This window comes from Vanessa tameamea, chromosome 4 (genome assembly GCF_037043105.1).
Source record: "Vanessa tameamea isolate UH-Manoa-2023 chromosome 4, ilVanTame1 primary haplotype, whole genome shotgun sequence".
NCBI classification, from domain to species: domain Eukaryota; kingdom Metazoa; phylum Arthropoda; class Insecta; order Lepidoptera; family Nymphalidae; genus Vanessa; species Vanessa tameamea.
Window position 1 is genome coordinate 9,986,954 of NC_087312.1, and position 144,179 is coordinate 10,131,132.

At 30.0% G+C, this 144,179-nt stretch overlaps 10 protein-coding genes across 12 annotated transcripts; 7 read left to right on the forward strand and 3 right to left on the reverse strand.

Annotated features, from left to right (window-relative positions):
* Nucleotides 1–412: 412 nt before the first annotated feature.
* Nucleotides 413–3,579, reverse strand: LOC113394576 (arf-GAP domain and FG repeat-containing protein 1). Its single transcript, XM_026631935.2, has 6 exons — nucleotides 3,374–3,579; nucleotides 2,793–3,302; nucleotides 2,565–2,710; nucleotides 2,429–2,494; nucleotides 2,159–2,289; nucleotides 413–1,716 (listed from the first exon to the last, which is right to left on the reverse strand). The coding sequence occupies exons 1-6, from the start codon at nucleotides 3,535–3,537 to the stop codon at nucleotides 1,669–1,671; spliced, it is 1,065 nt and encodes a 354-aa protein (XP_026487720.2). The 5' UTR covers nucleotides 3,538–3,579; the 3' UTR covers nucleotides 413–1,668.
* Nucleotides 3,580–4,583: 1,004 nt separating this feature from the next.
* LOC113394117 (asparagine synthetase domain-containing protein CG17486) lies at nucleotides 4,584–9,535 on the reverse strand. The gene is made up of 8 exons (XM_064220632.1): nucleotides 9,250–9,535; nucleotides 8,901–9,152; nucleotides 8,655–8,823; nucleotides 8,248–8,462; nucleotides 7,569–7,972; nucleotides 5,166–5,337; nucleotides 4,853–5,094; nucleotides 4,584–4,778 (listed from the first exon to the last, which is right to left on the reverse strand). Exons 1-8 carry the CDS (start codon nucleotides 9,295–9,297, stop codon nucleotides 4,601–4,603), a joined length of 1,680 nt encoding a protein of 559 aa, XP_064076702.1. The 5' UTR covers nucleotides 9,298–9,535; the 3' UTR covers nucleotides 4,584–4,600.
* Nucleotides 9,536–11,719: 2,184 nt separating this feature from the next.
* Nucleotides 11,720–16,972, forward strand: LOC113395274 (regulator of nonsense transcripts 2). Its single transcript, XM_026632849.2, has 10 exons — nucleotides 11,720–12,563; nucleotides 12,654–12,866; nucleotides 13,163–13,414; nucleotides 13,850–13,992; nucleotides 14,079–14,373; nucleotides 14,555–14,770; nucleotides 14,854–15,900; nucleotides 15,975–16,124; nucleotides 16,505–16,650; nucleotides 16,778–16,972. Exons 1-10 carry the CDS (start codon nucleotides 11,859–11,861, stop codon nucleotides 16,950–16,952), a joined length of 3,342 nt encoding a protein of 1,113 aa, XP_026488634.2. The 5' UTR covers nucleotides 11,720–11,858; the 3' UTR covers nucleotides 16,953–16,972.
* A 2,567-nt stretch (nucleotides 16,973–19,539) lies between these two features.
* On the forward strand, nucleotides 19,540–26,375 carry LOC113395284 (nuclear pore complex protein Nup93-like). Its single transcript, XM_026632859.2, has 15 exons — nucleotides 19,540–19,894; nucleotides 20,059–20,239; nucleotides 20,314–20,616; nucleotides 20,907–21,049; nucleotides 21,340–21,573; nucleotides 21,651–21,792; nucleotides 21,918–22,086; nucleotides 22,473–22,578; nucleotides 23,265–23,350; nucleotides 24,456–24,582; nucleotides 24,910–25,075; nucleotides 25,159–25,239; nucleotides 25,451–25,690; nucleotides 25,778–25,972; nucleotides 26,151–26,375. Exons 1-15 carry the CDS (start codon nucleotides 19,725–19,727, stop codon nucleotides 26,268–26,270), a joined length of 2,463 nt encoding a protein of 820 aa, XP_026488644.1. The 5' UTR covers nucleotides 19,540–19,724; the 3' UTR covers nucleotides 26,271–26,375.
* Nucleotides 26,376–27,570: 1,195 nt separating this feature from the next.
* On the forward strand, nucleotides 27,571–29,241 carry LOC113395305 (uncharacterized). The gene is made up of 5 exons (XM_026632882.2): nucleotides 27,571–27,853; nucleotides 27,964–28,158; nucleotides 28,488–28,553; nucleotides 28,895–29,048; nucleotides 29,123–29,241. The coding sequence occupies exons 1-5, from the start codon at nucleotides 27,650–27,652 to the stop codon at nucleotides 29,239–29,241; spliced, it is 738 nt and encodes a 245-aa protein (XP_026488667.2). The 5' UTR covers nucleotides 27,571–27,649.
* A 1,058-nt stretch (nucleotides 29,242–30,299) lies between these two features.
* Nucleotides 30,300–33,013, forward strand: L(2)37cd (lethal (2) 37Cd). The gene is made up of 8 exons (XM_026632868.2): nucleotides 30,300–30,529; nucleotides 30,617–30,824; nucleotides 30,928–31,042; nucleotides 31,120–31,417; nucleotides 31,683–31,893; nucleotides 32,119–32,297; nucleotides 32,413–32,595; nucleotides 32,858–33,013. Exons 1-8 carry the CDS (start codon nucleotides 30,416–30,418, stop codon nucleotides 32,978–32,980), a joined length of 1,431 nt encoding a protein of 476 aa, XP_026488653.2. The 5' UTR covers nucleotides 30,300–30,415; the 3' UTR covers nucleotides 32,981–33,013.
* Nucleotides 33,014–35,502: 2,489 nt separating this feature from the next.
* Nucleotides 35,503–52,914, forward strand: LOC113394252 (retinaldehyde-binding protein 1). 2 transcript variants are annotated; one of them, XM_026631503.2, is made up of 6 exons: nucleotides 35,503–35,660; nucleotides 40,001–40,238; nucleotides 44,743–44,899; nucleotides 45,480–45,622; nucleotides 51,162–51,323; nucleotides 51,544–52,914. In XM_026631503.2, exons 2-6 carry the CDS (start codon nucleotides 40,011–40,013, stop codon nucleotides 51,727–51,729), a joined length of 876 nt encoding a protein of 291 aa, XP_026487288.1. In that variant the 5' UTR covers nucleotides 35,503–35,660; nucleotides 40,001–40,010; the 3' UTR covers nucleotides 51,730–52,914. The 2 variants fall into 2 exon arrangements, with proteins under 2 accessions (XP_026487288.1, XP_026487280.1); XM_026631495.2 differs by lacking the exon at nucleotides 35,503–35,660 and adding an exon at nucleotides 35,690–35,887.
* A 5,948-nt stretch (nucleotides 52,915–58,862) lies between these two features.
* Nucleotides 58,863–67,384, forward strand: LOC113394268 (alpha-tocopherol transfer protein-like). Its single transcript, XM_026631514.2, has 6 exons — nucleotides 58,863–59,386; nucleotides 64,556–64,650; nucleotides 64,756–64,909; nucleotides 65,823–66,016; nucleotides 66,276–66,537; nucleotides 66,978–67,384. The coding sequence occupies exons 1-6, from the start codon at nucleotides 59,209–59,211 to the stop codon at nucleotides 67,016–67,018; spliced, it is 924 nt and encodes a 307-aa protein (XP_026487299.1). The 5' UTR covers nucleotides 58,863–59,208; the 3' UTR covers nucleotides 67,019–67,384.
* A 336-nt stretch (nucleotides 67,385–67,720) lies between these two features.
* On the reverse strand, nucleotides 67,721–93,828 carry LOC113394237 (clavesin-1). 2 transcript variants are annotated; one of them, XM_026631479.2, is made up of 7 exons: nucleotides 93,532–93,828; nucleotides 73,371–73,550; nucleotides 72,054–72,148; nucleotides 71,556–71,709; nucleotides 70,156–70,349; nucleotides 69,376–69,637; nucleotides 67,721–69,159 (listed from the first exon to the last, which is right to left on the reverse strand). In XM_026631479.2, the coding sequence occupies exons 1-7, from the start codon at nucleotides 93,581–93,583 to the stop codon at nucleotides 69,128–69,130; spliced, it is 969 nt and encodes a 322-aa protein (XP_026487264.1). In that variant the 5' UTR covers nucleotides 93,584–93,828; the 3' UTR covers nucleotides 67,721–69,127. The 2 variants fall into 2 exon arrangements, with proteins under 2 accessions (XP_026487264.1, XP_026487270.1); XM_026631485.2 differs by lacking the exon at nucleotides 93,532–93,828 and adding an exon at nucleotides 79,446–79,589.
* Nucleotides 93,829–102,624: 8,796 nt separating this feature from the next.
* LOC113394788 (alpha-tocopherol transfer protein-like) lies at nucleotides 102,625–122,843 on the forward strand. The gene is made up of 6 exons (XM_026632221.2): nucleotides 102,625–102,881; nucleotides 115,390–115,534; nucleotides 119,327–119,421; nucleotides 120,526–120,676; nucleotides 121,228–121,421; nucleotides 121,827–122,843. Exons 2-6 carry the CDS (start codon nucleotides 115,396–115,398, stop codon nucleotides 122,172–122,174), a joined length of 927 nt encoding a protein of 308 aa, XP_026488006.2. The 5' UTR covers nucleotides 102,625–102,881; nucleotides 115,390–115,395; the 3' UTR covers nucleotides 122,175–122,843.
* The last annotated feature ends 21,336 nt before the right edge of the window (nucleotides 122,844–144,179 follow it).

The window sequence follows — 144,179 nt, forward strand, 5'->3', positions numbered from 1 at the left end:
AAGCATTAAGCATTGTCGGGCGGATAGCGCTTTGCAAGTCTGTACACGAAATTGTACGTTATATCGAATACGCAAGTTTGGACAAGTAACAGTCGCTTGCCTTATTAAAATATTATCTGCTTAGTTAGGTACTTAGAACAATGTAGGTAGGCCCTTATAAAAACTATGCTTACTTTTTGCTCTTTACTATCAAAAGCAGATAAATTTTCGTGGACCCCCATTAACATCTTATGGACCCACATTTTTTATTCACGCCTACGTAGACCCCCAGCAAGTCTCCCGTGGACCCCTGGGTGTCCACCTGGACCACTTTGGGAATCACTGGTGTAGATGATGCCCACTTTAATTTTAGTTTAAAACTTTATTTTTATACATCAGGATTGGGAAGTTTTAGAAATAAAAATACTGGTAAAATTTTTCTTCTTTTATAAAAATTAACAGATCTCAGTGCTCAATAAGTAAAAATAATTACATTAAATAAATAGTCAAGTGCATTGATTAAAAAGAATTGTTCAATTAGTAAACTTGCAGAAATAAAACTAATGATAAAATCACAGATGAAGCACGAAGTTGAAAGCTCAAAGTTGATTTAGATTCAGTTAAGCGCAAGTTTTAAACTAATCTGGCAAAATCAGTTGTGCGCGTGTGTAAATAGATAAAAGCGTCAGCCTTAAGCAGCGTCACCAGTAATGGAAAGTTGGCAACATTTGTGATGCCAATACGCCAAGTTGGGTTCTAAGTTATCAAAATAAATTGATAGGTATATTTAAAAAAAAGTGTTATTGTTGATTTTCCAAAATAATACAAATATTGTAAAATATCAGAGGAAACCGACTAGATATTAATCTTAACCGACGAACTTCTGTCCTATCAGTAAAACTTGCGCCCACACTTATTATTAGGCCAAATGCATAAAACTTTCGTTCGTTCAGCATTTTCAATTTCCTACCAGAGTAAAAAAATATGTTATAGATAGTATAATTAAAAGCTTTAAGAACATTAAGATTAAAGTTACGATTAATACTAGCCTCTTATTAATTACAATGATAATTTGCAATCGTGCTATTTGCGACTAATGTCATGATTAGAAAATGCTTACAATTCGTATTAGGAAGTTAATAACGACGTCATGACATCATAGTAGCGTCGTATGCTATTCTAGTGACTCACAGACCGATTCACGCCTTAACAAGATAGACATTTGGATATTTTGATCATGTCTACTGATAACATTTATTTGCCAAATATAAAAAAAAAAAATTACATATTGTCATGTGTAACAATTAGGTATTTAGGACAAGGCTTTTAATTCATTAAATACTATATAATATTTTTATATAATAAAGCTAATACCAGCAACTTTAACAACAAGTATCCATACATACACATTTTTATGCTTAATTTCATTCATTGTTTTAAATACTTTCAAAATTTCTATATTAAAAGAGCATATAAGAATATATTGATTAAGTTTCAAATTTTAAGGCAGATTGAGGCACTTAAGTTAACAAATACAAGCACATTAACACTATGCCAAAATGTAAATACTTAAATATTAATCTGTTATTTGAAAAAATAAACAACATTATCTTTGTAGCTTTGTTTGTGCTTTTGTTATATAAATTTCTCTTTGTTCTGGACTCACTCAAACGGGTAACATAGATGTTATCAGAGGAAAGGATTCTTGGAATTGACGAATGCCCCATTGTTTGCAGGCTAGAAAATAATTAGTTTTATTCAATATGGATAATCATACTTACAAATCATATTCATCAGTGACTCATTGAATTATCAAAAAGACACATAATATTCAAAATAAAATCATGAAGAGTTCTATGAACTGTTACATGAAAGATAAAACAGTTTTAGTAATCAGGAAGTAAACATTGCAATACCATATATAGATGTATGTAAATGTTTCCTGTAGCTTATCAAAATAGCACTTCATTGTTCATGTATTCATATTTGATATTTGATTTATAAAAATAATAATACTTTTTGTAATCAAAAGTTAAATAGAAATTTAAATAAATCTGTATTTGTATGTATTGTATTGAATATACAATATATAATTTTTCAAAAATACTCATTCAATTTATATCAAAAAGATTTACTTATATAAAATATATATACACTTATGAATTGTCGGAGGTCTTACCATGAATGGGTTGACTTGTATTGGGGCTGTGGTTGTACTCCAGCCTCCATTGAAGAATGGATTTTTATTTCCAAAAAGATCATTGGTAGTTGTGCTTTGAAAGGGATTCTTATTTATATTATTAGTGTCTTCTGAAAATAAAAGTAATTATAGAAATTAATAAAGTATTAATATTAATAAATGTTGAAATTCAAACTACAAACAAAACATTACACAAAGTAGTTTTTTAACTTGAGCATTTAACTTTTAATATTACTTATGTTTACTTACCCATATTTTTCATGTTCTGCTGTCTTAGAGCCAAATCTAAGTCAGCTAATGCAGCATAGCGATCATCTGAAAGAATAAACTCATCTTATAATTTTTTAAATATACAAAAATAATTACAATCAATATATTTACTTACTCGATGAAGTAGGTGAGGAGCCAAATGCATTAAAAGATGTGTTTGAAGATACAGGTTGAGCCATAAAATTATTATTCATATTGTTCATACTGCTGTTATATTGGGCACTGTTAAAAATGTTTGCAGTGGAGAAATCTACTGGAAAACTGTAAAAAAGCTTGTGTTAATAAGAGGCAATCAATTCAATTAAAGAATTTAATTATATTAATAACATTATTAAATGCTTACTCAGGTACAGGGACTGGGTTATGAACGTTGGCTTGAATATGTGCTATTTTAGTCATGGAAGTTTGTGCTAAATTATTCACAGGCCTCGGCAATTTATGGTTGGTTTCATTTACAGGTGTTATGTTGCTTATGACTTTTGCAATATTAACCACATTATTATTGTTGTTGGACGTTTTCGCCTGAGGTGAGATCGATATCAGAGGAGTAGCTACTCCTATCATATTACTATTTGTCGATTTTGTCTTAATTTTATTCTTTATAGATGAACCGCCATTTGTGACAGTCGTATTCAGTGAAGATTCTAAATAATATCTCTTCTTTTCGTACTTATCAGACATAAAATCTTTGACGCTTTGTTCATCGGTGAAGTTTACACTTTCACCCTCGTAGAGTCCTAACCACACGCGTCTACAATAATCGTTTCCTCTCACTTTTATAAATTCTATTTCTTCTGGCGTAAATGTAGCCATGGAAATAGATTTCACACGATGAGGAGGGGTAAGACCACGCCTGAAACACCACAAATAGAGAGTATGTTTGTTGATATCATAAAACAGCAAATAACGTAGAAAAATACTTACAACATTCCCGAGCATTTTGAACACACAAAAGAACCAATAGTAGTATTCACATAAGTAGGTCCTCTTTGATTACAGTCTAAACAATATTTATTGCCATTTAATGATATAAGTTCACGTAAAATTTCTAAGTTTTTGTCATCTTGTTTGCGACGGCTTGCAGCCATTTTCGATATGCTAGATTGTGTTACTTTTGGTTTGTTACAATTCAATTTGTCTATGACAAATTATATCTGTCAAGACTGACATTTGTCAAAAATTTAAACAGGTAAAAAATAGTAATAAAGAAACCGTTACTCTTTGAAACATAATCAAAATATAAAAAAGATAATTTTATCGATGTAATAAATATTCGATAACTTTTATAGAACATAAAGTAATAATTACAAATCTCTTAAAAAAATAAAGTGAATACATTTTTTTTTTGTTTTTGCACTAAAACAAAAAAAAAAAAAAACAAAATTATTAACTAAAAATGTTTTCAGATCGTTACATAATGATCTCAAATTATATTTCTGAGATGTCAGAAGAAGTCCAAGTTTCATTAACTTTATATAGTATAGTTTCTTCCTCATTGATGCCTCTCACTCGTTTTCTCACACGCTGTAGTACAAGAAGGCAATGTAACTTGCTGAATTCTATTTGGCAATAGACTATTGCCATTTGCCACATGAAGATTGCTATGTGAGCATATGCATTACGCAACAAGATAAATGACAGAAGAGATTAAAAGAGACATAGTCAACTGGAAATATGCTTTACTACCTATTCTTTTCAATACGATGATATTTAATCAATTCGTCTTCAGTATTATTTTTACCGAATATAATTTATTTTTAAATAAAAAGTATGAAAAAAAGCCATGCCGATTTTGCATTTCTAATTCCGTACATTTGAAGGTCAATATATATTCTGAATCAGTGCTATGGTAAGCTGAATTATCCAATAGTACTTACTACTTACTACTAATACCTTGGGACCAAAGACGCTATGTCCCTTGTGCCTGTAGATACACTGGCTCACTCACCTTTCAAACCGGAACATAACCACAACCTGAGTATTGCTGCTTGGCGGTAGAATATATTATGAGTGGTTGGTGCCATACTCAGACAGGCTTGCAAAAACCCTATCCTACCCTATTGAAGTGGCATACTAATTTCACTAGTGTTATAATCAAAACGCTTATTTTAAATGACTCAAAGAAAATGCCAAATAAAAATAATAATTTATTTAGATAAATGTTTTAGACAGATCACTGCCTTTTTCCTTTTTATTAGCAATTCTTGAGCCAAATTGGAGGGCCCTTTTGGGCAGGGTTGCTGAATTTTTAAGACCTAGATGTAGTGCAACAAGTCTCAACATGAGCTTGTCTCCAACTCCACATTCTAAATTTTCACTTGGAAAGCATCTGAAATAATATGAAAACTTTTAAGCTGTTCTTAGTAGTTCAGTATAATATTTTTTTTTGTTATATATGCTCACTTAAGCCAAGGTTTTAATTTCAATACATAATTTACATGGTCTTCATCTAAATATGGCATTCGTGGCTGTCTACCATGATCACATATAACCCTGTTGTCTCTTGCAAGGTTTCTAAATGATATTCTCTTCCAATCTTTCAATAATTCCTGTGATAATCCTAACCAACCACGACGTCTCAAGGATTGCCTATGTCTCATATAACCACCATATAATTCATCAGCACCAGATCCAATTAGCAAGATCTGGAAAAACAAAACAAAATGAACACTAGCAAAGTTCAACATATTAACAATAAATTATTTCATAAAATTACCCTACACGGTGATACATCCAGTTCATCATCCCAGCGAGCAGCAAACCACAGAGCTGAACCAAGACTTTCATCTAATATGGTACGCCTTGGATATACAAGGTCTCCAATTATTGAAGATTGATATTTCTCTAATTTTTCCTTTGGCACATTAACTTCCCGAAAGATCCACATTCTGATATATAAATATTCATTAGAATGATTTATAAATGTAACTGCATATGTTCCAAGAAGGAAAACAATAATAAAATACAAATATGTTGAATACCTCAACTAAGGAACTAGGACCACAAGAAAAATATAATAGGATAGAAAACAATATAAAGTCAAAAACTATATTAGCTTCGAACACTAACAAAGAATCAAAGAAAAAATTATCATCAAATACTGTTAATTTACTTGAAGAAAGATACCATTTGATCAATGCAAGAGATACACCAGATAGAAAGAAACTACTAACAAAAATAAGTAAAGAAATAAAGTGTAACATAAGAAAGGACCGGCAACAAAACAGAATGAAAATAATTGAAAAGTATATAAGTAAGACGGGTGTAATAAAAGAGCATATAAAGAATTACAAAGTTCTAAGGATTGGATAGTAAAATTAAAAATTGATAGAGGGGAATGGAATCGTCGCCGGACTGATACACTCAGTACAGCTACAACCTATTACAAAAAACTGTATGCAAGTGACACAATCAAAGAGGTAGTCGACCTGGATTAAATCTCCGATGTCTCTAAAATTTTACCATCTGAAGTAAAAAAAGCTATTGAAACTCAGAAAGATGACAAAGCACCAGGACCCGACGGCTTAAATAACGAAATCCTTAAGCAAAGTAAAGATGTATTGATGCCTGTTCTGACGGAAATGTTTAACAATATCATAAATACAGAAACCATTCCAATGGTTAGAATCTAATATCATCCTTTTATATAAGAAAGGTGATAAATATGATATTAGGAACTATCGTCCGATTAGCCTGATGTCAAACCTATATAAGATATTTTCCAAAATAATACTCAAACGGATGGAATTAAAATTAGATTAACAACAACCCATAGAACAAGCAGGTTTTCGTAAAGGCGGTTATCGATCACATTTACGTACTACGCCAAATTTTAGAGAAATATAATGAATATAACCTTACATACTTTATCGCTTTCATTGATTATAGTAAAGCGTTTGATTCTTTACTACACGCAAAAATATGGGAGGCTCTAACTGAAAAAGGAATCGAGCACAAATATATAAGATTAATAAAAAATGTTTATAGTGATATTACCGCAAAGATGCAGTTAGAGAAGAAAAGTACGGCATTTGAAATAGGAAGAGGCGTAAGACAGGGCGACCTGTCATGTCACCAAAACTATTTTCAGCGGTACTTGAACAAATTTTCAGAAAACTGAATTGGGAACATCTTGGGATTAATGTAAACGGGACGATGCTGACGCATCTGATATTTGCTGATGACATTGTGCTCTTCGCCAAAACTTCTGAAGATATAAGAACAATGATAAGTGAACTTGCGATTGTGATAAAGTAGGTTTAAAACCGAACCCAGAAAAAACTTAAATAATGACAAATGGAAATAAAAGTGCAATACAACTAGAACATACGGAAATGAATTACACAGATGAATACATTTATTTGGGGCAGCTAATAACTCAACGAGAGCCTATGCAAAAGGAAGTTGAGAGACGAATTACTAATGGCTGAAAGAGGTACTGGGGACTAAAGAAACTATGAAAGACACAAAACTCCATGTAAGCATGAAAATCAAATTATTTAATACATGTATATCATCTGTTCTCATGTACGGCTGCCAATCATGGACACTGACTCAAAAAATGACAAATAAGCTTGCAACCTGTCAATATGCAATGGAGAGCAGTATGCTCAACATTAAGAAATCCGAGAGAGTGAAAAACCGCGACATTAGAAAAAAGACAAAAGCCATTGATATTACATTAAAAATAAAACGACTTAAATGGAGATGGGCAGGGCACACACTGAGAGGCCAAGATAAATGGAGTAAAAGAGTAACCGTTTGGTATCCTAGAGACGGTAAGCGAACGAGAGGTAGACCTCAGAAAAGATGGGATGGTGACTTCAAACAAGTGGCAGGAGTGACGTGGAGTATAGTGGTTCAGGAATGAGCCGAATGGAAAAGGTTGGAAGAGGTCTTTGCCGATTGGCAGACGGATCTGCAAACGATAAATAAACAAGAAATGTTGGAAAATATTTAGTTCAACATTTCTTGTTTATTTATCTATTATCAAGTAATTGCTAGATTAATATTATTTTTATGTAATACTTTTTGTAGTTTAAGTTTGATATGTTGTTTTCTATGATGCGAATAAAGGGCTATATTATCATTATTATTATTATTATATTGAATACCATACCTGGAACTACAAATTCTTTTTAGTTCTTCAAATGATTGCCGACCAGTTATTCTATCTGGTACATCATAAGAATCATTATTTTTTGCCTTAAAAGCCACATTTATAAGGTCAATAGGTTGATCTTTTGGCACATATTTATCAGCAATTAATGATAGTATAGTGCAATCCAAACCACCAGAAAAAAGTATTCCAGTTGTACAATGCACACACGACATTTCACGTTTTATACAATTTTTACATTTATTGGGTTGTGTTTCAACTCTCACTCTCACACTTTTTTCTAGCAATGAAATTATATCTGTAACAGTTTTAAATATAGTACTGTTCAACAAGAGCCTTTCCAAAATGAATAACTTGTTTTTTTCATTCTGAGTAACTTCTTCTATTACTTTAATGATGCCATCCTGAAATATATTTTGTATAAACAATTTAATTTATACAAATAAAAGCTTAATAATCTTTAGGTTGTTGGATATATGAGAATTCATTGATTGCAAAAAAAAAAACATACATTAGTTTTTTTTCAGTGAGTATAAGTATTTGGAAAATAGAAATAGAAAATGCTTTTATAATCAGTTGTGTACTTTATGTAAATAAATAATTTATATCAATTAACATTGGTATTAAGCGGTTTTGCAGTTATCCAACAATATGTATATGTACTCATAATAACAAATACCTCATCATTTAAATCGAATGTGTCTTCTAGTTCATCATTAAGTTCCTCGTCTGGTATACTTTGTTGTTTTAGAGCTATGTTTAACCAATCATCAACTTGATATGTATTAAAAACTTGAATACTATTCTCCCATGAATACAAATTCAACATTTTTTTACCTAAATTAAGCTCATATATATAGGCAGCTGCTATCTCAATGCAAGGATATTTTCTACCTTAAATTAAAATATGTTAACCATATAAATGAAAGCATCATGTTTATAATTTTCGATTTGAAGGATATTTATTTATGGCAAAAATGGTTTGTCACCTATAGGTATGTAATTAAAGCAATGTAATCTGAACTAATGATTATAATATTTTTTAAGTCTACATGATTAGTTACAAAACCATCTTAATATACATACCCAGGACACTACTGATAATATAAGAGCCATCAGCTTTATGAAATAGTAATGAGTTACGTCCAATTCTATCTCTTGAGAAATATAATGTCTGTGTACACTTATTATAATAGATTAAACTGAATGGGCCCTTAAATGACTTAACAGTTAAAATAACATCCTCAGAAGAACACTGAAAAACATTGATTAGTTTGTAAAATAGCAAAATAATATAATTATTTAACAAATAAGTAACAACTGTTTACTTACATTGCTTAATTTATCTAGTAAAATTTGAGTGTCACTTAAGCTGGGATCATTGGACCAATTATTATAAAATATGTCACCATTGAATAAAAGTATACCAAAATCGTTTTCAATTGGCTGTTTCGTGGGCTCAGAACCTTGCATCCATAGTACAGTACCACAAAAGTAAATACTTATATCATTGTTAACTACGACATCAATGGAATGTGCACAATCTGGTCCTCTGTTTCTTAGCCGGTATAAAATATTGTCATCCTTAAAATACAATGACGTTCAATTAAGTAGTATTCCAATTTTTTATCGCAAATTAAAAGTTGTTTAACACAATTAATAAAACTAAACTTTTACACACCTTCTGACTTTGACCGTGCTGTCGAATCTCACAAAAAATTCCACACATCTTGATTTAAATACAATTCTGGATAAAAGCACGAAATAATAAATTTAAATAAATTCCTAGCTTATTAACAAGGTAACAAGGTATGAGGTTATAGGTAGGTACAGAATTAACCAATTATTAAAGTTTTATTATTTTATTTTTGTTTAGGAGTTGTTATTTTGTGGTATGTAAAAATGTGCTTTACTTATACATTGTAAAACATAATTATTTTATTATATGTAGTAATTTGTTAGGACTTGTTGTTTTTAAATTTATAATTTAAAAAAGATATGTATATAATATATACAATATGCATGACATTTGTCATGTGTCATCTGTCACACTCACTCTCATAACTAGCCGGGGGTAGAATTTATACATCTTAATCTATAATTATTTTATATATGTGGGAGTAACTTTCATAGAAAAACCACTGAACCGAATTTGTTGAAGTTTGGTACCTTAGTTTGAAACCTGCAGGAAAGACATGACGTATAATTTATGAAGAAATTATAGTATTCAATTATCTTGTCAAATGTATTGTCATATATATATTGTCACTTAATTATGTACAATTCTTAAAGTTAATTAATTCACTTTTTAAATCTATTTGACTGAAATAATTATATTTTGCAACTTCAGATACTACATTTTCTATATTTGGTAAAGGGTATGCATCTAACAATGTAAATCTGTTAATAGTTTGCGAATAGTCTGCTACTAAGCGTTTTCGGTGAATTCCTCCTCCAGCAACAAGGACTGGCACGCCAAGGTGAAACGCTGGGTTCAATAACTCCGTCTGCTAAAAGCTTCAAAATTTCAGTATTAATAAAATCGCTATCTTCTTTACTATATCGTCTAGATTTTACCGCCACAGGCTTAATATCAGATGATAAGTTAGTAAATAAAGACACTGGTGGCACAGATGCATTCATAACATTACATATTTTTAAAGGCTCTCTATTACCTCCAAATTTAAATTCTAATTTCGAATGATCTTTTAGTATGTCATGGCCAATAATGATATCTGCACAAAGATTGTTTACTATTAGTTGACGTTGTTGATAAATATGATGTTGTAACTTAACTGTAACACGCAGCTCTAATCTTTTAAATAATATGGAGTGCGTCTTATCCTTTCGGATATCTTAAGATGTTGATCCTCAGACGTACTCGGCGTCGCAGATTGTATGTCCTGAACATCAATATGCTCCGCATTTATGTCTCGGTCTTCTGAGTCATAAAAAACATCTACGATATCTTCTTGTTCTTGCTATCTTTTTGTAGTCGAATTATTTAATTGTTCTTCTAACTTTTGATCTATGTAGTGTTCAATTGGAGTGGAGAGTGGAGCTAAGTTCCGATTTAAAACTGTTGATTACCGCCCATTTTTATGCTTCACAAAAGAGTAATAGGGGTTACTTTGTAATAGTTCAACTTCTTCAATATATGGATCGTTTTTATTGCGTATATATTTTTTCATTAGCACAGGTTCAGGAATTAACCAAGAGGGTAACGATTCTCCGTGAGGTGATCTACGAGGATGATTAAATAGTCGTTCGTGTGGAGTTGTATTAATTGGTTTACAAAGAGGTGAACGAATTGCATGTAAGGAAATTGGCAGCAATGGCTCCTAGCTTTCAATTGGCATTTCTCTTGTACGAAGAGCAAGTTGTAATGTTTTCCACAAAGTGTCATTGAGACGCTCGACTTGACCATTTCCACGTGGATTATAAGGCGTTGTTCTGCTACATCTTGTTAAACTCAATCACTATGTGTCTGTAATTAATGTCGCTATAAATCAAAGCATCATGTATATAATTTTCTGTTTGAAGGCTATTTATTTCTGGCAAAAATTATTTTTCACCTATAGGTAAATTAAAGCAACATGATCTGAACTGATTAAAATATATAGTATTTTTTAAATCTACAACAAAGTGAATTATTACAAAAACATCTTAATATATAATACATATCTAGCACACTACTAATAAGAGTCATCAGCTTTATGAAATAGTATTGAGTTACGTCCAATTTTATCTCTTGAGAAATATAATACCTGTGTACACTTATTATAATAAATTAAACTGAACAAACCGGCATAGACTCCACCCTAATATTCTTCTGCCGTACTTAAATCTCATTAAATCAAATAAAATTTGACGTTACCGTCAAATATGTGCGGGCAATGCAAAAATTTGTAATACTTAAGAAAATTCGTTGGATTTCAGAATAATGTTTAAACGACAGGATATCTCATCGGTGATTTAAAAAAGTATTTAAATATTTTATCGGTGATATATCAAAAATATTTTTAGGTAATGGTAATCGGTTCTAGATTAAAGTTGACATCGTACCCTTTTATTTTATCTAATATCATACATACATACATCACTAATTTCTAACTATATGCTTGACGTCGATTAACCGTAGTGACAATAACTGATGACAATTGACATATAAAACACAAGTTTCTATTTTGATTTGTATAATAGACCGTAGAGTAATTCCCAATGTTTATTTGCTAAATATTGGCTACAGCTTTCTCTAACAATATATTTGTCTTCAATGAATCAGTAACGATGACTTCACAAGAAAAGCAAGTAGACAACAATGAAGACCCTCCAGCTGACAACACGACTCCGGAGGATACTGAAGAGAGTGATAAACTAGCGCTAAGTGAATACGTATCTAACCTAGAATCAAGAATAAAACAGAAATCAGAATTGCGAAATCAAAATCTAAACTGCGTCCGACCACCAGACAACTACTTTTCTAAATTAGATTCAGGTTTAAAGAAAAATACAACCTTTGTTAAAAAGTTAAAGTCTTTCAGCGCAACTCAAGTAGATATATTATTGAAAGATTTAGGTGCTCTTAATCTTACTAAGTATATATCTGAAGTGGCTGCAGCAATTGCGGAAGCGAAACTTAAAATGTCAGATATACCTGCTGCTATTAATCTTTGCTCTGTTGTCCACCAAACATACTCAGAATTTTCAACATTCTTTTTTGAAAATTGGCAAAAGATTTTAACATTCAAAGCAACAGATAAAATAATGAATTCATCAAAATTACGTGTAGATTTAAGATTCTATGCAGAATTAATTGCTGTTGGTATATTTACTAATAAAATGGGTCTTCCTCTCCTGGGAAATGTCCTTACTGTCTTAATCAACATGGATAAAGAAGACCATAATAATATTCCAATACTATTGTCATTTTGTAAACATTGTGGTGAAGATTATGCTGGACTTATTCCAAAGAAGATTAAAGATATAGGAGAGGTAGACATTTTTTATTTTATTTTTAAAAGTAACAATCAATATATTGAAGCTTTTACTCAAAAAAAATTATATTATTGATATTTTTTTCAGAAATATAATTTACCTATACCAAGAAACACTTTTTTACCAGCTGAAAAACAGACGGCTGTTAGGTCTCTTCTCAAGGATTATTTTCTATCGCTTACTAAGCATCTATTAGCTGAAAGGTCTCAGTTACAAGCTCTTCATGCAGCTAATCAAAGAACTTTACACACAAGAGGAGAACTGTCACAAGAAAGAAAAGATCAGCTGGAGCAACATCAGGTTACTATATCATTACTTATACTATTCAATGTTTACCTTACCTTATTTACCAATAAATTGGACACAACTTCATCATTGAATGATTTTTGATTATAGTACTTTTTACTTGCAGTTAAATTAATTTTAGTATGACTATTGAAATCCAAAAAAACTTTTGAAATGACAAGTATATAATTTTTTCTACATTTTGGTCTACATTCTACTAATAATACTAGAATATATAAGTAAAAACTCAAATGTATAAAAATTACTATAACACAAGTACAGCTATTACAATAAATGTTGTAAATTTACAGGCAACATATGACAAGTTATTAACAGGTGCACAGAACTTTGCTGAAGTGCTAGGAGAAGAGTTAGGAGAGGCAGGAGAGCCTCCTACCCTTTCATTAATAGTGATTGAGACTCAGGGAACTGTGACTATTGGTGGCAATGAAGAGATAATTATGCAAGCTGGTACTGATCCTTGGCAGGATGAAGATACTAGAACATTTTATACAAGTCTTCCTGATTTGAAGGTTTTCATGCCTAATTATCAAATGAAAGAGGTAATCTAAAAGTAAAATAATAATATTAACAACTTAAAACTCAATTGTGTTAAATATTTTCTTCATATAAAATATTTGAGCATACTAAAATTATTTACAGGCATGTTTTGTTCCGGATTCACACTAAAACTACAATTTCAATTGATTTTTAGCTATAAAGTACTTTAGTATGTTGCATATTTTAAAACTAAAACATATACACAAAAACTTTCCATGGAAAATTTGTTGTTTGCCCAAATTTTCAAATGACCCAATTTATCTATCTATTTTACAGATACCGCATAACCTTTTTATGTTTACAAAAGTAACATCAACTTTAGTTTAACTGTCGCAAAGTATTAATAATTGTCATCAATATAAATAACAAACTACTTTTTAATTTGACTATTACTAATAAAATAGACTTTCCACCAAACACTATGTGGCTATTTTCAGGCTGTTAAGAGTAAAACAGAAACTGTGACCGAAGAAATGCTTGATGAAGATTTGAAGGAAGATGAACTAAGTGATGGTGAAGAGCCTCCAGTTGTAGCTGATGTGGAACAGGAAGAAGCACAACCAACCAACGTATCTAACAAGTTTGTTTTTTGTTGCTCATAATGTAATAAAATATATTCAACAATTTTAAATATTAATTATATTAAAACATGTAATTATTTTCCAGGTATGCACTAGATGCATTTTTGAATGAATTACCAAACTGTATTAATCGAGAATTAATAGACAATGCCGCTGTGGATTTTGTTTTGAATCTCAACACAAAAAATAATAGAAAAAAATTGACTAGAGTTTTGTTCAGTGTAGCTAGAACAAGATTAGACCTACTGCCATTTTATTCAAGATTTGCAGCTATATTATATCCAGTTCTGCCTGATGTATGTGTAGATCTTTGCCAAATGTTAAAACAAGATTTTAGGTATCATGTGAGGAAGAAAGATCAAATAAATATTGAATCAAAGGTTAGTTAAGAATATATGTTTTTACCCTTATATGAAGTGATACATTAATTACATTTAATCTAACTAATAAGTAAGATAAAATTTAGTTTGTGATCAAATATTTGCAACTGTAATTGTGGCACTCTTCATAAATTATGAAATGTAAGGATGGATGAAACTTGAAGTTATAATTTATTTTCAGATCAAAGTGGTCAGATTTATTGGTGAACTTGTAAAATTTGGGTTATATTCAAAAATAGAAGCATTGTACTGTCTAAAAGTTTTATTACATGATTTCAAGCATCATCATATTGAAATGGCATGCAATTTGTTGGAAACATGTGGTAGATATTTGTATTGCAACCCTGATACACATCAAAGGACCATGATATACTTACAACAAATGATGAGAAAAAAGGTAAATATACTGTGACCATAAAAATACCTAAAATAACATTTACACTACATACATAATATATTTATATAACAAAATGTTTCTAGATTGTTTCGGCTCTAGACTCACGTTATGTTACGCAAATAGAAAACGCATTTTACTATGTTTGCCCTCCTGAAGCACCTGCACAACCTAAAGAGGAAGAGCCCCCTATGCATCAATTTATTAGAAAAATTCTTCATGAAGATTTACAAAAGAGTAATGAAGAAAAAATTTTAAGACTGATGCGAAAATTAAATTGGGATGATCCAGAAGTTTCGTCTATAGCAATACAGCATTTAGCAGGTGGATGGAGAGTAAGGGCAAGTGCAAGAAGAGCATTAGCTCGTTTAACTGCTGAATTAGCTGCTTGGCAAGAAGCTGTAGCACCTGCTGTCGTTGATACAATATTAGAAGAAATTCGAGTGACAATGGAGGATCCTCACCCCAGATACAATCAAAGAAGAATTGCTACTGTCAGATACCTCGGAGAGTTGTATAACTACAAATTGTTAGATTCGCGAGATGTTTTTACAGTTCTGTACTCCTTTATTACATTTGGTGTAAGTAATGACCATAGCACTGTGTCTTCATTAGACCCTTCAGATAATGTGTTCAGAATAAGGCTAGTTTGTGCTCTGTTGGAAACTTGTGGGGCATATTTCAACAGTGGATCGAGCAAGAAAAGACTAGATTACTTTTTAGTATTTTTCCAAAACTACTATTGGTTCAAATGTTCTGATCCTTTTTGGACTGAGGAGAATAAATTTCCTATATATGTTAAATATATATACCAAGAATGTCTGACCAGCTTGAGGCCAAAATTAACTTTGTTTTCTGATTGGCAACAATGCAAAGATGCCATCGAAGAAATTAGATTGTCACTGTATCCAGAATTAGGTGAAGAGGAGCAATATGATAATGATGATCAAGGAGAAGATAGTGTTGCTGATGGCTTAAATACTATTATAGAGACAGATGATGAAACTGATAATCCTACAATGCATGAAGAAAGTTCTGATGAAGACCCTGTCACAGAAAATACTGGTAACGATGATAATGACGTTCAAACTGATGATATGGCTATTGAGCCACGACGACCTACGCCTAAACCTGTATGTTCAATAATTCATGTAAATTGAATGAGTTAGTTACTTGAAATAAATAACAATGTTTTCTTTCCATTTAGGTTGAAGATGTGGAATTTGAATCTGCATTTGAAAAGATGGTAATGGAAAATATTGCTGAAAGACAACGCGAGAGTAGACCACAACAAAGAGATATTGCAGTGCCAATGACGTGTCGACAAACGACAAAAAAGACTTACGAACAATTATTGGTATGTTACAGTATATATATGTAGTTTCAATATAAAATACAATGAGTGCCTTGGTGTATGATAAACATTTATATTGATATGAAATTGATTTCGAAAGGATGCTTTATTGGTATTATTATTTTTTAAAGTTATTAGTTTAGTAGAGTTTTAATTGTAGTAAACAGACTAATCAACGAAAATATTGTATTCAAAGTCTTTTTTTTTGTGTTTATTTGTGTAAATACTGTTAGCACTAGTGGCCCTTAGGGTTACCGGGCGTAGGCCGAGTACCAGGCTCTCACGTTTTTTACAAGTCTTCATCGTCTTAATTTGTCGAGTGTTACCAAGACGAATATATTGTTTTGTGTTATTAGTAAATTCAAAACTTTTATCACTTTTAGCAAGGTAAAGAAGGAGTGGAATTTGTTTTGATGGTTAGAAAGGGTACCAAACCACAATATAAATCTTTTAATGCTCCGCCTGAACTAGCCAGCAATCTACAACAACAAGCCCTAGCTGACAAGCAAGAAATGGAGAGAGTGAAACGGTTAGAATGTTTATTTATGCTATAATTATGTATAATTGTACAGACCTATAGAATACAAAATTAAACTTAACTACTGCGTAATATTTCAAAATCTTAAACGTATGTAACTTTATTATTTTTATTCCAGTTTAACTTTAAATATATCTGAGAGACAAGAAGAAGAAGAGTATAGTGCTGAGAGTGGAGGAGGATCTGGCGGAAGCGGTAACCCTAATAGGGGACAGCATGTTAGACAAAAGTACCAGCATCCAAAAGGAGCTCCAGATGCTGACCTTATATTTGGACCGAAAAAGTTTAAATAAAAAATAATTTTAAAATGTGTATCTCATTTATTATTTACTAATATAGAATTTATATTTTTTTAATCCGGCAACGTCGGCTGTAGTATGATTTTCTTTCATGATTAAATTTTATGTAATTAAAATAATATGCGATTTGTTTTATTTGTTTAATCTTTATATGATTATTATGGGGGTTTTATCTTCCATTTTATAATAGAAGATAAAACCCCTATATTAAGTTTTTACCTGATTCAAATCCCTATAAAATATGTGAGAAGACAACACTGTTTTCCTTCTCTTTCTTTCTCATTCGTCAATGACCTAGTGCTGTCTCGTACCACCACCAGGCAGTGTCGAACTTCAATTTGGTTTGACACCCGCATTGTATCTCATGTGATTATTGGGATTTGAATTAGGCTTACCTGATTCAAATGCCATTAATTCTTAGTTCTTAAACTTTAAGAGAAGTCGCGACTTCCTTCGGTAAAATTTCCTGATTGTATCGCCAGAGCTTCAATTGTCTCTAGCTAAAATATGGACTGAATGTAAAATAGACTGGGAAATTTTCGGTTAAATTATTTTATGTTACAGCGACTCTAAAGCTACCAGGAGTAGCGTTAATACTAGCCTCTTTCAATACAGCTTTACCCATCCTCCAATACCAGTACGTGTGCCGCTCTTGAGCAGCACCTTTAGTGCGTATAAATAGTTTATTGCATTTCCCGAAAAATTGGATCCAAAGACATACTTGGTTAATTAGGACTAAGTCTCCAGCCTTATTGTCTATGATTTGTTGAGTCGGTTTTGGAGCCAAACGCCGGCCGATATATAATGATAGCGTCTTGTTAAATATTTCGATAATATTCCTTATGATTTGAGTCACGCATCAGATGAGATAGGTCATGGACCCTTCTTCCTGTATATGACATTAGTAGTGCTATGGCTCGATTCCGTAAATCTACCCTCCAGAAGAGACGTTCTCACTGGGGGACTACTATCAATAATGTTCCTGTTTTTTGATTCATATGTATCAGAACTCTTGGACAAGGTGGTTAGAACACCCATGCTAGACGTTAATTCTACGGTCTCGCGCCAGTGCGTTGCAAAATGCACCTTTCTCTTCGTTCCTGTCGAATGTTCCGTATGTTGGAACTACATGGGCATTTTTCGAAGCAAACAGATCTAACACGGGGGTACCTCATTTGCGAAAATCTTTCTGAGTCGGTTCTGGAAGTAAATGCCATACCGGGGGGTGCTCATTGCCTTGACAGGCCAACGGCTTGGGTATTGTACAATTAGGTTAGTAGGTTATAATTCGGCTGACTTTCAGGAATAAGCTGTTTTTTAAAGCCCTAGATAAACAAAACTTGCAACAAAAAATATACCAAGCCCAATAGGCTTTGGAGATATTCTGATGATTTTTGCGGAACAATTGCAGACTTAATTACAGAATTTCGTTTCCATCCAAATTGAGTATGGTTTTGTCACGATTCATGTGACTTTCTAAAATTAACAAATCCTGGCTTGCCACCAAAAAATCGCCGAAATAGACTATGATTCTGATTCTTTAATTTCTTAGAATCTGAGCCATCCAATTTTTTATGGTAGGAAAAATTTTTGGAGCCATATTCAGGCCGAATGAAGTGCCCTCATTTTGAAGAGGTTGCTCTTGTAGATTAGTTGTAAAAACCATTTGTGCGACTCTGCAATTGGCAGGTGATAGAATGCTTGTGACAAGTCTAACTTGCATAGCCAATCGTTTGATTATTGAAAGTTTGGGATTTGATACACGCTTATGAGCTTGAAAGGGCTCGTTTCTATGTAATCATTCAGTGCCTTGAGATTGAAAATCGCTTTGGAGGTATCATCACCTTTCTGCCGTAAAATAAAGGTAGAAGAAAGCTTGGACATCGATCTACTTCCTCGATCACTGAATCTTTTTCGTGTGTTTATTCAAATCATTCGATCTCGGTCATTTTTTTGGATGTTGGAGTTTATAAAGTGCATTCGAGATCGATTACATTAGGCATCAATAATGGTCGTTTTCGAGCAAAAAGTATTCGGGTATCTTAGCAACATTTTCAAAACTATAGTCAAGGCATCCATTTTTTTCCATTTAAAGTTGACCCGCCCGAAAGGGCTTTAAGTCAATATTATGATGGGAAGTTTGATCTCTTGCCGTCCCCACGGGATGTGTTTCTTTGACCTCTTTTAGCCTGCCCCCTAAAACGTCTTTAAGATCCTCATTGCCCTTCAGGGCTATTAAATCTTTGCATACTTTATAAAACTGTTACACATTCGGGGGTCGTATTTGGTACGGACGGCTCTTTGTCATTAGTGCTGAGGGTAATATTAAAATTGCAAGTTACAGGGTTAGACTTAACATAATAATTTTCTTCATATTTTTTCTTTTGGCTTAGATTTACTCAGAAAATCGATTTTTTTATTTTTTTATTTTTTACACATCGTATACCTAATTTTGAAGTTTTATTAAATTTTCTATAATGAAATCTGCTATGTTCGTGGGAATTTAATTTGTTAGGCTGTATGGTGAAACATTATTGCCATTTCCAAGAAAAATAATTAAGTAATGTCAGTCACTTGTCAAACTCAAAAAACAATTCGGTTAATCGGCGCGTTTATGAAACTCCCAAACAAAACACCAAGTTATATTTTAAAATAGGGAATGCTGGTCCTCATAAATAAAGTGTCTCAGATAAACAAGTTTTAAAATTATTTTATTTTATCAATTACTTAATTTGCTGAAACTTCCTGTGCCATAACCTTAGAACCATGGCTGACGACGACTTCAGCAAACTTCTACAGCAGGCAGAACAACTAACAACGGAAATCGAAGGCAATGAAGAATTACCAAGAGTAGAACGGTCCCTAGGACAAGTATTAGAAGCGTCACATGAGTTGTATTCCAGAGTAATTCAATCTGGAGCAAATGATATACAGGCGTGAGTTATCATTCGATTATATGCTATTCCAAATGATTATGTATGGTTATACTTCTTGATAAATTGTAACGTTAATCAGTTTATGTTTAAGTTGAATTTTAAATAGTTGAGTAAAATGTTTATAATGAAAAATTGTTTTAAATATTTATCATATCTCATTTCAGACACCTTTTGTTTGGATCTAAAGGTATAGATTTACAACAAATATCACAGAAATTGGAGACTTTATCTTCAAAAAGAACTTTTGAACCTTTGCAACCTATAGCAGATTCAGATATTGAAAGTTTTTTAAAAAATGAAAGAGAAAATGCTATATTGTCACTTATTGATGAAGTTAACAAAAATGTAAGTACTAGTTTTCTGTAATATCTATTCTATAATTTATAGTCTAAAACATGCTTTTGCTTTAAAATCAACAGTCACTACAAACTACTGAAGATCAAAAATGGGAACATATGTTATCAGAATGGACCAAAGAAAAAATAAAGCTAATGAATGCTATGATAGGACCATCTCAGAACTGGCTTGATTTGAAGCGTACTCCAGAACCTCCCAGTATTGCAGATACACCAAAGAAATTTGGTCAATCCATGCTAGATAACATTGAGGCTGCTTATGCAAGACAAGTACAGCAATATAATAAATTAGTGTTTCAAGGTGCAAAATCTAGAACTGCTTTACATCAAAAATTCTCACAGGTTGCGGAAGAGTTCAATGATCCTGTAAGTATTTTAATAAGAACTAAAATAAAAATAATAAATTATATAAATCATTTTATGCTCAATTCTAAACGAAAACATTATCACCAAAGTTGGATAAATTCACCTGAATCCACCAACAAGAAGCAGCTATGGAACAGTAAAACTGAACATACAATCTCCTAAAAAATCTTGTATGTTTCAAAAATGTGAATTACATTCCTAGCTCAAATTTACTGCTTGTAGGTATAATTTAATTATGAAAGTTAAAATTTTAAAGCAAAAAATTGATATAGTTACAAATTTTATTGTAGAAAGTGAAGGAAATGTGGGAGATAATAAAGACAATGGCCAATATACCTGCCCTTGTCAGAGATGAAGATCCTCTTAAAGCTAGAGGAAATACGACAATTCAACAGTGCCTTATATCTCAAGGAAAGAAGTATTTGGAGAAAAGGTATGATTTTATATAAATATTGTGTTGTTTAAATGTAAATTAGATATGTTATTATTGTTGCATAGGCAAACAAAAATATAGCAATGTGCAAAGTGTGCAACGTCAAATGACATGAAGGCCACTTGAAAATTTGGAAATCTCCCTAATGTTAGGAGTATCTGTTAAATATATGATTAAATTAGCTGTAATAATTATTAATCTCTTAACATAAATATGTATGAATGTTGTATTTGTCTAGATGTAAATTAGCTTATTATTAATGAAAGCTTATATACAAAAAATATTTTCAGATATAAGCAGTATATGAGTGATGTAGTACGTGCTAACCCGGCAGCGGCCATGCGAGGGGGCGAACCGGGAACTTTTCCGCTCGTACGAGGATTTGTTGGTCTTCGATTACAAGGGCAGAACACACAAGGCCTAACAGATGGTGTGATTGAGGACCGGCCCCTCTGGCCAATGGTTTATTATTGTCTAAGAAGTGGCGATGCTACTGCGGCATTGCATTGTTTGAGAAAAGCTGGGTATGGCATTATATCATATATAATATTTTTCCTTATTATTAATTTCTCAAATAATTTAATCAAATAATATTTCTTAGTCGAGATCATGAAGAATTTATTGCTGCCTTGGAAGAACACATCAAAGGACCCGAGAAAGCACTGAGTGATAAACTACAAACTGCAATAAATTTCCAATATAGAATTCAAGTTCGTAATTCTACAGACCCATACAAAAGAGCTGTAAGTATTGTTATCTTTGATGTTCATCATGACTTTCTTCTTTTTAAGATCAATTCTAAGTATCAGATATCTGTAAAGTTTAAATTTATTAATGATTTGATTTTTATAATAACTAAAATTTTCAGGTTTATTGTGTGATTGGATGTTGTGACGTAAGTGACGAACATTCGGAAGTAGCACGGACCGCTGATGATTATCTCTGGCTTAAATTGTCTGTTATAAAGTCACGTTCCAACAATGAATCTGAATCATTTTCATACTCAGATTTACAAAAAATGATATTAGAAGATTATGGTATGTATTCAAACTACAAGTACTATATTAAAATATCAACTAGCAGTAAAATCTAATACAATACTTAACATAGTAAAGTAACAATTTATTAATGCCCCCACGGCTGGGCAAAATCTTTGCTGTCCTTTGACCTTATTCCAATATACTTCTGTGCGAGTTGGTGAACACACTTGTGGCAGCATATCATCTGATATGTGTATTTTCTCACAATGTTTTCTCGAACCATTACATCAGATTTATTATAAATACAAGTTAAGCACATGAAAACTTAGTAGTGCATGTCTGATTTGTACTGATGAGTCTCAGTTAAGATGCATGTTAAACATGCTTAATTTACTCAGATATTAATTGAATTATATCCTATTCAGTTACAAAAAATTTTTCAGGTGAAACTCATTATCACGCATATGAAAAGCCTCTGGTGTACTTCCAAGTTCTGACTCTGACTGGTCAGTTTGAACCTGCAATAGAATTCCTGTCGCGGATACCAAGGTATTAGATTATTATTTTAATTACCTTTATTTGCATTTCCTCACATGTCTCATCAATAAAAAAGTTAGCTGACTACTTTTTCTGTAAACTTTTAAGACTCGAATCATTAATAACAAATTGTAAAAAAGAGAGTCATGAAGAACATCCACGGATATTTGGGAGTTTACTTCACAAATAAGTTTTAAGTGATAACATTTTAATTATTGGTTTTATGACAACACAATATCACTTTCCCTTTCCTAATTTTAATCCAGATTGTCTGGAAAAGAACAAAGTTAGTTATAAGGTTGATACAATAACAACAACATGGCTGACCACAAATTAGAATACTGGGTCAGGTTAAATAGTTTATATTTTTAATAGTATTATATTTTTAATAGTATAATGGAGTTTCAAAGTTAATAGTTACCACGTGTATACTGTATATCTTAAAAAACATAAACCCATTGGTTCTATGCCTTAAAACTTTCCAGTAACATTAGGTTTACAGACATTAAATGAAATGAAATTACACTTGTCTTTGCGCTGTTGGTCATTGTCGCCAAGGCCGAAGTCGATCAGGAGAATATAAATTATTACAACAAAATATTTAAGTATATGTGTAATAGATTGAAAAAATATTTATGCATGTAATAATGAAATAAAGCAAGGTCATGTTTGTATATCAAATGTGAATTATATTTTAGATATCAAGTTCATGGGGTCCATATGGCACTAGCACTTCACGACGTCTACATGCTGGGCACGCCACGTAATGTCCAAGCACCTTTGTGTGAGTATATGTAATAAACTATTAGTAGTATTCAATTGTTATTACAACAAAAAATTGCATATATTGATCCGTGATAAAAATTGAATCCTTAATCTTTGGTAAGGAACAAATCCAATATTAAAAAACGACTAGCCGCCCGCGTGTTGAGGTGGGTCAGGTCTTAGGTACTGTATTTCCCTTAGGGGCCATTCATTTATTACGTAAGACTTTGCCGCTTGTTTTTGACCCCCTCCCTTTATTATCCCATTATTATAAGAAAAAATAAGAATAGGCTGACCACCTCCCGCCCTGTTTAATATTTATTACGTAAGAATCTAAAGGAAAAAATTAATACACTTGGTTTATTTTAGTGTTTATGTTTCAAAGAATCAATTTTTTGAAATATTTATTTGCAATTTCAAAGGTCTAATCTTTATTTTTTGGCCCGCCCGTTGCCGGGGAAATGGAAATATTGTTTTATTTTATACCTATACGCATCCGAGCGAACCTCGACAATCGAACCCTTTTCAAATGATTTTAACTTTCCGCATTTTTTGATCTTACGTAAGAACTATCGAGACTCCTTCCCACCCCCTTGTAAGAAAACATAAGACGTGGTCGACCCCCCCTGCCCCCCTAAATCGTCTTACGTAATAAATGAATGGCCCCTTACTGTTATGTTTTTCTTGTTTATGTGTGTAAATTTGAATGTTACCCACATCGGCTATTAATTTTAAGTGCTTAGTGTTGAGTTGATTTGGTGTATCTTTTTTCAATAAATAAAAATAAATGTGTGTGTAAAATTTTATGATTAGACCCACTTTCACATTTATTATTTTTGTTAGTATAACCTTTTGATTGTTGTAAATGAAGCGAAATTGATATTATTTAAAATATTTTTAGAGACAAATTCAACCTTAATCATTACCATTTTTGAGTAAGAGAGTGTTGGCAATGGATATACTCCAGTCTTGCTACAAATTTGTCTATAATATAAATAAAAATAATTTGATAGAATACATCAAATTATAAATTACTTTCTTTTAGATTTTATATTAAAACAGATAAACCATACCAATACCAATTTGATACTGCTGCAAATAATATTGTTTCAATGTATTTTCAGTATCTGTGGACACGGATGATCCCATTCCCCTCAGGCGGTTGAACTTGGCAAGACTAATACTACTATATGTGAGGAAATTCGAATTGTCCGACCCGTCGGATGCTTTGCATTATTACTTCTTTTTAAGGTAATATTTATAGTTGACCATTTATTTTATCCCGCAGCGTTTTACTACATTCGTTTTCTTTTTAAGTGTCTTGTAAAGGACTTTTATTATTATGGCGTTTATTAAAATAATAGAGAATCATTATTATTATATATTAAAATAAGAGAGTGTATCGAAAATGGGGTTGTTAACTATTTTTATTCATTGAGATAAACAATATTATAATTAAGTTGACTTAATTCTATTTTCTTTTGTATGGAAATTAGAGGATAAATAATATACATAACCGAATACTAATGACAACATTTTTTTTTTAAATATTTAATGGCTTCTTTTAATACTTCTCAGAAATCTTAAAGACCCCAGTGGAAAGAATTTGTTCATGTGTTGCTGCACCGATCTAGCGCTAGAGAGTCGCGACTACGATCTATTATTCGGTGTGATGGATAACATGACTGGTATGCGAAGCTCAGGTTTACTAGACCAGTTCAATAATCCTCATATAGATAGTAAGGTGAGAAATATATGTTATATGTTAGTATTTGTTGTCGGTAATTACAATACGTGACAATATTAAAAAAAAATGTTTTTCTGCAGGTTATCGCATTGAACTTAGCCGAGCAGCTTGTGAACAAAGGTCTCTTCGAAGATGCTATCATGGTCTATGACATCGCCGGGGTAAGAAATTGAATATAATGTCTACGATTTATTTAAAAAACTGCATAGTAAAAATAAATGTGTTATATGCACAATTAATTTTAGTTGTAAGTTTATATAATAGGTGTAGTATTATGTTAAGTTTATATAAAAAAAATGATTAAAAAAATAATCCACTACATATAGAAGTCAACTGAGTATGCCAATAACATTTCTCACGAATGTGTCGTAGAATTTAGAAAAAGTCCTGGAATTGTTCTGCGTGCTGCTGGCGCAAGTGGTGAACAGCGGCAGCGACGCGGGCGGGCTGCGCGCGCGGCTGGCGGCGCTGGCCGAGCGCGTGTCGCGCCGCCTGCGCGCGCCCGACGTGGCGCCGCCGCCCGCCGCGCTGCTCGAGGCCTACACCAAGCTCTGCAAGCTCATGACCTTCTTCGATCAATTCCACAGCGAGAACTACGAGGGGGCCCTCGAGGTTCGACTTCGTGAAATGATTTCTTACTGTTACATATCTATGCCGTATTTCGTCGTAATTTCTAATTCGTTATCGTTCAACGCTCAGACGGTGCGGTCGTGCGAGCTGGTCCCGCTGAGCGCGAGCGAGGTGGAGGCGCGCGTGTGCGGCGCGCGCAGTGCGCGCGGCGAGCTACTGCGCGCGCTGCCCGCGCTGTTGCGGGCGCTGTGCCACATCCTCATCGCGCAGCGGCAGAAGCTGCGCGCCGCGCAGTCCGCACTGCCCGTACAAACGGCAAACAAGGTACACGAGTATACTGTGAGTCGTATACTAATGTGACACAAAGGGGAAACGTTATACTGTAATAGACACGGATAACGATTAAATACTCAGATCTATTTCCGTACGTTTCTGTTTACAGCTTGTTGTTTAGGCTTTGGCTTTATTTAAGGGTGTAGTTATAAATGTTATTTTGTTTCAGCAACTGGAGTGGTTGAGAGAACAAGCAGAAGTTCTCAATACATTTGCTGGCAACATAGCTTACAGAATGCCCGGAGACACTTACAGCCAACTAGCTCAGATGCAGATTCTCATGCATTGATGTTCCTCTTACTGTAATTGTGATTAAACTTTATAAATTAAAAATAAAAAAAAATATGAACCCTTATCGATGTATTCTTACTCTCAAACTCATTTATTTCATTCAAATAATAATATATTATAAATTAACAAGTCTTAACGTTTATATGAATACTTTTTGTCAATAAAAACTTGGCATTCACAACATTTGGTCAGTCTTTATTAATTAGTGTTGTTTTTAAAGTTTAATGTTTGCAATATTTGAAATTCTGAATCACCATTATTATTGTATAAAATTATTGTTGAGAATTTCTTTCGGACTAAGACTTTACTAGATAGTGCCATCATCAGAGGTTTTACTAGTTATAGTGCATACCTTCCGGTCGCAACCAAATGGGCATGCTACTGCTGGTATCAAGCGGAACAAAGTAGCACAAAGTGGTAGCTACGTTTCATATGGTATGTGAAATAGTCGGAGGCCGAGTCATAATAACATAATGGTTGTGCAGAAATGTGTAAGCTCTTTTCTTGAAGGTACCCAAGTCGTATCAGTTCGATAAAACCGCCGGCGAAAGCTGGTTCAACAGAGCGGTTGTGCGAGGCAAAAATACCTTAAAAATTCGGATATATTTTCGAACCGATAGACATCGCATTTCACAGAAGGTGAAATTTAGCAGCCGGGATTAATCTTAACAATACCTCGGAACATTCCCCTTGAAAAATTCGGTAGAAGAAGCAGGTCGGAAAGGGCTGATCGTCGATAATTCGAGTCACTCTGCGTTAAATACGGTCAAATGGAAAAATCTGGTACTGGGGAGCCCATAGATGAGAGTAGTACTCCCTGTGAGGCATCAAACAAGAAATTCAACACTTTTTTCAAGATGGCGGTGAACTCCCATAGGAAATCGAGGTCGACAACTTTAAAGTTAAGGTTTTCTGAACTCCTCCTACAACATATCTAAAAATCAGCTTTCTCGGTACATTAACATTTTTCTTGTATATAGTGACTGGATTATAAGTTTTGTCAAGAGGATAATTATTATATTTTATATTGTATTTATGACTAACGATTAATGAAAATATTAAGATTAAATCTTTAACCACTGATTTCTGGTGACAATTCATATTGGAATTACTACCGAGTAAACGGACTTATAGGCCATTAGCAAGTTTACCCGAACAAGACTTGAAAAAAAAAAGTCAAAAAGATCAACCAGAAGTCAATTGTCAAACGTCAAATAGAATAAACATTAAACTTTGATTTGAAATTTGAATTGTTTCTTGAATATTCAAGTTTCACTGGTAAAGCGACTTTGCGAAAAAACAAGTAAAATTTTGTTTTACTAAAGAATAGCCATACTATTCTATATAATTTTTTATATTCAGTTCAATCATCTTGGAATGGAAAGACGAAAAGCAAGTCCTGAACAGTTAAATATGTTGCTGCATTTCTTAGAAGAAGATAAGGAATTAGCAATCGGCAAATTTACAGGCTTAGAAGGTAGAATCAGACAAACAAATGCTTGGATTAAAATTACAGAAAAACTCAATGCAAGTTCTGGTTTTGGTTCGGGTACCATAAAAACTCCAGATAAGTGGCGTCAAGTATGTTTAATATTCTAAGAGAATTGGATATATATTTATAACTATAGATTTTATACTAAGATAGGGAAAAAAATATTTCCATTATCTATTAATAATAATCAAATTGACAGGCTTGGAGAGATTGGAAATCTAATGTGAAAAAAAAAGCATTCAAAATACGCAAGAATCACTTTACTCCTGGTAGTGGTGTTAACACTCAATTGACTGCGGCAGAAGAAAAGATACTTAAACTGATAAGCACAAAATCAACAGCATTTGGATTTTCCGGAGTTCGTGAAACTTCAGCAGTAATAGACAATAACATTGTAAGTTTATTATTTAGAAGTAAAAAAAAAAAACCAAACACAATGACAATACAAGCACAGAGTCTTAAGAATTAATGTAATATTTGTGTGAATATCTTTATTTGAGTCATTTAAATAAATGTAAACTATAAAATAGTGAATACCACTGTGTTGCTTGTTCAGACTGTAGGTATTAAATAATTAAAAAGTAAAATTGTCTCTCTTTGCTGGAGAACTTTAATATCTTAATTACATATAGGAATACTGTACTTAGTTGTTAAAGAAAACAAATAACTTATAAGTGATAATAATAAAATAATAATTGAATTTTAAAAATGTATGTTTTATAGGTAAATTCAGAATCTAATACTCGGGGTGATGATTCATGTAGTGCAAATCCTGCTTCTAGTAATGTGGTAAGGAAATTAGACACAAGTATTGAATACTAATTACTGTAACTTCAATGAGTCATATGTATAGTAACCAATGGCTTTTAAAGACAACATGAAATAAAAGCTTTCTCAAGAAGCAATTTAATTTTTAGCTAAATGATACAACTAATATAAAATATATATTTGTGGTATTATAAATTATATAATACTATATTTATATTACCATACTAGAACTACTGCCTTATGCTTAGTAATAATCATATTAAAATTTAAAAAATATTTAATGTTTAGTGTTGGACAATAGAGATGGTTGAGATTCAAAGACTTTTTGTATGACACACAATTGTTATTTTGTTTGTTTTTAGAAATGGGAACCTGACAATCAACATTTTAATAGATCTTTACTGGATAATACGGTTTTAGGAGATAGATTGAATAATGTTCCAGATAATGGGACAAATGAGATTTCTTCTGCTCCTGTTATAGAAAAACCTTTTTGGAGAAAAAAAAGGCGAGTCAGTAAGTAAATTAGAAATATATTTTCTACAATTATGTTTTCAATATGTTTTGTGTTATAATTAATTTCTTTTTAGGATTTGTACATGATAGAGTTTTGAATTTAGAAGAGGAAAGAATAAAAATAGAAAAACAAAAGTTGCTTGAAAAGAAACGTTGCAATAATATCAGACTTAAGATTGAAATGTTTTATTAGAAAAGTAGGTAATTCATGGATGACTTCTTGTTCTCTATAAATTTTATAGTTTAACTTATTCTTTATTTCAGGTTACTTGTGGCTGTTCAGTCAGTGATTCAGTAATATTAGGAATTAAACACAGGATATAAAAAATATAATAGAATTAAGTGTGATTAAAAATTAAATATCTTTTTTATATTAGCTTTTTTAGTGAATATTATTATGTAAGTTACCTTATCTTATCTATATTTACATTCCATTTACATTAGCAGCCTGTAAATTTCCCACTGCTGGGCTAAGGCCTCCTCTCCCTTTGAGGAGAAGGTTTGGAGCATATTCCACCACGCTGCTCCATTGAGGGTTGGTGGAATACACATGTGGCAGAATTTTGTTGAAATTAGATACATGCAAGTTTCCTCACGATGTTATCCTTCACCGCCGAACACGAGATGAATTATAAACACAAATTAAGCACATGAAAATTCAGCAGTGCCTGCCTGGGTTTGAACCTGAAATCATCGGTTAAGATGCACGCGTTCTATCCACTGGGCCATCTCGGCTCGCTTATCTATATATAAGTTAATATATATATAACTTGAAATAAATTACATTAATTATTATTACATAAATTCGTTAATTTTTAATCTATTCATTTATCTATAAAGATTTAAAATTGATTCAACTTTGAATGATAATATGGTTAATTAAATATTTAAGATATTTGAAGTTTGGTTTTGTATGTATATGAATGAATGAATTGAATGTATATGATTTCCGTAATTAATAAGGGGCTCTAAATGGTCTATATTGATATTATAATATCCATTTTTCTTTAATTAGTTATTTATTTTTAATTATTTATTAGTTTAGATAGTGTTGCGCTTTAATCGCGACAAAATATAATTTTTAATTTGATTATATATCCTTTTTATTTTTAGAAATTGTACTTATTATGCATTTGAAATGAATTATATATCAACAAAATTGTGGCGCAACTACTTTGCCTTTTTCTCTATAATATTGTGTCAACACTCAAGTTTTGGCTGTCGTGTGTTAATTTAAGCGTCAAACTGACAATTACCAAATGTGACAATTATTTATTTTAGGTTATTTTAATGTTATTGAAATAATAAGACTTGTTATTTTGGATAGGAAGTACTTTTAATATTGAAGTTAAAAAAAGAAACATATAATGGATAATATTGAAAATCTACATCGAGAATTGTTTTGTATTTTATTTCCTGCAATTGTTAAAAACGACGAAAAAGCCCTACAATGCTTAGGCGGTATAAAAGCGATTTCACAGGTCTGTTGCATTTTTACTACAACTAAAGAACAACAATTGTTAAGAGTCTTTAATTCAATAAGGATTAAGTAATTTCTTTGCTTTAAGGTGTATTCACAGGCTAATAAAAAACGATTAGGAATGTGCTTCCAACCAGACAATCCTTACATGAAAAAAATATATTCTGATGCAAAACCAGCTACTGGAGTACTTTTAAAAATAAAAGTTAAGAAAATAAAAACAGGGAATGAAATTAAAAGAGAGGTTTTGTCTACAGCAATTGTTGGATCTGTTAAAAAATTAAATAAATTCGAATGTATGTGGTGCTTACCTCAATAAAAATTATTCCTATATTTTTTTAATCAATTAAATCGTATTTTTTTACATTTAAACTTATTATTTTTTCACAACTTTTTCAGCTATGTGTGACTTCCAGTATTTACCTATAAATACAAACACTGCAGGAACTAAAAAGGCAGAGTGTATATTGGAACAAATTCTTCCTTCCGGTGTTGATAACTTTGAAACTTTATTGTCAGTTATTTGATCACATAGAATAATATAATTTTAAAAATATATATTATAATACTGTATATCAACTTATATTTCAGGCAGCCAGCCCCATCATTTATAACTCCATTTAATTTTACAAGATCTGATAAGCCAATAAGTTACTGTTATACAGATAAAAGATACAGCACAAAAGATCTTGTCAAAGAAGAAACTGAAAATACTACTAAGGATGAAGTTCATAAGTTAAGAGGGGATAGGGGATTGCCAATAGCACGATACACATTCAATTTAACTGATGACTTGCCCACAGAGCCTAATGAGTATTATTTAAAACAGAAAAAAACTAGGCTAACTATATACCCACAATTGGAAAATGAATATAAAATTGTTCAAAAGGTATTTTAATGTGTATATGTTTTAAGGAAATCTTGCTATAAGAAGTTCTTTCGTTACTATTATATTTTTTGTTTATTCCTTTACTTATTAAAATTATCATATCATATTATTCACTTGTGTGATCTATCTCCATACCAAATTAATCGGAATGGGTTCAGCAATTTAAATGTGAAGATACCTCTTCACAGACAGAGTTACACAGTATTAACATTAGTATAGATTAGTCTTAATAGTACAAGAATGCATTTCTCTTGTTCCTTTCCAGCACTTTGAGGAAAGACCCATATGGTCATTAAACCTTGTTAAATTTCACACAAAAATCAAGATGTCCTCATTGAAAATAATTCTACCATGCCTAGGTATATATATGCGTGAGGGACCGTGGAGGATGATGTGGGTAAGATTTGGCTATGATCCTAGAAAGGATCCAGGGGCAAGAGTATACCAGACTTTAGATTTTAGGATGAGACATGCAGGTAAATGTTATTCAAAGTTAAATGGCAGTACAAATTTTGTATCTAAACATAACCAGCATTATATTAAATTCAAAAAACAGTATAACGCCTCTCTGCTATTAATCATTAGAAAATTTGATTTTTGACTATCTTTTGATGCTATTGTATAATGCTATTTACTGACTTTTTTTTTAATTTTGTCATTAGTAATTTTCACTTAAAGCATACAGTGTAAGTTTTTTTTAGCTGGAGTCCATGCCATGGTGATGACTCGTGATCAAGTTGTTCATTGTAAAAAAACTGACCGCATTCGTAATTTTAAGAAAAATGCATCAGATGAATTATCTGTAGAGGATATTGTATACGAAGGAGCTGTCTACTTTCGACCAGGAATGGTTCCTTCTCAACGTCAGATTTACTATCAGGTAAATTACGAAAGTTCCTGTAGCATTACAGGCGGGCAGACCGACAATATTTATCTGTATCGATAATAGTTTCCCACGGTAATGACAGCAAGGATAAAAGTGTGTTTGTGTGCAGTATTGCGACGTGCAACTGCCCGAGGTGCGAGAGCTGCTGGCGCTGGAGCCTCCGGCCGGCTATCTGTGCCACGAACGCCGCGGTTGGCTGCCGCCCGACACCGACCAGCTCTGTCGAGACCATATCTTCCGCTACGTCAAGCAGACCTTGCTGGCAACACACAAGGCCGACCTCAAGTTCGATGTAAGTACAATCGAAGTACAATTACTATGAGATCTGATTGTTTTAAAAAACTAGAACGAAGAAACGTGTCTATAATCTCCCAGAGAAGACTTGACTTATCCTTAATAGGATCTTTTCACTCGAACGAATGAACTAATTTATTATTTTTACAATAATATTGAAAAACGATGTATGATGTTATATTGATTATGATGATATATTTCTACTTTTCAAACTTTCACTTTATTTTGCACATATATACACAATTTACTTTGCATTATAGGATGCTAGCAGTGGAGATGATTCAGGGTCCGACGGGGACGGCGGCGCCAGTACGTCTGTCGCAGAATTAGACGAATCTTCAATAATTATTAGAATGAATGAAATGGATGATACCAATAATTAATTTATTATTATAATATATATCATTTTGAATCTACTTTGTTTTATTTTTACCATTTTTCATTCATACATCATAATCATTAATGGGTTTTAAAATTGTATCTAAAATAAATTTCCATTACACGTGGATTGGACAAAAGTAATGCAACATTTAATTCGTAACTTTAATCTTTATTTAAATATTTAGTCTGAGTAAATTATTTAAGCTCACGAAATTCGGGAAATTAATATATCCTCTATTGTTTCCTTCCGTCGATATATCACATTAATAAATGTATGACTTTGCAAAATTAATTAAAATAAAGTTCATAATTCATTGAATCTATGAACTATGATCAGTGAAAAGTACCTACAAATAATTTTAAAAGTAATTCATTTTTACTATGTAGTCCAATAAATAATGAAAGATGAAAGTCTAATAGTGACTAATGTTTAGGTGATTGAAATAACATTATTTTGTATTGTAACGCTTCTTTTGTATTTTAAAATGTTCCGGTCTTTATGCTCGCGATTTCATTTGTATCAGTAAAAACAGTCAATATTCACTTCAAATACCTCTCAAGTACTACAGAAGTGAGGTCTCACCTCCCCTTGAATATTAATTTAAACTGGACGCAAACAGTTTTTGGCTTTGAATTTACATACATACACTAAGCAGAAACTGAATACATTTTATTAGATGTTTTTGCTTTATAATGTAATCGTGTATCTTGTTTATGGTTATCATTTCCGATTGGAATTAAATTGTACAGTTTTGGACATTGGATTTGTTTTGGCTATATACTGAGCACACACACACACACTTCACACAGATTTTATTTTTATAAAGGAACCTAGGTTTTATAGGACAAACAAAAAAATAGAATTTATTGTATATTTAATGATGTGCTTTTTTATTCTCTTTTTGACTTAATTTAGAAAAGTTATTATTTATTATCGTTTCCTGATTGCAAAAATAACACTAGAGCTATACTTACTTTAAACTTATACCAGAAGGTTTTAGTATATAACTAGCTGTGCCCGTGACTTCGTGCGCGTTGTTTGAATTTAAGTTATTTGGATATTGTAGCGTGATTTTATTTTTATTCTATATATAATTCTAAAATAAAAGTAGCCTAAGTTACTCCTTATTACATCCGCAATCTGCCAGTGATAGTCCCGTCGAAATCGGTTCAGCCGTTCCATAGATTAGCCGGAACAAACAGACAGACAGACAAACTTTGTAAAAAATGTTATTTTGGTATATGTTCCGTGTATACATACATATGCATTTAGTAAAAATGGGTTTTTTTAATATTACAAAGAGACACTCCAATTTTATTATATGTATAGATACATGGCAGACAACGTCCGTCGACGGTTGTGCATGTATTATGTAATAAGATAAAGAAAAGTTATTGTTAATGACTTCTTGGCACATAAACATATGAAAGGTGTATCTAATACACCTACCATTTCTTCTTCTTAAGAAAGTTTTGATTTGAATATATGTACAAGACTTTGAAAATAGGTAATTCCATATATTTGTGAGATATTGTTTGCTAAATTATCTATCAACATGTGTAAACCGCATACACAACATAACATATAACATAGCGTCACCCTAGACAGAAAAAACCGTACCTCAATGTGAATTATCTTATTACCTGTGGTTCAATGCATAAATTATTATCGTAATTTTTTTGATTTTCGTGGAAAAATCCTCGTTTTGTGTTTACAATTTTTTTTCTCCAACAGCCAAATTGCGAGCTTCGTCGACTTTATCGCAGATCTATTGATACCCACTATTAATAAAGACCCATTTATTACCCTCACCTTGACACCCTCATATTTATGTACGTATTTTACGAGGTTTTGTATAAAAAATATATAAATAAAATAAAATCGATGCTTAATAGGTAACTATTTTTTAGTATTTACTTCGTAAAATTACTGGTGAATAATGAAAAAAAAATGTAATGCGATTCTGTACATGAGCGTCGTCGTTTTGTCACCAACTGATGATAATATTAATAACTGTAAGCGAATCAATACTTTAAGAGCTACTCCCTACGAATTTATACAATTAATAATAGCGTTTTTGCATATAATACAGTCAATATGAAGAATGTATAAAAACCACATATAAGTCAATGATAGGAACTCAATATTAACCATCTGTCAATTGTTATAATGTTGCCTATTTGAAGCTTGGCAAATATAATTATGGAAATTTAATATCATCGAGTCAAGAGTTGGATAGCGAAGATCATCAATGTGTTGTAAAACCCTCGAGTTTCAACTGTTTTTTATGACTCCTATAGTATGTATTTCAATGTTATTTATTGTAGGTAATTATTCTGTTAAAGTTACTCTAAGCTACGGTTCATTTACAAAGTTATGTTGGCAAAAGATGTTGTCAAAACCGCCTCGAATAAATCAATTGATTTAATTTGAAAATCACATGTTTGCTTTTTGTTTTTAATTTTTATTTCTTATCTCAATTTCCGCCCCTACCGACCTTTTTGTACAAAGAGGCATCAACAGCTCTCGGAGGCACAAAGCGGCTGCGTTATCACGTGTCTATATAACCGCAGACGAGCTGCGCGCGCGCACACTCGCTGTGTTCTTTCTCACGCTGCACGATCGTTTTCCCGCCCCTTTGTTAATATCAACGGCGCGCGAGTTTCCACTGCGCGAGTGAGGTTAGTGTGTGTTTTTTACAATATTCCGCAACTTTGTAATTTTGTGAACAAACTGGAGCGTAGGTTTTCCAGTTTCTATCGTGGTGTGTTTGATTTGTTAATGTGTATTTTATTATTTCTGCTAAGCAATGTGTAAAAAAATATTTTAAAAAATATTCTTTGTTTATGCAGTTTACACATATATTTATTACACAGTCGACACTTTTGTTAATATTTGGATATAACTGGTAAGAATTATAAATAATTATACAATTATTATGAAAAGAGAAATTATACTTAATAACAAAATAAATATAGATTTCATAAAAAATGTTTTAAGTACCTATAAATTCAAGAAATGAAAAATTACTAAAATAACAATAAATTTTACGTATAGAAAAAGTATATTAATATTCGATATCGTTTTAAAGTAATTAGTTCTAAAAGTAGCTGCTAATTACTGTATTTATTGTGTATATATTTCTTCGAAGAATATTTATTCGCAAATCTCGTTTTTTTTTCTTTATTAACAACCCGTTACTGTTCTAATAAACTTACCTACTTAATAACGAAAATATTTTAAAAATATATTATAAGGATCTTGTGGATAGTGTCTGCATAAAGTTCTCAGTTTTATGCCTAGTTACGTATTTTAGTAATTATATTTTTAAATGTATGTACTTGAATGTTTTTTCTAAATCTTGTGATTTCGAAAGGGGAAATTAGAGTTTGGTTTCTCCCATGTTATTTTTTTAAATAATTATTTTAATTTAAATCTCTATCGAGGCTTGCAACTATGCATCAAGTAACTGCCCTAAGGCTGAACTGATATACCTACTATATGTCAAACAATTTGAACTCAGGTTATTAATATTTATTCAAAATTTATTTGAGATTCACAATTTTTTTTCTAGCTGATTTATCGTTATTTACACAGTTTTCTTGTGTCTGTTAAAGTTTTGACAGCGTTGGCTAGAACTTCGTTAGGACAGGCAATGTTTTTCCCGGCTACGTTGACATAAAAATATCAATAAATATCATACGAGTATAGATAAACTAGTTAGGCTATTATATGTATTTTTGACATCCATGATACTATAAAAATCAATTGTAATGTATTTATGTATCGACCACTTGTACTTATTAAAAGTTTTTGGAAATTCTGTAAAGTGACCAAACAAACTTTACCTACCCCTTTATTATTGAAGTATGGTAAAAGTATTTAACATTATTATTAGAGAACTGAATATATTAAAATCATAGATATTGAAACATACTGTAATACTGTTAAGATATAAAATAGTTAAGTCATTAAATTCAGGAAGTCGGAAGCTCGCTCGGAATTCTGAAAGTGTCTAAAGACATTTTGATGATGTCTCGTTTGCATTAAGTAATTCATTATGTAACTCTATTAATTTTTGTATTCGATAGTAATTATAATCTGTATATCTATAAATTTATTAAACATATTATCATTTAAAATAATTATGATATATCACTAACGTAATAATAAATTCTTAGATTATATATTCCATGAAATTATTATAATTTTAACTTACGAATCCGTTTTCTTAATACAAATATCAAATATATCTAATTATGTTAAGCAAAATGGCCTCACTATGACTGACTGATTTTCGTTTTTAATATTAGCGCTGGACAGAAAAAGGATTGTCCTAAAATCGATAATAAAGTAGACATTCATTCCTCGATCTACATTTTCACGCAATGATCCAGTGTAAGACAAATAAATATGTTATAATTTTTGGAACAAACTCGGTGTATATAATATACACATATATTTGTAAAATATCAACGTAAATCATCAACTTCTTCCATTAAGTTCCGTTTAGTGGAATTTTTCCCGAACCTTAGCACACCAACATAGATAAATATGGTCATATGTAGGTTTTTGTGATTAGACAAATCGACTCGTCCGGCATGTAATTTTTTACAGCATACAAGACAAATGAATATAGGCATGTGACGTATATGACTATATTCATATTTCTTGGGATAAGAAATTAAAAAAAAAAGATGTACATGAGTATATAGTTGTCGGATTTGAGCTTGCAGATAAAAATTAAAACGTTTTTCACAAATTAAAAAAAAGCAACTGTCCCAGACTCTCTTATTCAATTCAATAGGCATGCTTTATTTATTTATTGAATTAATATATAATAATGTATTATTATAGTTTTGTTTTTTGTGATAAGAGTCTATATTCATTTTTATATCACGTATACTTCTTTTGCTATCGGACTGTGATTTTAAGTTTAAAATAATTCAAAAACAAACCAACAAAGATTGTTTTGTTACGAGTATCTCATGGACATCGTTGAAATAATAATTTTGTATTTGTATCTTGCTTCAGTCCACATGATATCCGAGTTGAAAGAAACACTTGAGAATCTATGTATACAATATGTATATACCAGCTGTAGACACTTATACACATAAGGTCTAGAACGTAGAATTCAATTCTGAGAACTTTTACGTACTGAGTAATCAATGAGGATTACTTATTTTTCGGTAGAATTTAGGATATTCAGGTTTTTGTTTTACATTATTAGTTGAGTAAATATTTATAAGAATTGTTTATTGATTTTGAATAATCAAAACGGTTATTAGGATTTAGTTTTATTGATGTAATTATTAAGATTTATTTACGTGTCAATCGTTATCGCTGCAAAATTAGATAAGGATATGCTTAGCATGTCGTGTCACGTACCTATCCAAATTCAATATGAATTACTGCGATATTGCTCGAAGATTATTGTTTTATATTAAAATTAAAAAGGTTTACTTTAATTTTACAAAATGTAAAACTGTCCTGAAAAGAGGGCGACAATATTTCTCTGTCAGCGAAACCGATAATTATTCACATACCTATAGACAATATTTATAAATTCAATTAATTATAAATTATAATTCATTATAAATTCGCAATATTTTTTTTTTTTTGTATACTTAATTTTGTTGTTCAATTGTTCCTAAATATATATCCATTTTATGATTTTATTTATATATTCCCAGTTTTAATAGCAATGTTTTGTCTGAAAGATCTTTATAATCGAAAGTTTATTGAATATAACAACTCTGGTCGACATAATATATTTGTTAATCTTAAATAGTTCTCAGTTTCTACGGAACCCTAAAACGTCCTTATTGGTCCGGATTTAAATTAGGTTTGATTTACGTTGGAAGCTATTACAGCAGATTTTATTAATTTAAAACAAAATTACTAATATTGTGTAGACAATGTCATATTAAATAATACTAATAGGTACATTCATAATAGTCTGACGGTTTGACGTGAGTATTTTATTACAAAAGCGAATACAATGTGATCAGAATTCATAAGTAGATAAAAATAAATATTGGATATTTTTTTTTCAACAGTGTATTAAAAACTAAACGATAAACGATACGATATACATATATATTGATGCAGATGAAAAGAGTTAAAAAAGCTTTGCAATTTTTATAAGATGTATTCGTTTCTACTAAAATATAGGAAATATTCGTATCCGAAAATAAAATGAGGGGTAACTATTTCGAATTAAACGACAAAATCTAAACGCCATTTTATTATATTTCATCATTAGAAATTAGTACGTGCGTGTCAAGCCATGTCATATCACTAATTTTTTTTATCGGTGTGTCATGTTGTTGACGACTTTTTTAATATCTTTTATGGCATTGGAAATTCTCTTTCACTGTCATATGGGATCGGTTGCTAATGAGCGATGGATAACGATGAAAAATAGTTTGATTAATTTTAAAATGAAGACGTTTATCATTTTTACCAAAATAATTTTACTTATGTATAAATAAGTGAATAGTGCTATTACTTGATGCTTATCTATTAATTACATACGTATAATATGTTCAAATCATTGTCATTGTACTTTAACTATTTAATGTTATGTATATTAACTAACTCCTTATCGTAGATACAGAAAATTTGGTTAACATTAAAAATTATATTTTTGATAATAATGTCGTTCAATGAAGGTAGGTCAATTACGACCTGTTAGATCTAATCCTAAATTATGTCCTTGTCATCATTTATTCATGTTATATAAACTAGTTTTTGATATTTATTTTTTAATTCAATTGTATAGAAACATATCGGTGTAATTAGTGCGTGTTTTAAACATTATTTTAAATATCGTTCTAAAAATAAAAACAAAATGGAAATGCTACATGTAAACAAATCAAACATTTAATAAATTCATTTTTCTAAATTATTTTTTTCATAAGCTTCTATAGGCGGAATTTATTAAGAACATATTTTATGCATTTTTTTAAATTATTTTTATTTTGAATGAAATTGTTATTATGCTAATATTATACAGGTTCAGTAAGATGAGTTCCAGTGAATTTAGACTTGAAAGAAATGTGGAGTTATCAGAAGAGACAAAGGCGATCGCCGAGAAGGAGTTGAGGGAAACACCGGAGAGGGTCCGGGAAGCCATGGAAAGGCTCAAAGAGCTTCTTAAGGAAAACAAAGACTTACATTTTGGAGAGGACGACGAATTACTCACAATATTTCTGCGCCCTTGCAAGTGGTATCCAGAAAGCGCTATGGCATTAGTAAGTAGCTATTAATTTAATAAATTAACATTGAATTATGGATTAATAATAACAAATAAGTAATAGAGTTCTTAAACTGTATAAGTAAAAGTAACCAGTACGCTGAGAGGTTTGCGTAACTTAAGAATAATGACGGTACAGTTTGAGCAATGCTTCAATTACAAGCGTTTACGATCCAGTCCGATTGGTCCGTCCTAGACCTCCATCGTTATCGTTTATGTTTTGGGTATGACATAACTCCAAAATTAGAATGTATTTCACAGCTATGTAATAAGACTCCAGCGGAGCAGACGGCAAATTGCAAGACATGTTTAATTATAAATTACCTATATATTTTTGTAGGGTCAGACGATTGATACGAACTGAATACGTAATTACGTATGCAATTTGATTGCCGCAACATAGTATGTTTGGTTAAAGTGTATTAGACGGTCACTTTATTATGTAGGTATATAAAGTTTTGTTTTCATATTTAGTTTAAATATATATTATTTTTAAATTAAAAATACCTTTTTTTATTTAATATAAAATCAATTTGATAATGGTATTATTGAAATGTTATTTGATACAGATAATAATACACTAACATAACCAAAAATGAAAATACGTAATTGCCACTTAGGTAGGATACATGCAAATTATTATTTTTCTATGTGATAGAAAGTTAGAGCTTTCATACTTTCTTGTATATTATAGGGTATGAGAGAGACATGATTGAACCGGATTTTAATTTCACTTTAAAGAGGGAAATGTAAATCATATTAATATCTTGCCTGCATTAACTTGCTCACGCCGCTCTAAAGGTCAATAACCAAATTTCATTGCGATTGCGTGTTTATCGTCAACAAAACAATGTCAACGGTTCAGTTCATATTTTATGCAATTTGGGGTGAGCGTGATTTATAATAAAGAATGTGATAATTATGATTGTAAAAATAATATATATAAAATATTTTTAAAGTAGTGTCTTACTAACTTTTTAAAATATGTTATGTATTTTTTTATTTACACTAATTTATTTACAGCATAGTTAAAGCGACATTGTGATTGATACATAGTTATATTGATATCATTGCTCAAACACAGTATATAGTCCATTGTACATCCTACGAACTTTACCCTCGACATGATTTTATGCTATTAAGTATAGGCATTTAAAATTATAGTTGTTTATAGCAACTTCGCCTACGTTGAATTGATAATTTTCTAGATGTAATGAAGCTAATATTTGGATAAATAGAAATTGAGAATGAAAGCCGAAAGGCAATATATTGAAGGCAAATTTTTAAATAGTGCCCCTGAGATGATTAAAATATTAAATATTTGCATTCTGTAAGAATTTTTGAACTCAGAAGACTCGGGTTTCATTCAGGATAGAAACAACAGTACGAAGATAGGCTAATGGGGCAATGTCAAAGGGCATTGCATATCAGCAACAGATAATTTATCAGCATCGCCCTGGTGTGACATCAGCGGTTATAAATAACAACTTGTCAACTTTATCTCTGTACTTATTCAGTTATAATTTTTTCATTTAATTCCAGAGTTTGTCTTTAAATGACTAATTTGTGAAGAAACAGTATTTTATGTATCTTTGATGTTTAAAGTATAGCTAAATCTTTACAGTTTTTAACGACTGCAGATATGATGTTAGAATTGCTATTGTTGTCTGAGTAATCGATTTTAAATTATATGATAGGTAAACCTTTGTCTGTCTGTAATGGTAAAAGAAAAAAGGATTTGCATTATATAAATTTATTCATGAACAAAGATAATTTAACAATTACTGTTGGAACACACGGAAGATTGGCAATATATATTCCACTATCGGCTGTATTAATCGTTGGAGAAAATTACCTTCAAGGTCCGACTTATTCAATAGTAGGACTATTCGTACGCGCTTGTATAGCAGAACACAACCCGTGTTACAATGAATATTTATTTGAAATAAAGAATACAACTTGTTCTATAAAACCTTCTTGTTGTTTTTAATATGTTTATTAAACTGTAATTAGTTTTCCACATCACACCCTTAAACAGTGATGTTGGAGTGCTTACCAATAAAACCGCAACCAACCTCTATCGACCTTAATCAGTAATAACTGTGTTAGGCAACAGATAAGCACCAATTAAGGAATCTTTACAAACAAATAAGATTAGTTTAGTGCACTTTGTACACTTATAATGTTATCTGTTGTTTATCTCTTTCTGATAGTATTTGACCGAGGTTTGTCTGATAACTCGGATCCGGTATCCGGACGAATATATTAGAAATTTAAAACAAAGAAAATATTTGTCAAGATAAAAATATAAAAAGATAATATTTCATATGTAATTTTATTTTTCCAACTATTATCAATCGAATGTTAAAAATACAGTAGATAATACGTAGTTCATATTTCAAAACTGTTACTTCAATGTAAAATACGTGCAAAGTAATCGTCTTTTCATGCGGTTCATTTCAATTGATTCAAACACAAAATATTGCATACAAAATTTATGACAATAAAAAAAAAACAACGTGAATGCACTGACAACAATTATCCGCATAAATCTAAGAGTGTGTTTCGTAAAAATCGGTAAAATTTAAATTTAACAGTGATATTAAAACGTATATTTAAAAGTCTTATTATAAAATGCTAATATAAGGATATTATAAAAAGAAAGCATACATTAAATCCATTCGCTATTATATTAAACACACTATTGTAATTAAAAAGTTATTTTCTTTTAGTTTATTTATATTCTATTGGTTACTAAATGTTTAGTTACGTCACATTATTTATTTACAACGAAGATTGATGGTGAAATTCAAGTCAGGTCGTCAGGCGTTACATGAATGAATAATTAATTTCAATAATATAAATTATCTTTTTTTTCTGTAAATTATAGAGTCAATTACAAGATGTTCCCAATCGCGTCTATATATTAATATTAATAAAACTTCTGTCTGATACAATTTATATCTAACATTACGTTATAATAATGTAATTATTAATAATAGCTCTTTCATATTATTCTATATGTTTGTTGTTGCATTTTTTAGTCTATATCAGATATTTTTTTAGAAACGTTGAGGCTTTTAAAGTAAATTTATCAACGAGATACGATTAGGCAAGCCCCACACTGGCAAGTGAAGGCACGGAAGAGTACGTGTTCACTGGTTGCTAGTTTATTCGCAATCAGACGTTAACCTGTCTCTTGGGTAACCATACTAATTCATGCCGACCAGACTTTGCCTCTTGAATACGGCAGCAATGTTATTATAAAACTAAGTTGCATATGCTCAAGGTCATTTCGTATTCGTACGCAATAGTATACCTATTGTAGGAGACTGATATGTTTTGCTTAATAACCCGTGCATATGAGTATCTAGCAAAAGAAGTGTCCTACTAATATATACTTTGATGATGTACTTTGCTTCATTTTTGGCATTGCATAATTTATAAGTAATTGTTTTTTAGCATCATTCTATTGGATACTTGTAAAAATAAACTTATTCAGCACGGACCTACTATATTGTTAACTGAATCACTCTACCCAATTTAATTAGACTTTTAGATTTCTACTTGTGCATGACAAATATATTGTATTGACATATATATTTGTATTTTGAATTTTGAAATACGGAACATTATTACGGTACTATACGAATGACAGGTAATGTGGTCGGCTAGCTCAATATCCTCGTGTTTGATAAAATTGGATTGAATAAATTACTTCGTAAGAAATTTTCATGATTGCTCAGTTTCCATATTATCAAAAGTAACAAGGAAATGGCAGACATTATGTTTTGTTCAGCAATGTAAACTGTTCCTTTATTATGATAACAACCTTATAACAACATCACATTATAAGGCCTCATATCAATCGTCTTTTCTCTTTGGAATAATGTTAAACTTATATTAGGAATATATTTTGTTTTTAATCGACTTTCGGATTTTGCAAAGAATTTATTTAAGTATAAATTGTTTAATTGCATCTAACCTCTAAATTGTTCAAGTCGATTATTTCGACACAGCAAATACATTATACCTATTTTTTCTTTGAAATATCTCTGTTATTATACTTATTAAAACTGTAAACACATGTTTCAAATATGATTTATGCAATAAAAAAATGTCGGCACAACAATTTTGGATTTAAACTAAGGACGCTGAATGAGGCTATTTTGATTGCAATCATATAGCAATCAAGTAGACACGCGAAAAAGAAAAGGATTATTCTGAAGGACAAACAGAATCTGCCATGATTTATATGTTATTCAGATTGTAAGCTATAAGTCATTGTAACTTAGATGTTTGCTAAAAATATTATTATTAATCATTATGAAATATAATTAGGTAAAATAATCGACTCTACATTTGTCGTAAAAATACATTTTATTAATAATTTGAATATGTTTGGCAATAAGCATATCTATGTTACAATAATGCACATACAATCGAGAATAGTATATTCCTTCACAGTATTGCTAGGTTTTAATTTCATTTTTTAATTTTAGATGAGACGCGTCGCCGAGTTCAAGCGTGAAAATGCATGTCTCTTGGATGGCCTGCTACCAGAACAAGTGAAGGAATCTTTTCTTGAGCACAAAGTCGTGAATGTCATGAAGGGTCGTGACGATAAGGGAAGAAGAGTTCTAATTGTCAGCGTTGGAGGTAGAATAAAAAACATTCCCTTGAGTTTGTTATTTTCTTTAATAAACGAGCAATATAGAAATCTGATTTAGATGTAATATTTCTTGATAAGATTGCATGGATGACGGCCAGGCCAAAGCCGTTACATAAAAAAGTATATATAGTACATGATTATATTTTATTTTTATATTTAATACTGTCACTCATAGAGTACAATGATTCTGTAAATTTGATTGATAAATCTCCACATAACATAACATAACGATAAAAATAATCCCAGTGCATGCAAGCGGATATTATATCTGTTGATAATAAAATATACAGAGAAATATTAACGTTAATGATCTATTCAGTTATTTACCATCATCCTTAATGTACGTGAATATTATTTCTATAATAGACAACGAAGTTGACAAATGGTGAATAGGAAATCAAATATTTTAGAGGTTTTAAATATTTATGAATGCATAATATAAATACCAATAGGAAAAATACTTTATTCATATATTTATAAATTGGGATATGCTGTAATACATCAACCGTTACATATTTTATAGAGAGATTACACTGTTATCAAATATTAAGTGGGCTTATTTTTTAGGTACATGGGACCCTAAGAAAGTATCCGCAGACCAGTTGTTTAAACTGTTCTACTTGATCCACGAGGCGGCCATGTTGGAGCCTGAATCCCAAGTTCGAGGAACTGTCGTTATCATGGATTTCCATAACATGGGCTGGAGTCAGGTATGTACATTGCAACTGTGGTATTTATCGCTAGGTACCTACTATATCTTTATTTTGAAAAAAAAAAATAGATTAAGTAACATTTTTGTGCAAATATAGTTAGTTGTTAAAAACTTTTAGGTAATTGCAAAAAAACAAAAATTGCGACACTGCAATCTATTAATAAAAATATAAAATATGATACTTTCGCTTAGCGCAGGCTTTCAAAATTTGTTTACTTCATAAGCGTTAGGTTACAAAAAAAGATACATATACGTAATTGTAAAATAATATCCATTAAGATAAAATGTTATTTCAATATTTAATAATAATAAATGTCCAACTAAATGTCTATTAAAAAACCCTTACAGGCTTTCCCGGCAGCTTATTTATTTTAAATAAATACTTTTTGTAGTTACTTTATACACTAACGACCCGTCCCGATTTCGGTTGGGTGGAATTTAAAATTTAAAATAATAAAGATCGTCTCTACTCGATTTAAATATTATTTTATAAGGAACAATATAGTTTTCTACCAGTAAACATATTTTTAGAATTTGTTCATTAGTTGCGGAGATTAACGGAGATTATTACTAACCAACATATTTTACCTTTTTATAATCTTAGTATAGATAACAATTTATCCCAATATTGAAGTTGCACGCACTTATAAAATCTAAATTTGCTACACCGTTCAATATCATACTTGAATCGTAGTGTATATTTTTTTAGTACTTTGAGTTTTATAATATTATTTTTTAATGAGCGAATTGACATATTCGATAACATCATAAAATTCAATACGAGTCTACTTGCACACAATATTATTCAATTATATTGAAAACGAAACATATATATTAGTAAGTACCGATGATTTTCTGGCAAAGGCCTTGGTGGTTGGACTAGGTACGGTCGAAGATCACTTCGGTCAGATAAGCCAGATTATACATAATGTTATTTATTAATAATGATTACTTAAAAATAAATCAGTCTGTCTAAAACTGGACTACTATGACCAGAACTAGAAGTGTATTTGTGCAAAATCGGGTATAGATATTTCGTATCTATGATTAAACAAATTAATATTGATACTTAAAGTGAAAAGCGTAAATATAAACATGAACAAACAACAAAGCATGAAATGCATTAATATTAAAATATTTGATGAAAGAAAGAAGTTCATTTTAATGTTTTTTTTTTGTATTATTAGTTTGCCAATATTTATCTTATATGTTTCAAATCAAAGTCCGTTTCCCTTTGCGCCGAAGGTTTGGCACGCTAGTATTGTTTTCAGGAATTAATTTGAAGGTCAACGTTTGTTGTATTAAAATGAAGTGATCAAATTCGCATATCTTTTTTCCGTTGAAGTGATTTTGATGTACATTTAGTTACTGTGAAGTTTTGTGACCTGAATTTGCCTTTAAATTATAACATCTTAGTGAAATATTATTAAGGTTGAAAAAATCATTGGTTTTAATTCAAATTGTGTTAACTTCGCTTTCACTGCGCGTACGCACAACGCATGCTGATTACGTAATATTCATGTGTATGGATATGAGTGTTGTATATTTGTACGTTTATACGATTTATTTAAATGTGTATGACAAGTAATACGTAGTAGTTTAGTTCATTTTCATTAAAAAATACATATGTAGATGTAGTAAACAAAAGGAGTTATATATAAAATTAATTTATAAATGTTCCAATTTTTAAAAATAACCAATTGTTAGAATTAACCAAAAATAAATACTCTGTTACTATTTAAACACACGTAATTAGCAGTGTATTGTTCTGAGCTGTCTCTGTTTCATTTATTTTTTTTATAACAACGCCCGCTGGCTGAAGTGACTCATGAGTCCTTAACAAAGTGTTTTGGTAGGACGGTAGAAGCAAAGTACAGAAATGACAAAGTAAGCATATTAAACAAAGATACGGATAATACAAAGACTCTTTATCGTTTAGTTGCGTAGTTACAAAATGCTTGTATATTAGATTTATTACTTCACTAGGGCACGTGCCTTGACTTCTTCTACTTGATCTAGTTACAGGTTAAAGATTGCGTCTTGTTACCTTTATTTATTGAAATATTAAATATATATATATATATATATATTTACACTATATTTTGGTGTGTTTAGTGTTGTGTGTATAGTGGTTCTAGTATCTAGCATCAGCTTTTGAGGCTGCAGACTCCGAGAACCTAGGTACCAATTCCAGGTCGGGTCAATAAAACATTATTATGAATATCTTAGTAAAGCTGTTACTTCTGATTCTGTTACTTCGGATTGGTCGTCCTATCAGATTATAGGAGTGAGTGAATAGTTTTTGCTCGCACATCTGCGCACTATGCTATATCTTGACCGTTGGTTGGAGTTAGACTCCCTTGAAACAGTCCGCGTGGCCGAAATCGGTCAGTAGAACAGGCACAAGGGACATAACATCTTAGTTTTCAAAGTTGGTGTCGCATTGGTTATGTAATATTTCTTATAGCACTAATATCTACTAATTTGATAAAAAAATAATAATTACGCAATGCAAATTGCATTAGTACACATACATTTCCCAAACAGGATTTGATATACATCGACCTTGACTTACCGATAGGTATACAAATGATTAATATAGTTATATAGATTAATGTTATCTTCAAAAGTCAGGTATTTTGAAATCATGACAACGTCAATTAACGATAATCAAAATCGAAGGACAGGCGAGATTTTTATAATTATAATAAGTATTTTAAAAATAAGTTATTTCAAGATCGCTCAGCATAGAAGCCATGGTGTATCGATGAGAATTTAGATCATATACGTGTATGTTGTTACAAACAAAAATTAAAAATTACTTTAATTAATTAATGAATCTTTTCTTAATTTTAATAAGAACCTTAAAAATCTTATTCTAATACTAAAACTCTTAAGAATCCTTAAGAGTTAAGTTGTAAAGTAAAATTAAGTTCAACGAGTTAGAATAATGTTAATATGAAGTACTTAGAGATTTCATTGTATTAGTACCTAAGTAAGGTAACCGTCCATTGTAGAATATAATACCATTAAAGTGTAATTCTGAAAGATATTAAACTCAAGAATTTTTTTTTTTATTTTTCGCGAACGAAGTCTTTGCCTGATATTAGAGAACGTCTAAAGTCTGCCTTTGTTTTTAAATAGTATACATATTATTAAATATATAAATATGGATAGTATTACTTCACTTATATTATAATTTCACATTTTCTGTCTTCTCATTGGATGAGTTTAAACAAAAAACATTTTATTTTAAAAATTTACGACTATTTATTATAAGTCGATATTAATTGTTTAATAGTTTATTATTATTATTACAGCGACTAGCATTATCCGATGTCTCAATATCATAGAGACGATTAACATAAAATGGATGTGATAAATTGAGCTTAGTTACATCAAAGAACTGACCTTACGTTAAGTACAATAAAATCTTGATTGTTATAGAAAATTGATATAAGACGAGTTTATATGCGGATCACGACTAAACTGTTATTGTTGTTTGAACATCGATACAACATTAACGAATATGACTCTACTTCCTCACTTGAGACAATCTATTAATATAACGGAAAAAGTATCATTAAAAAAAGGAAAAATATATATACATATATTTATATTTCGAGCTAGTATATAGCATTTATTATTGAGAGGAAAATCGTAATGCAAGGTTTTGGCTCAAGGAGCAGCACGTCCGAGGTTGTGGAATGAATTCGTATTCCTTGAATGTATAATCTTTTCGTTCGTGTTATCTCGTGGCCAGTGTCATCCTTTACGTTATTCGTGTAATTAAAAAGTTTTTATTTACCTATACATATCGCTTATTAAACCACAACCCTTTTTTTTCTTTATTGGTCAAATAAATTGTATTGAATTAAATCTATTATATTGTGACAAATAAAGCCTTTACTATACGTTTTTATTAAAAATAGCTTATTACTTATACAACATTTTTTAAATAATAAAGTAATATTATAAGCCATTACTAAACAAATCAGATTCAGGCAATCCGAGACAGTTTAAAAAAAATCATAATATTCACAATGATATCAAATATTTTGATAACATGTTCAGGGGATTTAACATGGGTTTAAGTTCTTCTTCTTAGTAACTTATTAAGAAAACTATAATACGTAATACAATATTGACAAAAAAATTGTATTTTCAAAATATATTTATGTATATGTATCGTTTACATATGATACTAGACAAATATTTTAGGTAAACTTCCGTTCATTGTCAAAAGTAGGATATGATATTTCCTTTACGATGGAAGGACACACGCAAACGGACGACGTTAATGGTTCTTTGTAAATATATACCCTTTCAAGTTTGTTTATCTGATCTGTAATGACCTCTCAGAGTCCACCACAATTAGGTCTTGTGTTACATATGTCGGTTTATCTTAATTGTCAGTATATTTTAGCTTCATTACAACTAAAATGATGGTTAATTGTGTCTTATTTATCACAATTTAGAATGAATGAATTTTTGTTCGAAACGTTGAAGTAAGAAGGTATTTATCGCTGTACCTACTTACAATTGTAAATCAATACATATAAAATAAAGTATTAAAATAACAATATGTTATTAACATTATTGTTTTTATCATAGCAATAGTCAAAAATTATCTAAATTATCTAGAACAAATGTTAACAAATCAAATGATAAGAAAGAAATTTTTTATGAAGATAAGTCCGTATAATTAACCAATCAAAGCAATTACAATAAAAAACTAATATTTAAATATTTCATCATAATTTATGTTCTTATGAAATAAAACCCGGTTAAAATTATAGCTGATTGTGGTATCATTTTTTTTATATATTTTTTTCCATCTTCCTGATAAAATATAGAAAGGAAGCTAAGATGTTAAAGAATAATAATAATTTACGTTTCAAGTTACACGTTTATCAGTCGTTGTGATACTATCACAGTTTCGTGAATTCATTTTAATCTTAGTTACTAACACTTATCGAGTATCGCGAATTGTTTGGGAATGAACGAAAATGAACGAAAACGGAAAAAGTTACAGAAACTGTACTTTCAAACTTTTTTGTTCATCTTCAACTGATCAGGATCTGGTTTTCAAAATTCCGGAAGATACTAGTTTTTGTATTCGAACTTGCAGGTTAACTTTTTGTATAATACATCATAAACCAGTCTGAGAAAAGTGCATCAAGCTTCAGGTTCAGAACATCACTACGCTTTTTTTTTGCATCTTCCAATTCGTGGCAGAGCGTGCGGATATATTAGCAAGCACCTTAATATTTTTCAAACAATTTGATTAACGATTCATGTCGTGTAGTGCATTAAAGGAAAATCACACGAGGACACATTTGTTTCCGTTCGGAAGAAAATGTATTTGTTATGTGCATCCTTATCGAACCATTTAAGCTGGCTAATATGTACGTTGATATTCTTAAAAGAATCGATGCAAATATTTATATTTTTATTTATATATAGAAATGATCTATATCTTAATTAAATTTTAGATGTTGTTCAAAATCAAAAGTTATTAAAAATGTTGTCCACAGACAATGGGGCTTACACCGGCGTTCTCCAAACGTCTGCTGACTTTCATTCAAGATGCTATGCCTCTTAGATTGAAAGAGGTGCATTTTGTAAAGGAGCCTATGATTTTCAATGTCGTATGGAAAATGTTTAAGCCTTTGATTAGAGAAAAACTAAAGACCAGAGTAAGTTAATTATTGATTTTATTCATTACGTAATAATCTATACATTATTTTTATATTTTAATACGTAAGGTACAAAAAAAATTATAGTAGAAAAATTGTGAATTAATAGTTTAATTGAGGAAAACCAACACATAGACGAGACCATGTGTTATAATTTTCTTAGATAACCGACATATAATATGTAATGCAATATTTGAATATATTCTCTTCTTAATTCTAGATCTTCTTCCACGGCTCCAAGATGGCGTCTCTCCACAAACACATTGCACCAACGCACCTGCCGGCCGACTATGGCGGCGAGCTGGACGCCATCGACTACGGCGCCGCCGACTGGTACCCTGTCATCAATGATGTCCTTCCCCACATTAACAACTGGAATTCGTATGGGTTCGTCAAAAAGGCGTAATTCATGTTTAGTTTAGAAAAAACCACACGTATTCGATTGTTGACAATCTTACGGTTTGGTTTTTTAGTTTTAGTTAGCTATTTGCCATAATTAGATCATCTAATCAGAGTAAACGCGGTATTGTAGACGAACATTTTCTTTTCGTTGGTTTTCAAAAAAAAAATCTTAGACTTTTTATTCAATATTATCAATTCTATTTTTATTGTTGGAGTTCGTACATATCATGACTTGATCATGATTTTTAAACGAATTTTCATATATTTATAATTTATGAGTAGATGTCTTTAATATAAATTAGTGTAGAATTATAAGGACAGGTATGAATATAGAAAACAGTATGATTTTTAATGATAAACTTTCATGTACAAATTACAATCATTTAATTTTTATTTATAAAACATTAAGGATGTATGTTATTTTATTGTAAAAGTTTTGTGTCATATCATAATATATCATTAATAGGTCATATGTGTGAATGTTTTGTCAAAAACATTTTTTTACGATATTTTTTAGAGTTTCCTGACTTATATATTAAATATACAAAAATATTTTGCTCAAATCGTTAGTAATAATCACGTTATTTGTCGGGTAAGATATATGATATTAATCAAATTACGTCTATATTGATATATTATTATCTTGGTGCATGATTATCAATTATAAATTAGCTGACAATATTATAGTTTCTAAGCGTTCGTCTGTTTTTGTTTGAAATACATTTAATGATGTTTGAGCGGACTTCATGACATTTTTATACAAAACAATTACTTTTTATACTTTGAGAGATGGATGCTACCGTTTTAACATAAAGGCTGTGAATGAAAAAAAACACTGTTTATAATAATGAAAAAAAAACAACTTTTTTTCGTACGTAAACTTGTTGTAAGAAAAAAATAATCTGTATTTATATTTTTATTTACACTTAAAAGTCAAAATACAAATTATTTCTTTTATCTTCCAATTGTATGAAATAATAGTTCATATGATCTTATTAATTCAGATGTAAACAAATACGATCCACGAGACTAAAGCTGAAGCGAATAAATCATTTGAAATGGTTTCTTGTAAGTGACTCGCTGACAAAGGTTAAATTACCTTAATGGGCGTTGATAAAAGTTCTTAAAATTTAAATTCGATATGTGTGCGTTTTGTATATGTATGTAAAGAATATAAGTGACTGTATAATACTGCTTTTCATTTATATACCCTGGTAGGAATTTATGAAAGTGAAGTAATCTCTGCGAGTGAAAGTATCAATCATTCCTGCTGGTATTGTCTATGATATTTTGTCTATACTCAGTACATTCCTAACCCCCTTCTATCAATAGATTACATTAGTTCGTTGTCCACTATATTAATAACATAACATAACATAACATAAACAGCCTGTAAATTTCCCACTGCTGGGCTAAGGCCTCCTCTCCCTTTGAGGAGAAGGTATGGAGCATATTCCACCACGCTGCTCCAATGCGGGTTGGTGGAATATACATGTGGCAGAATTTCGTTGAAATTAGACACATGCAGGTTTCCTCACGATGTTTTCCTTCACCGCCGAGCACGAGATGAATTATAAACACAAATTAAGCACATGAAAATTCAGTGGTGCCTGGCTGGGTTTGAACCCGAAATCATCGGTTAAGATGCACGCGTTCTAACCACTGGGCCATCTCGGCTCCTATATTAATAGTACAAATAAAATAATAAGTTACATTTTTGACTGTGTTCCGGTTTCATACAAAAACTACTTATCTGATAGATATGAATATTTAAATTATTTTAGGCTATTGTTTCAGATCGGAAATAGGCTTATTATTTATTTTTTGTAGGCTTTATGAGATACCAGGTAAAACTAAAATGAATCGAAAATACTTTTATCGATTATACATTTTATTGGTTAAATAAAAATAGTAAGGAATAAAGTTATTAATTTGTCCATACAAAGTCGAGACGATCTAATCAAAGTCAAAGTCAAAATGTCAAAATTTTTTATTCAATATAGAAGTGTTTACACTTGCCTATTGATAGTCAAAAATCTAACCCCGGTTCGGAATTTAACACCTCGGACCTGAGAAGAACCGGCGAAAGTAACTCAGCGGAATATTTTTATTTTTTTTTCCATTTTGCATGTACAATAATAATTATATTTTAGTTAATTGAAACAGCCTGGAGGCGATCATTTCATTCCCAAGGTGTGCAGTCATCTAAAAAGTCATTAGTGTTGTAATATTCTTTAGCACACAAACACTCTTTAACGATTCTTTTGAATTTTATAATTAAATAATTTTGAACGTTTTCTGGGATCCTGTTGTAAAAACGTATACATTGCCCCAAAAAAGAATTACTAACCCTGTGTAATCGGGGACTTGGAGTAACAAGTTTATTCTTGTTCTAGTGTTAATAGAATGTACGTCACAATTTCTACGAAAATCATTTATGTTTTTGCGTACATACATAACATTATCAAAAACAAATTGAGAAGCGACAGTCATTATTTTAATTTCTTTAAATTTACCTCTTAACGAATCTTTTGGGCCCAGGTTATAAATTGCACGAATAGCCCTCTTCTGCAGTACAATAATGGTATTAATGTCAGTTGCATTACCCCAGAGTAGGATGCCATACGACATTATACTGTGGAAATAACTGAAATACACAAGGCGAGCCACAACACGAGAATAAAATGTAATCGTAGATATATGTCGTAGATTTAGATTACAAGTGCTTCATATAGTAACTCGTTATTAAAATTCTTTTCCTAATATCAAATATTTAACTAAGTATACTTTATTTTTTATAGTATAGGTATGTGGACTGGTAAATGGGCCACCTTATGGTTAGCGGTCATTCCTTACATCGCCAATTCGCCACCAACCTTGGAACCCAACTTAGAACCTTGGGAAGCTGTTTCAGTACCCTTCAAACCGCAACAGAACAATACTCGGTATTGCTATTTGGTAACACTGAGTAGGTATCAATTCAGGCATGCTTGCATAAAGCCCTTCAATGAAGTAAAAAAAAAGAATTTTTTTTTATATGATATTTTCATTAAGTTCAGCAAAAAACTGAATTTAATGATTGAAAACAGAATATTCAGTTATATTTTTATTAATTTAAAATGTTATGTCACTTCCGACTGGTGATTTTCTGTGGTCATATTGTCATGTAATATTGATTTATTGAAAGCAAAAACCGCATCTTAATACCTCGAGTATTAGTTTTACTTGATGGTAGGGCTTCGTTCAAGTCCGCTGGGGTTGATATCATTCAACCATTAATTATTATATGACAAAACAGCAGTAATAACTTGTATGATTTTTGTTCCGTTATTTTAGTTCGTTTGTTTAGTTAGAAGGGCGAGTTAGATGGTGTAATTAAATGCATATGGGTATCTTAATTCTCATGACTGGGGCCGCATTGGTGATGTATGTGATAATTAATATTTCTCATAATGTTCGATGGTGGTGATCACATATCGTCAGTTGCTTTATTTACCGGTCTAAGGTGAAAACTATTTTTTTGTTTTAATTTATTTAGTTTAGTTTTGATAGACGTCACACAAAAATAGGGATGATTATAATCAATAAATACTCCTAAAAGGAGTTGATTTATTGATTATAATTATTATAATTACAATGACCTTAGTAATTTAGGACTCATGTCATCAGACTATAAAGAGTTTCGCCCGAACGAGCACCCGAAAGCAAAGCTTATTGAACACATTAGACTAGACAACTTCGGTGTCTCTTGAATCTGTAATATCCAATTTGGACTTGATCGTCTTATTTATAACATATTAAATGTACAATATATTTACAACAATATTAAATTCAAGTCAATTCGAGTTCGGCCATATTATCATATACAAAGCTGCGTATTAAATCAAAGTGGCGATTTCGAAACAACAGCCTCTATCTCTTATACATATACCGTTTCTTAAAACATTGATAGAATTTTAACGATAAACAATTTGTTTCATATTTTTGTTAGTAACGACTGTAAATAAAATGATCGCAAAAACACAAGTACTCGTTTTCAGCCCAATTGTCATTATTGTGCAAATTAACAACGAACAGAGTATTTAGAAGAGTTTTTAGTGAAAATAATGTTTACATACGACGACCTCCGTGGTCGAGTAGTGTGTACACCGGTTTTCGTGAGTACGGCACTCCGAGGTCCCGGGTTCGATTCCCGGCCGAGTCGATGTAGAAAAAGTTCATTAGTTTTCTATGTTGTCTTGGGTCTGGGTGTTTGTGGTACCGTCGTTACTTCTGATTTTCCATAACACAAGTGCTTTAGCTACTTACATTGAGATCAGAGTAATGTATGTGATGTTGTCCAATATTTATTATTATTATTTGTGTTTTAAAATGAAATTGAATTTAAAATCGAATATGACATTTTAGTTTTACTGATTTGAATCACCAATTGAATTGAAAAATACAATTTAAATTATTGCCTGTTTAGCACAGAATCCCTACATCAATGGCCTATGTTGTAAACCTAATTGATTGTTATTTACACTATCCGACTTCAAAATTGAAAGCGATAATATTTTCGGCGTGTATATTTAATTCATTTATTATTCAAAACAGGTAGACCAATTGGAATTTTTACTATTGGCATTATATTTATAAACCTTTGAGAAAAGGCTTGTATTTTTCCCATACATTATAAAAAACTCTAAATAAAGATTAAACATACTAAAAAACTAGAGGTGTCGTGGCATAATCGGTTGGAACGAAGTTGTTTTCGCAATATTTTAGGTATTAAATAACAGACACAAAAAAACATAAATTACGTATACAATAGAGAGATAGAATAGGAAAGAGGGGGAAAGGTAATTTTGTCCTTGCGTTATGATTTCTGCCATTTCACTCTACTGCGTGAAAGATCTTCATTCCAATGTCTCACGTTTTATTTAATCATACATTATTTGTCGAGTAATAGGCGGAGAAGTGTAGTAATAATTACCATGTTTGCAAAATGTCATTGATATCATTTACGTGACATTCGATGCAAATAAAGTAAGCATTTAACTTTGTGATCGCTTTTTGCAAGCCAGGTTGAAACCGCCGAGAAAAAATACTTTGTATTGTTGTGTTGCTGTTTGAAAGGTGAGTGAGCCAGTGTAACTGTAACAGACATAAGGCAAATAACATTGTCGTTAAGATTGATGCGCAGTGACATTAAAGGAATGGTTAATATTTCTTACAGCGCCGTGTCTACGGGTGGTGCTGACTATGCACTATCAGGTGGCCCATTTACCAGTCTGCCTACCAATTACAAATTAAATAAAAAAATAAAATAAAAATATCTTATTACATATTCATTAATCTTGATTCAAAGTAAAATGGTTTTCATATTTAGATAATTTTATTGCATTTAAGTAATGTAAGTTCGTTATTTAAAATATAAACAAAAACTTTTAATACTAACTTTTTATTAATTGTATTACTGTCTAAGAAATCATAAGAACGCCTGTACCTATTCAATTTGTCCGTCTAATCGTAATTGGATTGATGAAGATTGAAGCAATACATGTAATTTATACGTTCGTAAGTATAAGTAACGGTCAAGCTCGAGGTCAATCAGAAAGCACACTTAATTGGTCCAGGTTATAAAGACATCTGATTTAATAAAAACAGCATTTATCAGAAAAGAATATTCGTATATATAATAACGTACCTCCGAATGAAATATATATCATTTAATTTTTTTTATTTGTTATTTATTATATTCTTTATTTACAATTGCTTACACCTAACTTAGTGAATTTAAACAAATAAATAAAACTATTCAGCTCCGTATAAAGAGAAACATATTATAAAGTAGTTCAAGGTTTAATTTTAGCACAAATATATTTTTCCTTTGTATAAGTTGTAAACAAGAACAAACAAACAATAGAGTTATACTGTATCGACTACTTAGCAATTAGCATTGAATATGCCGCACGCTGCGGAACATTGTTAACTAAAGATACTAAATCAATTATTATTAAAAGTCGCTACTAAGCCAAATAAGAAAGCTTTGTATACTTTTGACGATGCATTAGATTAACAATGAATAAATAAGAGTCATGCGATAAGTAAATTAATTACGTACAGTTTATAAAATATAAGGACATTTTTTCTCTTTCAAAAGTGTTTACTCTAGGTACTTACTTAGTAGATATCTACTTCTGACCGTTAGCTTGGTTGCTGGCATATAACCGTAGCCTCTACGATCCCTGTTATAGACAGCCATTGCAGTATTTTATGTGGTAAGAATTTAATAAACTTACATAATCTGTTTTCGATTTATAAGGCTGCAGATCCCGAAACACTGGATTAAAATTCCGGATTAGGCCAAAATAATTTTCTTCTCTTCGTTCTCAAAAGCAGCAGGAAGTTGCTAGCTGCTTACTCTCCCGTATCCTAAAATAACACCTTGGTCCTGCGCTTAAATTCCCTCCGGTTATATATTATTGTCGTCACATCAGATTACGAAGGTAAGGGAATAGATAAAGCATATATATTTGGGCACACACCCTGAATATCGCCTACGTATATTGGGATGGCTTCATCGTTTAATGGAAATTGAAAACCAAATTTTAATATTAACCTTGTCAAACTTGCCTTGCCCTGTGTATCACATATGATTCGTGGTTATTTATGTCAGCTATTTAGACAGGGAACCTGATAAGATATTTATTCCACTGCCATTCTGTGGCTTTCAGAGACTGTACGCCGTCGTAACGATAGTGAATTTTAGTGTGATACATTTTGAGAACAAAATGTGACTATTCAAATAAGTTACATCGTAAAACAATAAAAAAATGTTTAGTCCGTTATGAAAAAGTTTTAAATTTCATTGGTTAGTCTTTATCGTATTAAAATATGTGTTGAATATTATATATTATGATTAGAAAACACCAATTTAAGTATCAATTTGTTTATCAAAAAAAGCAATTGATTATTATATTTTTGAGAGTGTTATAATATGGTTCAAAGTATTTCAAGGTTTGAAATATTTTCGACTATAATGCTTATTTTCGTTGTAAGTATAACGTCTTAGTAGTGTTATTAAGCTATGGTGGTGGGACAATCTCCGTTATGTTGCGCTTGCGCCGCTGCTGGTCACTGCTTCCTATCAGTTGCGTGCGCGCTTTTTCTCGCTCTGCTCATACACACAACTTGTAAAAATAAATAAATATACTTATGTGTTATTCAAAAATATTAATTAAAATATAATTTCAACTAACAAAGTTTTTATTATTTGCGCAGATCTTTTTATTTAATTCAATTTCATAAGTGACGAAATAATAGATCGAGAAATCCGTGCCAAGTTGCTCAAATAGCTTAAATCTTAGTGAAGGGTTTGTAAGAGTGCTGGCCTAATATATCGAAACTGGTTTTAATGGGAACAAAATAAAAACATAAGAATATAAAATTATTTATTTTAACTCTTCTAAAATTAACAGAAAACAAAATAAGTAGTAAAATGAGTTTACAATTCGAATCGGATGGCACACCATTCGTAATATGGGCGGAACATAAAATAAAATTGGAAAAAATGCCAATAACAGAAGATTTCTATGTTAAGAAAGCAAGGAGTGAATTAAGAGAAACGCCCGAAAATATTGAAAATGGCCTTAAAGATCTAAGAAACCTTCTTAAGAGTAAGTAAAAATTTAAAGCAAGCTGCATTTCTATATTAACTTTTTTACTGAAAATATTATTTTTTGTAAAGGTGAACAAACAATTATTAAAGAATCAATATTTTGTTGGTTGCAGCCAAAATCTTATCTAACTTTTTAATCGTTTTTAGTCATTTTGATAACATAATGATGATCATATAATATTTTTAGGTATTATTATTTTATAATTACCATTTTCAAAAATGGAATTATCAAAATATAAAAAAAATTGTGTTTCCCTTAAAAAAGTAAATAAAAAACGTAAAAATATTGCGATAAATATTATTAAAGATGCAAGAAACTTCAATTTAAGTTAATTATAGGTTAAAATATAAAAAGCAAAAAAAAAGTTACAAGAAATATTCTCTTGTCGACATTTTATGTTTGTTGCTAGGCTAAATATATAATCAAAACAGATAACAAGGAAATTATTAAGGTGGTTTTTCTATAAAAAAACCTTACCCTTCAGTACATTTATAACAGATAAAAGAATTCAAATAGTCATATCAATGTTTGTCATGTCATCATAGACGTAGATGGAAGCTAATCAAGTAATTGATCCAGCTCCAGCAATATTAAATATCTTGTCAGTATTTTGTACCTACACTGAATCCACAGCTGTTGTTAGAATTATGATGATATATTTATTAAAATAAAAGCGGTGTATAAAATAATTTTATGATATTAAGTTATTACTAAATTTAGTATATTTTATGAGAACGCTAATTTCAGGTTTAAAAAGATAGGTTTCATAAATATTTGTACGGTAAAATAACAGGTGGGATCTGCTCAACGTCAGCATAATTTATGAACATTTCGATACAATTCGTATCTATGTACGTATTAACTGGAATTTACATATGTTCTAGAATATAAAGCTACGTTAGATATAAATTTAACTAATTTCAATGAACAATACATCATCTAGATAATATAACATCGTTAATTTTATTTGAATACTATTTTTTCTTATTCGCTTTGCATAGTTAAAACCTAAGTTTTTTGCTGAGATATGTATTTTTATATTACTACGAGTATTATAATATAATGATCATAAAGTCAAAGCTCGATCTCGGCAGCTCGTATTCACGCAGCCAGACTCTTCCTGATATATTTTAAAGATTTATTCTTTTGTCATGTTTTTTTATGGTACCAGACTGAAAATACTGACATGTTAACCAAAGAGATTTTAATTTCGCTACTATTTCAGTCATTTATTATAATACATACATATTATATAAATACAATTCACATTGATGAAAACATAATATATAATAATCAATACACTAAAAATATACTTATAAAAATGTTAAAATACACTTTGTACTGCAAAAGAGAACGAGCTCTGCCAGTCAACCATCGGAAATATTTATTATATATCGGAAATTTGATAAAGACGCGATTTTTATGTAAATACTTTGGAGACACTGATATTCTAATTACACCTAATAAATACTATATTTGTTCTAGTTTTATTAGTGTTCACATTTTGATTTTACCTTAATCATAATAAAGCTATTTGTAATAAAACGTTCAACTATTACGAAGTATGTAGTTTAAAACCGTTGCTTATTTCGAAACCACGCAAGTGATCGCCTGGTGAAAGTTATTTTTTAAAAACGTGTTAAATTTAAAAAAAAATTGAACGAGTCCATTTTTCCTCAATAAATATAATAATAACGGAAAAGTACAACGTACTTGTTTGTAATATTTCTTTATTATGGTAGACTTCATTTTATATACTTATGCAACTTCTCTGGCTCTGAGAACTTTCACCACAAGACAAATTGTACACATTACAAATATGTACGACTGTACGTATTATAATTACGTAAAAAAATTCTAAAGATTATTGTGGGTTGTATAAAAAACACATGATATTCATATTATTTATTTAGGAAACAAAGTTATTATTTAAATCAATCAGTAAGCTTTTAAGAATGTTTTACCACGATGAAGAAATAATATAGTTTAAGAGGACTACAAGAGCTAAGTGCCCTTGAGAATCGCACGCACACACTTACAAAATATACAAAAACGGCAAGCCCGTGAACTAAGGGTTAAGCGAAGTAACGAGGTTACGCCCAAATATTCTAATAGATGGCGCCAAACCGAGCGAAGTAATATCAATCATAAATCTCATAAAAAATAGATAGGACAACAGAATTGTTTTTATTTCTTTCGATGTTAGTACAAATGATTATAAAATAAAACTGATTCAATTAAACATACAATATTTTTATTTATATTTTGTATACAATAAAATAGACAGTTAGTTTTAACCTTTTTTTTCTTTTATTTATATTATTATACCACAATTAGTTCTTAAATAAATATTAAAACATACCAATTTTTAACATTTTATAAAAGTTTGATAATCTATTTATATAATAAAATCGTAAGTGTTCGAAATCTGTAGTGTAGTAACCGTGGGGTAACATATAGCGTAGTGTTTGTTCGTTTTATTAATATCGGTTCACAAAGAAAAAATATGTATTCAATTTAAAAAAAAAACATCTAAATATTTACTAGAAAAAAATGTCGTCAAGTCGATTTGTTTGAATCATTGGTTAACTAGGTTAATCATACTAGGTTTAATCATAAATCTCATAAAAATAGATAGGATATTAGAATTATTTGTATTGCTTTTGACTGTTATACGAAAATGATTAAAAAATAAAACTTAAAATATTTTTATTTATATTTGGTACTACAAAAAAAAAAAAACATTTAGTGTTATTTTTTTATGAAAATCTTTTATTTAATTTCACTTGTATGTATGAATGTATGTACATTTGTCCTGGAATCTTGCAATTAATATTACACCCACTTCCACTGAAGCTATGGAGCTGAAAGTTGGCACACATATTTAGTCTCGATGACAATGCACGATTCATGAATGGCTGCCATATTCAATCAAATATGGCGGACGTTAAAAATTAAAATTTTTGAATTACGTACAAATGACACTTCTAAATATTCTAGTTCTCTGGTTCACAACAATTACATTTTTTTTTGTTACTTTACTTGTTTTTTATTATTAAAATTAGTTCATACATAACTTTAATTCCTATTATAAACAAAATCGATAAAATTAAACTCTTACGCAATATAAATAGCTTCCGTGTTATTGTTTTCGACTTTCTTTATTCTGTAAAAAATAAATATATGTTAGTAATTATATTTTTATTTATTATAAAAATATGTATTTAAAAAATATGTATCTAAATATGCCCCATAGTACTTTTAATGAAAAATATCATATTGCTTCGAGTTCATGGGGATAGAATGTAGTCACTCTCAATTGATGTTTTCCTTACTTTGACCAAATACTCTATCGTAATATTTAAAGAATAGCTCGAAAAATCGATTCTATGCGAACTGATTGCACATTTTTTCTAATAGATGTTTCCAATATTCATAATTTATAAAAAAAAGAAAATATGTTTACTAATAAAATACTCTTACCTTTTAATATCGTTCATATGTATGTTCGGCGCTTAATTTATATAAAAGTTTTTTAGTTTTCCTCACGCGTTTCACTTTATTTCCCATATTTACACAATTAAAATTTTGTAACAAATAATATAATAAAAAATAAATGCCTAATTACTACACTATTTTAACTTAATATATTTATTTACAAGAAAGAATAATATTTATTATAAGAAAACATGAAACAATAAATTTACAATTAAAATTACAAAAAAATATCTCGTAACGTAATGATGCGGCGAAAAGATCGACACGTCTGTATAGCATCAGCATTCGAAAATAAGAATATCTGATTTAAAAAAAATCTATTGATTTAACTAAAAAAGTGACACAGAGGTATATTAGTATGTTGCTTGTAGAATAATCTGACAAAAAACCAGAATTATTGAATGTATATAAGTATAGTTATTATTTGTTAAAAGATTTTTTTAGAGGTAACTTTGTGATTTTTTTCTATAGTAGCAAATTAATTACATCATGCTTTCAAAATAACAAATAACTAGCATGTATCCTGAAGATTATCATAGTTTTTTTTCATTTGGTTTACTGCATTGGATCATATACTTTTTTGCATTATAAAACTTGCATTTAGCTCATGTAGTCCCCTTAAAGATTTATAAAGAAAAAAATATATAGACACAGTCTTTGTTCTACTGCTGGGTATGAGTCTACTTTTTTATGAAGAAGAAGTATTATAACTTAATCTAATACAACGCATCAATGCCGATTCGTGACTCAAGGAAATCAGAGTATCTCAATGTGTGTGTATAAATACAGGCACTCTTATTTCATTATTTTCATCCAATAGGAACTGTAAGCCGATACAACGGGACTCAGATCAGGATTAGTACTAACGTTTAAAGATCTTGCAAGTATTCATTTCTACATTATTGTAAACAAAAAGTATCTCACTTGAACAAGTTTTTTTGCCAAATAATATAAGAATCGGTAAATTCCTTATTAGCCTTATATTTTGAAACTGGATTCGTCAGTTTTAAATTTTCATAATTTTTTTTATTGTAAATGTCAAACATAATCATTCCTAACAAATCTTAAATATATAGTAAAATCATTAAAGTGCGTCTAATGAGAATTATTTATATAGTATAATTACGTATTACAGATTATACTAATAAACTTTGTTATTGATCTGTATCTCAAATATGTAACCCATACACATAAGGACATGCAATTGGATGCAACTTGAATGCCAATTTGTTAAAGATGGTTTCGAGTGAATCACTTTGAAAATACTTATCTAAAGCCATATCTCAACTGATACATTTAATAACATTTGGTTTAAATGTAAAATTAACTTTTTTATAAAAAAAAATGTTATAATGACGATGATGAAAAAAAAATAATTGTGTTTTAATTTATATGTATTGATTTTGTTAGGTTTGTTACGTTAAAGTTTGCAATTTTAAAATAGCTGTTTAGATGTATACCGAATACGCATGCAATGGTCGCATTCAGTAATCATAATTGTATGGCAATTTTAAGCATTAATGTGATTAGATTTATTTAGTTTCAGCAATTATTGTCAGATTTGCAAACTAATAAAAAAAAATTGTCGCCTCCCGGTTTTAGTCATTGCGAATCGTCGTCGTTTTTTTACATATTAACTTATTTACTTATATATATTTTTTATTGCAGATGAATCCAATTTGTTTATACCTATAGATGATGACGAGTTCTTACTGAAATTTCTAAGACCTTCCAAGTTTTATGCTGAAAGTGCATTTAAAAGGGTAAGATTTTATCTTAATATTAATTACAAAAGAAATAAAATGGAAATTATAAAGAAAAAAAAGTACATTCATATGAATAAAACTTTTATAATGTTAATATTTCAGATACAGGCGTATTATAAATTCAGGTTATCACACAAAGACTACTGTCAGGATCTGTACCCAAGCAGCATTCGAGTAGCGTTTGATCACTCGATCATCTCCATCCTTTCACCGAGAGATCAAGAAGGTCGCCGCATTATGTTCGTCGAGTCCGGTGGTATATATCATATCTTTCAAATGGAATGGATATATATATTTAATAATTTTTTATTTATGCTAAAAATAAAAGTGTCTAAATTTGTAGTTAAATGTTAAAGTATGAGAGGAATTATGAAATGTTTTGATAATCGATTTTAGATTACATTTAACGATCATCAGTAAAATTGCACCAACAAAGCACTTGTACTTTGTTCCCTATAATCATCCGCCATGACCGCTCAAGATAAGCGGAAGCAAGCGTTTTAATGTATGTAGCCATAATCAAGCCTCTCTTTTCTTGTGAAACTCCAGCGGTTGCGTACATCATTACTGTTGACATGCATTTTATAGATGACCCAGTAGAACCAGAATATTACGTGAGCGATCAACTCTTTATTTTTTGGGTTATTTTTAATTAGCATTTTTATGACATAACTTTATGATAACTATATTAGTTTACAGCCTAAAAAATAAATTTTACAATTTTATTGAACGACCAGTTATATCTACTTACGAATATAGCAAATACAGCAATATTTATTAGTAATAAACTAAAATATTAACCGTAGTTTCTAAATGAAAACCAGGCCAAGATCTTATTGTGTATTTAATTTAATCTTATATTTGTTTAAAATACACGAGTATCTTTAATCACTTGTTCATTTTTGATGGTAGTCATCATAGTTCCTTGTTGCGAGACCAATAGCAACAAGCACTTTCAATTTTTGCCCTCATAAGAAGTATTTGTTCAACAGTCACAATACTGATATATGTTATCTCAGGGCATCTCATTTTTAAATAAGCATCAGTAATGACACATTCTAAATTTTGGTAACAGTAATTGAGATCATTATTTCAAAATTTGCTTCTAAATACTTTGGAGTCTTTTTGTATAAATAATAATAAACTAAAATTTTTCAATTGTTTATTAGAGCGATGGAATCCTCGCGACGTTCCATTGCGAGAAGTGTTTCGGGGAGTGCAACTCGGGCTGGAGGCCGCGATGGTGGAGCCTCGCACACAAGTCTGCGGAGTCGTTGTCGTTCTCGATATGAAAGGACTCTCCTTCACTCAAATAATGCAGTTTACGCCATCTTTCGCAAAGATGGTTGTTGATTGGATTCAGGTTCGTTCTTCTCTGTCTGTGTGTAATTTCTACGTCTGATCATGATTTGCGATGCAAAATGTTAACGTAATAATTAATATAAAATTTACAATGCTCGTAAATAATAAAACCATATCGGCTGAGATTGTAATGATGATATACAAATTTAAGTATAGTTAGTAGACAACTCAAATAACTATGAGGTTTTTACTTCTATTTACTTAAGTTAACAAGGAAACCGTGTTAAACAACTAATAATTATTTCTTAAATGTTTTACAGGACTGTATACCAATTCGACTGAAGGGAGTGCATATTGTCAATCAGCCGTATATATTCAATATGTTATTCGCAATATTTAAGCCATTTTTACGTCAGAAGCTCCGTTCGCGTATACATTTCCACGGCTACGACAAAAAGTCTTTGCTAAAACATATTCATGAGGACGCCTTGATGAAGAGAGTGGGAGGTTCTTTACCTGATGATGAAATATCGGGTGAAGTATTGTGGAAAATGCTATATCATTATGAAGACAATCTGAAGCGTAAGATTTATTGTATTTCGATATCTTTATAAACAAAAACTAAAATGTAACTCAACTTTATCTTTACTAATGGTTTTAAATTAAGATTATTGCTTTAGTTATATTTGTAAAGTGCACAACGATGTCATGTATGTAAAATATTATTTAATTGTCGCAATAAGAATATATATTTTTTTATATTTAATAAAGTAAGTCATTGAATCTAATACAATCATAAGTCAAGGTCAAAAACATTGTCAAATATATGAGTCATTTCTGATATGATAAAAGTAGATTCTATTATTCTCTTGATTAATTAATAGTCTAGTCAGTATCATCAATTGCTGCTACATTCACTATTTGGAACTAAATCAGACATTTTCACTATTCTATCATCAAAGTATTCTTTCTAAAATGTAATATAATATCATATTATAATAAAATATTTTGTTTTATTTCAGGGTCAGATTCGTATGGATACATATCAAACAATAACAAATGAAACATTAATCTATGTAATTCTATTATCATCAATGTTATGTTGTTAAAAATTCATTAGATTATTTTAGGATTATAAAACTGACGTCCTTGAACTTTAGACAAATCAGACAATTTACGTCAGCGGCATGAATTATGTAGCTCTACAATAACATATTATTTGATTGAAATTTAAAAACTCTAGAACCGAATACGCCCGATCTATGTGGACGAGGCTAGAAATTAACCGCATTTGCCTGTGCTATTATGGTTTTCAAGAAAGCGGACTGCAAGCGGTAAAGTGGGTTGTTGGAATTAGTATGATTAAGCATATCGCGTTGTTGATTAAAAAACTCAAGCACGCTAAGATTATCGTATCCTATAAACTCTATTACAAGTATATATAAAGAGGGATTAAATGGGAATAACTGTATCTAATCAATAAATTCAGATCCTGGACATCCCTTATAATTCGAGCCTATTAACTTCGAGCCTTTTTCATCAAGATTTTCGGATTTTATAGTATAAAAGTTAAATATGAAATTATTTCACGGATAACATATAATGTAATTATAATTTATTAATTAACAAAAATATACAATATAATTATGTAGTACAAAAACTAACATGTAAATAAAATTAAACGGAAATATTGTAAATTATTATTAATATATATTACTTAAATATTTTTATAATTGGGTTTTTGTCAAATAAATAAATCACAAAATATAATTATAAAAATTTTATTATCATTTCATCCGACAATAGTTTAATATCACCGTATTTAGTTGCAAAGATTTTGCTACATACTTTCAATACGTATATATGCAATAATTCGTTTTAAAAACTTGAAAAGTGATGTTTCTTATTGAAAACAATAAAATGGCGGTACTTTTTATATTAAAATAAAATTTGAACTTATTACATAATTATTATCAACCTACCCAAATATAAAAAAAATATATAGGAATAATATGCATTAGTTAATTTAAATACAAATTATACAAAACATATATTATACATTTATACAAAACTTCAAATAATTCGAACATACGATACCGCAATTTATAAGTATGTACTTAAAATATACCATGAAATTAAGTCATATTGAGATTGCACGGAATTAATTTTAAATATCATTTTTTATTTAAAAAAAAAAAACATTTCATATGAAACCTCTAACCTAGACATTATAGCTTCAATATAAAATATGCAACGATTGAACCCTGTTCCACGTAATATTTCATAGATGGAATTTATACATATGTATTTTAGCAATACAATATAACGATAATATTTATTAGGTCATTTACATAATATTATTCATTAATCTAAAGTATAACACATTTATATGAGATTAATTAAAAATTCAACTTATAAAATCATTCGATCATAAAGACAACGTGTAAAATAAGTGATAGTAAATAATTTAACTAAAGGTTTTATAATTTCATTTGTTGTTAACAGCTGAAATGTATCGATTCATTATCGACTTTTTTTAAAACATTTTTTAAAAAAACTTCATATACGAATAGCAAATACACATGTAAGCGAATGTAAACGCGTCAAATTATATACAATATATAGTGTTCATATATTATTATTCTATATTTAAAAATTAAAAGAATGTATTTTTAAATATCACAGGTCGCGCCTATTGAATAATAAGGAAAAAGGTATTTTTATTTTTAATTGAAAAAAAAAACCATACATTTATTATTTACTGATGGCATGATACTCGAGGCAATTTTGGAATTAGTAAAAAAAGATGGAAAGAAATTTATCTTTGTTTGACATTGTTATTAATCCATTTTTAAAACTTTAAGAAAAATATTTTTTGTAGTCAAATCCGAGATAGGGATTAATTTATAATATCAAATAAAGTTATGCAATAATTAAAGTAAAAATCGAATAGCTTATGTGTATACGAGTACATTACAACATTATCCTAAAGTCCACAGTATAGTGGTTTTTATTTACTTAAATTTTAGAATAATATAAGTATTTCCATGTACCTACAACAAATTATATCCCACATCTTAAAACTAGTGATGTTTACAAACATCTTAAAGTAAAATATCACAATTTTGTAATTTAAATATTTTATGAGTAATCTACCATTATTAAAAGTATGTTACTTCTTCTTGTATCCGTAGTTGTTGATTGCTGAAACAAAATAACATATATTAGATATACATATATAATTAAAATTGTTATTTGGGCAAATTATGGAAATAAAAAAAAAGGATTCGATAAAGGAATGTTTATTTTATCTCACTGAAATGAAGAGATACTGTCAAATTTGAGTACTGGAACTGTCAACTGTCAATTATGACATTTCGGAATGGATGCTGAACAATTTGACTTAAATAATATATATACCTGCAAACTCCGTGTCACAGATCATCAGCAGTTCCAGCCACTGTGGTCCAGTGACATTCGGTATAGATAGAGTTCCTCCATAGCAATCTGGGAGGCATTTAGGGCTTATGTACTTGTATAGAAGCTCTCTATCACTGCCCATAAAGACAATGCGCGAGCGCAGCTTTTCTCTGAGCAATGGTTTGAATAGCTGGAACACCATGTTGAATATGTAGGGTTGGTTGATGATGTATAAGCCTTTAATTCGGAGTGGAATGCTTTCCTGAAAAAAAAAAAACAGATTAATAGTATAATATATAACCAGGGAGATATTACATTTTTTTTATCAATGCAGATGGAATCTTGTATTGTTATTGTTTACTAAGGTACTATCGTACCTTAGGCTACGATTTAAAACTTTAAGTTACTAGCTTTGTTCGACTTTGGAAACTTCGCTCAGAAGAAGAGGTATATCGTTATACCTACGTTTACGCATATACTTTACTTCAAATATTAACAAAAAGCGATGAAATAAAAAACACTGACTTCGGTAAATAAATACGTAATCGCAGCATTCATTATGCTCAAATACGAAGATTTCTACCACCCAATGTGTGTTGGATTTTAAAAATGTATTTTAAGACTGTAAAAGTATTTAATTAAGTAACGGCAAAATTACATTATATATTTTATTCCCTTGAGAACGATTCGTGTGACCTTGAATATAAGTTCATATATTAGAAATAAATATAAGTATTTGCGGAAAAAATAATCGCATTAATTTTCCTCTCTTTGTGTTACCTGTAGCCAGTCAACTATCCGCTTAGCGAATTGCGGCGTGAATTGCCAGACTTGTTGCATTGAAAGGCCGTCCATATCAAATATGACGACGGCGCCACAGATCTGTGTCTCGGGCTCCAACATGGCCGCCTCCAGAAACAGCACACAGCCCTTGAACACCTCGTCCAAAGAACATTTGCTGTGGTTCCATTTCTCTGTAAGCAATCCAAATAATTTTCTTTAGGAACCTTTGGCACGTTATATCATAAGACAATAAACTAAATAAATTATAAATTAAGTAATTTTTACTTTTCTCAATTTTTCCTTATCTCAGTATTTAGTTTATTATTCAAGTAGTATTTGTTATTTAAATTTAAAACAAAACAGTCCAGAGATTATGACAATTCAAGCAAATGACTGATGCTAAGACGCGCTTAGAAACTACCGTAAAAAAAGTTATATATTATATCAAAGGTGATTTTATTTACAATCTCTCTCACTCACCATTTCAAATAAACTGAGTCATACAAAAGTAATTATGGTTAAATAAAATGTGAATATGTGGTGAATGATAACCTAGGCGCATAGTCATACTACATGTTATAAGTAAAAAAAAGAAAAATATATTTTTTTTTGAGGTATTTTACTTTTTGTTCCTCAAATTATTTAAGTTGCCTGATTTAGTTTGATAAAATCTTATTTAACAATAAATTCATAAAAGATATTTTTTTGCGTTATATAATCATTTCATTATCTAGTAATTACAAGCAATGGTAGTCTATTCTCGCAATTATCATCTAGACAAATCATGTAGAGTGATTCAAAAGATGTAATAATGACAATTATATGGATAAATTAAGACGTAACATGACTTGTAAGTATAAGTATAAAAAGGTTAATTTGAATAAACGTAATGGCCATGTATTTTGTGCAGACTAGTCAATGATCTGTGCAGCGATTATCTTTCGCACCTTGTTATTTTATAGTTTTGATGACGTTGTATGACAGGTGCATGATGGTGCATGAACTCATTTGCAAAATAATAATAAATAATATAAGTACAAATGGCTGATGTAATCAAATTTAATTTAATCTTTTAATTTAATTATAGCATCATCATTCATGTAATTTGGTTTAATTGGTTTTGTATGGCTTTGTGAATATCCCTCTAGGTAGGTTCCATCCGCATGGTCATGGTTATTCATCTATCCGTCATTCATCGACGTCCATGTTGAAACCGGTGGATGAAATGTGTTTTCACCAACCCATATATTATTAAGAGGTGACGACCTCGTATCCAGTATTGAGATATTTCCGTACTGTATAAAGTGTAATTTTAAACTATATATTTAAAAACATTTTACATTTTTCTTAAAACTAAATTTATTCAATGTTCACAAAATAATATACTAAATTCTTACTTCCTAATTCAAGGACGAGGACTCTTCTGCCGAGCTGGTCGCGGTTGGGTAGTACACGAAGTACGTTCTGGTTGAAGATATTTTGCTCCTTGCTGGGCGTGAGGCCGTCATATTGCTTATGATGTTTTACTTTGAAAGCGTAGTATCTTTTTATCTGTAAACATAATATTTAAATCGTATCTATTTAAATGATGGACATAAACTTAAGTTGTAAAAATTTGGATGATGAAACGTCTGCATAAGACGGTATCCGTGGCCTTCAGGTTTTGTGGGATCAATAAGGTCAAAATAGTTTCTGAAGGTCATAAGTTATAGATAACTTAAATCTTTATGCATTGAACTTAACTATTTATTATAAGATAGTCGGGGTCATAAAATGCCTGTAATAACAGGCATATTTATTAAAGCCTTAATTTTAATAATTCTTATGCAAATAAAGTTTGGTTTACTAAAGAAAAATAGAGCGTCATATAGACTATAATTAAATTTGATACTTACCAAAGCATACGCGCTCTCTGGATAGAATTTGCATGGCCGCAAAAACCTTATGAGCCAAGCGTCTCTATCAAGCGGAACTAACAGGTCTTTGTCCGCTAAAATGAAATAAAAATTAAAGCTCTATAATTAATTAATTTAATTATAAATAATTCTTAAGATTACTTTGGTGCAAGTTTTGCTAATGTAAATTTTAAATCGATGATCCATATAAGTGATTGCATTTATTTACATGATAAGAAACATTAAAAATAGAGCACGACTAAAACACGTTTGTGTTGCGATGTTTTATAAAAAAGTTGACACAATGAAAATTCTATTCATGGATAGTGTTATTTTAGTGAATTATTTATAAAGTCAAAGTTCTTTTGGCTGATTATGCTGTGCATCTTATTCGCCGTAAGACATATAGACTGACTTCAACTCAAGATAGATTTAATAAGTGGTTATTCAGCAGAAACAATAGCGGGGTTTTTTAAACCTGAGATGGGTTTAACTCGTTCGGTAAGTTCGACTTGATAAAACTTGTCGAGAGATTAATCATATTAAAAATGTAATTATAGAGATGTGTTCAAATATATACCTCATTAAGTTACTATTATAATTGTTTGAACCACTTAAATAGATGGGCAAAAAACTAGATGAAAACTTTTTAGTCCTATTAAAAAAATCCTATCTAAAAACTAAATTTATGGTCAAGAAATACTGTGAATACATACGAAATAATGATTATATTTCCGTATCGTTCATTATTGTATTTTTTTAACTGCGATCTTTTTTTCCTTAAAATATTCTGCCAGTGGTATTTTAAGATGTCTACATTTTTTATGAATCATTAAGTTCGTAGATAATTCGGCGTGTAAAGTTGATTGGTGTCTTAGGTCGTTGTTAGTTATGTTAATTCTTTTTTGTGTGTGATTTTAATTATAATATTGGTCTTGAACTTAGTTTATTCTTAAATGAACGTTTTAAAAAAAAGTCGTGTTAACTTGCGTTTAAAGTCATTGGGCAATCGTTTTTATAAAAAAAGATAAGTAGGCATATATTTTCTTATTTGAATTGTTAGAGTTTTCCAACAATTTACTATATTATATATAGTTCACTATGTTATATATATAGTATGAGTTGTAGTGAGTGACAACACATATAACTTGTTTCTCGATTTTTATTTATTTGTATCGCAATTAAATTGTAGTATCTCGTAGTCGTAGTAGTAGTCGTCTGTCGTGTTTGATAATTAGTACACAGCAATGTTTTTTGTTGCTATAAATGTACGTGTACCTACTCATTAATATTGCAATAAAAATACTTTAATGGTACCTTCTAATAGTCGTCTTAGTTCTTCAACAGCCGGCTTTACAATTTCCGGCGTCTCCCGCAATTCTCTCCTGGCTATTTCTTGAACGGAATCCCTCGGCTCTTCTAGTTCAAACTGGAGGAAATAGTCTCCGAGTTGTACGCCAGGCAATTTTGTGACATCTGACAGCATGTGTTGTGAAACTAAAATAATTATAAAAAAAATAAATATCCGAAACACTAAGATGAAAGTTAACAGACGACCATAAAAATGTATCCATTCAAGACGTCATCTATCATCATTCTAAATCATTTCTCAAGAAAACTCCGATCATTTCACCGAGAACATGGCTTAAAAGCGCCTTTAAAATGAGCTTAAAACAAAATGTCATCCTGACATTTTATAGTTCAATAGTTTCCAGTGGGTAATATACATAAACCGGTAGTTTATCAGGTTTATTATTTCCATTAAACTAAAAGAAGAACTTATGATTTTATAATCAAGTAATTTTTAGTCATTATATACAGTAAAATTGTAGATTTGTATTCTGTTAATAAAACAATTAATATATATATATATATATACATATATAATATTCTTAACTAATTAAAATAATTTGTAGATTCAATTTTTATTTCTTAATATGGGAGTGGTACATTATTCCGACAATAAAATGTTTTGACTTAAAACAATACAACATAAGAAACTAAGCTGTTTATTTTTAGTTTATGTAATAAATATTCGAAAATAAAAATATATTATGTATCAGTAATTTCACTAATGGTATAACTATAATTTTTGTTAATATAAATTATATTACATAAATATATTTTTTTAAAGGATTTTTGGTGTCTTGTAAAATTGCATAGCTCTATAGTAGAGTTACTGACTCTATTCGATAACTCAATATGTGTATTTAGCTGCAGTGGCCGAAACGCAATTGCATTGGACATGTTATAGTTCACAAGTTTGTGCGCAAATACAAGTGCACAAGTTTGTTTTCAAATAGAAGTGCACTCTCTATCCCCTAAAGGGGCAAGACTAAAATTTTTTGCTAACAAGATCAGGACCATTTCGGAGCTTTAGTAATCGTGGGTGAGGCCCCTTTTGCCACGAGGCCGTGGACGGTTGCCCACGCTTTACGCCGCCTCTGCCCTTAATCTCATAATCATAAAATCCGACCTGAAAGAGCTCAAGCACAAGCCAAACGGACGAGCGTAAGACGACTTTTTTTATAGCCCGACTCGAAGCATAAGCCAAAGGATATGCGGCTTTTTAAGCTAATCTATAAATATTTAGACCAATAAGGCAGTCACACTATATCTTGTGTAGTATATATACACAGTATGTACAAGCCATACTATGACTACCAATGAACTGCCTCATTGCCACTTACATGATACAATTGTATTAAGATATAAATGTTATGTGATATTATTACCTACCTAACAAAGCATACAATAATTGTTTCTTTTTATTGCAAAAACATGATTAATAGAATCGTGTCAAGAAATTAATAATTGAATAAAAAACTTCTAGATAAGATGAAAACTATTCATAAAATATAATTATTTATTAAGGAAGTAAACATTGACGACCTTACTTAGAAACGTTTTTCTGCGGATGTGCAGATAAACACTTATTCCTCTCTTTCGTACACCTTTGTTTTGTCATTTAAACGAAGAAAACATCCATATTGTTTGACTAATTATACAACATTTGTAGACAAAGCTATATCAATAAAACCTTTGTAACTGACTTATTATTTATAAATAGTTTTTTAGTTGGTGGTAGTGCTTTGTGCAAATTATTCTTCCGCCTTTACCGCCAAACAGGAATACTTAGTATTGTTGTGATTCGGTTTGAAGGGTGAGTAAGCCAGTGTAACTACGAGCAAAAGGGACATAACATCTTAGTTCCCATGTCGATGTAACAAATGCTTAAAGTGTCTTACGACCTTATTGTCTATGGGCAGTGGTAGCCATTTACCAACATGGGTACTGCCTACCAATGTTATAAAAAAAAAAAATAACCAATATAGACGTTGTTTATGCTAACGAACTGATAGCTGTATAAATGTTCGGCGACAACGTAGTCATTTTAATTTCCGAAGCGATAATTATCGCTATCCATCTTTGGGTCCTTTCCAAGTACAAGGAAAATATGTACATCGCCTAGAGCAAAGGCTCGATACCCTGTGAGCTGCAGAGAGATTTCGTATAATACCTATTTAGACATACTGTATTTTGTTTATTGTTTTATTAAACCCTTCCGTATTATCAGCGATGACTATTTTTACATTTTTAAATGAATATATTAATTAGACACGTTAATTGTAAGTATCTTTGGTTTATTATAGCCTGATTGCAAGTTAAAGAAAAATCGTAAACAATTTTCAACTCAAATTTAAACCATATGCGAAGTTAAAATGCTACTTTCAGCATTTTTTATTTATTGAAAATTGGTAGACGGGCACATGTTCCACCGGATGTCAAGAGGCCACCACCGTCCATAAACATTGGCGCTGTAAGACATATTCATACAACCTCCTACATTGCCCATGCGCCACCAAGTTTGAGAACATTACGTCGCTTATGCCCTTTGTAACACTGGATACCTTTTATTTAGGAATACTAAGGAATACTAATATTAGGAATACTAAGTATTGTCATACGTATTATTAACATTGATTCGTTAAATATATATAAATATAAATTAAAAAATTTTTACTGTAAAAATCTTGACTGTTTGGAATGGTGGCAAGAATGCTACCATTATTGTTTTTGGCGGTAGAATACATATGTGATGAGAGAGAGTACCTACCCAGCCAGCCTTGCACAAAACCTTACCACCCAGCGCGGTACAATATTACTAAGACTAATAAACTTCTCGGATTTTTTATTTTTTATTTCCTGTTATGTTTAAAAAAATATCTTTTACTATATTTATGATTTATCCTTTACCTAATTTAAAAAAATGTCTAGAAATAATATATTTAAATCAAATAAAATTTAGTCTTCCATATTTTATATGTAGGTACATTTATATTCAAATTATAATAATGAATTGATTTGCTTATGACCATTTTTCTATAATGGACGATGAATAAAACGATATTAATCGATTACTTCAACCGTGGCTACATTTTGATACAAAATAACGACGCTAATTTTCCTATATTATATAAGCTTATCTGAGTAAGCATACTAAAATTACCAAAAAATGGCTGTCAAGGTCAATGATTTAAATGATTGGAAAAGGAAATGCGTAATTTTTAAAACATATCACGGTATAGTTACTTCGATTACATTTGATTGTTAATTTGCGAAGAATTTGAGGTTAAGATCTTTATTTCTCATTAGAATTTTAAAATTAACTTAAAATGAAATAAACAAAAGTATCGCATTACAAAAATGTATTAGTCATAATATTTAAATAAATATTGCTAATTATGAATAGCTAAATACACAACAATGGGTTACATTTTATCATTGAGATTATTTATTTTTAAATATATTTATATTTTCAGTTTCTTTCAAGCTAATTGGCAAACTAACTTTATTTACTTAACTATATATTCGTTTAAAGTGAAGATCATGAATATAAATTAACTATTATTAACTAAACGAAATCTTAGGATTTTATTGTTTACATTTTTTATTTTTCGTTATCGTAAGTTCTTTTTATCAATAGTTAAATTAAAGTCATTCATGTTTTTACGCCACAAATAATATCTATGAAATTTTATTTTAAACGGTGTGTTTATGTGCAATCATATGGTCATGTCACGCGCTATTTAAATAAATATTAAAATGAAATAATGCAAAATTACTTTTACAGTATAAAAAAATATTTTTAAAAATCAAAAAATTATAGATTAATTTTATGTTCTTAGGTAAAATTAGAATATATTTAATATTGAGAGCTCTAGTGGTATTTTTATACTAATTTAATTTAATGTGAGATTGTATTGTTTGTTTCTCAATAAATAAATATAACCTTTATGTAATTCACAAAAAAAGATTTACCCGTTGCACCGTAAAAACCATAGATTAAACATTAAATTGTTAATGTGAGTATTTTTTTCTACTAGCTAGATAATTACGGGATGTGTATATTGAGTCTTATTCATTATACTAACGACAAAAAAATACCTTCTAGGATACAGTACAAGGATATACCGTAGAACAAAAACTATACAATAAACCACAAATGACTTGTGTTCTTTTCATACTGTTAATAAAAAGCAGGATTAAACTATTAATTCTATAACAATATCAAGTTGGATTTGTACCATCAACAATTAGTATTTAAAGTTAGATCATGATAAAGCTTTTTACTTAATTATGTATTCATTTATTTAAATGTTTTTTTTTAATGTAATTAACTTTTTATTTTCTCATTTAACTATTTGTAACAAGTTTATAAGTGGCTATGATAATAGCCGAAAATATAAATTTGTAGGCAGAGAAGCAAATGAACAACCTGATGGGTAATAAACACAAACCCGTATAGAAAGACTTACATCATTAATAAACTACCAAACTAAATTAAATTAAGATATTATGTCCCTTTTACCTATAGTATCCCTGCCTAACTCATTTCACAAACCGAAACATGATAATATTACTAAGTTTATTGAAACTGCAAATATCATAGAACTAATCGTATTACACAAAAACTATACCGGTATACGGTCTATTCAAGCATCAAATTATATTGACATTATCCTCTTCCTTATTGTAATCCAGTCAGCAGTCCTTAATCTTTACATAATATGAAATAAAATTTGCAAAATAATAAATAATACTTAATTGAGACTGTTGTTTTTGTTTAAATGACTAATCACTTTAGTTTTTGATTTTGTAGCTTTATTAGTAGTACGCTATAACTATTTATTTTATTGCATCGTTTAGTATATTTCGTGACTCACAGATAAACGAATCATATGTCTACTCATTATGCCATGACATGGCAGGTTTATAAATACGAAAGAGACGAATGGAGTCGGGCGTTCCAAAGGCATATTTGTCATAGTATATCCCAATTGTTTGATATCATCTTGGAATGAACAGGTAACAAGTAATTCTTAACTACATTTTAAGAGTTTAAATAAAAGCGGTATTGCAAAGCTGTCTGTCCACTCAAACTACAAACAGTACGGTCGCACAAATATAGACTGGTTTTTTAACTGTAAATATAATAATTCCAGGTTAATATATATTTAATCTTCGCTACAATATTTTCTAACACTTAAATTGGAAGATTACAAATAAACCCTTTATTTTATTTCCATAATTAGAATAAGTCATTTAAATCTAAATGTCTAATTTGGTCGCTAACTTTTTTAAATGAAAATATATTAAAATAATTAATTAATTAAACGATTGATGATAAATCTTTTGGAAAAATATTGGTGAAATTGTATATTGTTGTTGTTACGTAATATTGTATAGTTATTAATTGTTTAAATAATAATCATTCATTAAAGACAGTGTTACATTTGGTGTATAGTAGTTTTATGTACATAATAACATTCCGATTCTGCCGGTCTTTGGCAACCTTGCCTGATTTGAAGTATAAATTCGTCAGTAGATAAATTGTATTCAACATTAACGTTGTTTGTTTTTTTTTTATATATATTTTTAAATTACATAAATTTCAATGATTAGGAGATTATTTAAAAAAAAAGCAATGTGTATTCTGTTGTTTTTTAATTCAAATTTATGTTACTTCTATATGATATTTAATAATACTAATCTTTGTTTATTTGTCACGGATGATTATTTAAATACCATAACACAGTTTGTATTTTATATAAAAATTAGATATTATACCATATCATAAAGAATATTCTGCTAGTATTGCACTAAGACAACACAAATAATTTACTAGTTCACCAGACAAAACAATTAATCGGCTGACCTGAACGAGCACAAAACATTGCGTGCCAATCGATATACATATTTTAATTTGCAATTTAGCAATGTTATTTCGAGATAACCAATAATACTTAAAAAAATATTTTTTAAATAATTTTACTATACGCATTCCAAGTTTAAAATGTATTTGTTAGTAGCTATAATAATTTTACTCACTTTTAGCCATATTTAACGAATGAGATGTCACTTTATCGGTATACGAATGGAATACAGGAATACACTTGAGCAAGTGGTATGGCGGCGATCGCGCTTACAATAGAACTGTACGCTCGACCGAGCATCCGTGTTGATTTATACATTACTTAAACGTACTAACGCCGAGTCGAATACACCTGCCGTTTAACATTTACCCCCAATGTAGGTACTACGGCTATTTATACAATAAATTCTCATTCGGAATTTTCTTGGATGAATATGATTCAAATTTTTGTTTTTATTACAAAGCAACAGTCTCGATATTTTTTAGTCATGGGCCCTGGCAGCATTATTTACGGGGAGGTGCAGTTTCACATTATACAATTAATAAATAAAATATAGTTTATTACATGGAGTTTTAGATAGGTATGAAAAATAGACTTTGACGTCAACTCGAATCGGTCAATGATTGAAGACACGTTGCTAAGTTGCCTGTATATGCAGCAGGTAAAGGGATAAGTTAAATACAAATTTGCATAACAACCTAGTCGCCTTAAGTTTTTATTCAAATAATTACTTTAATATTTAAAAAAATGTGTTTCTTAATCTTTCTTTCCTGCTTTTCTTTCTCTTCTCGGCGCCCATGTAATGCTTATTTCTTATATCACCAAATAAGGAACAGTTAGATCTAAAGCATAATATGAAATGTTACTTACAGAAATTCAGTACCGAACTTTTATTATCTATAAATAAAATAGACAAAAATATTGTCTGATGATACTAGAGTACCAGGTCTATTCGCGTTCGAGCTGTACAATAAGTATTATGAAACACAAAATGACGTAATATTTTTTAATTTGAAATATTTTTTATAAATTATAAGAAGCGTATCATAAAAGTATTTAGTATGTATGTATATAGTGCTATAGCAAGGATAAGAAGACAAATGTCTATGGTACAATAGACAAGCCGATTAACTTTTTTACGAAATCTGATGAATTATTTCTTGAAAATAATGATAAGACCTTCCACTTTACATTAATGACGATAAAAAAAAGATAGTTTGCACGACGCGTCGTCTCGCCCGAGCACTGCGGAGATTGGCATCTTGTCATTTTGAGTATGCGAAGAAACAACTTGGTAACTATATGAATACATCTACTTATCCATTGTCTTTGTTATTATTGCTTTTTTGCTGTCTCATTACTTTAATACCTTTTTTTAAATAAATATTTATATTCAAATACATATTTGTCTCAGTGCATTAATCAATAACCACTGGTACAACGTTTCAAGATCCTGAATGATTTCGGGAATCAACCCAGTAGCATAAGCAATTCCTATTCCAAACCTTCCTTGGCACCAGGATATCCAGTAAAAGTCTACCAAATCCGTTCTTTTTCAGTTTCGTAGGGAACTGCCGATTCGATTAATAAGAAGAGGGAATCAAAAGCGTAAAAATGAATTTTGTTTACACCTTTAAAGACGTATCACTTTGAATGTTACTCACATCAGATATTGATTTTAAGTGCTTAGTGATAAATAAATATTCTCAGTTTGTTGTTACGAATGCTGTAATTGTGTATAAGATCTATTCACACACGAAGGCGCGCCGCGTTGAAGGAGTTGAAAAATTATATTTGAAATAAGTACTTCGAAATAGATTTCACTTAATACATGATAAATACACGATAATTATTAGATTGTGATGCGTGAGTTTCCTTTTCAGTTTATCATAAAAATGTATATTTCCATTAATTAAATTTATTTTATAACATAGATACCTACTTTTTTCTTACCTAAAATATGCAACGTCCTAGCGAGTGTACAAATTGGTCGTAGATTGTAACATAGTGATTTGAATCTCCGTAAGGGCTCAGAATGTTATTCGCCCTAAGGTTGCTTTCAATTATCGCAGTTAACGCCTTGGGTCAGCACATGGTTGGTAGGGAGTGCGCTTTGGTTCGGATAGTGTTATGATTGTTGGTCATAGTTTCTAACCAGGGTACGTGTTTCGTGTGAGTGAGAGATTTCACGCTACCACATAACTAAGCCGAAATATTGTAGCTATATTATATAGATTATTGGCGTTTGGGCGGAGCTGTCTAACTACAAAGCTGCGACACCGGTTAATGTATGAATACGGTGTACCAACCGGTGTACTTTAATTATGTATGACGGTACATTCGTAGCTGGTACATACTTTCCATTTTTTAAATTAATGTAATGTCTTAATAAAAATGGTTGCAACAGAAAGGCTTAATATGTAGAATTTAAATTACGAATTAGGTAGGTAATGGATTCATTTTCATGATTAACATGATTTATACGGAATCCTCTCGATACTAGAAGTTCGCACTTATCAGTTGTTTTAGTCACACTTATGTATTAACTTTAATAGAACAAATCACTTAGCGCGCCATCTAGCGTTGAATAGAAATATTGTTTGTGAAGATGAAAAATATTTATTCATTCAATTAATAGTTTGACTAGAGGTCGATAGACAGCATTGTATGCATTTAATTTATATAGAAAATCAAAAACCTAGGATCCCAATAAAATGTAATTTTAAAAATATTGTCATTTAATTCGCAATCAACAATGCTACCAAGTATACGTATAGTACGTTATATAATATTTGCTGTGCTGCAATATTTAATACAAATCGTATTTTAATTAATCAATCGGTTAATAATTGCTAGTTGTAAAGAGTTTGAAGTTTGCTTTAGTCGAGAATTAGTTCGTTTTAAGTATTATAAAAGTTTTTCCTTTTACCGACCACCATAACGGAAAATACTAAAAAAAGTTTTGAGCGGATCTATGACAAAAATCTACGACGTAATGGTAGGAATTTTTTGGAAGAAATAATGTTATAAGAGTTACATCCTAGAAACGAATCATCATTCGCGCAATCTGCATTTTGATCGACATACTTAATTAACTTATACTCATTCTTGTTACAATTTCCTTGAAGCGAAGCATTCAACATGTCTTTATATATGGTATTTCCAATGGCTGACCATAGCGTCATCAGTATATTAATAGTAAAACAACTTTGGATCAAAACTAATACTTCGCTATACTAATAATGGCCTTAGGTGTGGTCTTTATATTAATCCTGAATACCTTACCCGATTTCTGTCATTATATATATATATTATATCATTTGAACAAAAACCGAATACGTCAAGCGATAAACGTATGAATATGAAGTGAAAATATTCCACTTTTATCACTGCGAACGCCCTCGAAAAATAATAATTAGTTATTATGTCAGTATAATTAACTAACAATTTTATAAATTTAGTGTAATCTAAGCTTAAATCATTCTGGTTATTCATGAAGTATGTACTGAAGGTTACGACTCTTTCTGCGTGCACCTGACCTAAGAAGTGCGTACGAGGTCAATGAGCCCAGCGTTGATTTACTCGCACAGCCAACTATGTTCCGCATTACATACATACCTGGTTTTTTATAACATAAACTGTAACTTTTATAAAGTTAACAAATAAACACGTAACAGATCTATTTATTTAAATGAAGTTTGTTGATCGTTTATTTCTTTTTTTGTACATATGTATATGTTAATTTTTTTTTAATTTGTACATATAAGTATATTTATTAAAATAAGAATTGATAACATTAAGTGATTAAATATATAATAGTTAAATTTAAAGTGATTTCCTATTCGATTTTTCATATTCAATGTTTAGTGTCGTAAAAGTATCTTAAGAATAAATTTGTTACACGATAACAGTGTTTATGATACGAAATAATAAGTAAAAAGTAATAAAAGTTATTATAATTACACATATAAATAACATTGGCGAAATTATTATTATAATGTATTTGCTTAATATATCATTTTATTAAAAATTTAATAAAGTTTTAAATTTTTTTTGTTTATTTTATTAATGTTTATTTGCATTAAACGCACGTTTTTGTACACGTGCTTGTTCTAATTGTGACTTTGAATGTTATATAAAAATTATCCAGCCATTGGTCTTGGTTATTATAAAATGCACACATTGTTTTTAAGTGTTGTATAAACTAAGTTAGTCCATAGCAATACATTTTAGTTTTAGTATCCTTTTTGTGTCTAGAATACAAATTTTGTACGAAATTGGTCTATTTTAATATAATGTTTATACGATGCAGTTGATTAAATTTACTATTTTAACATTCATGATGTTTAAGAGCTGTAAAATAATAACATAATATACGTATACGATATGTACCTATGCATATGTTTATAATAAAATATTAGATTTTTACGTGACACACTTTTGTACTTTATATGTAAGCCAAGATGATGTACAACTTTGAAACATTTATCTTAAAGTAATGACTCTCCGACCTGACCCAGTGACTCCACTAAAGTAGGACCATAAAAAATAAATACGGCAATTTTATTACAGAAAACTCAGATCAGTATAAAATTGCAACTAAGTAAAAAAAATAACAAAAAAGTGGTCGTAATGTTTTTATATGTAAGCCAAGATGATGAACAACTTTGAAACATTTATCTTAAAGTAATGACTCTCCGACCTGACCCAGTGACTCCACTAAAGTAGGACCATCAAAAATAAATACGGCAATTTTATTACAGATAACTCAGATCAGTATAAAATTGCAACTAAGTAAAAATAATAACAAAAAAGTGGTCGTAATGTTTTGATATGTAATTTTTCGAATAAATTTAAACTTGTTCTTTTTTTAAGTTCAAGCGTCAATAGCGCAATAGTTTACTGGCCGCCTAGTGATGTATGGACTCATGCCCCAAATACTAGACCTATGTCTAGTTTTTAGTTCCGAACATCCCGGTATTTTAAGCCGTAACAGCTGCTTATTTACTTATCTAACATATGTTTTGTTAAGTTGTTTAGGTTGTTTGGGTCGTTTAGCGTCTCGATGAGACATTTACAAACAAACAATTTTACGTGTACTTTTTGATGTTTTAATTTTACCGCCAATCATGATTTATACATTTTCTTACTGTGTTTCAGTTTGTAGTATGAGTGACTTCAATTAGAGTAACAAGAGATCTTAAATCCCTGGTTTGTCGGCGATTTAACAGGAATTGTTTTATGAAAGTTGAATATGTACATATTATGCAAGCTCTACGTCTGTGCTGATATTATCAATCAAGATCGGCACATGGTACCTTGCCTATAACCGTAGTTAACGGTACCCAGCTGTGCAGAAATAAAAAATTGAACTAATGTAAGTGATATCAGGATAAAGGTCAATAGGAATTTGTACTAGATGTAATAACTAAGTCGTAAGGAAAAATATTCAAATAGGAATATTTTATATAAGATGATTTTGAATTTAATAATATAGTAAAGAAAGTTAAAGATGAATTTAATAATCTCATTTAATTGAGAAAAAAACAAATGATAATTTTGATCTCCTACAAGGGTCACACGAGTATTTGATACAAAGAAGCGGTTGTTCTGTGGACGCAACAGAGAAGAACCACACGTGGGCAGTTGCGAGAAACATTTCTAGTATCCAATTATGGAATAACGAGGTTTTGAAACGATAAAGTTTTGTCGTCGCATTGATGTTGTGGAACGTGAATTGTGTCACACGTGGAAAACGAGAATACACCCTCATCACGTATTATGATATATATATACATATATATATTGAGTTATATTAGCATCAGAGTGTAAATACTGTTTTCACTGATCTCTGTGGAGTGCATTTAAATCCATTGAGGTAATCAAATCGGGCAGAGTACCACATATCTGGATGTAGGCCAAAATTGAAAGGTCATTGAACTATTGCACGTGCAGACGTATAGATATAAAGATATAAAATTATTGCTCTATTGTGAAACTAAAAATATACGGCCACATTGACATCTATACCTACATACATATGATCATTAATTAGTGGCTATCGAGACGTTTTTGTCAATACATTTAAATAAATCTTCATTAATTCACGAATTTAACTGACATTTCTAAACAAAACATGATTTCTTTTTCTGTTACATTTATTTAGTAGAGATTAAACAGCACGTAAAGTTGTAAAGCTATAAAATTGTTTGTGTCTTAATCAAATCATTAATGAACTAAAGCTTTTCTACATTTCGTTATGTTTTTAAAAACATGTAAATGAAAGTCTAGCATGAAACCTTTACTTAATATTGATACTAACTATAAATTTGTTGTTTTTTTTTTAAAATATACTTGTCAATTATTTAGGTTAATGCTATGTTACATAAATACCTTTTTCAACATATACAATTTATCGAGGTCATTGTTTCTGTCTGTCGTAATATTCCATATTTCAACTAATGCTTTTGATTTCGTCGCTCAGAACAGACAGATAGTTTGGTCATCTTTCTTTTGACATGTCTTTTTATTTAGCATTAGGGTGATGCTTTGGTTCTTAATTCTCCTTTCCTTAAAAGCTTATTAAATTTTCTTTAGTATCCGAGTAAAGGGTACCATAAATATGATTAATAAACTTTACATAATATGTCTAAGGTACACGCCAAGAATATTGCGGACCCACGTAACACGTCAACACCCATTGACTTATATGTATATATACATATATACATACATATATATATATATACATACGTCAATGGTCAACACCTATTAACATTCTGTGTAAATGTGTTATTCCTACTCGCTGAATTAAAATATATAAATTTATGTATATTTATATACATATTTTATAATTAATTTAGCGATTAAATTTATATAAATATATAGAAAAAGGGAGGTATCATTAGCATTTAATTTTATCAACCTTTTTTTATATAGTGAAGTTTATTATAATATATTTTGAGATTATTTAAGAAAAGCTTCATCAAAAGTATAACACCTCGCCTTATTGCTTCCACTGGTGACAGGAAGGCTGGTTCGTTTTTAGTCCAGAGGATCGGAATTGCGATTGAACGGGGAAATGCTGCTAGCATTCTTGCCACCATTCCACGCGGTCAAGATTTATACAGTAACTATTTTTAATTCATATTTGTATATATATTTAAGCACTTAATGTTATCAATTCTTATGTTAATAAATATATTAAAAATTTAAGATATAACTATTATTTAATAAGTGTCGTTAATATATGTAAATAACTAATCATTAAATTTCATAAAAAAAAAGATTTACGATTTGTAATTCGGTTCCATTATAAAACAAATAATTTGAATGATATTCTTAAATAATAATAAATAAAGTGTAGTAGTCTTATAAGCACATTTTTATAGTTATCGGTACGTGTGTAATTACGAGAAGGAACCAGTATGATATATATTTTTAATCACATATCGATGCGGAAAAAATATCTAATTCGTTGTATTGATATTTTTTAAATATGGTAAGACTTGTTTCTATTCTTGAACATGTAAAAATGATTATATTTGTATTATATATTATATTACATTATTTTAGTTCCCAAGGTTGGTGGCGCATTGGTGATGTAAGGAATGGTTAATATTTCTTAAAGCGCCATTGTCAATGGGCGGTGGTGACCACTTACAGGTGGCCCATTTGCTGGCCCGCCTACCTATATCATAAAAAAATAAAATTAGGCTTATTAATGTTTTATTTTATTATTATATAATGAGTTATTCCAGTAATCATATGCCAGCCAGAACCAACTGACAATCTAGTTCGTGAACGTCTTCAGAAAACAATAATATATAATTATAATGTGAAATTGTTAACAGTTTGTTAATTAATGAATATCTAGTTAAATATACAAAGTAAAAGCTGTTCAAATCTGTTATGAGATAAGATGCAAACGGTATAATTTATAATCGTGATTATTGATCATGACGTGCTCTTTTGCTGAAGTATTCAGTTATAAGTCTGATTATCTTACTGATAAGATTAGTAAGACGCGCGATAAGTATATTTTGGGAAGGTAATATTATATTTAAAATTAAATAATAATAATTCACGTATTCTAATCGATTATCTTTTAGCTTTGACTGAGATTGTATTCATTAGCACGCACGTCACATATCTACCACACGTTTACCTATCATTTTTACAGGCTTTGTCTATTTTTATACATATATATTCTTAGAAAAAATATACTTCATTAAAATTAACCCCTTTACATGTTTTATTTTTTATAACAACAATAAAACTGAAATACTTTTTCAATAATATATATTATAGACTAGTTCATAAGTGTTTCTATATTAATTGGTTCAAACAATTAATTGGTTGAAAAAGTTGAAAATCAAAATCTAAGATTATTTATTTATTCTTTCAAAATGGAAAGATATTATGATAATATATTTATTGGTAATGCTAAAGATCATTTACCTTGCTTATGAATGAATTACGTGATCACGTCATTACTAAAATTATATAGAGTATTAATTGTCTATTATATTTTGTAACAGATAAAATAATTTTTTTAGGTTATTTCTCAATTTAAGCCAAATTATTGATGAAAGTTAAATTTCATAATTAATTTAATTAAAATAATACATTATTAATTTTCAGGATTAAATTATTAATATAAGAACATGAAATTATACAAAAGCAGATTTGAGATATTTACTTATGTTAAAATAATATGTATATTTAAATAATATTCGGAGCCTGTGTTTTATGTATTAATTTTGTATACATTTAGTTACGTGTGTTAACTTTGATTCATCCAACACTAAACTTATTATAATTAAACGATATCAATTGTTCATTGTATTTTATTTGAAGCTAAAAAAAATAAAAATATTGTTTTGTAAAATCTTTGTAAAGCTACATAACTAACAACACAAAGTTGTAATTGTCATTATAAACATTTATATAAGTACTATAATATATGTATCCTTGTTATTCATGTAACAGCTGTAAAATTTATTAGAAATAAATGATAATCTTTTTTTTCTGTTAAGATATATTTATAGTAAAATCTTGATAGCAATAATTCTATGTTAGTTACTAGTCTTATTATCCAAATAATTTATCTTAAGTTACAGGAACGCTATAACACAAATATAGACTGTAGCATTACCTTTTATGCAAGACACTTACACCATAAATGAAGTTGGCTATGAGGACTATTTATTCATCACCGCGTTACATAAAACAAAGGGTGCCCAGAACTTATCTTTGTTTCGAGATAATCTTCTATATCAGTTTATGTTAATTGATCTTGTTTTACTATGAATGTGTTTGGGATTTAGAATATATTATATGTATTAATTGTGGATACGTGAAGCAGGAAAAAAACACCATTGAAAAAATTAAAAGTCATAATATTGTAACGGTTATACTATTTTAATAAACTCTATGCTAGTAGTTGTTGTGATTCTTCAAAATCAAAATATACTTTATTCAAGTAGGCAAGTAGTTTAAGTTTAGTAAGGAGAAGGTAATTTCGACTTGCATACAGACTATCAAGCCTTTTGAAAAAACATCAAGAACAAAAGCATACCTATGACAGTTAAAAGAATAACATAGAAAACAAAAAACATTTTCAAAGAATTTTGTTGGAGTGTTTCCCTTTTTATTCTAATTTGAGTCTTGATAATAGCAGCCTGTAAATGGGATATCTTGCGTTTTCATCAAATTTAATTTGAATATTCCGCACAAATTTCAGAAAAATATGTATGTTTCATAATATGTAGGGATTGTATTATAATATTTTTAAACAAATTGAATCATAAATAGTTGTGTCGTTGTTATCAATACGAGGAACATCTGCTGCACAACTACAACTGGGTCAACCGTCAATGTAACTATTGTTTATGTACATATTTTTTAAACGGAATATTTTTTTCTAGATAGTCATATAGCTCGGGTCAAAGTTTAATCCGCGTGGGTGTGACCTCATAAGCACGATGGTTTGTTAAACATTTATCAAGTATTAGTATCTACGCTTTATATCAGAATTAATTTAACATTTTCACTATTATTGTTCTCTTTGCTTGCACTGTTTGTAGTTTTACCTTCTTTAATAACTTTTAAATCTTTCTTTTAATGCGTTATCATCAATTTTTGATTTCCAGTGTTCAGATTCCCACACACTTTTTCACTTCCTCTTCTTCCAAAATACTTGTTTGCCTTGCAATTAAATTAGAACCTACTATATAAATTTTCTAGCTAATCTTGTTTCGGCTCGGTGAGACACATTGACATCGAGTTGTTGGTATATAGAATAGTTTATTGAGGAACAGTGTACGGGAAGACTTTGTTTTAATTTATAAATGTATGCAATGATCCTTTTTGAAGAACCTTAACAGACTAATAATTATTTAATCAATATAAAAAATAAAGTAATTTACTTACATCGCTTTATTTTACTTTTATATTAGCATTTTATTTATTTTATATTTCAACTTTAGCTTCATATATTATTATGACTATAATGAGAATATCAGACAAAGCCAATGGCTGTTTAAACTCGCCACGGCTCAACGCTCTTCCTCAATTTATCATCCATTTGCTTTTGTCACACAATCTGATAGCTCGTTGACACTAACAATAAGTTTACAAAACGATCAATGATCATGTCGTTAGTGTATTTTGAAACACATTTTTTTATTTTGTAATGTAATGTTTGCAATCATACATACATTAGTGTAAGGTTCCACGGGGTGTTATTATTGTTTTTCTAAATAAACGAAGAAGATGAACTTGAAGAAAATAGTCTATAATATGTAATATTATTAGATTAATAACGGAGAATATTTCAGTTCGTTCCACCATTTATTTACGATTTAATACAGCAATTAAATTAAACGATCGATATGAAAGTAAAGAAATTTTGTATAGGTAATTAATAAATGTGGAAAGATTTTCCTTAAATATATATATATATTAAGCAAGATTACAATGTTAAAACATTAAAGAAGTCTGTTACAATAATTATGAGTAAAGCTGATAATGTAATATTAATCGGAACGTAGCTTTGGTTACGGTAGTACTTCTACTGGGTACTAGGTCAATGGGTTGTATCGACCAAGAAACCTATTTCCGCTGCGGCCGTGAAGGCTATTTTTAAGAAAATGTCTCTTAATATTATAAAATTAAAAATATTTTTTTATTAATATTCCAATGATTTCGATATATATAAAGTTTAAGTATGAAAATGTGTATACTTATATTATTAAAAATTATAATACAGTTAATTTAAAATCTTGTCAATATATTTTAAGACGCAGTTTGTCAGTAATATCTTTATGAATATTTTATATTATTATATAATTTTCCATTACAAAGGATTGCAAAGGATTTAAAGAAGAATATATGTAGATAGGAAAAATCCTTCGTAATACGTTCATGACTCAGAAACATTTAAGTTTAATTAATATCAATAACAACCGAGGGGTCTCTATGAACTTACCTACGGCCACGTTGAAACACACACCAAATTGATAATATCCGTTTATTGTTGAGATTCAAATTCGATTTTATTATTAGAATACACGAAGGGTAGGTAAGTGAACTATAGTGAGGGCATCTGTGTTGAGGAAAACCTATCTTGTTTCCCGTTGACATATTAAGGAAAACCTATCTTCTTTCTATTCGATCTCTCTATAAACTCTCTACATTATAAAACGAAGATGTCTGTCAAATCTTTCTGATTTTTTTATTCTATAAACTATATTTATAGTTAATTAAGTTATTGTTTTTAATACATATAGTTTTAAAAGCTTGTTTAAAAACAGCCGAAGCGGGCCAGTAGTTAAGAAACGTGTTTAATGTTTTCTTCGTGAGTGCTCTCAAAATTTTGCAATGAAGTTATCTGTCAAAACTCAGTATTAATGTCGTATGATTCAAAGTGTGCTTAATACTAGTACGGAGAGTTTAGGATTTATAAAGTGATTATTTAATACTTTTGTTTTGTTTACATATTAAACTTAAATATCTTAACCCATCCGTGCGAAATTTGCAAACGATCAATTGCAGATCGGTTGCAATTTTTTAATAATAAGACTATGAACAATGTTGTATGTATTGATATAAATTTATTTATTATACCAAATAACTCGGCGGATAATAAAATAATAAATAATAAAGCTTAATTTAAAACATGTAATTTATTTTACTACATATTTGTAGAAAAGTCAATTAGTTTATCGCTCTAATTTCGGTAATTAATAGTTTAAATAATTACTTACTTGTTAGTCAATATGTTTAAACACTTTGTTTATTTATCTTACGTCATCAAAATTCATCGAATTCGTTATTAATGCGTTCTCATACTGTATGTTAATATATGTGAGTATTAGAATGGTTCTTTGTTGTATATTATATCAAATGAATGTTTTGATTGAATTCCTGTACGAAATGTGATTAGGTACTTAAATAATTAGCCGTTAACATTTTATCATATGTAAGTCGTCGGTAAGTTATATTTAACTATTTACCTGTTCTCGTAAAGAGGTGAAGTTTTTGTATGTATGTTATTTCCTGGACTCATATTCAAATAAAAAAAAGTTTTCATTCGCAGGCAGCTACAATATTCCCGTGTGCTAAAGGGTTTAAATTATATTATATGTTATCATTTTCTTTATTAGTCTTATCATAAAATATTTATGCTTTTTATTGGTGTTTTAGTACGATGGGTAGGTGAGATGAAGACAAAGTATCAGAATACTTCTACGATCGTGTGGATTTACAATGCGCTTCGTATCGGTTAATTTGCTTTTCTATATTTATGTACTTTCTTTGTAAAATGGAAGTAATTAATTTATTTTATAGAAATCATAATTTTTTAGAACGCGTGCATCTTAACCGATGATTTCGGGTTCAAACCCAGACAAGCACCACTGAATTTTCATGTGCTTAATTTGTGTTTATAATTCATCTCGTGCTCGGCGGTGAAGGAAAACATCATGAGGCAACCTGCATGTATCTAATTTCAACGAAATTCTGCCACATGTGTATTCCACCAACCCGCATTGGAGCAGCGTGGTGGAATATGCTCCAAACCTTCTCCTCAAAGGGAGAGGCCTTTAGCCCAGCAGTGGGGAATTTACAGGCTGATAAAGTATATAAAAAAAAAAATTTTTCACACTTATACATATTTAATTACTATCGTTTAATCACCTGATGATTCGCATTTAAGTCACAAAATGTTGTTGTAGCCTTGTTTCGCATGCTTATATCTAAAATAATCTCGACACGACAAAATATCATTATTATTGTTTGACGGAAAAAAGCTAAATATACAAATTTTTATTATTATTTTGTAAAATTTTTATGAAATCGATACTCGTATTGAAGACAATATACTTTATTTTACCGTTTTCTTTTGTATCTATCTTCGCGTAATTAATTATAATAGATATTAAATGTATTTGGTTCAAATTGTATATCTATCGAAATTCATTCAAATTGTTAAATTTCATAACAATATATTTCGTTGTTGCATATATTAACGACGAATATAAAGATTATTTTATCGTGGAGCTTAATATTTGATAGATAATTATCAATTCAATGCGCGATATATCTCTAAAATAGGTCTGATTGATTACTTAAAATGTAGCAATAATAAGATCCATGACTGAAATAAATGTAAACGATTGATTAGTAATCATTAAACGATCATTGTTCTTTGTTAAACTTAAAAACAGTTTTTTTACGGATGCCAATATTAAAGTGAACTTAACTATACCAAAAAAATGAAATGTTGTATTGTGAAATTCGATTAATTTCATTATTCGAAAATTGCGTAACAATTAATTATTTTTTAATGTTAGTTAGTAGTTCGTTTTTTATGTTATTATGTTTATGTTATTTGATGTTTGTATATTATATAGGCTTTCAAACAACTGTTTCTCGAAAAGTTAGATAATTAACGTTTAAATAGTTTATTTTTAAATTATTAGACTGACTGATTATAATCCGGTAAATATTTACGGTCTTAAGTTGAAACTTGAATGTTCAGCCCGGGAAGAATTCTCGAATTATCATACTTACCGTTCATAAAAGGCGTCTAACCGGTTAACCTCAGTGTGTATGAGCATAGCCTTTATTTCTCCGCAAAATTGTAAAGACCATAGTATATAAATTTCTGATAAACATATAGATGGCAGTAAAATAACTAACGAATTATATGATAAAATAACTAATGAATTTTATATATAATAAATGAATGAACTCACTTTCAGGTGTCACTTCACGTAGAATAACTTTGGTTTCAGCTTGCGCCGGCATCGCGAACGTTACTCGTCAAAACTAGCGATATAAGCAATATATCAAATGCAAATGAATAAAACTCTTGACACGTCCTCAAAACACACCTAAATATTCACTTTTAAGTAATTTTGTATTCACAATCGCGTTGTAAATATTGTAAGCGGCACGGTTAGAGGCGGAACAGGCACAAGCGCAGTTACTTAGTGCCGCAGCGAGACTGGTGATTACTGATTGGTGAGTGCTTTGACTGCTTGTCCGGTTCCTACCCAGCGCGTATTCCGGCGTGGATGCGACAACGTGCTTATGTGCTACATTTATAAGCTCTGGCGTTTGATATATTTGCGTCACTAGAAGAAAGTACACGTACATTTGTGTATTATCTCGATGTTGCAACGTTGGGCATGATGATATCAAATGATCGAAATGATGGTTTAAGTGGTCGTTTGTTGTAGGGCGACCCGTTACTCACGTTATTGTGTATAGCACAGAGCTGCTGTGCACGACGTCCACTGATTGTATTACGCTGTAATATTGTTTGAAAAAAATATAGTAAAGTGAAATCATAAAATAGCTTGACACATTGGGAAAAAATTGTAAAACAAAAATATACCCTCTTACTTAAGTTTGTTCTTACAATTATTAAGTATTTTCTTATTTTAAAACAATTTATTGTTTATTTATATTTTTAAATATTAATAAAATCTACATATTTGTACAATACTCATTGCCTGTTAATATTTTGACTTAAATAAATTAAAAATTTTTTAATAAATAATTATTTTAACATTTACTTTCTTAATAAAAAATAATAAACTTGTTTGTTATAAAGCTTATTTCATTTACAAAAACTTATTATTTTATTTTATTTAATAATGGAATAAAATTAATGTTATTTATTAATATAAGCATTGTTTGAAAATTGCTCAATTTAACATAAACTAAAAAAAATGTGGCTTGTGTATAAATCCCATAGAATTTCAGGTTGCTAATGATGTTTCCTTTCTTTTATTTCATGAAACCGACTATTTTAAACATGTATAATGTTAACTCATTTTGATTCAGCATTATTACGCATTTATTATTACGTTTTCATACAAATTATATTTAAACAAAATGGTGAGTCAAACTCAAAAACAATTAATTTTTTTTTAATGAAATCAAATTATAATTCTGCTCTACAAAATGTTGATACTAAGTCACCTAGTCAACCGAGTAAAAAGTAACGGTAATAGGGTTAAGACCTTTTTACATTATTTAATCTCCACAGACTGAGGGCCCGTGGCTTTGTTTAACGTAACGTTGCTCCCTTACGATAACTTAATAACACTAGCAATTGTTTTTTTACTTAAGGGATATTGTAAGTATAAAAACACTATAAGTTATGGGTACGTCTTCTGCATATAAATTATTCGCCCCTTATATCACGAATTCGTGTTGCTTCTGTTCAAATTCATCTTGTCCTAGGTCCAGAAATCGCTTTCATCATGGCCCTTCAAGGTTGAAATTAGAACAGCCTGATCAGCAATTACAACGTTAAACAGGTACTCTTTGAATAACCTAGTTCTGATTTGAAGGGCGAGTAACATTTCGTGGTTTGCATGAATGATGTAATGAATAATTTATTCTTAGTACGAGTACAGAAACTACCTACTGCTAGATAAAGGCCTCCTACCTTAACAATTGAGGAAAAGGTTTATCGATTATTATACTAAGCTGCTCTCTAGCAGGCTAGTTGCTATTCAAAATGACATACATATGTATTGAAATGCAGGTAACGGAATTGTATTGGATACATTAAAATTTTCTTGCGATGTTTTCCTTTCCTTAAGGTGCAATGTAAAAACAAAATAAAGTACGAGAAGACGATAGTTTTAATCGGATACTGCTGGAACTTCTTAGGTTAAGATCCAGGCATTTAAGAACTGAAAAAATAAGCGTCGTTGATTATGTTGTCCCCCTGAATAATTGCGGTTAGGACAGTAATCAACAGTGACTAGATAGCTGCACGGAAACAAGGGTTTTAACTCTATTTTTTGTTATCATAATCTGTTGAGCCAAATTTACCTCACAGAAATATCATTGTGCTTTTTAAAGGGACGATCCGGGAGTGATCCGGGGAGGTTAAACAAACTGTCTTGACGGTAATTCGTCTGAACTGACATTGGTATTTAGGCATATGAGATTTTTTTACTTCTTTTTTTAGGGAATGAAAACAACCAGAGGGCACAGGTAGGTTTTTTTTTTGTACAAGTGCGAAAAATAATGCACTTTTAAAAATTAAATTATAAATAAATAAAAAGTAGTTTTTTTATACAAAGAATAACGTTATAGATATAATTATTATAGTCTCACAAGTGCTAGTCATATCATGCTTAAGAATAATGATTCAGTTAATAAATAAATCATAAGACACGTAGTCGTTTTATAATATAATGACTTATAAAAACTGCTTCATGCATTTGTATATAAGTTATATATTTTAATTTTTGAGAATTTATTTAGTTACTTCTTAGGAAATGTTTAATTGATGTCATATTCAATCGACACAAAAATATTTTTTTCTTTAAGATTCATCTTTATTTATTATGACTGTAATTAGTTGCTACTTTTGCTACTTACACTAGTAATGTGCGGAAACAGTATCAACTTCTTATGTGTATATAGATTAATAACTTTAATAGTTTATTATTTAGCATAATGTTTTGTGGCAGAAGTAATAAATTGTGGATTTATCTTAATTAGTTACAAAAGCGATAGATGTGGCCTCTATCCTTGCTAGATAGAAGGACAAAAAAAAAGGTACGCGTCGAATAAAACCTCGAATGACACATCGATTGAATTGGTTGAAATATCTAACAAGGCGCTTTTTTTAATTCTTGTTTATATTGTTGTAGTATTTATCTGTGTTATTCTTTTATTCAATTGTACTGTACATGTGTTTATGACTCTATAAGTATTTTTATTTATTAATGTACTGCATTATAATTAAAAAAACTATGGCAGTGGTCTTGTGGTTCTAGTGTAGTAAATCTTTGTTAGCGACATCTAGCGGGAAATAGCATCACAATGAAGATAATGAATGCAAAAGATTTATAAAAGTATACACGCATGCCGAGAGATGGCGTTGTTCAATTATAATAGAAAAAAATCATTTATAATTAAGTCAGATCAAGGTTTATAACAATAATGTGACCGTTGCGTATTGCCAATCATGGGTCAAGAATAACGATCGAAACACTAAAATGCTTATTGTCAATTAAACTCTTTGCATCACGATTTCGTCATGTAGATGCCATAACTTTTATTATTCAATGTTAAAATCCATACTATTATAAAAATATGGCTCGATACTTTGTCTGACTTTCTGTTTTTTCTCAACAGTCCGTATTTCTCGCACGGTTGTTGCAAATGCATCAATTTGCTCTATTTCTAAAAATATGTATTGAACAATTTTGGCTTGTAACGGTGTCAACATTCACTGAAAAGATACTGAATCCTGCACGGATTCAGTGAGCTTCAGTTGAGGTCCTCGTGTTCATTCAATTATTTAATCGTCAGCTCATATTAATTGTACTTTCATATTTTTCATTGAAAGTCTGTCTCTTAACAAATGACAAAGCTCTATTGTGATTGGTATTAGCCGTCCAAACTACAATAAAATGTTTAAAATTACATTTATTTTTGAACTTCCCTAAAATGTGTGTGTTGGTTCCTTACCGAATTAAAGACAAATGAAAACAATAGTGCGCACCATCTCAAATTGACGTGCATCATTTTAGTATAATTGTAACGAAAATTAAATAGGTTGGTTGCTTTCCGGTCTCAAACTCTTCGTTCGCTCATGACGATCGGTTGAGGCATTGAAATGAGAAAGCAAGGTAAACTCATAAAATATACTTACACATTTGTAACGACACAATTACCATAAAAAACATATAAGCACCTATTACAATTAAGTATAAATTATAATGAAATAAAACCAGAACATGTCAAAAATTGTTAAAACCTATTAAAGAATATTGCGGCCTTCGTATTACGTGATCAATTCAAACATGCAGTAGTTACATTTATCGTTTGGATACTATTTTATTTTTGTCGTTTTATTTTGAAAAAATTTAACAGGATTTCTTGTAACGAAATGTAGATACTCGTATGTATTTCATTATTCGAAGTACTGTTATTATTTGATGGAGTATTTTCGATGTAATTTTTCCATTTTAATTCAAGTTTACGAGTTTTTACAGTCTTTCGATTTAAATTAAAAAGTTCTTTAAAAAATGGTTAAAACATTTGAAACAGTATGGTGGAAAAGTATTAAATAATATGAACAAAATCTGTCATCAATATATGTTGAAACATAATCTGTATTCAAAAACAAAATAAACTGATAGGTATATGTATATGTAACAATTTTATTGCTATAATAATGTAAGTTACGTTTTTAATCATTTTATAAATCTTTGCTAAGTATTATTTGAATTATTTTAAAAATATTATGGTATTTTAAATAAGCATTATTGTAATATTGACACTAGGAACAATAATAGGTACACGTTAAAAAAAAAAATTGTCAATTACAGACTTATGTTACATTTATTTAGTAAGGTAAGGTGCTGTTAAGGTTTTTGGAGTAAGAGTAGAATTGCGCTTTTTTATTTACATTTTCCTTAAATTTTTAAAAATGATTATTGTCGAATTTCGTTTATTAGGGTTAAACTTAAAAATATTAAACTACCTCTATCCGTTATTAAGTATTGGCACAATAAAAACGAGATGCGATCAATTTTAGAAATTGTACAATAATATAGATAACAATGCTACAAAATATAATTATTGTGATGTTGTAAAGATAGGCTTAGGGATGTGGAGAGACATTTAGGTAGTTACCCATAAATAACTCTTTTACATTTTTTTAAAAGTCCAGTAGGTAATAAATGCCTAATATTTTTAAAATGTCCTTTTATATTAAACTACATTAAGTAATTGATGATTATATACATATATACATAACATATAGGAGGGTGATTTATTGTAAATATTGTGCGTAAGATTTCTGATTATTTTTCTGTGTTTTTATAATATAGACATCGAGCAGTTAGTTCAGACTCCTCTTTATTTATACATACTCTTGTTTGTTTATAAATTAGATATTTGATAATTTCAAAGAGTATAAATTCCATTATCTGTCTGGTCTATTGAAAATCATCCATAAGTTCTATAAAAGTTTCCATAATACTTAAATCTGATATTTTTCATCAGTGGTTTTTCGCTTTTAAATGAAATAAAGTACTCTTCATCGTAGACCACTTTTAAAAACAATTATTAACACAAAAGCAAAAGAGGATGGTAATACAGAGGCAATCTTATCGGTATAGTTCAATTTATATATTTACGTATATATATTCTTGTACACAATTATTATTAATGTTAAAATATTTCCAAATGGACCGGTTCCGAATCATTCCAATCTTCACGTGGAAAGTTGAGCAATATGTTAGCATTGAAAAGTTTTAAATTCATATAAATTATTAAACGTTCTCATGGATAAAGTTCATCTTATTTTTAATTATCCGAATGTGGAGTTCTCAGTTGAGTTTTAAGTGGTATGTTGTTTTTCGATGAAGTCATTTTATTTAGTGTAAAGCTTGTGTTAAGTGTTTGTTTCTTTAGTTGGAATTCGTTTTTGTTACATTAGAAATAATACAAGATGCAAATATTTTAAAGATTTGGTTATTGATAAAGTAATTGTATTTATTTCGTATTTAAATTTGGTATAAGTATAACAGTAGTAAAAAAACAGAATTTTCTATACCAATTGCTTCAACGCATATACGATTGATAGATCAACAGAGATAGAAAGAAAAAGTGAACAAAAAAATCCGGCCAAGAGGGACTTGACTAGGTTTACAACAGTAGGTACACAAATTCATGTTGGATACGAAACCCTAAAAGAGTGCATAACGCGACACACTAAATATAAGTAAATTTTCTGTAAAATATTTAATTGTTAAATGAAATTAAATATTTTGTGAATATTTCAAGCGTTTACCTGGTGCTCATATTAATATCGGGCAATAAGGGGCAAAAATCACTTTTGTCCTATAAGAGCCCCCCCTTAAATATTTTTTTATTTTAATTTTATTATTAATTATTAAAGTAAATATACAGTTAAGTATTTTGTGAATATTTCAGGTGCCTACCGGTTGCCATTATTGATATCGAGCAAAAAAGGCCAATAAAATCTTGTTGTTTGGAAGACCCCTTAAATATTTAGTTTATTTTGTTTTTAGTATTTATTGTTACAGCGGCAACATAATAAATCATTTGTGAAAATTTCAACTGTCTAGCTATCGCGGTTCTTGATATACAGCTTGGTGACAGACAGACGGAAGGACAGACGGACGGACAGACGGCGAAATCTTAGTAATAGGGTCCCGTTTCTACCCTTTGGATACGGAACCTTAAAAAGGGAGCTATGCATTAGCGTATACTTATGATGGTCAGGGATAAAATATTATAACGAAAAAACCCTATTTATCAAGCAACCTTGATTATATTTGCTTTCAATAATCTTTCATTTACTATATTTTTTTAATTATTTTTTAATTAAGAATGTAGCTTTTTGGAGGTTTCCGCGTCCTTGCATGTAATAATGTTAATTTTTTATAAAATGTCATTTAATTATTATGTAAACAAGTAGCTCATAAATTGATAATAAACTATAATTTACATTTTATAATTTTTGCGTAAAAAAGTAAGTTCTTGCGTCGGAAAGATTAGCTTTTTTCATCGGTTATTGTTTACTTTTTATAATTGAAATTAATTAATTTTGTAACATCTATTGTACAATTATTATTTATTAAAATTTTAGAATTTCGTTATGTATAATGTATGTATAATACTTAAATTAACACTCATTTTAGATAATTCACTAGAGACTTATTCATAATTTTGTCATTTTAAGAAATATTCATTAGTTCGAAGACAAATTTTTGTTGATGGAATTTAATTTATGCAGCAGATATTTAAGCAAACTGTGAAGTATAAATATTTAAGAAACAGTGTAAAGCCAAGTCAACCGCGACGTTTATCATTAATTTACTCGCAAAACTTCTTACAATATTATTTTTTTAATTCATAGGTATTTGTGTTGTGAAAATTTTACTCGGTGGTTGGGCTTTGTGCAAGCCCGTCTGTGTATCACCCACTCATCAGATATTCTACCGCCAAACAACAATACTTTGTATCATTGTGTTCCTGTTTGAAGGATGAGCAAGTGTAACAGGCACAAGGGACAAAATCTTAGTCCCCAGAGTTGGTGGCGCATTTGGTATATAAGAAATTTTTAACATTTCTTACTGAGCTCTAGGGCCTATGGGCGGTGGTGACCACATCGTGCGTCGTCAATGTGCCGTTAATCATAAGAACTAAGATGTCCATTGTCCTGTCTGTTCTGCCTGTATTTATACTGAGTCACTAATTTCTGACTTGTACCTACCTCATACAGAGACCTGGTGGTTGACGGTAGTATATTAAATAAGAAGGTAGTATAGTCTAGGTATAAGTAAAGTAAAGATTAATACAAGTCTCTCCAGTCTTCTGTGAAAATTTCTGCCGAATGCGCTCGAATCGACGCGAGGAATGGGCCGCTGATGCGTGGGAAGTCTTCGCGCACCGGATTCAATACAGGATACAGGGATGCATACAAAATATAGTTAAAAGGTAAGAATATGAAAAGAAGATTGCTGGTTCAAATACAAACTAGTACTATTAGTTTATTATTCTATAACAGTGTTTTCCACTAGATTTCATTTAAACCACTTAACCTCAGTTGTAGAAAGTAATGTTTCATCTGCTTACGCAATAACTTGATATTAAATAGTTACACATTTGATATTGAATTTGAGAAATGATAGTTTGTAAATTAAAGATGAATAATAGCCGTTTATTATGCTAATTAGTTGTGAACATATGCGAGAAGGATATTATATTATTTCTAAGACAATATTTACTGCAAGCGTTTTTAAATAGCGATTGGAATTTTGTAATTTGGACTAAAAGATTCTTCAGTATTATAACACGTACGATCTAAAATGAAATCAAATCAGATGTACATATAGTACTTATGTATAAATTCAGAAAGATCGAAGTGAATTGATTCATAATAACAAATATATTAGATTTACCGCGAGATATATTTAAATAAATTTATATTAAGAAATATTATAGTACAATTAAAACACGCCAATGATCGCACATTCTCGGTGCCAAAACCCTACGTCTTTTTTAAGCGTGGTTTTAAACATTTTGTATCATTGATCACCGAAATTAATATTTAGTGTTAATTCTTAGTTCTTAAGTGTTAGTCATATAAATGTAATAAATGTATGTGAAAAATTTTGTTTACCATTAATAAATACGGCATGAAATAATTAAATCGAGCCTTTACCGTAACTTTTATTAATCTGAGTTATTTATAAAGGGTACATATAGTGTGAGGGATTCTAAGAACATTTGTAAGAGATTTTAGAAGTCTGAGGGTCTAATATTCTGATTTGGTGTATTTGGACTTTACCTTTTACCTAGTTGCCATAAGCGAAATAAAAAAACAATAATGTGTCAGTAACAATTAAGCCGCTGTCAGTTTTAGTAAGAATACTCGAATAAAATTGAATAAAGCGTTTGTATCAGATTTTTTAAACCTTCCGTAATTAAAAATCAGTCAAGTACATACACAGAATTAATTATAAGGCAAATAATTGAGGTCGTATAGTACATTAGAAGAAGATTTTTCTTCAATAATATAAAGAATAAATTCGATGATTCTTAAAAATAAAAAAATATTAAAAGAAGTTCATGCTTAATATACAAAATAACCTTTACTATATTTCGGGTATTTAGTTCTTAATGTTGTGTCGTGATTTAATTCTGATGCAATTAGAATAATTTGCCCTGTAAACACTTATTGAACCATAATGGGCTTCTGTAGCATGAAATGCCGGGACCTGAGTGATAAATGTAAGTTTATAACTATTAATGTTACAGTTACCAAACTGGATCCTGGAATTGAATACAATTTATTATATAAAACAATGCGTACCGATAGCAATATGTTAATGCATTGTTGATCTTATACGTGTTTCATACGGGCGTACATACATAATTGTTGATGTAGGTTCTGCATTGTGAACATTTTGTGTTTGTTGCGTGGGTCCGGTGGAAATAATATGGGAATGTAGGTACGTTAGCGACGCACTGCGCCGGAGTGCTTCGGAGAGTTCAGACGTGAAACGTGATCGACGCTAGTGTTCAATTCGTGAGTAGAGTTTTTTTTGTAAAACATTTTTACACCCTGCTTTTTTATACTGTGTTTCATTTGTATATATTTATATTGTGAGTTTCTTTCGATGTCTTATTTCATAAAATAATTATTTAATTTAATGCGTTAAAGCTTTTGAACTTTGAGAAACAATAAAGTTTTACAATGGGGTAAATGATTTTCTGGAGCTTTGCATATTTTATATACCTATATAAAACATTTATTTCAAAGGATACTTTATATTTATTGACAATATATTGAGTGGTATTCCATTGAATGTCAGAATACGTTTAAAAGATTCCTTTTTATTATTCAAAAATCATTGACGCTAGTTGTTAACGAGATCTTTATTTTTTATTTTTATAAAATATATCGGAAAATTAAATACTTTTTCATCGAACTTTGTTAATATTTTGTACTGGGCAGTTTTATCTAAGCATTGTCCATTATATATATATATATATGTATTATGCAGACTCGAGTTATATTATTAATTATATATATTATTAATTATTATTTGTCATATGAATATGTATCATTAGTGAAATCGTAATATTTCAATTTGATTCATAAGGGAAATTTAAGGCCAATTTTTATGTTATTTAATGTATTTTATGTTATTTAAAAGCGAGTATTTACTAACCAACTGACTGCCATAATTTTATTTAGTATTTTACATAATTCATTAGATTTACTTTTTATTTTTTTTAAATATGTTTTTGATATATATTAATAATGTAATAAATTATTACATGGTCAAAAAATCATACACTATTTGAAACGAAATTGATCGCTGTATGTATCTGGTTAAACTTGAAGTAAATTCTTTTACCGACCATTAAAAACAAAAGAATGTCTTATGCAGAGTATTGAAGGTAGGCTCAGCTGTTTTATTTTCGCCGACGGCCCTAACGACTATTTGAATAAGGGTTTCCACTTTCAACTGTTGAAAAACAGGACGTAAATTACAACATATTTCTTAAAAAAAAGACGATACAATGTGTAAATTGAAGTAATACAATGTTGAACACAGTATTGCGGTTTTGATATAAAACAATGATACCCGAATTTTTTATCAAAATATGATGGGCCGAATTACAAACTGCCTTAATTTTCAAATTATGTCCTATACAAACATGACAATTGATTATCCTAAGTTAAATATAAGGAAAGCCGCGGGCAGCATTTAATACTGTGTTTATTAGTCAACATATACAAACATACATTACCACGTGCAAATGTGTGCGTTCACCGGTCAACTGCGAGCGGCGTGTGACCTTGGCGCCGGTTATGCACGTGCGTATACATTTATACCGCCTCGTAGACGCAGACATTCGTCAAGACTCGCCAAGATTCAATAGTAAACTTAAAATATTATTAATATTATTCGAATTTGGATATTTCAATTTGGTATATAAATTGTTATCAGTTTTGAAGCTGGATGACTTCTTTTTTTTAAATTATATACAGCAAAAAATAAAACTAAAATTGAATTTGTGAAGCGGGCGGAACGGGCGGGGGTAGTGGTTAGATGATAGGAATAGTAGTTAGTGTTTATTGGTATTATATATACATTTTTTTTGAATGAATAGTGATTTTTAGGAGTTCTGTTATTTTGTACACATAGTTCTCTCCTGCAATACATAAGGTTGTTTGGTTGCTAATTCAAGATTTTAGCATGAAATTCAACTATCTGGTTGTAAGTTTTGTATCGTGCAATCATTAAATGAATTCATAAAAATATTCTCAGATATCAGTCGCAATTATTATAATTATAAATATCTCATTTGAACTATAAAATATTATTTATAATTATTAGCTTTACTACCATTTTGCTATATTGATTTAGAAGAATTTGAATCGTATGTAGTTCCAAATATAAAAAATTAAAAAAATAGGGATTCACAGTTGTTTAATGTTATACAGAGCCTAAAACATAAATTGCTATTTGTTTAACATAGACAAACAAGTCAGTAATATTGTTGTGTTGACATTATAATTATAATTAATTATATTTAAAATATATATCATTAAATAGTATACTATAAATCAATGTATATTTATTAGCAAAACAGTCAAATCCAACTTTAAACATTTCGTATCATTCCTTGTGCTTATAAAACCAGCGAATTTGACTTTTGACTGCGCCCGTACTTGTTACTTTTATCACGATGACAATTAGGGTTAGATTTATGTAACATCAATAATTTTGGGACACAAAGAAAATGTTCATGATGTCAAAAATCTTTGACGATTATAAATAGTTGTAGATTGTTCGCTTTTTTTGTCTTTCCTTTATAATGTGTGGGCGCTGTATAAGGAGACACAATGTCTTTATACCTTGGCAACTCTTTATTGTCACGAGATAATAAGTATTATTTATATGAACTGTTACTGCGTCTAATTTAATTATATTCAAGCATCGATAATAATCTTCTCATATTTATTTTTAAGAAACTATATTTTTTCGTTCTATTTCTATCTAGTAGCGATCAATTATAATTTTTTGCTTATATATTTTTTTAAACCGGTACATACTGGACACTGTTTATTATTTAAAAATGCACATATTACATTTATGTAATCATTTATACAAGACAATAAATTGAAATGTTATTAAAATAATATTTAATTTCATAAAAACTATCTTGCTGTGATCGAAACCAACACAACTATGATATGCATATGTATATGAACATTTTCCAATTTTTTTCTACCATTATTATAATAAAATATATAAAATAATGTAACTATTATTAAAATTTCCCGTTTGCACCGTTTAAATCATGTAAATACAATTATTGTATGATATATAATTTTGCTTCAATGAACCTTCACAACCTTACCTTATGATAAACATGGAAAGTATTAATGTTTAACTTTCGGAAGCGTTGATTCTTATATAGGAATGCTGGGAGCTTCATATTAAAAATAACCTTGTAAAATGACGATTCAAATTGTTGAATTTGAAACACATGCTTATTGTTGTTGTTGTGCAAAGAGCCTACGTGAATAGAGTATATTTTGAAATGGGTAGATACCACCCACTCTTTAAATTGTTTCTTATTGTTAAGGTTAATTAAAGCAAAATTATGTATTATACAAAAATTATATTTACATGATTTAAACGGTGCAAAGATATATTAATATTAATTACATGATTTTGTTTATTTTATACTAACGATATGTAGAAGCAAAAATATAAAATGTACTTATATATATGCCATAGTTGCATTCGTTTCGATCACAGCAAGATCATTTTTATGCAATTATATTCAAATATTACTTTTTATTATCATTTTAATTTAAGAAAAAAAAAACATAAGTAACTTTTGTTCCGGTTTGAAGGGTGAGTAAGCTAGTGTAACTACAGGCACGAGGGACATAACATCTCAGTTCCTAAGATAAGGGGAGCATTGGTTATCTAAAAATATTAAAAAATTCATACGGTGCCAATGTCTGCCGATGCTGCGGTGACCACTTACCGTCAGGTGGCTCATTTACCTGTCTATCTAAATAAAAAATTAAAAAGACTTAGTTCTACTTAATCATTAATATTGAAAGTAAAAGTAAATAGCAGATCAATATTACTTTGATAACTCGTTTTACAATTTTCATTATTGTAAATTCCTGGAGAAGGTTCCAGTTGTCGCTGTATGGTTTGTGATTTATAAACGTGAACTTTGAAAGTATTAAACGAAGATCTATTATCGCTGCGCAAAAATTGAACCATAACGATTTCTGTAAAATGTTTATCATTCACACTCTATTTACCCATCATACAAAAGTTTATTTTGATGCATTTTTTATAATCGTATTGTTGGTATTCAGTTTTTTTTTTATTTAATTGGCCAAGATTCATTCAATTTTGTGTACTTTTATAACCTTTTAAAAGATTTTTATTTATTTTGTTTTTTATCGCGTCAATAACACATGCCATTTAATATACCAGTGTCATTTTTTTTGAGCAAAGCGAGGAAACGGTAAATAAAAACTGTGTATTTACTGCTTGCAAAGTATTACGAAGCAAACCGATTTCTTCTCAGGAATATTCTATTTTATTAAAATAAAATATTTTATTTTATTTTCTAGTTGGCAATACATTTTTTTCTCTCACACAAACGCATGCACTCAATATAAGGAGAAACAAATATAAATCTTCATACCTTAGTATTGCTTTAGATAGCTTAAAAATAATTTAAAAAGGTTTCTTTAATGATGTATTTATCTTCCCCTTAAATGATAAATAGAGTAAGGTTCTTTATAAAATATAAGAAAAGCTAGACGCACTTTTAGTTTCCCGAATTTCGTGATTCAAGAAGGGATTATTTTTCCTCAGACTATGAAACCGGTTTAACATGTGCGCGGTCGTATCACCGAGCAGTTTTTATCACAACAAGGACCTCTTTTAATTATCTTTTAAAGGACATAATTTACTATTATTTTCAAGCGAATATTTTTTTTTTTTTTGTTTTTTAATGTAATTTATATTCATAAAATGCAAACCCACATTTTTTGGGAAGCATTAGTGTTCGAGTCCATCGATATTAAGGTTAAAATAACTAGAGCTAATGAATTAAATACATATTAATAATTAAACAAATTGTTGTTTTTTTTATCGTTTTATTTTTTTAATATTTGGTATATATTTATTATATACTATTGAATATTACTGTTTATCTTATTTTTTAATGAATTTATGCATAAAGTGCACTAGTATATCCTCAATATATAGAATGTTGTAGTTTTTTCAATTATTTAATTAATTCGTAAAGACATTTTTAATCTTGAAGTGTTTCTTTTTTCGGAATTAAAAAGGTCGTGTGACATAACAGTTTCACTTAAAACAATAGGTATATTTTTTTTTACTTACGATTTTATTGTGAGTAATGTTATTGTAATTTTTTTTAAGCGTATTTAATTTATACAGCAATATTTAAACTTTGCGACCTCAAAACAAATAAATATACCTACTGTTCTAATTTTAGGTGTATAACTATACCGGATGAGATTTCTTAAGTTTTTTGTTTAATATGAAAATGTTCTTTGTGTCACCATTCCCACGATTTATTTGAAATATGTTTATGAGTTTCAGTTTTTGCTACAAATATATAACTTGGTGTTTAATGATGAGATAAAAGTAAAAGTATTGACTTAAGACGTAACTAATAAGAATTAATTAAGACACGCTTTGACGTAAAAGTTACTCGACCCCGGGCATTCACGTTAAGGAAAAGTAATTGAATATAATTCAGATGATTAAGATATTGTGGAAAATTACTGATACTAAAGTTATGCCTTCCGCCATATCGTTACAGGTATATTCAGGGTAATTTCATTTCCAAACAGTTTGTTTCTCTCAATTTCAGTATCAAAGAGTTATTGTAATGCATTCTATATTTCTATAATAAAGGAATATAAATATCATTAAAGCTTTTCCAAATATAAAACAAATGTGAAATTCTAGGATAAATACCATAACTACCTACCCTTCCCAGCTATATTATATATCATATTCAACTTTTAGATTGAAGACCAAACATAGAAAAGAAAAATTATTGTTTTCCGGCTAGGAAAGTTGAAATTCTCGGCTTTTCTTTGTTATACATATGCATTTATTGTACATTCTTAGTAGTACCTTCCTCTTCAAGCACTCTGTTTATTGATGAAAACCGCATTAAAATTCGTTGCATAGTTTAAAAGATCTAATCCTACAGACGGCGCTATATAGAGTTATCACGGTCGAAATAGCCTTGTTCTTTTAACTTTATAACGTTTCATTTAATGAAAACAAACGCGTTTTTTTAATGCGAGCTAAATTACACTTAAGATAAATTACACCTTGAAATCCGAAATTTTTTATTAAACATTTCAATAATTATTATATAAAGCAAGTATCTATTTTTTTAGACTTCCATCAAAACAAATACTTAAAAAATTTAGTGAACTTATGTTAGTTGGCCTTGTCGTGAGCAAACAACTGGTTTTGTTATGCGTTTCTTCCATATTTGTACAAAGAACATGCTAGATGACAAGTGGCTACGTAAATCAATACTTCGATCAATAAAACCTTGATCGATCAATGTGACGTTTTTGATAATAGTCAACAAAGTCCTATAAATGGACCAGGAACCCTGACTTATTGTAAGAAGGGTATAATTAAACAAAAATGAAGGAGATGACATAAGCTATTAATTAATAGAATCGAACCATTTTATCTTGTCACATGTAATTATTTTTTTAAACTAAGACATAACAATCATTGAGATTTTATTAAAATCTAGCTGTACACTCGAGCATGGAATTAAGTTTGTGATTATAAGATAACAAACAGACATACTGAGATCTTATTATTACAGAGATAGCTTATGTTCATTCTGGATAAAGTACATTAAATGTTGAAAGAATTCTTAAAATATAGGGTCAGTAGTTTATCGATTACAAAATAATGACATATTACAAACAAATAAATCTTTCTTTTCCTAATATTAGTATCTTATTTAAAGTAACAAATCGTATTTATATTATTGTCAGCCCTTTAAACACATCTATAGCCTATTTGTACAGTATATTTGTGACGCTGCCGTAAGTACTATTCCAATGGAAGTGGGAAAATAGATAAACAAACCTTAGATTTACGTATTTCATGCAATTTGCTAATAACTCAGTATATTGTGCGCTACTAAGATTTTATGATTAATATATATTTATTTATAGCACAACACTATTTCACTTAACTACATATTTCCACGTTAATTTTACTTCCAAAATTCCGATAACAGTTTCGTTGGCGTTTTGAACGTCGAAGTTTCACAAACTCATAGTGAATATCATAGATTAATCAAGCTCTCGAACCATGATATCGCGGTGATTTGCTGTCAAATGTTTTTTATTTGGCTTTTTTCTCTTATGGTTGGAATAAAGTATACAAAGACGGAGGTTGCGTCATTTTGTTTATGTAGTATGATCAACCAACTTCGGTCATTCTCAAGGTGAAATACAACACATTGATAGAGTTCACGTTCGAACACTTATGATCGTGACTACTTTTACTGCTAATCGAGTTTATATTCGCACTAAAATACCTTCAACTAACATCATTGACTATACTCGTGAGACCTTCTAGGTTTATACGAATTATTGACTATTTATAACTAATTTTGTATCATTTTAATCCAGATCTCAAAACATTCTAGTTCAACAAAATCACTAATAGACTAATAATAATCAACGAAAACTTTTTTCCTATGAAGTAAGTTTATAAGAATAAAATGATAAAATTATTTTAATTTTACTTTTCATAGTTCCTCCTTAGAAATTCCTTGAAAACGATTATTATTATACATACATATTATATAACTCTACTTCAAATCTTTTACAAGCACTTTTGACTCGTCATTTTAGAGGGTTAATTTTAATTTTAAGCTACCACCGGTTCGGAGACCTCCATGAACCGGCAATATATCCAGAAATTTGTGACGCTACCGTATTTCAATTTTCCCATTTCATAAAGAAAATATACCAAACGAGCAGTATCTGATATACGTTTAATTTATTAATAAAAAAAGACATGAGTATCCTGCATTGGAATATATAATTACAAAACAGAAAAATATAATACGTAATGAAATTCTCATACTTGTAAAACTAGAGCCATTTAGCACAGAAAAACATAATATAAAAAGGGATAATATGTTCGTCTTAGCTCCAATGGGACTAAATAAATAGAAGTTCGTATTTCTTTCAAAATTAGGTAGTTGCGGTTGATCCTTGTTGCCTCGACAGGGACATCAGGCGGGAGTGCTATTACTGAGACTTAAGAAAGGTCTCTGGGTCTCAGAATACGCACGTCCTAACGGTTCTTAGTGAGAGGTTGCTTAGGACGTTATAACCTTTATGGTTTGCCGCAGTCGGATTTCTTTCTCTGATTCTGTCGGATTATCGTACTATTGGATTATGAAATAGAGGAAATAGACACTGCACTTGTTTTTACGCAAACATAGAAAAATAATAAATATAACGTATACTCAAATTTCTTTATTCAATAAAGAAGCATTACACTTACTTCTTGATTGTCAACCTATAAAGCTATAAACTACTATAAACTGTGCTACGTCATATTCTATCTACTTTACACAAAATCCGTGAGAAAGATATAATTATGACTATCAGTAATAATGCAATAATACTTTAATCTTTTCTGAAATCATTTCATAAATTAAATCTATATCTTCTATAATATGTACAATACGCAATGTGGGAAATCGTTTGTGGCCCCATTTTCTGGTTTCGTTTGTTCCTTTATTACAGACGTTGAACAAAGGCTTCTTTTTCATCCCCGCACATTGTTCAAACGCGAAAAATGAACGCGCTCCATTCCCGGAACGTACTGTATGTATATATATAATGTATGCCACTAGAACGTAGGAGGAACAAAATGGTGACACTATAGAGGATGTTAATAGAAAATAGATAATGGAACAAGCCGTTCCATTTTCTATTAAATAACTTTTAAAAGCTTTATAAAAAGGAACTAGAATTATCACAATATCGTAAATGAATACGTTAATTTTTTATATATATATATTCAGTATAGTTCTTCATCTTCACTAAAATTATTACTTAATTTACTTCATCTCCTTTATTAGAACATTTTTGAATTGTCATTTCATATCCAAACGTGTCCTTCAAGGCAGAGTGCTTTTACGCCGAGCGTCGTTCGAACTTATTTGAAAAGTTGCTCACGTCTCTCTTATTTAATATGTTTACAAACAGTCAAGCATATTGAAAATACAGGGTTTTTGGTAGATCGAAAACAAGAGAACGATTACACTTAATTGAAGGAAAGTATGTTGGTTAAAAAGGAACATTAAAATGATTATACTATCTTAAAATCGGTCAAAGTTCAACTTGTAATAAAAACTACCAGGTCGTAACAAATGTCAATGAAAAAAAAAAGGTTAATTTTAATTGTAACGAAGCTTATACGTGTAATGTTACACAAAAATCATTCTTTTCCATTTACTGGTGGTAATTTTTTAAATAAATTCAGTCTCGTATAAATGAGGCAAAAAGGTTCAAGGTTTGAGGAAGTTTCCGTTTTGCATCGACTGCACTAATAAGAGTATGCTTAATTGAGGTTAAAAGAATACATATCCAAAATAATTAAGTTTTAAGTATTTATTGCTCATTTTTTTATATGTTTCAAGATATTATAAATATAGTAAAATGTAGTTATAATAATCATTCTTATCTCTCTTAGAGCGCGTATAAGAATCACTGCAATCCTTAATTAAACAAATTTGACTAGAATTGGACACTATACTCCAAAATAATAGATTAATAATTAACTTAATGATTATTATTGTTTTTCATTTCTTTCGTCTCTGTCTTCTTTTAGATCTTTCCAGAATTAATCTAAGGTTCAATAAGAAAGCTGGGGTCGTCTAATACACAATGTGACTGGTCCACGCTTTCGACTTGTTCCCACAAACCGGTGGTGACTGCTTTATTAACTCTTAGCACTTTCTCTGTAATATACCTACCCTACCCTACCGCATCCGCCCTATCGATTAATAGCATCGATTATACCTACCCAACTAAACGTACAACAGCAATATTTTGTAGTATGAAGGAAAGTTGTCTGTATCTAAGGTGAGGTGTCGTACTTTAAATACAGGTTTTTACACTATTACTCCAAGGTCGAAGTGTTTCAATTGTATTTACATATTTTATATATTTATCAGTTTTTCAATTATGCCTAAAAATAATTTAAAACATTCGGATGCAATATTTTTTACAAAATTTTTAATTGAACAATTTCGTAATTTTATTATATTTCAATTTAAATTTATTCATTTTAAAATGTATTTCCATTTTAATATTTTAATAAGATAAGGTAAAACTACTTTTAATATTAAAAAATATTATACTGTTTTTTATAAGGTTAATAAAATAACTGAGAATCGGCCAAATAATTCTCAGGGCGACGTTATTTTTTTAGTACATCATAATTTGTAATATTTGTCAATATTAAAGTTTAACTACACGAAGTCGAGTCGTGTAGCTAGTTAATAGAATATATAAGAATTTTCCAACGCGATAAACATCAAATAAGATGCGGTAAATCAACTGTTGGTTTCTAAACTCACTGTTAAAATAATTCAGGCTTATCTTAAATGGCTTGAATACACAGTTCTTAGGTAATAGGAAGTCACTATGCATTATACAAGTATTGTGCATCTTCATTTACATTACACTTTTGTTCCGTCGTTTCCCCTTCAGGTTCTAGTCAACAGTAATGGAAACCGTTAAACATATTATGCAAGAACATTGACTTCGTAGAAACAATATTTTTTTGTACCTAATACCCAAAATATATGTTCGTTAATTAAATATATATATATAATATTAATGCCATTCTATGTTCGTCACGGTAGCATGCGAAAACGATCCCGTGACGCCCGCCGAAGAAGAGAAGAGGGTGACGCTGGGTTTTTAGTGGTTATTCTGGAATACTAGGGCGCACTAAGCGTCTTGGGTCCCATATATATGTATAGATATAGTTCATGAGGGAAAAAGCGTAACGCGTCTTACCAGCGAGAAGAAAAACGTGCCATCTTAGGTATACGATCGCCGAGCAAAAATATCATTATACCCTCTAAAGTATTGTTTTGTAACATTGATGATAAAATAAAGGTGCTGTACTTATAACTGATCGAGGGCTTCTTTATTGTGCTAATTATAAACATAACCAAAAATCACATGTAATCAAATAAATTCCATAAGACAATCTTAACACTATTTAGATATAATATTTTCAATGATCCATACTGCTGACGAATATATTTTTTAAATAGTTTTATAACAAATTTACTTAGCGGTTCGGTGACTACTTACATTTAAATGACTCAAATGATTTAATTAGCATCTCGCCACTACTTTGCGTGGGTACAATTGATTTGATTTGATCATTCAAGCGGCGTTTACATACTGTTGAACTATAACTCAGCGAATTTACATAAATATTTTTTCTATCATAGAAAAATATTATCAATAGATTATGCGCACAGCTGTTTGTATTTCCATGAAATACTTTTCTATATAACGGGGACCCGGCAAGATTGTTTGGTTCGGAGTTTCGAGGAGCAGAGGAGGAGTTCTTCGTCATACATATTCACGAAATAATACAACGAATCTATAGCTGGATTATCATATATTGATTTTTTACACTATTTCATAGGCGGCAACACCATCTGTCATATCCTTCTTGATAGTAACATTCCTTGTTTTTTTTAACATGACAAACAGCGATTGACCTCACTAACCATCCAGAATCAAATCTTAAAACGAAGTGATTACAATTGAAAGTATTTAATTATCTGACGCTGCGACATATATTTATAGTTGACCAAAAATAACGTAAGTTACCTGTATCTATGATAAATATAAATATATAAATAAATACATATTGAACAACATCACATACATTACTCTGATCCCAATGTAAGTAGCTAAAGCACTTGTGTTATGTAAAATCAGAAGTAACGACGGTACCACAAACACATAGAAAACTAGTGAAATTTTTATACATCGACTCGGCCGGGAATCGAACCCGGGACCTCGGAGTGGCGGGCGTACCCATGAAAACCGGTGTACACACTACTCGACCATGGAGGTCGTCAAGTAACTTTAAAATAATGAAATATGATAACTGCTTCAAAAAACGATATATTATGATATGCAATCGAATAAAAAAAATGTAATACCTTATCAAGGTTTCGATTATTATTAAAATGATAATACAATTGTTTTTGCTTACTGTAAATTAGACATGCCAATGTAAGACATGGGTTTCGAGTATATGTTGTATAATTTAAATGAATATGGAAAATGTTGATATGGCAGAAAATAAAGAGGTACGTAAACAGATAGTTTGTAGGTAAAGGTAACATTGGATCGATTATTTAGGACGGTAGCAGTTTTCCATAGCTGGAAGTTTAATGTTATTAATGAGGTACGTTACAGACCAGTTCATAGCACATTCATGCACAGTGACATTGAAATATAAATATGTTAAAATTTCTATACTATATATTGAATTTAAATGTGTAGTTCAATTTTTATTTTATTAAAATAAAAATTGATTTGACCTCTCGTGACCCTTAATATGAACCTGAGTTAACGATCCATAATATTAGTTAGCCTTGTGGGTTGCAACAACAATATAACCTTATAGCTTTAAACATATAATGTGGTAATTATTATACGTAGTTATAAAATTTTTATTACTGAATGTAGTAACATTATTTGGTTCCTTTAACCATCCTAGGTATTTAGTTCTGACAGTTATTCTGTAAAAAAAATGTAATCTGTTCAAGTAAAAGATTTCATTGAACATTTTTTATCATTACTGTCTACCTATGTACGTACATTCAGTGTTGAAGGAAACAGGTGTATAACAATATTAGAAAAACATTCATAAATAACGTATTTTATTTTCCAGAGCACAATGCCAACTCCAGACTACAATGTGGATTTGGACCTCGGGGAGCCCCCACCGGAATTGCAGGAGTACGCTCGTCTACAGTGTGGCGAAGACCCTAACTCGCGACTACAAAACATTTACGAACTTAGAGAAATGATATATGGTTAGTATTATATAAGTTTGCAAAAATTAATGTCTTATTTTTAAAAATTAATTTAATTTATTACTGGAATATATTGTGTCCAGAAACAAATGTTAAAATAACATAACGGCGAGATTTGTCTCACATAATATATTAGTATGGGGTTAAAATATATTTATTATTTTACAAGAAGAGGTGACTATTATATGTAATTTTATATTCTTCTAGCTCGATATGTTTTTAAAAATCATAATAATATTGTGTTGATAGATTCATTAATTACTTTTTAAACACCAACGCCAATGTTTTCGACTCCGCAAAGCCAATAAATCCTTCCTGGAGCGAAATATTCGTTTCAATAACGAAATTGCGCAGATATATTTTTGTCGTACAATTTGACGTCATCATATCACATAAGTGTTCATCGATATCATTTAATAACAAATATTTAACATTTAAACAAACAATATACTTCAAATCTTTTACGTAATAAGACTCAGGAAATACAAATATTTGTAGGCTATGGGCAATTATTTAACGTTTGAGTCTTCAAGTTAACATATTAATGGGTTGGAAGACTATATTCATCATCTTCTAAATATTCACATTAACCTTATAATTAAAAGGTAAAGCGTTCCATTTATTGAAGGCAAAATCTTGATATTTGACTGTTTGGAGACTAGTTCAATTATGTATTTTTGGTGAAACATAAAAACGTTGATAAAATCTGTGTATATTTACCAACCCGTAATAGCGCAGTGTGATGGAGTAAGGTCCAATCTGTCTCCTCAAAAAAAGGATAGGAGGTCTTAATGTAGAAGTGGGAAATTTATAACCTTTTAATTTTTGTTTAATGTTTTCTAAAAAGATCTACTGAATAAGTGTAAACTATGACATCTACTCTTATTGGTTAGGACAATTTTAATTGTATAATTAAAAATCTAATAAAAAAACTTGATTAGGAATTTATAATAAGTGATTTCTATAGTACTTGTATATTTTCAATTCTATAGTCACCGAATATGACACGGAACTATTTTTGTTTCGTAAGAAAGGAAGACTTATAGAAGATAATTTAAAGTTAAGTAAACTTTAAAATGACTACATTACAACGTCGTAGGAAACCTCAATTGCTACAATCAAATTAAAAGTCCTATGGTTTCGCTCTGAACCTAGATATTTTAATGCAAATTAATATGTAAATTATACATCAAAATACCAAGAACAATATTATCTTGCCATTATAAACGTATATAGTTCGTTATTACTAGAAAATGGCTATTTATTATTACGGCAAAATGTCATGAGAACATAAAATAAAATAGTATAGTATACAAAGTATCCTTTAGATAATTCTTTGTATATATAAAAATAATATAAGTTGTTATAATAATAAAAGTTACTATAAATACATGGGTTCCAATTTTTTTATAGGAACTATTGCAAGTTTTGATTCAACTTATAGGATTCTTCCAGAGACGAAAAGTGTAATTAGAATTCGAAAACATGGACAACGTCGGTTACAGTTTATACGTAAACCTATGTTAATATTAATATGTGTAAAATATCAATGCCAGTTTTTTGTTAAGGATACTTGACCAATAAAATAACATTCTTATGACGCAAATATGTGGTTGGTTTTCTCAATGCCATAACAATGTTTAAAATGACATTCACATATAAAACCACCTACAAAACTTGGCAAAAATATTTAAATAAATGTTAATTACAATATAGTGTTCCGTGCAATGACCACCGAATACTTAACTCGGCAATTGGTACCACATGCGGTACGCGCTAATAGGCGGACGGACTATCACAATTTACAGATCTATCACGACTTGAAATATTACAAACGTTAAAATGAACTAACTCTCTCATTAATATTTATTTATTGTTTTAAAATAATATAACACGTACATTTATTTTGACACTCAGTTTCGTCATTAAAGAATAAAACAAGTCTTCACCACAACAATCACTCTTACACTAGTAACTATTTTCCTGCAGATAGGATTCCTCAAAACAAATATGCTCAAATTTTAGAGGTTTAATAGTAGCCATGGAAGAATCCGCTATTCCATCTGTCAGCTCCATCAAGAGATCGCTTTACGGTACCGAAAAATTATTCTGCAAAAATACATGTTTTTTACTGCTAGGACTATAATTATTTATGGTTAAATTATATGATTTATTATCGTACCGTTTATATGATATTAATAATATGTAAAGTTCATTCATCATATTAATATTGTACACATTTTCTTTAAATATTAAATAAATATGTTTGACTTTGATTATTGCCTAATATAGAGTAATTTATTTGATGTTTTTAATTTATAGATAGCATCGAAATATTGAATTTATTAAACATAAACTTTCTTGTGAATTTGGGTTTGTAATTATTGATTTTTAGTTCAGAATTTAATCTGATCAGAATCTATACAAAAGTTTTGTGTATTAATATAAGTCAGTAGAATATATTTACGTTATATTTCACCACCACCATACGTAAAGATACATTTACGATAACTATAAAGCATTTTTTATGTATTTGGAAACATTGTAATGGCCCATTGTGAATCAGGTGCTTTATTAGGCAACTCAAAGAATATGCATGTAGTTATTTTTAATAGAAAATGTTTGATCATGATTAAAACGTATTTCTTATCTTCGCACACGAGGTATTGTTTTGCTTTTGATACGAATCGCATATAATTGTTTCACCATATTTTATCAAAGTTGATAAAACATTTTCAAAAGAGAATAAGTTGATTTTAGGTATGGTATCATTTATAGATATACTATATATTCATAAATTCGTGTCAACTTCATTCATGGCCATCTAGAAACGAATGCTGTGTACCGGTCAAACGAATAAGGCTAAGTTTTATACTTGTTCTGTTCGAGACATTCGGAATGCATTAGAGATACAAATTACAAACGACTCAACAGAATATATTGGCGCCATTCAATCGCCATCATCAATCTCAGTATCGGTGTCAAGGGAAACAATTCGGCAACGAGTTGTAAGACAATAGTGAGGATTTTGTTCTAAGTAATAATTAGTAAGTACATGGATTAGAGTATTGCAGGTTAGAAAAGTTCAAAACCACAACTGAGTGAAGACACGTAAGTTAGGTCAAAATAAGCTTACCTCTTAACCTTTTACTGCGGAAATTAATGATGTATCTATTCTGGAATCTCTATCTTGATCTATGATATCTCTAAAAATATCTATACTAGTAATGCATTTCAACAGGAAATATTATACTCTTCAATATTTTATGGAAAGAATAAGTTATTGGTCGGATTTTATACTAATATAATTTCTTTGAGCCTTTAATGTGACGGATTTCTTCCTGTTAGTTGTTTAACGACGGATATTGTCAGAAGACAAATATAAATTTGTGTATTATGCTTAGAAAATAAATGTAACTTTATATTTAATCTTACAAAGCTTGGAGTAAATTCAAAACATTGTTTACTTAAAAAAAACTTAAAGACATTAAAACACTTAAATGCATATTCTCCGGTGATCTATTATCACTCATAGTACTATCTGATAATTTATGCAAACTTACATTTTGATTTTAATACATATTAGATTCTTTTGTTAAGAACTACACTAGTATATTGCTTTTTTTCAATGAATGTATTTTTTAATTTTATTTACGTATAATTTAATTTAACATTCTGTTCATAAAACTACTACGATAATAATACCAACTAAAGTATATTATATACAGTTCTATTATTAAAATGCATGGTAATTGTTCATCTGCTCAGTTATAAGCATTTATACAATTTCAGAGCGAGGCGAATGCACTCCGCATCGTATGGACGATGAATTCTTGTTAAGATTTCTACGAGCCCGCAACTTTATCCCACAAAGAGCGCATCGACTGGTAAGATATATTTAAAGTAATAAAAAAGATATAGACCAAAACAGACCAAAACAGATACTTTTGATTGATATATATATATATTTCTAAACCAGAATTCTGGTGAACAAGGAGCTTTGAGTAAATACTTTAGATTTCGATGATAGAATGTAATGAAACGGAAAAACAAAACTGCAAACATTCACTGATATTTTTAATTTTATACAGTAATTGTTTATATGTATAAGATTTTAACATCCGTGATTTTTGTGTTTTATTTTCGTTGTTAATTAACTCAATTACTTACCAATTTAAAAGTTACATTCTTCACCTTGAGATTAAAATGTATTGTTTACAAAACTTAAATTAAAGTATTAAATAAATTGTGAATGTAAAATTCATTATTAAAATAAAATAAAACAAAACAATTAAGATAAAAACTTAAGTCGAAAAGCTGGGCATGCTTGCACAAGCCTTCGTGTGCCTTATTTTACGATTTAAAACACATTTAAATTATTAGTCATATATGTATATGGCAGAATTTCATTCCACCCGCGTTACCTTTTTTTTTTTGTAATATATTTTTTGGTAAAGATTTATTTTCAATAAATATGTGTTTATTAGTAGTATTCATATAAAAAGTTAACATTTGAAGAGAACAGCATATTTTTTACCATTTCAGTTATTGAATACGCACGTGACTTAATTTCATTGATTTATAACTTTAACATTAATGTATCAATAAAACATTATTTATAAAACAGAGTTGTTATTAACGATTATTTATGAAAAAAATAATTATTTTACCTAAAGTATTGTTTTTAAACAAAGCTATTTCTATAAGTATAAAATTTACATTATTTATTTATTCTAGATAGAATGTCGCATTACAAAAATAGGTACTACAACAAACGGGTTAGCTTTATTATCTTGGTGTGTGTGACAGATACGTCTGACATTCTGCAAAAATCACTCTCTCGACGCGTATCTTAATATACTTTGACTGTCTATATAGACAAATAAGTAATCAAAGGAATAAAACTTCATTCAAATCATTCATGAACGAAATTTGTACTAGAAATTTCCTTACTTAATATAGTAATTATTATATCATTCCTTTTTTTTTAGATGGTGAATTATTACCAGTTTAAAGAGGACTATCCGGAGTTATTTGAAAATGTTTACCCCTTAGATCTTAGAAGGATAGGAGATGCAAATGTCATAGCTGTGCCTCCCTACCGTGACCAAACTGGACGAAGGTTACTTCTCTATAGAATTGGTAATTACAACTACGATGTACATAATTTGCTTACACCAGCTAGTAGAAATAAGAGAACGAAACCATTTTTTTTTATTATGGCATTTAGCTCGAATGATAAATATGCAACATTACTGTAAGGGGTCACTATCGCTGATATAAATCGGTACTGTAAAATTATAAGGTATTCGTTCCACCGCCAATGGGCCAACACAATAGGATTAATACTGACGGTCATATTGTTTGTAATTACACTAGTTCATGGCTGACTCATATTTAAATGGTCAAGCATACTTTTTATAACCTACGATATATATATATTTTTTATAAAATGTTGACTTCCAATAAAAACACATTTTATTAGAACAATATTAAGTGATTGATGTTATGTTAAGATGTTATTCTCTGACAAAATATTATGTAAAAAAATCTGTATAATTCTCATAATTTGTGATGTATCACAAGAATATATTTATAAGCCCCTGAATTTAATAACTACTGGTACAAAGTACCATGAAACTGAAAATAATATTGTCACGTTTGTTTGTTAAAAGTTCATTTTATTTCTTAAGGTTGTTGGGATTCTAAAACGGTTGCAGTTGACGATATTTTTAAAGCCACAATATTTGCGCTTGAACTTGGTATGCTAGAGCAACGCACTCAGATACTAGGAGGGGTGGCGTTGTTCGACTTGGAGGACTTGAGCACACAACATGCCTGGCAAATCACTCCTACAGTAGCGAGCAAAATCGTCAAACTTCTAGTGGTATGTTATACTATTTTACTTTTCCTTTTTTTAATACGTTCTTGATATACGATAGGTAACAAGACCATAACATGATATATGCTAAAGTGGTTTTTAGTTTGCGTGTAAGTAACGCAGGTTTCAAGTACAAATCACATGGAATATAACAGAATTTCTAACATTAAAATTGTTTGCGTGGGCGCTAGACATGTACATATGGATATGGTCAACGTACGCAAATTCGTTCGTCTTACAATTGGAGGACGTCAGCCTTTCCTTTGTAGCGGAGATTTTTCTACAATACAATAAAGCGCAATAGCCTCACCTTAAACAATTATGATTAGGGCTTCGTCCTTTGTTTCCCCGTACATAATTTTTTACATTTCTAAGTCTTCGCCAAAATGTTTATTTGATTTTATTTTTCAGTCAAGCTTTCCTGCAACGACTCACGCCATACATGTGATCAATCACTCGTGGATATTCGACACGATGTACAATATATTTAAGCCGCTGTTAACATCCGAGATGCGTTCCAGGATCTATTTCCATGGTTATGACGTCACTTCTCTTCATAAACATATTCTTCCTAATTACTTGCCAGAAAGATATGGAGGCATCTGGCCCGATTACCCGTACACGATTTGGCTTGAATCGTTAAAGAAAAATTATGATGTCGCTAAAGAAGTTTTAGCATGTGGATATAAGTTTCGGGAGGACGAAATTTGTCCCGAAGTAGTAAGACGGCTCAAACAGGAAGGCATAAAGTTATCTTAAATCTGGGACAAAGTACGTGACTGCCATCATTTTACGCAGTTTCGCTTCAATGTAAAAACAATATATAATAAAATTATTTTTATGTTTCGACCTGTTTTGGCTTTGTTATTTAAATAAGATTTATAAGGTATTATTATTTTAACTTTTACTCTTTAAAATATTGTTTTTGTTCTTATTTTATTGATATTAACGAAGACGCCAATTTCAAAAGTCAATCAATAAGTACCTAATAATTTACCGTCGTATGACTTCACCAATAAATTCACTTCATTCAATAAATCGATTTATTGAATTTATAAAATAAGAAACAAACTAAATTGTAGTCCTTAGATAATATAAATATTTTATTTTAAATTAATTTCCATAAAAATATTTTGTAAGATTATAATATTTTAAGATTCGTCAAAAACCTGTGATACATTGTATGCATCGTTGGGATCAGCTTGCATTTTAAGTTAACAAGTAAATGAAAAACAAAACTAATGTTTATCCATATGACTCATCGTCCTTTATATCGATCACAATATAAGCTTGTCCTCGTGTGTGCAGTCATTTGTTTATAATTTAGATTAATTTATAAGCAATAGTTAAAATTAAGAGATAAGATGAATCTGGAAACGCATTATTATTGTAACAACTCTACTCGATAAATAAAACTTAAGTATTAAATTTATGGTTATCTATCTATTTATTTATTTCACCTTCGGTACAAAATAAAATGTAATTCCAAATGATTGGCCTAATATAAGAAATGATATATACGATGGTACTTTTAAATTGCCCCCAAAATTCATTCTAAGTGCAATATAAAAAATATAATATTACCTATAAATATCAATACATTTCATGTGTATTGTCAATCAGGCAGAACTCAGTGGCACACAGTAGTTTGTGTGTTCTCAGTGAGACAGATGTCAGTAGTAATAAAGTTATGTGTTTTCAACCAAACAGAAGTCGACATGGACTATAAAAACTTGGCACATCTTAAGTTGCGGCTTAACCGATGAAATGCGCGCTAACACCGATCAATCATTATTTTTAATCACAATTTGCTTTCCCTTATCCCATTAGGTGCAGTACATAAGCTGGAAGGAAAGGGTTTGGCTTCTATTTTCTACGGCCTGCTGCTGCTGCGGACGTTTGGTGTTATAGGAATATAATATGACCAAACGTTCCCACAACTAAAATGTTAAATGAAGCTATTTCGAGCTCTATTGACTTGACCAGCAAGCAATTAAGTTTTATTGAGTAGGGATAATATATCTCTGTGTCTAAAGTAATACTAACATTTTACGAGTAGGAAAGTAATTCGATTGCAAACTCAAAAGCGAGATGATTTTTAGAAATACTACGAAGCTAATATATGTCAATATGTTACATACATATACAAACTAAAAGAATGTTTATACATATAAAGGAGTTATAATGCTATTATAAAAAAGTAGGTCCTCGGGGAAACAACTTGGAATGTGTGAGTAATCGAGAAACCATACATAATTGCACACTTAGAAAATAATTTACAAGAAATAGGTTCTAGATACGTTGAATGTAAGTATATTATTATGAGTGAAATTTAATTTATTTATAATAAATTTACATTGTTTCAAATGTTATTTGAGCGACTTCTAAAAAAACGCTGTTTAGTAAATTAATGAAATAAAAAATAAAAAAAACACATTTTTAAGAGTTTCGAATCTTTACACTGATAGTATGATTTTTCTTGGTTATTATTACTAACAATAAAATCACCAAATATGTATTTAAATACATGTCGCAGCAAACCACAAAAAAAACTTAGACATAACTATCTATCAACCCGTTTCAAACTTTGACGGAAGTTTTGTTGGCTCTTCCTACTCGCCATCTCTTTATATTCCCCAGGAACGTTCTCCGTTATACCCTTTAGGTGCGATGTATGTGTCTTGTGTAACCGTTCGCAGCGGGGAAACTTATAAGTGGATCTAGTTTTACACATTTCTAAGTCATCTGTGCTATTTTCTGTAAACTCGCTACATCTTCTAGACCTCCGCAACGAATTCATCACACGTGTTAACAAACCCTCCTGATTCGATTTAGGAAAGGGTAGTATTTGATGCATAGATAGAGATGATAGATTTTCAGTTTTTATTTTAGAAGTATTGGTTTTTTTATTTCCAGGGGTATGGAAACACCGTTGATGATCTGAAATCTGGAGAGGTTTTGTAGAACTACCAAGTGTTTTCTCATCAAGTCGACTTTTTAAAAAGTGCAAACTTGCCGTGTAAAACAATTCTATGTCATCCGGTTTCGCCAGAGCAATATCTAGGGATTCTCTTGTATCAATATTTGTGTTTTTAGAACACGATGTCAGTGGCTGCTGTTGCATGCCTCGTGCAGTGCTATTGTTGTCCTTGTTTGCATGTTTACGTAATCCTTTGTGTTTCAAAAATAACGTTTCTCAAAAAATTAACATAAAATTTTACCATTTATAAATTTTGACTTTGACACTACACGACGTTAGCGTTACACTCAAAGAGAATATAAACACTGCTTTTAGTTTATAACTAACAATTATACTGTCTAAAATGTTACTGAATTTTTTTCTTTAGAAATATTATAATAATTGTTAATTTCATGTATCCCTCTCTTAAAATAATTTATATAGAGTTTATAGTTCTGGAGTTAATATCTCTATGATAATTTTTTTATCCACTAAGATACGAAGTAAAGTAGAACCAAGAACAAGCCAACATTTTAGTTTCAAAATCATGTCTTCAGGAATTTTTTATTATACAAATTATGTACACGCAAAAGTTAATCCACTCTACAAACTAACAGCAGCAATCAGCTATTATATTTGAAAACCTGTCAATTAATAAAATATGTAAAGTGATTTACTGAAACAATAAAAAAAAACCTTTGTTTTCATTTTATTACAGCTAGCTACGAAACACAATAACATATTTAGTAATGATTCTGTTGTTTGCCTCCATTTTAGATTTTTCTCAGAAATATGATTGCAGAAACACACATACAAATAATTGTAGTCTTAAAAACAATCAAGGGCGGTCAATGAACTTCTAGCAAAATGTCAAGTTTCGTATTAGTTAAGAACTCATATAGTTGAAATATTCATTAGATAAGGTTCAAGGGACAGGAAGGACAGGAATGAACCACACAGTGGAACTTTTACAAGATTACGAATGCACTGAAGCGAGAAATTTGTTTCCGACCCAAGCGGTTGGTAAATAGATTAATGTCTTGACACGTGTTACGTTAATTAAAAAGAATATGAAATCAATATTCATCATGAAACTTAAAGCGTTTCAGTCTCCAAATCTTTCTAAATCTGTTGAAGTTCATTTCTAATATTGTAATATTTAAATATACTTCAATTCTTGAACGATTAAAATATTGAAAAAAAAAAATTACTAAAAAATAACCGTTTTCAATCGCATATATCATCGCAGTTAATTTGCTGGCATTTATTGAAGATTTCCGTTGTCTGTCTCTGTAAATCAGATGTCTGAAATTCTATCATCCGATTTTTATAAAATTTAAATTGGACCATTTCGGAATAAAACCCTTTCAAACAAAAAAAAGGAATGTTTTTAGTCGTAGTTTTTTTTAGTGGTATAATATAGCGGACCCAAAAAATAATCTGTAAGAAATTTATACACGACATTATCAACGACTATTTAGAATTTTTATATAAATAAGAAATAAACTCCGAAAACCTATTATTTAAACCGCAACAATTTTTGAAGATATCTTATAAGGGCGAGATTGTATTTTATTATTCATGTAACGTATTTTTCACAAAATTGTTCTGTCACTTCGAATTCCCAGTAAACATTACTGCTCGTTTATATACACCAGAAACCCGAGATATAAAACTGTCATTTAAGAATGCCTGCGGAAACAAGTTTTCTAAAGCAAATAGAAACAAAAATAATTTATTAGAGTCGAATTATGAATAGGTACATTTATCTTAAATGAGTAACTAATAAATATCATAGATGATCTAAAACCATATAAAAATAAAATAAAATTTTAAAACAACTTTAAGAAGATAATAATATTGTCTTATAATAATGCAAACGTAGGTTCTCGTCTTTTCATGTCGAAATTTAATCTTTTGATAATAACAAAAAGGTCGTCGAACGCCTACGGGCACTCTTTGTTAGGCATTGATTGATCTTCAACCATTTACATACATACATTTTTTTCGACATCAATCATTTGGAAAAGCACCCTTTAAATATATTCCTCGTGGATTCCAAATGTTTAGGCCATTTTTATTGTCATAGTTATTATACTTTACACAGTTGATATTAATAATTAGTATATTTCTTTACATTTTCATTTTTGTTTGACTTTGACATTTTGACAAATTTTCACTGAAGTAACTTTCAGAAACTGGAGATAAAGTTAAATTGGCGACTTAAATATCAACCCTTAAAGGTACAAATCTGCTCATGATAAATATTTACGTACTATAGAAGACTTCCTCCGTTGTCTGATTCTCGTTACTACTGCATTCCGTACTTATTGTATTTTTGTAAAGTTCGTTGAATGTGTGACTTTATTTTCAAGCGGAGTTTGATCTGATTGGGGTTAACCTGAGGATCTAATGTAAAGTGCAACGATAAAGGCCCAATCGTAGGATGTTTATAAACTATCTTCTATCTGATAGTTATTCCGAAATTATATTTATAAAGAAAACCTAATTGAATAAATAAAAAGAATGGCCTCAGTTACTATAAAACCGCTACAAGTAACCATAAAATTATTATTAAACAATGAAAAGTTGGAAAAACCGCATATCTTATAACATTATATCACTTTATAGCTCTGTGTAAAAAATATTAAATTGACACTACTAATACAATTGAAAAAGTTCACGGTCCAAGTATATTTCAAACCTCCACAAGTTACACGTGTTATTGTGTTGTTGCTATTTGACAATGTATCGATGATCTCGAAACATTGAATATCGGAATGCTTTTGAATTGACGAATGCACAATGGCCGATGCTTGTATCGATAATATTACATTTTAATTACTTACCATCAGGTGGCCCATTTGCCCGTCCGCCTACCGATATCATAAAAAAAAAACTTTTATTCAATACCATTTTCCTTATTGAAAATTATATTTCATTCTATCGTGGAAGTCAGCTATCGATACTTTGCAACACTGACTTACAACAAGGAGTTTGATAGCCTTCTCAGTTGACGCAGCATGCAGGCTTTATCCGATCTGCAATAAACATATTTCAAGGGAACGGAGGTACCTATTAACGATTTAATTTAACTTAAGCTATGTCTTTGAACTCTGTTTTATACACGAGTGAGATATTCTAATGAACTCGTTATATCCGGGGTCACGCACAGTACTAATTATTACATGGTAGGTTCATAGAATCTTTCTTATTTATTTTGGTTTAATAAATCCGGTGTTCAACGTAACGTTTTTACGACTTTATCATTACGAAATAATTTTATTTATTTAAATTACGTTTTATTTTAAAACGCCGTCAATATTTCATCCATATAAATAATTAGAGCACGAGTTAGTATTTAAAATAAATAATATTATAATGCTTTAAACAAAAATAAAACAGTAACAAAAATTGGAACAGTATTGATAATCGAGTTTCAGAAATATTAACCCAATATTATTTCAAAAAATTATGCTAATTAAATATCCGAATTAAAAATTGAGAGCATTTTAAGAAAACTCATTGACCTCTCGATTGAGCGCAACTGTTTGTAAACATCGCCAAGCGTTCGAGCAGCTCTTCCCGTTAAACTTCCTTTGAAATGTTCAAAATAAAAACCGATTGTTATTTTATTACATTCTTACACTCGAAGATTATGCGATTAAAATCCGTGTTAATAAAGACATATAATTTTTTTATAATTAAGAGTTAAAATTACATCACACGGCACCGCCTACTTAGTAATCATATCACCATCACGTTTTTGTTAGGAATATTAAGTGAGCCAGTGTAATTATACGCTTAGTACGAAAGGATGAATAGCACCTTAGATTCCATTTTTGGCGTACCTTTGACATTTAAAAAAAATATTTCTATTTCTTGCCATGCCAAAGTTTATGAATAAACACACACAGATATGTGAACCATTTACCTTCCTGTTCTTAATAAAAATACTTTCATAACTTTTAAACAAAAAGTACGATATTATCTAAACAATCTTATTCTTACTGCATTTTGAATAACAATGTTTCGTATGTAGTATGTCCCAATAATAATTTGTATTTGAATAATGGTGTAAGTATTTGCAAAAAAAGGGAATTAGGGATTTAAACAGTGTAAAACAGATGACATTCCACCGCCATACAGCGGTACTCAGTATTGTTGTGTTCCGGTGTTAAGTGTGAGTAAATCAGTGTAAAAATAGGCACAACATCTTAATTCCCAAGGTTGGTGTCGCATTGGCGATGTAAAGACTGGTTAATATATCTTGCAGCACCATTGTCTACGAGCGGTGGTGACCACTTACCATCAGGTGGCTCATTTGCTCGTTCGCCTACATATAATATAATAAAAAAATCTGAAACCGATTGAATGACGAATGAATACCTTTTATATGAATAGGAAGCAAATGTTAACACTTTAATATTTCCCTTTTGATCATATCATATGAATTATTATGAAAATGCGAATATATTATAATAAAGATACATGAATTGAGAATGTTACTTTTATATAAATATATACGTTGCTTACTCAATATTTCGTACTAATGGCAAAAGTAAGTAAAAAGTTAATCGAACGTTTTGAAATTTTATTCAACTAAGCAATTTTATGCTTGTCAACCTAAATAGGTGCTATCGACCCTGATCGTCATTAATATATGATCTAAACAACTCGTCATTTTGGGATTTGATAGGGCGAGGAGCTAAAATTTACACAATATTATTCCACCTCAATTTCGTATATAAGCCTTGTGTTTTCTATTTGTACTATTTTTTTTAAATAGTAGAAGTTTAATTTTATTGATAAATATGCATTATATTATATTAATATTTAATATCACAAGTGATTCAATGTATTGTTACAATATCATATTATTTCTTTAAAAAATGCTAGCTTTCTCAATATTGTGCCTTGTATTTTCACAGTACTTGACACTTGTGGAGGAACCAATGAATCAGGTTCATCTCGGTTCAGCGTTCCAGAGAGTATTCATGAACTTTGACCCCTGCATTTAATTTAGATCTTGATTTTTGCCAAAAAGGGTGAGTTTAATTCAAATTCTTAATAAAAATTATGCATTACTGTTTATTTTTTTCCAAATGAAAGATTTGTCTGAATTTATGGAAAAATTATATCCTGTTTTCGATTTTTGAATCGGTTTACACAGAATAATTTAATTTAATTTATCTGTTTAATAAAAATGAAGAAAAAAATAACTTTAATATATTTGTAATTCTATATAACAATATTTTTACTCGCATAACGTTAAGATAATTAAGTAATTTAAACTTTAAACGCTCACGACACCGTTGTTGTATGCTTGTGTGATTTTACGCCGAAGAAAGGTAATTACGTCATTAGATTTTAATCAAAGTTCAGAGGCATCAACTATCTCTAAAATTAATATACGTAATATAAAGTTCAAAGTTCAAGTTCAAGTTTAATTATAATTTCTTTAAAGTGATAAAAATGTTTAAAGGACCAAATTAATTTATTGAAGGGAACTTAAATATGTATGACCAAATAAACATTTCAAATAATATCTTATAGTAAGACATGAATGTCTCATTGTTTTTTAACATTCCCGCTCTTTATGTAAAGGTCAAGTAAATAATATGGGGTGTGAAGGTTCGAAGGTTAGTGACCACTAAGAATAGGCAGATTTCTAATTTAAAGAACGTTAAACCTACGTTATATATATAAAAAAAAAAAAATCCATAAAAAGTATTTTAGTCTAAGAGACTCGTATAGAACTTTTCAAAATCTGGTCATAAACACATATTGTATATCAAGTAACACACAAGTGAGTATTTTTTCTTTAGAATCGATATTTCTGGTTGCGGCTTGTTACATTTTCCTTATCATCATAGTCAAAAATAGGCATTTTATGATGTCATATAATAATAATATGAAAATGTTATGGTGCTCTCCAGTCCTCGCTGTTTATAGGAGCCTACTTGAATAAAGTACATTTTTATTATTACCGCAATATTATATTCGTTTAAAAATATTAATTAAATTAATACCTTTGGATAACTATATACCTCACTACGAACTGATAGCTTATAAGTAGCCATTTCAGAGTTCACTGCTCTAAAATAATAAGAAGAAAAACTAACTTCCTATACTTGTTTAAAAAAATATTTTGTCAGTTGGCGGTACGGCTTTGTGTAAATTCGTCTGGGTAGGTAACACCCACTCATCAGATATTCTACCGCCAACAGTAATATTCGGTATTTTTGTGTTCCAGTTTGAAGGGTGAGTGCGACGGGTAACACAAACTTGTCTTTAATACATTTTATACCAGCGGCAAATACGTCTTTTCGTCCAATATATAAATAAAATAGTCGAATACTAAAATTTTAATCCAAATTATTATCAACAGAATATATGGTAGTTCCAAGTGACTTCTTGCAATCTGTGTTAGAACTGAGTGAAAAATAGAGATAAATCAATCAGCTATCACTCAGTAATAAATTAGAAAAGCGTCGGTTCTAAAATTAGAAGTTTAAAACGGGAAGAGCAGGACGGTTTTGATTGATTAAAAATAACGGTTATTTACGCAATTGTCGAAAATTCCCAGTTGTTTATTTTCTCAAGACATTTCAATTGAATGGGACATTCCATTACGCAAATCGTAATCGTAATAATAATATTATGAGTTACGGAAAACTATTTTATGTGCACCCATCTGTTAAAACGTTATATATCGTCATAGAATACTTTAGTGTAATCAATTTTATATAATATATACGAAACTTTCGACATCAAAATACATTAATATATTAAATTTTTCTTTCAATCTTCTTAATGTAACTTAATTAAGAATTAACATGATATGTTATTAAACAGGCTTTCTTGACCCTAAACAGTGAACGTGGGTTTTTTTATCCTCGTCCATATTCAACTTACCTTGTCAGTAACAAATGTTACACGTAACATTTGTTTCCACTCTTTGCTCACATAGTATGTTTTGAACCGACCGTCTGTCTTAAATAGTTTAAAGCTAGCTAAACAAAAATTACGAATCATTATCATATACATTTTCTAAAGATATAACCACGAACTAAATTTTTTACTCATATGAAACACAACCAAAAGTCCATAAAATCGAAATTAGTATCATTACCCACATTTATTTTCGTTCATCGTTAAAAATAGGAATGAAACGAGTTGATCATTGACGATGGAAGGTGTAAAATAATTTGTGGGTGAATCTGCAGAAATTTAAAACCAATACATATTTATCATATGGAATATGCCGCTGATCTGGCGCCAGTTGAACTCAGTCATGTGGTCTAATCGTAGTTTCCACCACCAAATAATATCAGACCGAAATCTGAATTTGATGTTGATATAACTGCTTACGATTAAAAATACTGCTTGGCCAGTTACACTGAAAGTTAATAAATATCATTTAAAATATAACAAAGTTAATGCAGCAATATTTTTATATTTATCTTTCAAAATTGACGGACGCAATTAATTAATTATTGACTTTCGAAAAATACTTACGTTTTGCCTTAGTGACAATAAGGTTTTGTTCAAGCCCAACTGGGCTGATACCAACTAATTATCATACATTCTACCACCAATTGGTACAAAAGACACAACATCTCAGATCGCAAGTTTGGTGGCGTATTGGTTATGTAAGGATTGGTTTAAATTTCTCATGGCGCCAATGTCTATGGGTAATGGTGACAGCTTACTATCAGGTGATCCAACCATGCCTACTGACGCCGTAAAAATAAATACAATTATAGTAAAATAAGAAATCACTCTTTCTGTATTTAAATACGTAATAGTTTACGTTTACTTTGAAGTAAATTTTTTTATTGTGATGTTGTTACTATTACAACTTGCTGATGACTTTGGTTTTGCTTTTTATTGTCGCTTATTCAATTCGTTTCTTCTACTTTCGTGCTTTCTAGATTTCGTGCTACTTTCCAAAGATTCTGATTATTATTAGTGATTTAATTTGACTGAGGTGCATAAATTGCTATGCTAAACGTGGCACCAGGATGCTAAAACATATTGTGTCTTCGCTACAATCTACAATGCAAACTCTTCATGTGTTAATTCATCAATGTTAATTGTTTAATTACTTAGTTTATTGTAAGTTGTTTATAGTGGAATTCTAGATCGACATTTAAAATAATACAAATAATATATCTAACATCATCTAACACTATACTGTCTAAAATATAACGTTACTTAAAAGTCATTATTGTTCCTAGTTAGTGCAAGATATTACGGCATTTAAATTTCTTCTTAATTATCATTAATACAAATCGTTGTAAATAAAATAATTTTATGCAATTCACAATCACGACTGAAGGCAACAACACCAAGAGAATTTACAGGAATAAAAACATGTCGGCAAGGAGTAAACACGACATTTTTCTCATCGAGTTTTCCGATGCTATCGAGTCTCGTGGCCAATGTCCTACGTACTACATGCACGGTCGAATAAACAACTGGAGAAAATCAAATCCTTAAATTCTTGAGTGAGATTAAACTTATCAATGTCAATAACCTTTCGAAATATATTGAATATTTTTTTGCTTCAAAATTTTTGTTTAATTGAACATTCATTTTCAATTGATAATTTATTTGTCCATTTGTTTTTTCGAATCAGAAGAATTTTTACATACAAGAAGTGTTTAAAATTACTGTTTCTTTTACTTAGTTGTTTTACTCTAATCGTTATATCTTTAGAATATCATATCAATATACCAAGAATATCGCCTGCGCTTCGCTCGCGTTTAAAGGGTTGGTTGTCATATGTTAGGCAAAAAAGTAGTCTATGTCCTTCCTTGGAGTTCAAGTTTGCTTCATACCAAATTTTGACGAAATAAGGTTCATTGGTTTGACAGTGAAACAGCGACAGACAGACAGACAGAGTTACTTTCACATTTATAATATTAGTATTGATTATTATAATAATTTTATAGATAAGTTAAGGTATTTGTTTAAATTGATTTTATCGTTTTAATTCTGAGTGATTTCTAATTATATCAAACAATTTAAATGAAAATAGGAATAAAAAATTTAAGCGAAAGAATGAACAATTAATTAAGATCGGTATTGCAAAGCTACTGGGATCGTTCTTCGTTCATGAACGCTTAATTGTACGGTATAAATGTTTACAGAGTAGACATACCGGACCAACTTTCCGTTCGTTAATCTTCGTTAAGTGCCTCCCGTTTCTTTCCACTACCTTTATGAATGGAGGAATACGTTAGTATTGAACTCTTTCCTATAGACGTCAGTGCTTCCTTGTCATTCATTGTTAGTGGCCTTACATTAACAGCCTGTAAATGTCCCACTGCTGGGCTAAAGCTTCCTCTCCCTTTGAGGAGAAGGTTTGGAGCATATTCCACCACGCTGCTCCAATGCGGGTTGGTGGAATACACATGTGTTATAGGCTATTTTGCGTAAGTTTGAATATCTTGTTCAAATCTAACTTTATAACAAATTATCAAGTTAATTTAGCTGGAGTAGTCTCGAGCTGGCTGACTGGCAACATTTGCCAACGTCTGATGTTAGCATACACATAAGTCACACACATAAATCATGCAGTCAGTATTTATGACATACCCCGGCTGCAAAGCTTTTATTTTTCTTTTTATAAATTTTGCATTGCATATTTATATAAATTTGAAATCCTAAAAAAATAATCTTAGAAAAGAAAATCATCAACGTTTCCGATAATATAGGAAAAGGTAAAGGAAAGTCTTTGATATTTCAAAAGATCGCCTCACATTATTTAAAAAGTTGTTTTGTTAAAACTACATTTAATAAGACAACTCATAAAATTGTTATTGGAATTGACGATATATTAGCACTTGCCTAAAAATTAAGAATTTAAATAGATGTCGTTTGATAGAACTATTGACTAACAGAAGTTTGTCTGTATTTATATATCCGTAATTTTTTTATGAGTTCCCAGAAAAAATTCCCAGATGTACTGTGAGATCTTATTATCTGAAACGAAAAGGTGACTTTTGGCACCCGTGGTATATATCTATTCCAAATCACGTCGCGATCTATTGTTGCGTGAGAGCAACAAACCATTTAACGGACTTTCATATGTATTAATTATTTTTGATAGATTAACTTTAGCTAATACAGTTGTACCATAATATTTTCAATGTATTTTGAAATATTCTAAAATTTTAATGATAACTATCTTTATGGATAATACAGATAATTAAAAAAGTATAGGTTATTTGCCAAGATATTTTCTCATATTGGATATTCGTTCATATTCAGATGATGTTATAAAAAAAATGTTCATTTAATTAATCCTTAGTAACCTTGGGCATTTAATATAGATTAAAATGTATTTCACATTATAATATCAATCGGATGATTACTTTAGATATCGCTCATCTCAAATTACATGCTGCAAAAAAAAAAAACGTTTGCTGCGAAATGGTTGATCTGATCCGACTGGCTGTGACAATAAATTTTTAACCTTGGAAGCTAAAAATACCCAAATTTGAATCTATCAGTTTTGATCTATGTTTCAATTAGGATTCAACAATTTTTTATATTTTTCCATATTTCTTACTTATATAAACTAATAAATAAGTAAACGTTATAAAATAGATAATCTTACTTAATATTTTCACTTCGCACTTCTCATCTCGAATCCCGGGCGGATGGGTCGCTAGACAATAATAAATAAGGGAGAACTATTTGTTTGATTGAACCACAAATGATTCCGTTTATTGCGTTTCCATCGTTCACCACATCATACAAAAATGTTTTTCACCGAGTGATAAAATTAATGAAATGAAACCTTTTAAATGCCGCTTCGAAGTGTTTACCTTATTTTATAATAATATTGTTTATCGTAACGATCTATTCGTCATAGAACTTCAAAGGCTCAGATCGTTTTTATTAGTTAAAATTTCATGCATTTTGAGCATCCTGCAAAACCGAAATGTACGCTTGAAATAATCAAGGTAGTTTAATATTTTGGCCTTCTTATTCGACCTAGAAACGTCTCAAAACCATCGGCTTATAATTGAACGAATGATGTAGTGTATCAATGCTTGTATTTAAAAACTAAAAATGTGTGACCTTTTGCGGAAGTGATGCATGTAAAGCGTACATCTGGATTATATAAACACAACTTATCCTACTCTAGTTATTTATTGGGGCCTCTTAATAGATGCTTTCAAATAGAGTTTATGAAATAATTGTTATGACACGTAAAATTGCATTTGAAATTTATCAAATCAATCCAAAGTTAAATAGTAAATATTCGTATCGTTTTCAATTTAGCCAATGACAATGCGTTTTTATATTATTGTTCTATATTATAGAACTATATTCATTTTATACGTTTTTATACACATATTAATTAATATACATCCTTGCTGATCTTTAAGAATCGTTTGAGAAACTATTATTTATACATATCTAAATAATGTATGCAAGTATGTAATAATATGTAGTTTATTATATATATTTTTATGTGTGTATTATTGGGATATAGTTGTGTAGTTTATTATTATACTTTTATATTATAGTTTATATCTCTTCTCTCTATCTATTTCTGCACTTACCTGTTTTCGTTCTAAGTTTCTATCACCAAAGGTTGTCTGTGAGAGATCGCTATAAGCGATCAGACCACCTTTGCGCATTTATCTAATATATATATATTGTTTCTCTTATATATTTATATGTTGTGCAATAAAGTACTTTAAGCATAAATAAAAAAAAATACATTTGTTGATAAAATAAATTAGTTGTTTTGTGCAATTATAAGCTACAAATCATATAAGCAATACATAGCTAAAGATTTATATAGCATGACATAAAACCGAAGCCACCTGACAAGTCATAGACAGATTAAGTTTCATCTCACATACCTAATCAATTCCAGAAATATCTATTATTAGTTCTGAAACTGATTGAAGCGAAATACGATTGTGGGCGCAATTAACATATGTTATATAACAATAACAACACAGAGAATTACTTCAACATCTTGTTATAGTAAATAAAATGTATTTAATTTCAACAAATAGTATATTTATTATTTATTAAAACAGTTGCGAATTATGCCACTATGAAAAATTCAGCGGCGAAAACAAGAGGGTCAACGCTCGTAAAAAAGTAAAACTCTACAAGAAAATAGAAGTCGTGAAATACAGCTAATCTTTTCAAAGATACGACCTTTTCAAACTACATCTTAATAATTCGACCTAGAATATGATATCGCTTGTATCTCCATCGGCTATTTATCAGCGCTCTGTCAATGTTAACTATTTTCACAATGAAGGCGATCGTTAATTAAACAAACCAGTGAAATATATTCACGAATGTGATACGACACTCATTGCCAATATTGTTAAATTCGCGAAGGTTGTATAATATTTACACTTGAAAATCCGGCATTTTATTTTTCTTCGAATATGTTTAGTGAATGACTCTCCGTCGCAATGAGTCATTTTTCATACTCTGAGAAATTCGAACACAGTTTTGCGAGAAAGAAAAACTGTGTTTGTTTTTTTATCATTCGGACGATATTTTATTTTATGTTAAATATCAACAATTTTATCATATTTCCGAAACCTTACTTCACGAAAATCGTTATTATTTAATCATAATTATTATATTTTTCTTAATACTCGTAACGATATGTGTTTTTATTGGCATTGGTTTGATATTAAATGATTCGTATTATTGTTTCAAACTGTTTAATATTTCAAATTTTCGAGTGTCAATAAACTGTTCAATCATTGAATGAATTATTTCAAAACAATAACATTCTCATTTAATTAAAGCTTCATTTATATCATAGCTTATGTGCTTATATATGTTTTGGAGCAGAACAAAAATTACATAAAGTTAGTCATGAAAAATTATTTCCGGTATCAAGGATCTTCAAATAAACAAAGCCGTTTCCGCATTAACAGTTACGATCACACGTGTTTATACTTCGTTCTTTTATAAGTGACATTGAAACCTAACCGTAGAGCAGACTAATGTGTAATGTCCAACAATCTGCATTAATAACGTTCATTGAGGATATCAAAACATTATCTTAAGCAGTTATTTTTGAATTTCATTAATTAATTTGAATAGACAAACAAGGTTTCAGGCGACGAGTTGAAAAAAATATCTTAACGTTTAATAAATATTTTAAAAAGATAAATGGAAATATAGACCGTGAAAAAAAATGTTGACAAATAAAACTCGTAATATATAAGTATTACACCGTCGTCCTTATTATATATGTATAGGCTATCATAATATGAAGATTACCTGTCAATCGAGTAGTAGTTCGACATGAATTCGAGTTGGAGTATTTTAGAATTTAAGGGGGGATTAGTTTTTCCTTAATAAATCGGTTATTTCCAACTTTTCAAAAAGAGATTAAATTAAATTAAATTGTGATATATTTTACAAATTAAACATCAAATCTCAGCGAAATATATACTCGTATATTTATTTATTATCACTTTATTAAACGTTGGGGATTAAAAAAAACTAAATTAATGTTGGTTACTATAGTTATTTGATTTAATACGGAAACATATTTTTTAATCTCCTTTCTTATGTTGTAGTTCGTAGTCAGTTATTTTTTTTCATAATTAAACTCATTAACTAAGTAATTAATTGATCACGGAACACATAGTTCACCGAAATAAATAAACAAATTAAAGTTAAGTCGTAATTTTGCTTCGGAACCCGTCACATGTCGTAAGTAGAACAACAGTATACGACACCGGAATCATAAATTTATTTGGCTATAAATGTATCTGCAACCCACGACTCCATGTAGCATATGATGCAATGTCCACACTCTTTCATTGATGAAAAGAAGGCAGATCAAAAATAAAAGTTTTTTTATAACATCATAACATATAGTATGTATTATATAGGTATTAATTATTAGGTTTTTGGTCTATCTGTGGTTAGGCTGCAGATACTACGGATTTTATACCCCAGGTTTTCTACATTTTTTTTTCCATGATATTCTAAGTATCGCATCTGTGTTCAGAATTTCAATAAAAGTATTTCATGGTTCTATTGCAGTTGTTAATCTCCATTGCCCGAAGCCGGTCAAGATAAGGACATCAACAGAATCAGACAATAGCTGGTAGACCGGGACTGTATTGGAATTAGCTCATGATGATTTTTTTATCAAGCAACTGTCAAAATAATAACACAGTTTTATTATTGTTACAATGGGGAATCCAGTGGTTCATTTCGATTGTAGTTACCATGTTTAATAACAAATGACATCAAATGAAGTTGTTTTATTTTAATTAAGTGTTTTTGCAAAGAATTTGAAACTACAAAATGAATACATAAATCCTATTTGCTCAGCTGTTGAATTATTTGTTACAAAATAAATATACAGCTTCAGACAAATTTATCATTTTATGAAATTGAATAGTAAGTGTTATTTATTTGAAGTATTTGATTTCAGAAAAATCGGTGTGTTTGTCTAATCTACTTAAGCTCGTAACCTCATTCCCAGCGTGTTACATAATGCGAAGTGTAAATAATATTATGTACGAATCTCGGCAAATAGTTCTATTACGCATATTCCTCTTTAATTTTATCATGTTTAAATGAAATCAATCTTAACATTGCCCCGCTAAACAGAAATCATATTATAAAACAGACTAAATAAAAAATAAATTATTTCATACTAGCGACCCGCGCCGGCTTTGCACGGTTGCAATAATGATACTAAATATACAACAGAATGTCTTTATACGAGTATACAATGTTCACACCTACGAGTTTTTGTCATTAGACAATACCAACCGCCAAGTCCCTGCATTTTATATCTCTAATATCTTCGAAAATATTTATTTAAATTACATTCTGTAAAGGGCCATATTGATCTATATTAAACGTACAAAGTATTTAAGTATACTTAATTGGATTAGGATTAATGCTGTATTGCTTAAAATCGCTTCGTAAATAAGCCATTATTTCTCGTAAAATGTAAAAGAAAAAAATTTGTATGTAACCTATACCTTTATAAGGTGTACAATACTATAATAAATTATTTTGATCTATTTCGTAGGGTTCAGCCAGCGTTTGCAATGTAAGCGCAAAAAAATGTGTTTATTTACGACATCACATTAGAAACCTCTAAAATTATCAGTATTTCTCTACTATATTATGCATGTATTATACATATAAATCTTCCTCTTGAATTACTCTATCTATTAAAAATCAGCAACAAAATCCATTGCGTAGTTTTAAAGATCTAAGCATACATAGGGACAGACAGACAGCGGGATACGACTTTGTTTTCTATAATGTAGTGACGACCAAAACTAACGTTAAACATATTTTTTATGTCATTAACCATTGTTTGTTATTATAACAATAAAAACAAGAACATGCATTTTCAGTTAATGATAAGCGTAACACGATCACAATGCGTAATATTTGTATAGCTGTTATATACAAACAGTTTGAGACAAAACGTGATTGTAAAATAGAATTACTAGTCACGTACTCGATCGAAATTAATAGAACCGTATTATAAATTTAAAAAATAATAGCGTACTACTCCATACATTTTTTTATATAACATTTTTATTGTAATTACATTAATATAGTTCATTAGCGTAACATTTTTTTTAGGTTTTATAAATATATTTTTAACACTTAGGAAACTCTTATTCGTCGTGTTTTCCTTTATTTCAAATATAAACATTCTTTGGCTATATGTTCCCGGAAATGTCGAAATGAGCTGTCCTATTTGGATACATTTAGAAACATGAAAGTTTAGAAAAAGCGATTGGAAGTGTTAAATATTGACAATATACGTAATGCTTATGAATCGAAAATTGATAATTATCTTGTATGTGTGCTTTATTCGAGATACAATTGATTTGAGAACCTTTTTAGTGTTATAAGAGTTTGTAGTATTATAATAATATTTTTACCTTATTTGCAAAGTGAGTGTCAAGAAACAATTACACTATATTTTTTACATTGCTTGAGATGTCACGGACTTAATCCGACTGGACGAAAACCCGACCCGACCCTCTGGACATACAGATACGTGAATAGACAGAAGTAAGATTACAAGTGGTGTTGAAGAAGTCGCAATATCAGTGTTGTTTGCGTATCCTCATGTGGACTTCTAAGCAATCATTCGCAGACGGTCGGCATCCATATTGAGCAGGCTTGTGAGCAGTACTAATAGTATCCTCAGTACTTTATATTTTTTATTAAGCTGTACAGTCCTTTCTGGAGGGCTTGGAATAATAATAATTTGTGGTAACATATTTATAATATAATGAAATAAAAAAAATGACTGAAAAAAGATATGTTATTATTTATAGACAATTTTTACTTGAATCTGTATAGGAATTATTATAATTGTAAATTTTACGATCCGTGCAAATTAATCTTTTATTGAACTAATATTTCGTAGTCGATTTTTCTATTGTTTATTGAATAAAATATATATCATACGATTTTATAAAGTTCTATTTCATACATTACAGTCAATATCATATCTGATTGGGTAAAAAATAGGTGATATATAATTTTATTATTGATGATATTTTACTTTAATGTAGCTAATCTGGACTCGTTAATTAACATTGTAACTTATCATAAAATAGATGTGACAAGAAAACAATAGATCACACAGTAGTAGTATCTGCCGAATATAAAAATAGTACTTTTATTTGTATATTTGGCATTCCAAAAAAACTAAAGGATTTTTTTAAAAATCTTTACTAATTCAAAACCATAAAACCATTTGAATTTACTTTTTAATTGTTAAAATACAATTACATTACTTAGTTTAATCGGAGTATTATGTGCAAAGGATTTTTTCGTGACTCTTTACGATTTACGGTTTTCTAAAGGAAAAGTAAATTGACTTAAATTGTAACATTTATTTCCTTCGTTTAAAAACAAATACTTATTACCCTGCTTAAAGCCTGCTTTATATTTTAATTAGTTCCCTGTCAAATGGTTATTGGTAACATGATTGAAAAACGAATCGCTTTAAAAATACATCGTAACCTTCCGACCGCCTTCACAATGTGTCGGTGAGTCATACTGGCCTATCTTCAAAGGGACTGTCGATAGCTGAGGGCACTCTACGTCTATTCACCATCCATATGATGGAACGAGAAGCAAGAGAGTACTTAAACGCTATTTCTGCTGTATTGAGTTTTATTCTCGTTTTGATCGTTGTTAATCATCCTTTAAAAGATTTTAGTACTTTTTAAAACTCTAATTAAACCAGATACTTCATAATGCATTGTTCCAATATTGCAACTACCGGTAGGGCTTTGTGCATGCCCATCTGGTTGATACATGTACTCTTCAGTTATTATACCGTTAAATATCAATATTTTGTATTGCTGTGCTCCGATTAGTAGGATGAGTGAGCCAGCGTGATTAGTAACAGGCACGAGAATGATTCATAACAACTCAAATTTCCATAGTTGGTGCATTGACTGCGTGGAAAGTGTTTTGTATTACTTACAGTATCAATGTATCAATCTCTATTGTTAAATGTGACTTCTTAAATTCATCTGTAGAACTTTTCGTTTCGACAGTGGTACTCGTAGCTTTACACTTGATTCAATACTGAAACAAGACGATTCAAAAGTGCTTCTATGAGCCTACAAGAATAAAGAATATTTTGATTTTGTGCATATGTTTCTAATCGGTGATAGTGAACTGATAATACATTTTGAAAATTATTCTAAGCAGTATATTTATTTGTCGATAAAAAAACAATGCAGCTGCTAGTAATAGTAGTATATTTGGTGGTAGGGCTTTGTGCTAGCCCGCCTGGGAAGTTACCACCCACTCGTCAGATATTCTACTGCCAGACAGCAGTACTCAGTAATGTTATGTTCCGTTTATAAGACTGACTGGTTGATTGATGGACTGGTTAGTTGACTGATCAAGCGTAACTACAGGCACGGGACATAACATCTTGGGCGGTTACTACTTACCATAAGGTGGCCCATTTTCTCGTCCGCCTAACAATATCATCATCAAGTGTCGAAAATACTTAGTTCGTATAGTGAGATTCGTTAGTTCCGCAATAGGTTGAAACGTATTATTATTGTTATTCTTAATTATATTTATGGCTTCTGTCAATAGGTTGACAATTCTGCCAGTGTCAGGGTTGAAAAATACACGTGGTTGCTTGAAACAGCACTTTTTCGTTCTGCCAAATGACCAGTAGCACGGTCTAAAACAAATAGGACATCACAATATAATATACCAACACCAACACCCACTAAGATACAAAATAATAAAACTACCTACATAAATATACTTATTATATAAATAATATATACTTAAACTTACTCAAAGTTTAATATTATATCTTTCAATATACTTAAATAAAATAGTTATAATAGAGATTTCTGAAGAAGACAAAATACAGGACATGTTGAAAGGGCGAGGGAAAGTAGGAGGAAGAACATCATACAGTGAAACAGGAAATCTGGTGCAATCAAAGAAAATATGTTCAACGGTACCCTCATCAAGGCCACATTCACATAAAGAGTGGTCCCGAACTCTGATCTTTGATAAAAAATGAGGGCTGCAGTTATGGCCAAGACGCAACTGAATTATTGTCGAAGTAGAAAATTTAGAGCAGTTACGAAACTCAAAAAACCAGGGTTTTAATAGAATATCAGGTTGCAAACTGCCATAAAATTTTCCTTTTACATGACGGGTACAGTTCCATACATCATTCCAGCGCTTATTCAAATCAATTTTAGCGACAGAACGTAAATCTTGGGCAAAACAGTTAGCATAAGTCTCCCTACCATTGCGAATAGACTAAGTGATCTAGCGAATAAACTAAGTGCACATATCATCAGCCTGTTCATTGCCAGAAATCCCGGAATGTCCAGGAATCCATGCAAGGGCTACCTCAATTCCAGCAGAGTGACACTTAAAAAGAAGTTCCCGAGTTTTGAGGTTGATTGGGTGAACATCTCTAGAACGTAAGGGAAATTTTAAAATATGCGACTATCAGTAAAAATTATGGTTTTATTAAGGTTGTGGGATTCTATCCAGGGATACAGTTTCATAAATAGCTATTGTTTCTCCAGAAAAAACAGATATCAGGATATCGGAGAGCATTTAAAACTAAGAGTCAGCTTCATATCAGGAACCCACACCGTTGAACCCACAGGGACATCTGCAGATAGTTTAGAGGCCTCTGTAAACATAGTTCGCCATCCGGGAAACTGCTTATTTAAGAGGTTTTTAAACCGAACGTTGGCTCCAGGATCTTCTTTATTAATACCAAAATATGTAATTACATTGGGCCTAAAAACAAGTGCATCAAAAGGGACAGCAAAGAAAGGGTTACCAGGAAATTGAAAAAGAGGAGATGCTGCAATAAATTTTTCATAACTTTTGAAAAGGCAAGGAGCTTCTTTATGAGTCCAATAAGTTGAAGATGGAATAAAATTTGAAAGATGACAAAGAGAAGTAAGTAATGGGTGGCAAGAATTTTGAACAGCTTTGTAAAGAAATCTATCACAAATATATTGTCTACGAAGAAATAAGGGAGGATCCAGACATTCTACTTGGAGAGCTTTTATGGGGGAGGACTTCATGGCACCACAAATGATGCGGAGACACTTAGCTTGAATTTTGTCCCAATCGGCTAAAGCAGATTTATTACACGGTTCAAGCAAGAATAATCCGTAATCAAAATGACTCCGAACAATGGCGTTATAAAGGAGTTTCTGAGTGTAGGGATGAGCACCTCACCACACACCTGAAAGAGACCTCAAAACATTTAC

Coding starts and splice junctions, on each gene's coding strand:
- LOC113394576 (XM_026631935.2), bottom strand. CDS start 3,537: ATGGCTGCAAGCCGTCGCAAACAAGATGACAAAAACTTAGAAATTTTA. Junction 2,495..2,564: donor CTCCTCACCTACTTCATCGA/GTAAGTAAATAT, acceptor TTATTCTTTCAG/ATGATCGCTATGCTGCATTA. Junction 2,290..2,428: donor GCAGAACATGAAAAATATGG/GTAAGTAAACAT, acceptor TTTTATTTTCAG/AAGACACTAATAATATAAAT.
- LOC113394117 (XM_064220632.1), bottom strand. CDS start 9,297: ATGTGTGGAATTTTTTGTGAGATTCGACAGCACGGTCAAAGTCAGAAG. Junction 8,824..8,900: donor TACTAGATAAATTAAGCAAT/GTAAGTAAACAG, acceptor AATGTTTTTCAG/TGTTCTTCTGAGGATGTTAT. Junction 5,095..5,165: donor TGGATGTATCACCGTGTAGG/GTAATTTTATGA, acceptor TTGTTTTTCCAG/ATCTTGCTAATTGGATCTGG.
- LOC113395274 (XM_026632849.2), top strand. CDS start 11,859: ATGACTTCACAAGAAAAGCAAGTAGACAACAATGAAGACCCTCCAGCT. Junction 12,867..13,162: donor ATCAGCTGGAGCAACATCAG/GTTACTATATCA, acceptor GTAAATTTACAG/GCAACATATGACAAGTTATT. Junction 14,374..14,554: donor AAATAAATATTGAATCAAAG/GTTAGTTAAGAA, acceptor ATTTATTTTCAG/ATCAAAGTGGTCAGATTTAT.
- LOC113395284 (XM_026632859.2), top strand. CDS start 19,725: ATGGCTGACGACGACTTCAGCAAACTTCTACAGCAGGCAGAACAACTA. Junction 22,087..22,472: donor AATGATATTAGAAGATTATG/GTATGTATTCAA, acceptor AAAATTTTTCAG/GTGAAACTCATTATCACGCA. Junction 25,076..25,158: donor ATCCTCATATAGATAGTAAG/GTGAGAAATATA, acceptor GTTTTTCTGCAG/GTTATCGCATTGAACTTAGC.
- LOC113395305 (XM_026632882.2), top strand. CDS start 27,650: ATGGAAAGACGAAAAGCAAGTCCTGAACAGTTAAATATGTTGCTGCAT. Junction 27,854..27,963: donor CTCCAGATAAGTGGCGTCAA/GTATGTTTAATA, acceptor TCAAATTGACAG/GCTTGGAGAGATTGGAAATC. Junction 29,049..29,122: donor GAGAAAAAAAAGGCGAGTCA/GTAAGTAAATTA, acceptor ATTTCTTTTTAG/GATTTGTACATGATAGAGTT.
- LOC113394252 (XM_026631495.2), top strand. CDS start 35,826: ATGCAGTTTACACATATATTTATTACACAGTCGACACTTTTGTTAATA. Junction 44,900..45,479: donor TCTAATTGTCAGCGTTGGAG/GTAGAATAAAAA, acceptor CTTATTTTTTAG/GTACATGGGACCCTAAGAAA. Junction 51,324..51,543: donor GAGAAAAACTAAAGACCAGA/GTAAGTTAATTA, acceptor TCTTAATTCTAG/ATCTTCTTCCACGGCTCCAA.
- LOC113394268 (XM_026631514.2), top strand. CDS start 59,209: ATGAGTTTACAATTCGAATCGGATGGCACACCATTCGTAATATGGGCG. Junction 64,651..64,755: donor CTGAAAGTGCATTTAAAAGG/GTAAGATTTTAT, acceptor TTAATATTTCAG/ATACAGGCGTATTATAAATT. Junction 66,017..66,275: donor TGGTTGTTGATTGGATTCAG/GTTCGTTCTTCT, acceptor AATGTTTTACAG/GACTGTATACCAATTCGACT.
- LOC113394237 (XM_026631479.2), bottom strand. CDS start 93,583: ATGCCGGCGCAAGCTGAAACCAAAGTTATTCTACGTGAAGTGACACCT. Junction 72,149..73,370: donor ACTAAGACGACTATTAGAAG/GTACCATTAAAG, acceptor ATTTCATTTTAG/CGGACAAAGACCTGTTAGTT. Junction 69,638..70,155: donor GGATAGTTGACTGGCTACAG/GTAACACAAAGA, acceptor TTTTTTTTTCAG/GAAAGCATTCCACTCCGAAT.
- LOC113394788 (XM_026632221.2), top strand. CDS start 115,396: ATGCCAACTCCAGACTACAATGTGGATTTGGACCTCGGGGAGCCCCCA. Junction 115,535..119,326: donor ACTTAGAGAAATGATATATG/GTTAGTATTATA, acceptor ATACAATTTCAG/AGCGAGGCGAATGCACTCCG. Junction 120,677..121,227: donor GTTACTTCTCTATAGAATTG/GTAATTACAACT, acceptor TTATTTCTTAAG/GTTGTTGGGATTCTAAAACG.